At 37.1% G+C, this 117101-nt stretch overlaps 2 protein-coding genes across 5 annotated transcripts; both read right to left on the reverse strand.

The window, feature by feature from the left end:
* Positions 1 to 521: 521 nt before the first annotated feature.
* Positions 522 to 45879, reverse strand: abcd1 (ATP-binding cassette, sub-family D (ALD), member 1). The gene is made up of 10 exons (XM_067414359.1): positions 43871 to 45879; positions 41599 to 41779; positions 41246 to 41388; positions 35772 to 35943; positions 34543 to 34637; positions 30273 to 30418; positions 27164 to 27309; positions 25948 to 26032; positions 9491 to 9616; positions 522 to 6324 (listed from the first exon to the last, which is right to left on the reverse strand). Exons 1-10 carry the CDS (start codon positions 44792 to 44794, stop codon positions 6030 to 6032), a joined length of 2313 nt encoding a protein of 770 aa, XP_067270460.1. The 5' UTR covers positions 44795 to 45879; the 3' UTR covers positions 522 to 6029.
* Positions 45880 to 46460: 581 nt separating this feature from the next.
* On the reverse strand, positions 46461 to 109985 carry ccdc120a (coiled-coil domain containing 120a). Of its 4 annotated transcripts, none has more exons than XM_067414363.1 (11): positions 109769 to 109985; positions 64297 to 64445; positions 64121 to 64202; positions 63029 to 63150; positions 59857 to 59973; positions 59637 to 59760; positions 55637 to 55693; positions 54451 to 54589; positions 53173 to 53274; positions 50611 to 51660; positions 46461 to 49940 (listed from the first exon to the last, which is right to left on the reverse strand). In XM_067414363.1, exons 3-11 carry the CDS (start codon positions 64170 to 64172, stop codon positions 49835 to 49837), a joined length of 1869 nt encoding a protein of 622 aa, XP_067270464.1. In that variant the 5' UTR covers positions 64173 to 64202; positions 64297 to 64445; positions 109769 to 109985; the 3' UTR covers positions 46461 to 49834. The 4 variants fall into 4 exon arrangements, with proteins under 4 accessions (XP_067270464.1, XP_067270461.1, XP_067270463.1 ...); XM_067414360.1 differs by having other exon boundaries at positions 54451 to 54592; XM_067414362.1 differs by lacking the exon at positions 109769 to 109985 and adding an exon at positions 109361 to 109538 and having other exon boundaries at positions 54451 to 54592.
* Between the last annotated feature and the right edge of the window lie 7116 nt (positions 109986 to 117101).

Below are 117101 nucleotides of genomic sequence, written 5' to 3' on the forward strand. Positions count from 1 at the left end.
TCTCATTCACATCCGTCTGTCTGTCTGTCTATCTATCTATCTATCTATCTATCTATCTATCTATCTATCTATCTATCTATCTATCTATCTATCTATCTATCTATCTATCTATCTATCTATCTATCTATCTAATTACTTCACATCCATCCATCCATCCACTTCACATCTATCTATCTATCTATCTATCTATCTATCTATCTATCTATCTATCTATCTATCTATCTATCTATCTATCTATCTATCTATCTATCCCACATCTCTCCATCCACGTCTATTTATCTAAAGAAAAACAAATTAGTCACTGATCTTTCCAACATCTCTTCATTTATCTGCTTGTCTGCCTGTCAGTCTATCTATCCATCCGTCTGTATAATAGAAAAAGAAGCTTCATAAGCCCAAATATAACTTACTCAATGAGGATTTGAGGTTCACTCTAAAATGTGTAGGCAAAAGCTATCACTGAACCAACTATAATGAATAATGAATGCATATGCTATAAAGAAGGCACAAGAACGGAGAGGTTTTCATAGGAAATGTTTTATTAGATTGCAGAGATACATTTTTTAATTCAGGCAAATGTGCAAAGGGTCCAAAACGAATCGATTACATTGCAATCGGTTGTATCATAATCATACCTAAAGAAAACACAATACAAGACAGTTTGCGTTAGGAAAGGTAAGATGTTAGCTTGAAATGTCTTACAAATAATCCTCGCAATGAAAAGATAATCAAATCGTGGTTTAAGATACAAAATCATCTGTGCATTACGTGCAAAATCACACATTATAAAACCTTTTAGGAAGAAATACAGACATTATGAAATTCAATGTCATACAAATATTGTGGACAGATTTTTCTTTTGAATGGAAAAGTTCTTTTAAAGCACTAATTAAATGTTACAAGTGTCAAACGTCTAAAGTGACTGACCTTCTGAAGTCAGCACACGACAAGAGACAAAAGCACTTTGAAATGTTACACAAAGGATTGAAATTCTAAGGACACTTTAAAGAAATCTCTCAGCTGGAAGAAGTCTGGTTAATGAACTCCATCGGTCATCATCCTTCAACTAACACAAATACACATTTCAGACGGCATCACCGTGGGCTAAATCAGAGCTGATTTAATCATCCCGTGTCCATGGGCGCTCCTTCAGGCCCTGCGCTCAGACCAACACAATCAAGCCCTTGCTTTTCATTTCTAAAAAGTCGTATCAGATCTACCCTCTGGCTTTTTGTACAAAATTAGAGAATAAAAGTTTAATTACTAGAAAAATATGATCTCCTCCAATTGACATAATTAGCGATAGAGGTCTTATGAAGATAGAGAAATTTAATTAGACTGGAAACATTTCCTTGTAAGGTGCTTCTCGCTGATTGTTTAAAGAAAAGGTCACATATTAAAATGAGAATTCACACATTCACATGCACGTTATCAAGATGTTTATATGCTATTCAGATGTTCCTATATACAGAAGTGGCCAAAAGTGATGTCCGGGGGCAATATTTAATTAAGACCCTATAAGCTCGATTAAACTATCAAAATCTAAGAAAATGTATATATTTTTTTAAATATTTAAAATATGAAGGAAAACAAAGCACTTAACTTGGTTAAAGGTGCACTATGCAACTTTTTGTCCACTGGAGGGCGCTTATTCTAAACGGCTCGCGAGTACCGGGACTTTTATTATGACGGGACGGGACACATTCAAGTACGCCAGGTAGTACGCCAAAAAACGGCTGGTAGAGACTACACAAGCTTCCTCACGGGTTAGTGACATCACTAACCCTGTAATTTACATAAACCCCGCCCCCGGGAACACAACAAAGGGGGTTAGTTTTTCATGACAGAACATGCTAATCAATAACTTAACTCCACATCAGCTATATCAATTCATCAACCAACCATTCAGAAACATCCTGTTGAGTCTATCCATCATTGTCCGACTTGGGTTTGAACATAAAAGGCTTTCATTGCCTGTCTGCACGAGGTAATCAGAGCCGCTAACACAAGCTCTTGAAGCTCCGCCCCATATGCATTTAAAGGGACACACAAAAACGGCACAATTTTATTCGGCCTAAAAATGTGACAATTTTAACATGCTATAAAAATGATCTGTTGGGTATTTTGAGCTCAAACGTCACATACACACCCTGGGGACATCAGAGACTTATTTTATATCTTGTAAAAAGGGGGCAATCAACTACATCTTCATGGTATTTGTCTGACAAAACGATTTAGCAAAAAAGCAACCAAAATGTAGAGAAAAACAAAAAAGCAAACATCGACCACAATATAATAAATTATATTTTGTTGGTTCTCTCGTTTTTGCACGTGTTCACAATTTCTTTGTATGACAGCCTGGCCAACAATGTGTGTATCCATGCACAATATGGTATGTTTCATTGCGTCATCATAAATAAATCAATTGACTCCAAGCACAACTATGCAATATGCTTGCAAAATCTATAACACATTTCTAATAATATTCAAATAAAGGGTAAAGATCTTAACTCCTAGGACGGACGTCATTTTTGGCCACTACTGTACATGTACGGTAAACAGTTAACGTGACACATACTGTACCAATCCTGATAATGATGCATGTAGATGTGGTCATTCTCTAAATATTAATTAGAATTGCATGAAAGCAAAGACGTTTACCATCTATACTGAGGACAAATTCGCCCTTTTTGATTTTCCATTAAAACATAGCACGGATTTGAGCTACAGCATTCATGGCAACTTCTTAGAAGTTTGACAATACCACCACTGAACTGATACGAAACAGCAGAGCCCAAACTCGACTGTCACCCTTTCCCTAAAGACACGCGCAGACACACACGCCGCCTGGGTCCCGCAGATTTCCAGAGAATTCTTCAGAGAACAGCGATAACGAGCATGAGGAACAGCTTTCATAGGTGCTTTCATCATCGACCGCACCTGGTGGAGCTGGCAGCTGTCTCCCAACCCCCAAAACACACCCAAACTTGAGTGCTACACACACACACACACACACAAAAACAAAACAAACTGTACTCTCTAACTGCACTGTCTTTGTACAGCTAACAACAGCTCTGAAGTGTTCACTGTACGTTTTGTCTACATATCAGAGATCCAATTCTGATTCCTAACTGTGATTCTTTTAGTAATTTTGAGACAGAAAGATGGATGATTGTAAAAATATATATCTATATCTATATAGAATTTCATGTGCAAATTCATCAATCAACACCATTGCTGAGTATTTTCTCCTTAAAATTGCAATGTAACCAATCCCATTAACGTGCAGGGCTAGGCTTTTCTCCAGTGACTTTTTAAATGTTCAATACGTACAAAACTGTCTGAACCGGAGATGGCGAACAGGATCATGGTTTGTGTAATATTAGCAACGCATTATTAGCTGTATGATAAAATAGCCAAGCAAAAGGCTAATCATATCAATTAAGCCCCTTTCACAGAGAGATTCCAGAAAATACACTGATAATCTGTCTGGGCGGGATAGTTTGATTTTGGTTCATTCACACTGCCAGTGATTTTCCGGAATCTGTGCGTGCTTTTACACCATGAACTGTATAAAACAATGGACGTAGTGTCCGTGACATCACCCGTGGGTTTCTGAAGAGCATGTTTAAAGCCTAAAGTGGGCGGAGCCAGCCATCTCCATCTTGGCAGTGTCGACGCGCGTCACTCCCGAATAACCAAAAATGGGCAAAGAAGTGGGATGTACTTGGACTAACAGACAGCAGACAAACGGCTAGTAGTGACAGCAGCAGGAATCCACCTGTCACTCAAGTGGCCACGCCCTTAATTATGCAGATTTTTAAGGCTTAATATAATTCATTCACCTTACTGTTTTAATGAAGGGCAAAGGTAGCTCTATAGACCAAAAACACTTTTTGTACCAGGCTGTATAGTTGGGCATTTTAACATAGGGGGTCTATGGGATTGACTCCCTTTTGGGGTCTGTCTATAAACTGCAGTTATGATGAAGAAACCACACTAGTGCTTTTTTTCTGATTGAATCATAAACTAGCACATCGCATACCATTCAACAATTCACACTGGGTAATTTCCAGGGCTGATCCCAGCGATGGTACTAGGTCTCTATCCCGGAATCAATCCAGGACAGGACGTGTTTGCGTTCACACAGAAGGCAATTAGCAATGAGGGTCAATGCGGTGTGTGAAAGGGGCTTTACCGCTACATGACCGACATTGTAAATACCGACAAATAAAACGCATTACCATTCTGATACATCGACTTGTATTTAAGCCTTAATAATTTAACCTCACTCTTCTTCTGAATCAGTTTCTTGTTCAAACATATATGGCTGAACTAAACCAATATTTCCACTTGTCATCGTGTAGCGTTTACTAGAGTTCACTGAGTGGATCAGAAAGTCCGAGCTGCTGCGACAGAGTGGAGGCGAGGACTAATTTGCATATTCATTAATCCAATTAAGCAAAGATATTTAAAGGGGTACTTCAGCGCTGGGAAGATGAATCTGTATTTAAACTGGGTCATCAATGCAGTAGAAATGTGAAATTATTTTTGAATTTGGTGTCTTCTAGACTGAGAAAAGACAGAAAATGTATTTTTGTCCCATGGGGATGAAAGACTACAATTCCCAGAATGCTTCGCTGCCCCGTGAGGCCATTCCCAACGCTACCAACTTGATTACAGTGACTGAGTTAGAGAAGAGAGAAGACACTACAATTAAAACCTGAACGTGTCTGTTCAATATAATGAGTGAGTCACCGCGCGAGTATCACAGCACTGAGCACTAACTGCAGGAGTGATGAGAGCTGAGGTAATCGCAACTACATTCGCGGCATACATTCACAACGCGAGTTCAGTCTGGCGCGTTTCAGTTCATGCCTTTGCAAGCTTAACTTTCATAGAAATGAATTTGAGAAGTTAAAAGACTTACATTGCTCACCATAGCTCCGTTTAAATGATCCTGTCTGCAAGCTGAGCTCTCCCTGCGAGCTGAGTGTAATCTCCATCCCCCAATTCCGGATTCAAAACATGCGGAAATGGCTCCCTCTGCTGGCTGTAGTCTTTAGCCTCTGGGCAAACATTCCTCCTATGATGCAAAAATCGTCATTTTGCATCATAGGAGGAATTTTTCCAGAAATAAAATGCATAAATCTCTCGTCTCAGGGAGATATGAGGGGGGAAAGCACAATAATTTGAATATTCTCCAGGGTTTCTACTGATACAAAGCCATATGCTAATTGCTGAAGTAACCCTTTAAGTTATTTTCAAACCATTTTTCTTTTTTTTCTTTAAGATGAGTTTTAAGGGATAACATTATTGACTGCAGGGGGACTTTAATCATTTCTTGTTTGCATGGCTTTTAAACTTCCGAAATTTTATGATTTTAAAGTTGTTTTTTTCAATTTTTTTGACAACTTTTAAATAAAAATGGCAGTTACATATATTTCTTGAAATTCTAAATTTCAATTCATTTTAATTAAACTTCCTTATTTTCAAATTTAAATCAGAATTCCCCATCCTGTTTGCTAGTTTCAAATCTGAATGGCTGACCCTAAATGTAATAAAAATTATAATAATAAAGCCATCTTTCCATTACAGATGCAGCACAGGACACTTTACCACAAAAAGCTGTTTTCACAGACCTTTTAAATTAATTCGATTTAAATTGTCATGCACAGCTAACAGAAAATAAGATGCACACTGATCATCATGACAGCAAAGGTGGTTTAAGGTCGCTCTGATGCGTGTTTTGCATATTTAATAACTGTGTCTTCTGAATCTGTGTGGAATGCAAACATTCTAGTATCATTAACGAAAACCAAACCTCCTTATAATGATTCCCGTTAAGGCATTTCTTAAAAAAATAAAAATGGAACTGGTTCTGATTAAGTTCTTGTTTCCTAACCCTATTAGAAACACATTGTTAACTCAATACATGCATCTAAACAATGTGTAGGTCGATATATGAACACAAAACACACACGCACGCTCACACCTGGCCTCGAAAACATCCGTCATCTATCTTCAAATCACTCCATAAGGTCTTTCCCTTTTCCAGCAGATAGCAGATCTCTCTCCTCCTCCCCCTCCTTCTGTCCCTCCATCCCGTCGTCCTCCTCCACTTCCCCTGGGTTAGGCAGGCTGCTGTCCTCCCCCAGAATGTGGCACAGCTCTACCAGCCGCTGCTGCATCTTGGGAATTCCCGAGAGCTGGGTCTCGAGTCTGAGCTTCTCGTCCTGCAGGGAAATACGCGTGGAGGCATCCAACTTTTCAAAGCGCCAGCCGCCCTCGCCGTCAAACTGCAGCAGGTGGGAGTGGTACTTCCTGTAAGCAGAGGAAGTTCAGGTCAGTGGGTGTAATTTGGATTTAAAGTAATGTAAAGATGCTGGTAGAGAAACCTGTGCAGTGTCCTCACATGTTTTTTGTGGGTTTTTTTTACCATGAATTACTGAAAAGTTTTACAGTAAGCATAAAACTGCTGTATTATACACTTCTAAAGTTTAATTATTATTTATTTTATCAACTCCTCTTGTAATACAGGTTTCTTGCTCGTAATTTAGTTTTTGATGACCATTTTTCACCCACTATCCTTGAAATTAAACATGCATTTTAACTACACTACTGTTAAGATGTCTATATGCAAATCATCTCTATTATGATGATTAGCTAATATCTGGGTATTGGCATAATTCGTGGACCAACATGTTCAATTTTTATTCCTGTGATTCAAAGCTGAACCTTAAGCTTATCATTACTTCAGTCTTCACATTTTCAGAAATAATTTCTGATCAAGAAAAAATCCTTATTATTATCAATGATGAAAACATTTTAACTGCTTAATATTTTTTATGGAAACTCTGTTATTTTTTTAAAGGATTATTTGATTAGTATGAAGTTCAAAAGAACATAATTTGAAAGGGAAATCATTATTACACTATTAATGTCTTTACTGTCACTTTTAATCAATTTAATGCATTCTTACTAACTAAAAGCATTCATTTATTTCAATAAAATCTAAATCAAAGCAAACCATGTTAAAGGCTTAATTCACTTCAAAATGAAAATTTCCAGATAATTTACTTACCCCCATGCCACCCAAGATGTTCATGTCTTTCTTTCTTCATTCGAAAAGAAATTACGTTTTTTTTAAATGAAAATATCCAGGATTTTTCTCCATATAATGGACTTGTTGAATTATACTTGTTGAAGGTCCAAGTCAGTGCAGTTTCAAAAGAGGGGCTTCAGAGGCTCTGCACAATCCCAGCTGGGAATAGGAATAGGGTTTTATCTAGCAAAACCATCGGTCACAGGTCCAAAATATATATATATATATATATATATATATATATATATATATATATATATATATATATATATATATATATATATATATATATATATATATATATATATATATATACTTTAACCTAAATTGCTCATCTTGCACTGCTTTGTGACGGTGCCACAGTTTGCGCAATCACGTCGGAAAGGTCACGTTAGGTCGACGTAGGCAGAAGTACCGCCCCATGTTTACAAAGCGCTCGTGCAAAGACTATTACAAACATCCTTTAGCAAAACAAGGTAAAACAACGATGTCGGACGATTTTGAAGTTTGAGGTTAACAAGGTTAACGAGTATATAAAAGTTTATTTTTTTCTTGAAAATGGCAGATGGTTTTGCTAGATAAGATCCTGTTCCTCGACTGGGATTGTGTAGAGCCTCTGAAGCCTTTCGAAGCCCTTTGAAACGGCATTGATTTGGACCTTCAACCGACCGTTCGTAAAGACCGCCCCCTTGAGTTACTGTTGCTATGTCCGACAAGCACCACACACGTTCTCATGCAGTGAAAAACACATCGCAGAGCAAGGAGGATACTAACAACGCACTGAAAGACAAGACAGAGCAGGTTGCTTTTAATATAAAATTAAATCTCAACTCTAAAATTCTGTCATTTTTTTTTAAAGATAAATAAACAATAAATACCGTTTTGTGGCTCTTTAATGTGTGGTAACAGGTTGCTGTAGCGTCTCAGTTAAAGCCGCTCGTGAACCGATTATCTCTTCCTTCTAGTTCATTTATAGTGTCAAATAAACATGAATGAACTTCAGGAGGATTGTTGTTTCAGCCGCGGAAAGATGTCAGTACACACCGCTTTTCAAGTTCATGTCCACCGACGTTAATCTACGAACTCTCTTGACTGCTTCGTCGGACAAAAATTGTGAATTTGGTGGATTATGATTGGTCAGCTTGCCTGTCAATCAAACTCCAGTCGAAGGGTGAACTGATAACCATTATGTGAAGAAAAATCCTGAATTTTTTTTCTTCAAAAACTTAATTTCTTTTCGACTGATGAACGAAAGACTCGAACATCTTGGATGAGATGGGGGTGAGTAAATTATCAGGACCATTTTTATTTTAAAGTGAACTAATCCTTTAATGTGCTCATGTGATTGTGAAGATCTCCTAAAAGACTCAATCACTCACCCTTCCTCCAAACCCTAAAATAAGACTAAAGCCGGGTGCACACTGTGCGCTTTTGGCCACGATTTGGCCATCTGAGACAAATTTAGCAAATCCTAAAAGATTCCTCTGATCCTAGGCTAAAATCTGAAGTCTTTGGTCGTTAGTTTGACATGTTCACCGGCAGCCGATTAATGAGCGCTGCGATCAAATTTTACCTCAGACGAAATTCTGGCAGTGTCAGAAGATTTGGCACTCAATCCTGCAGTGTGACTTCTCCTACGACGACAGTCAAATATCTCGTTTTTCAAGACAAACTATGACCAAAACGAGAGCTAGAGATTTCTTTGTAGCCAGCATTTCAGTCCCGCGTGTAATGCAGCTCACCGTCACCAAACGAGTCATTCATTGATGATATAAAGCTCCGGGTGAGTTTTTTGCACGCGTCCGTTTTTAGCGCGCCTTCACTGACGTGCAGTCTGACATTAATGTCAACTGAGATCTTACAGTGTGACATGGCGATCATGTTCGTACAGTCTGACAAGGGACATTCGCAAAGGATTTTGAAAAATCGCACAGTGTGCAGGACCCATAAGAGAATATTGATAGGCATAGAGCATTATTAGGTTGCTAGTTTTCTGCCATTTCCCTGAATTTTTTTTTCTTTTTCTAGTGCAATCACAGAGACAGGTGTTTTCTCTCAGGACTCCTACTTCTGATTTTTTGCTAGGCATCCGGCACCTTTAACAGCCCATTATTGCAGCTTTGTTGGATAACTAGTCTGGCGAGGGAGTTTTGTGTCGGGAATGCAGAGTATGTCTACACGGTACATCAAAAATTCTACTTCAAAAGAGGAAGAAAAATCCTGTTTTCCATTATATGACCCCTTTAATCTAATGCGTTTATGATTCAATGCTTAGTTCCTGAATTAACATAAACACCCCCCCCCCCCCCCCCCCCCACACACACACACACACACACACAAGCAATAGAGAAACCGCTCTTCATTTTCACACAATTGAAAACCCACCAGAGAGAAGGACGGTGTGTAATAGAGAGAAGTGCAATCCCAGCATCCTTTGCAGCTTCAAAGATTTTGCCCTCCACATCAATACTCACAGCACTCGTGCACTCGTCTAGGAGGGCATATTGAGGCCTGTTAGAGATAAACCACAGATTTATCAGCTTTAAACACACAAGTTGTTGGAGACTTTTTAAACAGACTTAAAAGCAGTAGCTGGCAGTTGAATTGTTTTAAGTTTTTATATTCTGACTTTTCATATTAATAAATATCTGAGTGGTTCTACAATAATCTTCCCTAAAGCAGCTGCTTGCTTCAAATGCAAAATGGGCTGTGTAGATTCCAAAAAACACTGAATCCAGTTAAACACTATAACATTCAGTAATTAAATATTTATCAATTCGGTGGCTTAAATGAAACCAAGCGCAGCTTTCCTACATGTATCATAATTTAGCATCTTCAAAGTGTTATTTTTTCTCTCAGAGAGAGGATATCATTACAACAAATATCTCAAGCAACTGAAAGATCATTACTGGGAAAATACCTAATAATACCCCTGATTCTTAACTTGGATTTAAATAGATGATAGTCCAGGAATAAGTATAGTGTGAAAAATGTGTCTGCCTCAAATCATTTGAAAACCATTGGGGGCTGAAGATAAATGTGTGTTATACTTTAGAGATGCACCGATTGCCATTTTCTTGGCCGATTATGATTTTTTTGTATAGTGTGACCTGCCGATTTTCTGTCTAAGAACTATAATTGACAGCATATACTACAGTAGTAATAGGGTTCAGCTTATGACAAAAAGATTTATGGCTTTGACCTTTTGACCTTTTGCCCGATTGAACTTCCGGGGTCACGGTCATGGAGGGGTTTCCGGTATGATTTATGACGTGACCTTTTGACCTTCCGGGGGGGTTATGGGGATTACGGGTATAATTTATGACGTCCCCTTTGACCTTCCGGGGTTGATGGGGATTACCGGTGTAATATATAATGTTTTTGACAGATGTTTTTATCCTTTGAAGTGGGTATGATATATTTGTGACGGAAAGTTTTTATCCTTTGAAGAGGGTATAATATATGATGTTTTGAAGTCGTTAATAATATATGAAGTCGTTAATAATGATAATATATGTTGTTTTTTATCCTTTGAAGAGGTTATGATATATATTTGTGACGGAAAGTTTTATCCTTTGAAGTTCGGGCTATCAGGACCCTCCTCCACCTCATTCCATATTATCATGTTGTACTGTGAAAAAACTGTCAAGTGTATCTCTCACAAGCATTCTCTTCTTTTCAAATAATATAAACGAAAATCTACCCCACAAAAGTTGAATGTTTATAAAATAGTTTAATAAAAAACAATATTTAAAAAACCCTGAACCAACCATTTCAGTTTTAAATAAAATGGAGTCACAAAAAATTGCAAATTGCATCAAAAAGTGTTTATAGATTCGAAGTAAAAAAAAAAAAAACACACTGCTTATAAAGCAATACAATGTATGAAACGGTTCACACAAAATCATTTAGAGATATTATTTAGCAATATTTAGAGAGTCTGCATCTAACTTTCCACATCTTTTAAAAAATAATTAAATAATTAATTAATTAATATAATTTATAAGCTGTTTTGCTCATGGGTCAAATTTTGATCAGGGGAATACCTGAAACGCACACGCACACACACACACACACACACACACACACACACACACACACACACACACGGTAATTGGTTCTATAAAATTAACTTTTCTCTATTTTAAATGAATAAAAACAAATGTTACTCAAATTATTTGAACACTTTTAGTTATAGTTTTAGCAAAATATAATAATAAATATAAAAATAAATAAATATAAAAATACCTTTAATTTTTAGAGAGTTGAAGAAGATAAAAAGCAAATAGTTTAAGCCAAAACACCCTCCGATCCTCCCAGAGTACTCCACTATGAAATTAATGCTTCAGACCCTCTCTGGACGGGAGGGGTTAGAGCTGAGACTCTGTGCATCATGTCACAGCACATGTTAAATTTGTCTGCCAATGCCTTTCCAGAGCCAATATTTTGTTTGTACTAATTTTCTTTCAAAGTATAATCTTTAAAGTTTAAATGAGATCTAAAGCCAATCTTTAAAGTTTAAATAAAGTCATATGTTCTTTATCTTGCTATAAGACATCCGTATAAGATCTGATGCCACATTGTAGGAATGATTTTCCTTAAATTCAACCTAAAGTATATTCTTACTAAAATCGTGTGTTCAAAAACTTTAGCTTTTTTAAAATATAAAATCTTAGATCTTATTTCTACAAATATTCAAATCAGGTCTTAAACTATTAACCTTGTATGAACCCCATGCTATGAAACACATCGACAAAGTTTGTCATCTGTGGTCAAAGACACAGCATTAGTAACGTTTAATTTTACTCGTCTTATGTCTGAGCACGATCTTTAAATAATAACCGGTCATATCTTATACTACTACTACAATAGTCCAACATTTTATGGTAGCCGTGATCTAGGATTGTAAGTCGCATATGATTTTTATTTTCTTGCATCTTCCAAACTGGTCTTCATCAGTTTGAAAACATACCCCTTACATAAAATATACTATCAGTTATCTACTCAAAATGCATAGAATTTTGAAAATGTAATGCTCATGTATGTTGTTGAGACAGTTTGTCTGTTGGCCAGCATGAACAGACTTTGGGAGAGCGGATGACGCTAGCAGGGAGATTGCCCTTTGACCCCAACGATTTTGCAGGCCCTGCAAGGTAGTCATTCATTTCAGTTGTTATTCACAAAACAGCGCACAGTGAATCTGTAACATTTAAAATTGTGCATAAAAACCTTACTATTAAACTTACATTTTAAGATGGTACATGTCCCATGGATCTATATTTTACTTTTCTTAGTTCTACAAAGTTTCAATATCAATTAAACTCCTAGTTGACAATAATGTTTGCTGCAATGCACACAACTGTAAGATACACTACATATGTAAGATGGCAAAATAAAACACTGTATGACACTAGTTTAAAATTTGAAGAAAAAGTTTACCAAATGCATCTACATATCCGTTGTGTTCTGACACAAAGCCGTTAATTGGTACGTTTTGTTTTATAAAATGTACTTTTCCTATTTCTGCAAAGATTCATGCTACTTTTACTAGCCTGATAAAAATGTAGTTAATACATTGTGAAACAAGACAATCACGCTACCAAATACATTTGATTTTAAGAAAAAGCAATGTTTTAAAATACAACTAAACAAGATTATTTTCTCTTTTGACAAACTATTAGAAAAAATACTTTCTCTGTGATGTTGGAATAGACCTAGGTCTTTTTTAAGTATCACATCAGGCATGTAACAATCATGCAGTGCAATGATCCAGATGAAGCTTCTTATCAAACAAAGACAATTATATTTATCTTTCACTTGTGAATATTTGTACGCTACTATCACACTTACCATTTTTAATTGTCTTTACTATTGCCTTACGCATCCCAATCCAGCTAAGTTATGCGTTATTTCAACTGTTTATGTGTTTTTCCTTTATTATTTTTGGCACAATTGAATCGATATCGATTAAAGCTTATCGGCATTGCTTCTTCCCTATACGGATACAATCCAAACATGTTCTTTGTAGGAATTATGTGGGACACAAAACTCTGCGTAAATTCAAGAGGCCTAGAGTAAGAAAGCAGTGACATTGTATAAGAAAAAGTGTCCGCTTTATTGCCATACGCATCTCCCCCCCCCCCCCCCCCCCCATTGCCTATTCTTAGTCATATGATCAAGATTACTGTTCACATTTTATTTGCCCGGCGGTATTTGTTTTGAGGTAAAGATTCCTATCTGGTCGTTGTCAGTGCAAGTTTGTGCAAATCATTTTAAGCATTTTTACTAAACGTCTGACTAAACTTATTTGTTTTCTTTTGACAAACCTACATTTCAAACGATTCACCTCCAATGTTCCACAACCACAGGGAAAACATTTTGTTTTGCAACACTCCTGAAACCTAATCTTAGTGAATTTTTCTCACCTAGAACACAAAACTTTGTTCATACCAAACAAATATGTTTTACACATGTTGACTATTTAACTATTTTTGTAGGTATCATGACATTTTAGAGGAATTACTAAAAGATTAAAACACCAAGAATCACAATGTTTGTTGATGATGTGATTGTCATATTTAGTTACATTTCAGATGACCGTTTTGTTTGTTGAAATTTTGTTGGCAAAGGCTCTTCTTTGAGCACCATCAACATTATAGGAATAAATGAAAATTAAGAAATGACACGACAGTCTTTCTATTTGACAGTGTTTGACTAAAGTGATATTTCTTTTACTGTCACTACAGTCTCAGTCTCATCTACGATGAGGAATCACATGAACCGTCACCGTGAAAAGTAAGTCTGCTGTTCTACAGCTGAAACATATACGCCTGTTGCATTCATTAAAGTTTGCGCTTGTTAAACAAAGTTAGACTCCTCTTATAAAGGTTATAGACACATTTTGAACATTAGCCTTATACGCGTTTTATCCATGCACAAATCTCTATGTAATTCGAGAAGTACATTTACGAAATTATCATTTTATAATCAATTTAGGAAAAAAAACATTCACAAGCAATTGTGAAAGTTTGTTATTTTGGATTTGTAAATAATGACTTTTACTACTCCACCAGATAGGCATGAGGTTTAGATGATTTTAAATGTGTGACCAAACTCTTCTTTTGACAAACCAACATTTCAAATTATGTAACGAATCGTTTCTTTCAACATCCCACTTGACATTAAAGATTGTGACGTGTCGTCAACTATCTTCGACATCTGACCCTGACGTCCGACACATCGGTTGTAATAAACAAGATGTGCTAAAAATTCCATCTGATTTGTTAGCGGGATAATACCTCATCAACATAACCTGTTCCTGTTTTAGGTTCTAGGTCAATTCAAGCATAATCTTTATGCAACAATTAGTACGCGTGCACAATTTACCACAAATGTTTACCACGGATAAGATAAGAGACATTCAGCTATAATGAAATCATAATACAGAAATCCTTTCTTCTGATCTATTGTAAAAGTTTGTAAAGTAGATTTTTCCCTGCCAGTAGAGGACAGTTTTACATTTTGTTTCGAAGACTACACTTTGAGCAGAGTCAAACAGGCATAATACAGCATTAAAAAAATTAAACTATGTTATTTTAGGGGGTCTGTCTGCATAATGCATCAACATGAATAGCGAGTCTTGATCTTTTTGAAATATTACGTTTACCATCCACAGAACAGGGGTTAGAAGCCGTGACATGATTAATCTCACTGAGTCTGTTAAAGCGGCTGGTGTTTTATGGCTATCGAAAGCACCACATTCTTGTTAGTCACATCAAAGCTACAGCCCCTACCTACATAATTTAGTAGGCCTGTTTAAAGAAGTTAGGAAACGGTCTGCAACTCTAGCGTTACAATGACTACTGAAACATCTTTGGTGGGTGTAACACCGACAAGAAGTTCTGTTGAAACGGTAGAAAACCTTCCTTACGCACTACAGAAAAAACAGAGGATCCATTTGACCAAGTTTCTTCATGAAGATGAAGATTTTGTCAAACAGGAATTTCTGCTAGGTGACGTTTATATCGGTGGGTTTGTTTTTGACAAGACATCACACACGGTCAAACTCTACGCCATGGAATTTTTTGAAGAAGAACTCACATCGGAGACACCTTGCGTGCTTTTCTCCGCTAAAGACTGGTCGTTTTTCTACAACCGTGTTTGGAGCGATCTTAATGGGGTTGCTAGTAAAACCTATTACATAAACGAATGGGATGGAGCGACGCCCAATGTGAGGTACAAGGTGACAAAGGACAGTAAGGAACCAAAGCCTGATGATTACGTACTCGTATCAACCTGCAGGAACAAGACGCTACATGAACAAAACCGCCTTAAGTTGCGTAAATGTTATGAGGAGGCTGAAATTCGAAATTCAAAGTATTGGCTTCAAAGCAGCAGTGATTCCGACTCTGATAATGACTTCCCAATTCCAGAGGACTACCCTTTCGAATGCTGTACAAAGAGTCTTGTCCTCTTGTGGAGTGACATGCCTATGCTGCACAGCACCTTTTCACTGATAGACATGTTCTTTAAGCTGAGTTATATGTTGAGTGATACTGAATGATCAATCAATCAATCAATCAATCAATCAATCAATCAATCAATCAATCAATCAATCAGTATTCGTATTACATGGTTAAGTCCTTTGTATTGAAAATATTAATACGTTTCAGTAAAACCATGCAGTATTTTAGCAATTACATTGTAATTGTAATGTTCCTTGTTTTGTGTTACTTGACATTATCTTAGTTTTTTTTGTTTATTGGAACCAATTTCAATACCCTCTATGTTACAAACTTAATAATAATTCACTCAAATTGTAGAATATTGTTTAAAATTGTTTGTATTTTTTGAAAAACATTAAAATTATTATTGATGTGTTACATAAAATATGCGCATTGTGTTTTAATTTTTCTTGAGACAAATTAATATGACTGTGTCAGTAAAAGTCTTTAACTGAAAATATCATCTTAGCATTATCTTAAAAGTCTGCACAAAAAGAAATTTCAACACTATCTAATTTCTGTTTTTTGTTTTGTTTTGTAAATCATAACTGGAGTGCGTTACAATTATACACTTCTCTCTGGTGACATGTAGGACTTTTAACATGCGGGTACTTGTAGGACACAATCTGTAGGCGCATTTTCCAAAACTCGAATCACAATTCGCGCAACGACCTTCTGTTTTTACCACACATTAACACAATCCATGTTGGTTTCACACAATATCCAGTCATTTAAAATAATTCTAAAATGCATGCATTTTCTGTGCACACATGCTTAGCCAATACCAAAAATCATGGTTTCTTCCGGTCTTATTTACAAATGCTTAAACAGTACGTCACAAATGAAGAGCTAATGGTCCAATCTTTAAATATACGGTAGTATAAAGCCTCTACTTCTGCAACAACAGCAGCATCTTGAACGTATTGGAATACCATATAAAAGAAAGACCGAAACAACTGATAAGCATCGTAGATCTCTGAAATATTTTCTTATTTGTATTAAATATTTTAACAGCTTCTATGTTTGAAATCATTTAAGATGATTATTATTTACCTCCTAAAGAATCAGCGTTGCGAGCTGTCTAATACTGTTTGTAACAAGCTCAGACATTGTTCATAAAATAATCACAAATGATTGAACCTTTTATTTTTTAATAAACCGTTTCTGGACCTTGATACACTTAAGCTCTCTCCTAAAGTTGAAGAACAAGCTGCTCAAGCAAGCTCTTTGAAAAACAAGCTGCTTGGTTGACTTGTTTCTTTTTTTTTGTACTGTGAATGTTCATGGGCATTTATATGCATTATTGACTTGCTTTTTTTATTATTATTTACCCTGTGACATCTAAAATGTTCATTGTGTGCAACCTTTACACTAACATTTCTATTAGTTGCATGTACTGCACATTATTTAATAATGAGGGTTGCCATCATTTGATAACTGTTTTGAAAAAATATTTTTACATTTTAAACATTTCAGAATTTTATTTCAGGTTTTTGTTAGTTTAAAAGGCTTTCCAAGTGTTCTGATACTGAGATTACACTATCTATGCATATAACTGCTACTTCCAATATCTGTTTAATATGTCATTGAACGCTGATGTTTATCATCACTCAAGCTGTTTAAACCTTTCAACTGATTTCAAGAATTATTATAACAGTAACATTTAATTAAATTTAAAACAATTACCAGCATATCATAAAACAAGTCAAATGTATTTTAAAAGAGCAAATTATTTTAAGTAATTACATTAATTACATCAGACTTATAAGTAAAAAATACTTTATATAACTTAACAGGACAAGTTACATTTAATTATTACTTTGTCAATTTTACTCTGCATAGTTTCCATAGATTCCATATCTGTAAAATTTACATAAAAAAATATTAGAGCAAAAACTTGCCAAAATCTACATTTCAAAATGTAACCAATGGAATCAAAACACAGCAAAACAAATTCAAAATGTAATCATTCCGTCAAAACTCTATCAAAACACTAACTATTGATGTCATTATGAAAAATCTACAGGTAGAACACAGTACAATAGGAATGCCATTGTTTTTGTAGTGTTCAGTTTAATTTTACTGTAAGCCATTCTACACATTCTCTCCTCCAACATAGGTTAGCAATAATTTTTCTTTACAAGTTATACAAGGATCAACAATTTTTTTATTTTATTTAAAGAAACTATTCTTATTTAAAGAAGCAATAGAGTCCTATTTTTCCAAGTAATGGAAAGAAATTCTAGCCTGACAAGCCAGACCCACATCAAGATGTTTGGTCTGGAAACTCACCAGACAGGGCTCAATCTGAGGGGCGGGATAAACGGTTGTCTTTCAAACTCCCTCTGCACGCGATAGGATAGTGCTACAACCAACCAGAGCAACGACAGAGCTCGCTGACAAGTTTTTGCTCTAATATTTTTTTATGTAAATTTTACAGATATGGAAATCTACTGAACTATGCGGAGTAAAATTTACAAAGTAATAATTAAATGTAACTTGTCCTGTTAAGTTATATAAAGTATTTTTTACTTACAAGTCTGATGTAATTAATGTAATTACTTAAAATAATTTGCTCTTTTAAATACATTTTACTTGTTTTATGATATGCTGGTAATTGTTTTAAATATAATTAAATGTTACTGTTATAATAATGCTTGAAATCAGTTGAAAGGTTTAAACAGCTTGAGTGATGATAAACATCAGCGTTCAATGACATATTAAACAGATATTGGAACTAGTCGTTATATGCATAGATAGTGTCATCTCAGTATCAGAACACTTGGAAAGCCTTTTAAACTAACAAAAACCTGAAATAAAATTCTGAAATGTTTAAAATGTAAAAATATTTTTTCAAAACAGTTATCAAATGATGGCAACCCTCGTTATTAAATAATGTGCAGTACATGCAACTAATAGAAATGTAAGTGTAAAGGTTGCACACAATGAACATTTTAGATGTCACAGGGTAAATAATTAAAAAAAGCAAGTCAATAAGGCATATAAATGCCTATGAACATTCACAGTACAAAAAAAGAAACAAGTCAACCAAGCAGCTTGTTTTTCAAAGAGCTTGCTTGAGCAGCTTGTTCTTCAACTTTAGGAGAGAGCTTAAGTGTATCAAGGTCCAGAAACGGTTTATTAAAAAATAAAAGGTTCAATCATTTGTGATTATTTTATGAACAATGTCTGAGCTTGTTACAAACAGTATTATTACAGAAGTAGAGGCTTTATACTATATTTAAAGATTGGACCATTAGCTCTTCATTTGTGACGTACTGTTTAAGCATTTGTAAATAAGACCGGAAGAAACCATGATTTTTGGTATTGGCTAAGCATGTGTGCACAGAAAATGCATGCATTTTAGAATTATTTTAAATGACTGGATATTGTGTGAAACCAACATGGATTGTGTTAATGTGTGGTAAAAACAGAAGGTCGTTGCGCGAATTGTGATTCGAGTTTTGGAAAATGCGCCTACAGATTGTGTCCTACAAGTACCCGCATGTTAAAAGTCCTACATGTCACCAGAGAGAAGTGTATAATTGTAACGCACTCCAGTTATGATTTACAAAACAAAACAAAAAACAGAAATTAGATAGTGTTGAAATTTCTTTTTGTGCAGACTTTTAAGATAATGCTAAGATGATATTTTCAGTTAAAGACTTTTACTGACACAGTCATATTAATTTGTCTCAAGAAAAATTAAAACACAATGCGCATATTTTATGTAACACATCAATAATAATTTTAATGTTTTTCAAAAAATACAAACAATTTTAAACAATATTCTACAATTTGAGTGAATTATTATTAAGTTTGTAACATAGAGGGTATTGAAATTGGTTCCAATAAACAAAAAAAACTAAGATAATGTCAAGTAACACAAAACAAGGAACATTACAATTACAATGTAATTGCTAAAATACTGCATGGTTTTACTGAAACGTATTAATATTTTCAATACAAAGGACTTAACCATGTAATACGAATACTGATTGATTGATTGATTGATTGATTGATTGATTGATTGATCATTCAGTATCACTCAACATATAACTCAGCTTAAAGAACATGTCTATCAGTGAAAAGGTGCTGTGCAGCATAGGCATGTCACTCCACAAGAGGACAAGACTCTTTGTACAGCATTCGAAAGGGTAGTCCTCTGGAATTGGGAAGTCATTATCAGAGTCGGAATCACTGCTGCTTTGAAGCCAATACTTTGAATTTCGAATTTCAGCCTCCTCATAACATTTACGCAACTTAAGGCGGTTTTGTTCATGTAGCGTCTTGTTCCTGCAGGTTGATACGAGTACGTAATCATCAGGCTTTGGTTCCTTACTGTCCTTTGTCACCTTGTACCTCACATTGGGCGTCGCTCCATCCCATTCGTTTATGTAATAGGTTTTACTAGCAACCCCATTAAGATCGCTCCAAACACGGTTGTAGAAAAACGACCAGTCTTTAGCGGAGAAAAGCACGCAAGGTGTCTCCGATGTGAGTTCTTCTTCAAAAAATTCCATGGCGTAGAGTTTGACCGTGTGTGATGTCTTGTCAAAAACAAACCCACCGATATAAACGTCACCTAGCAGAAATTCCTGTTTGACAAAATCTTCATCTTCATGAAGAAACTTGGTCAAATGGATCCTCTGTTTTTTCTGTAGTGCGTAAGGAAGGTTTTCTACCGTTTCAACAGAACTTCTTGTCGGTGTTACACCCACCAAAGATGTTTCAGTAGTCATTGTAACGCTAGAGTTGCAGACCGTTTCCTAACTTCTTTAAACAGGCCTACTAAATTATGTAGGTAGGGGCTGTAGCTTTGATGTGACTAACAAGAATGTGGTGCTTTCGATAGCCATAAAACACCAGCCGCTTTAACAGACTCAGTGAGATTAATCATGTCACGGCTTCTAACCCCTGTTCTGTGGATGGTAAACGTAATATTTCAAAAAGATCAAGACTCGCTATTCATGTTGATGCATTATGCAGACAGACCCCCTAAAATAACATAGTTTAATTTTTTTAATGCTGTATTATGCCTGTTTGACTCTGCTCAAAGTGTAGTCTTCGAAACAAAATGTAAAACTGTCCTCTACTGGCAGGGAAAAATCTACTTTACAAACTTTTACAATAGATCAGAAGAAAGGATTTCTGTATTATGATTTCATTATAGCTGAATGTCTCTTATCTTATCCGCGGTAAACATTTGTGGTAAATTGTGCACGCGTACTAATTGTTGCATAAAGATTATGCTTGAATTGACCTAGAACCTAAAACAGGAACAGGTTATGTTGATGAGGTATTATCCCGCTAACAAATCAGATGGAATTTTTAGCACATCTTGTTTATTACAACCGATGTGTCGGACGTCAGGGTCAGATGTCGAAGATAGTTGACGACACGTCACAATCTTTAATGTCAAGTGGGATGTTGAAAGAAACGATTCGTTACATAATTTGAAATGTTGGTTTGTCAAAAGAAGAGTTTGGTCACACATTTAAAATCATCTAAACCTCATGCCTATCTGGTGGAGTAGTAAAAGTCATTATTTACAAATCCAAAATAACAAACTTTCACAATTGCTTGTGAATGTTTTTTTTCCTAAATTGATTATAAAATGATAATTTCGTAAATGTACTTCTCGAATTACATAGAGATTTGTGCATGGATAAAACGCGTATAAGGCTAATGTTCAAAATGTGTCTATAACCTTTATAAGAGGAGTCTAACTTTGTTTAACAAGCGCAAACTTTAATGAATGCAACAGGCGTATATGTTTCAGCTGTAGAACAGCAGACTTACTTTTCACGGTGACGGTTCATGTGATTCCTCATCGTAGATGAGACTGAGACTGTAGTGACAGTAAAAGAAATATCACTTTAGTCAAACACTGTCAAATAGAAAGACTGTCGTGTCATTTCTTAATTTTCATTTATTCCTATAATGTTGATGGTGCTCAAAGAAGAGCCTTTGCCAACAAAATTTCAACAAACAAAACGGTCATCTGAAATGTAACTAAATATGACAATCACATCATCAACAAACATTGTGATTCTTGGTGTTTTAATCTTTTAGTAATTCCTCTAAAATGTCATGATACCTACAAAAATAGTTAAATAGTCAACATGTGTAAAACATATTTGTTTGGTATGAACAAAGTTTTGTGTTCTAGGTGAGAAAAATTCACTAAGATTAGGTTTCAGGAGTGTTGCAAAACAAAATGTTTTCCCTGTGGTTGTGGAACATTGGAGGTGAATCGTTTGAAATGTAGGTTTGTCAAAAGAAAACAAATAAGTTTAGTCAGACGTTTAGTAAAAATGCTTAAAATGATTTGCACAAACTTGCACTGACAACGACCAGATAGGAATCTTTACCTCAAAACAAATACCGCCGGGCAAATAAAATGTGAACAGTAATCTTGATCATATGACTAAGAATAGGCAATGGGGGGGGGGGGGGGGGGAGATGCGTATGGCAATAAAGCGGACACTTTTTCTTATACAATGTCACTGCTTTCTTACTCTAGGCCTCTTGAATTTACGCAGAGTTTTGTGTCCCACATAATTCCTACAAAGAACATGTTTGGATTGTATCCGTATAGGGAAGAAGCAATGCCGATAAGCTTTAATCGATATCGATTCAATTGTGCCAAAAATAATAAAGGAAAAACACATAAACAGTTGAAATAACGCATAACTTAGCTGGATTGGGATGCGTAAGGCAATAGTAAAGACAATTAAAAATGGTAAGTGTGATAGTAGCGTACAAATATTCACAAGTGAAAGATAAATATAATTGTCTTTGTTTGATAAGAAGCTTCATCTGGATCATTGCACTGCATGATTGTTACATGCCTGATGTGATACTTAAAAAAGACCTAGGTCTATTCCAACATCACAGAGAAAGTATTTTTTCTAATAGTTTGTCAAAAGAGAAAATAATCTTGTTTAGTTGTATTTTAAAACATTGCTTTTTCTTAAAATCAAATGTATTTGGTAGCGTGATTGTCTTGTTTCACAATGTATTAACTACATTTTTATCAGGCTAGTAAAAGTAGCATGAATCTTTGCAGAAATAGGAAAAGTACATTTTATAAAACAAAACGTACCAATTAACGGCTTTGTGTCAGAACACAACGGATATGTAGATGCATTTGGTAAACTTTTTCTTCAAATTTTAAACTAGTGTCATACAGTGTTTTATTTTGCCATCTTACATATGTAGTGTATCTTACAGTTGTGTGCATTGCAGCAAACATTATTGTCAACTAGGAGTTTAATTGATATTGAAACTTTGTAGAACTAAGAAAAGTAAAATATAGATCCATGGGACATGTACCATCTTAAAATGTAAGTTTAATAGTAAGGTTTTTATGCACAATTTTAAATGTTACAGATTCACTGTGCGCTGTTTTGTGAATAACAACTGAAATGAATGACTACCTTGCAGGGCCTGCAAAATCGTTGGGGTCAAAGGGCAATCTCCCTGCTAGCGTCATCCGCTCTCCCAAAGTCTGTTCATGCTGGCCAACAGACAAACTGTCTCAACAACATACATGAGCATTACATTTTCAAAATTCTATGCATTTTGAGTAGATAACTGATAGTATATTTTATGTAAGGGGTATGTTTTCAAACTGATGAAGACCAGTTTGGAAGATGCAAGAAAATAAAAATCATATGCGACTTACAATCCTAGATCACGGCTACCATAAAATGTTGGACTATTGTAGTAGTAGTATAAGATATGACCGGTTATTATTTAAAGATCGTGCTCAGACATAAGACGAGTAAAATTAAACGTTACTAATGCTGTGTCTTTGACCACAGATGACAAACTTTGTCGATGTGTTTCATAGCATGGGGTTCATACAAGGTTAATAGTTTAAGACCTGATTTGAATATTTGTAGAAATAAGATCTAAGATTTTATATTTTAAAAAAGCTAAAGTTTTTGAACACACGATTTTAGTAAGAATATACTTTAGGTTGAATTTAAGGAAAATCATTCCTACAATGTGGCATCAGATCTTATACGGATGTCTTATAGCAAGATAAAGAACATATGACTTTATTTAAACTTTAAAGATTGGCTTTAGATCTCATTTAAACTTTAAAGATTATACTTTGAAAGAAAATTAGTACAAACAAAATATTGGCTCTGGAAAGGCATTGGCAGACAAATTTAACATGTGCTGTGACATGATGCACAGAGTCTCAGCTCTAACCCCTCCCGTCCAGAGAGGGTCTGAAGCATTAATTTCATAGTGGAGTACTCTGGGAGGATCGGAGGGTGTTTTGGCTTAAACTATTTGCTTTTTATCTTCTTCAACTCTCTAAAAATTAAAGGTATTTTTATATTTATTTATTTTTATATTTATTATTATATTTTGCTAAAACTATAACTAAAAGTGTTCAAATAATTTGAGTAACATTTGTTTTTATTCATTTAAAATAGAGAAAAGTTAATTTTATAGAACCAATTACCGTGTGTGTGTGTGTGTGTGTGTGTGTGTGTGTGTGTGTGTGTGTGTGTGTGTGTGTGTGTGTGTGTGCGTGTGCGTTTCAGGTATTCCCCTGATCAAAATTTGACCCATGAGCAAAACAGCTTATAAATTATATTAATTAATTAATTATTTAATTATTTTTTAAAAGATGTGGAAAGTTAGATGCAGACTCTCTAAATATTGCTAAATAATATCTCTAAATGATTTTGTGTGAACCGTTTCATACATTGTATTGCTTTATAAGCAGTGTGTTTTTTTTTTTTTTTACTTCGAATCTATAAACACTTTTTGATGCAATTTGCAATTTTTTGTGACTCCATTTTATTTAAAACTGAAATGGTTGGTTCAGGGTTTTTTAAATATTGTTTTTTATTAAACTATTTTATAAACATTCAACTTTTGTGGGGTAGATTTTCGTTTATATTATTTGAAAAGAAGAGAATGCTTGTGAGAGATACACTTGACAGTTTTTTCACAGTACAACATGATAATATGGAATGAGGTGGAGGAGGGTCCTGATAGCCCGAACTTCAAAGGATAAAACTTTCCGTCACAAATATATATCATAACCTCTTCAAAGGATAAAAAACAACATATATTATCATTATTAACGACTTCATATATTATTAACGACTTCAAAACATCATATATTATACCCTCTTCAAAGGATAAAAACTTTCCGTCACAAATATATCATACCCACTTCAAAGGATAAAAACATCTGTCAAAAACATTATATATTACACCGGTAATCCCCATCAACCCCGGAAGGTCAAAGGGGACGTCATAAATTATACCCGTAATCCCCATAACCCCCCCGGAAGGTCAAAAGGTCACGTCATAAATCATACCGGAAACCCCTCCATGACCGTGACCCCGGAAGTTCAATCGGGCAAAAGGTCAAAAGGTCAAAGCCATAAATCTTTTTGTCATAAGCTGAACCCTATTACTACTTACTACAAACAAAAATCTACTTTTCTTCAATGCAAAATTTAGTTTTCATTAAAAAAAACACAAGTTAAAAGTAATACATTAGTAATAAAATAAGAACAAATAACAGCACAAAAAGAGAGATATGAAACAAACACGGCTTTAAGGTGGCTTATTATTCAGATAATGTAAAATAACACTGGATTCATTGTAAACAATTAAATATAGATTAATGCTTACGTTGAAGTTATAAAACATATTCAGTCAAGAGCAGAGAGTGATTTTCTTTGCCTTTTTTTCTTTTATTAACATGACACACAGCAGCAGGAATATTACACTATTGTCCCTTTAAGAGTTTATGAAGGGATCCAATATACTATTGGACAACATGGGCTATCTTTCTCAACTATAATCCCAAAACTGACTAAATACTCGCTAAAACTGGCATAGTGACATCATTTTGTTTGTGTGTAAGCACAGTAAGCCACTCATTTTGGTACTTTTGACTCCCAAGCCGTTTGAGTGGCAGCGTGGGCGCTCGGGTTATATAGATCAGTGATGCACACACTTTTGGTGTGAGTTTTTATTTTTACTTTTATACAAATGCATGTCCACGTGCATGGAGCGAGCGTTTTCAATTAATTCCTACAGAAGTTGAGCGTGAAGCTATGAATGAGTGAGAGGAGGCATGTCTGTGTCACTTCGGAGTCAGAGAGAAGAAAGAGCGAGTAGCTGACGTTATTCGATTGGTGCATCTCTATTACAGATTTGATCAAATATTTACCAACTACATTTCACAAGTCAGTCAAACAGATTTCTGCAAAGGTGTAAAGAAAGGATCAGTCTCTATAAATGAATCTGGATATAAAGAGTGTCAAAATGTTAATACTTTTTGTGACGTACTTATGGTAAAACATCCTGGCCATGCCCATCCGCTGCTTCTCTCCTCCAGACAGCACATCCTTCCAGTCGCTCAGCGCGTCCCAACCTGACAGTATTTAATAATGTTTAAATACTACTAATAACATATGTTTACAACCAGTACAGTTTTGCTTCTTCGGTATTACTGAATCATTTACACATGCATTATTCATTAGATTTTATTAATATTTAATTTAAAACATCTGTTAGTTTAACACTTTACATCCTTTACATCCACTAGTACAGTAAATGTGTTGAGCTTGCTTTTATTATTATAAAATATCATTACACTCTAAAATAACAGTTTTCTCATTTTCCTGTGATCAAAGCTAAATTTTCAGCATCATTACTCCAGTCTTCAGAAATTATTCTAATATGATGATTTGGTGCTTGGTAAAATGTCTTATTATTACCAATATTGAATAAATGCTCATTTAAAAGAACAGCATTTATTTGAAATATGATTTTTATAACAAATACAGTAATGGCCAAAAGTGATGTCTGAAGGGGATATTTGTTTTTAACGGCACTACAAGTTCAATTAAACCATCAAAATATGAGGAAAATATTTGATACTTTTTTAAAATATGAAATATTTTAAATATAAGGGGAAGAACAAAACACTAAACTTGGTTAAGGTATTTATCTGACTTTATTAAGGCCAACTACAGATACAGGTTTTAGTGTTACTACGCAAAGAAATTGCACAGAAAAACATAAAGCTCTCAGAAAAGGCATGCACATAGACTTAGACATAATAAGCTATTATTATTTTGGTGGTTCTCTCTTGTTTTTGCATGCGTTTATCATTTCTTTGTATGGCATCCTGTCTGCACAATTTGGCATTACGTTATCACAAATAAAACCTCCAACACATTTGAATAAAGGGTAAGGATGACCATTTTTTTCTAATCCCTAAATCACTTTAAGCCACCACTGTATGCACACACACGTTTGTTTTTGCGAAATGTGGGGACATTCCACAGGCGTAATGGTTTTATACTGTACAAACCATATTTTCTATCCCCCTACACTGCCCCTGCCCCTAAACCTACCCATCACAGGAAACATTCTGCAACTTTACTTTCTAAAAAAACTCATCCTGTATGATTTATAAGCATTTTGAGAAGTGAGGACATGGCCAATGTCCTCATATTTCACAAAAACATGCCCACACACACACACACACTTCTCTCACCTCCCTCTCTCTCAAGGATGTAGCAGAGATTCACAGTTTTGAGGATGTCCTCCAGCTGCAGGTCAGAAACACCCTTCTCCTGCATCTCCTGAACTGAATGAGGATAAATGACCTGATCTCTCAGCGTTCCCACCGACATATAAGGCCTGAAGAGAAAGGGGAAAAAAACTCTAAAAATACAAAAAACGAGAATTTAACCATTTAGTCCTTTTTGGTATACATGAGTTAAAATGAAACTTGAGTCAGAGTCTGTTGAAATAACCAAATTCATTTGATGATAAGGAATTACTGCCGAATAACATTTATACTCTCAGTGTGTATGTAATGATATTTTCACAGTATGTCTTCTTTGATCTATCCATCCATTTATCCTCACATCTTGCATGTGTTTTAAAATGTAGTCTACTGAAAAATCATTAAACATTAGGCACATCCTACAAAAAAGGGAACCATTTCTTATGAAATCTTTTCCTCTTTAATAGTCCTGATATATTCCGATGTTCCGTGAACTGAAAGCAGGCCAAATGACAAACAGCTGCTGGTTTTAAATGATGTCGGACACATCCCGTTGTGTGATCATGAACACGACGCGATGCCGTGCTCCTGTTGGGTTCGTAATGAAGCCGACATGTAACGCAGTCACAGGAGCACCATATGTGCTGACTGCTTTTGGATTGTGCGCCTCTTTTTAATCAGCACACTCATCAGCACTAATTAACCTGGCACGGGGCGGGAAATGGAAATAAACACATGCACGCACACCCACGTCTCTGCCATCTAATTGATCTTAATTCTTAAACAAAAATCCAGCAGGCTGAGTCTCAGTACTAGGCCCTGAACCTGCACAAAGAGAAATCATCAGCCTTCTACAATCACAATTTCTAAAGCACTGGCATTTAAATAATATTGTGTATGCAAGATTAGATTCAGTCCCAAATCAGAGTACAATGACAAAAACCATGTTAAAGGTCTTTGGATTGGAATATTGGTTTTGAATTGTGCATTTTTTTGTACAAACGCTTAATTTAATTAAAAAAAATCCAAGGCTGAAGCTGCTACATCGGTTGTGTGTGTGCTGGGAACACAAATTCATTTATTTTAAAGGTAATGAATGTTAACTCTCGCATGACACAGAGGTCTATTTTATGAGAATTGTAGTGTATTCCATTAACAACACTCTTTTGCAACTGCGGGAATAGAACAAGAAACGCTAATTACAATTAACCATTATTGTTTATCTCTTCAAACCAAGTTCTCTCCTCACTGATGGGAGTCAGCTGTCCATCTGACAATGACTTAATCTGTAAATCAGAGGGTGCTCAAACCCTTTGATCATGTGGTTTGGATTATTTGAGATAGCTCTGCTGGAGTTTTATGATCAGGGTTAACCCCCCTCCTCTGTTCTGTATCGTCTTTAGATGCTTTTGTTTTAAGGCGGGCATACACTGTGAGATTTCAAGCAAGGTTACCTACTCACACTGTACGAGTAGATCGTATGCGATGTTAAGCCAGAGCTCAGGATTTATGTGCTCACACTGTGCGGTCCGATCGTCAAGCGCGACTTGACTGCTCACACTGTACGTGTGAAATATGCACGATAAACCCCTGTGCCAGGTTGCGCTGACAGAGCATATGGTGAACTACTATAGAGAGATGGTCAAATGATTCAGCTATCATATCAAGAGGATTTAGCATATCCAATTTATGTAATAAAATACTTTATTGTTATTTATATTATTATTATTAAGGTAGGCCTACATTTATTATTAAACTGATATTACATTTTGTTTGCCCGGAACAATTTCATAATGCATAATGCATAACCGATACGCTGCATAAAAGATTAGATTAGCTTACTCCTCATTATATTGAATTATTTAAAAACATTTAGGCCAATTATATAATGAATTACAGGCCTATAAATAAAATGATTAACAGTCTTTAATATGTCAGAACACTGCAATTATATAAATCTCATTGAAAATTAAGAGCAGCTTTTTCAAAAACAACTTGTTTAACACGAAATAGACTACTTCTCTTTTTTCACTATATAGGTTTTATGGACCACAAGGGTTTATATGTGCTCCAAAATGGACATTTTTTTCAAATTATTATAATAAAAAAATAATTGTTAAATCTTGACATTTCATCCCCCAATTCCGATGTTTAGAATTGAATTATTGGACGTATTATCATTTGATTAATTTGGTTACTTCCTTAAAAAAATAGTAACAAAAAAAAATTATGAATGTACATCTTATGAAGGTACATTGAAGGTACAAATTCTCCATTCATGTCTCCGCATTGAAAAGAAGTCTGAAAGAAGAAAGTCATACACATTACAACTAGGTAAATCATGGGGTAATTTTCATTTTTGAGTGAACTATCCCTTTAAGATGCATTTTGGTCTATCGGATCACAAGTAGATGAGGCAGACACATACACCTAATGTTTTAATATCGTCTCTTTTGTCCACCTTCAACCACTTCTGTGATTTCTTAGAGGGGAGGGTCTATGGGCAAGTAAATGTATGGACTTTTTCAAATCTTTCGATCTAATGGACAAAATAAGCTTGTCCAATTTACATATCAAGCAATTGGAAGCAATGAAAAAAGATACAGAGAGCAACCAGCTTTAATTTCTGCTCTGACAGCCTCAACACCAGTTTGTACACTGTGAGAAATCAGGAATGGTGAGAGAACCATTTTGTTTGGTACATTTTCATCTTCAAACCAATCTTGGGTCTTCAGCCGACAAAGTTTAAATCCCATCAGGCTAGCGCACTTCCCATAATGTTTATGCATTAGGTCAGTAGGCGGAGAGCAGGAAGATTTTTGTGGCTGTTCTATTGCATTCGACCAAATGAGCATCAACACTACGTAAGCAATCCAGTCGAATGAGTTTTCAACTCCCTCTGGAAGTGGTTGAAAGTGGACAAGCTCAAAACATTTTAGACCCCATTTATACCTGTAGCATTGTCCACTTGTGATACCAGGTGAAAACAGGGCCATAGTCAAAATCAAATGCTGTTACTTTCCATCGCCAGTGAAGTACATATTTTAATGCATACTTTTTAGGTCACCGCGTGCAGTCTGTGTAGCTGTAGTACCTTTGAGGTATGTAAAACATGTGCTCGGGTGAAGGCTTGTAAAGCACTCCGCTGTAGACAGGCCAAAGGCCGCTCAGGATTCTAAAAAGGGAGCTTTTGCCGCAACCGTTGGGGCCCGTGATCAGCAGATGCATGCCTTCATCAACCTGGAGAGAAAGACCCAACATCCCCCAACATGTTAAAAAAAGACACACAAACGTACATGCAGCAGATCCCAGAACACCCCCACAGAGAGAGAGAGAGAGAAAGATGCACAGAGGGACAAACCACGGGAAACAGCTAAATGTGTTTACAAATTCAGCAAAGCCACAGGGTTAAAAGGAGCCACTGTGATGGGAAACGCTTGATGGTTTTCAAAAGCTCTCTCTGCAACACAACATACCGAGAAATACGGATCGCTCCCTCTCTGCACCCTGTCATTATGTTAAAGCCATCCATTCACCAGACGCACATAAACACACCAGCACGGCATCCTGCTAGAGCGTCAATTACTATTAAAAGACCTTCAACACAACACACAACCAATGTGAATCATCTAGGTTCAAAACATCTGGAAGCGGTGTTAATGATATTTCTCTAAGTATAGAAAAAGGCTGGTCGAGTTACTTTTTTTTGATGGCTGTCTGGCAGCGAAGTGCAAATTTAACTGGATTTAGTCTTTAAGGAACAGTTGAGTTCATCTAAAAATGTAACAACCTCAAAGCAACGTCACATTATATCTGGCCTCAGTGAGAGGTTTCATCTATCACATCATTGTCTACTGCACTTTCTTCCTCTCGGCTTGCAGTAGGTGGTCTGCTTTTGGCTGAGAAAGCATTGTGGGTAACGTGGATTGTGTCATGAGTGCACCGCATGACTGCGACATCATGGCCATGAGAGGGTATTAGCACCATGCCGCCCCTGCAAATCGAGGCGCTGTCGTGGAAACCCTAAGAGCACACCAACGCGCGACCGGAATATAATCAGCACATTGTCCGGGGCAGACCAGAGGGGGGTCACACTGTGGTACCCATGACCCATTTCTCAGAATTTAGTAGGAAACATGAATTAATCATAAGGGAGCAGATATGCAATCTATAGTCCAGAAATGGATTTGAATGAATTCTGGTGCTTAAAGCATGAACTGCATTCATAACTAGCGCATCTATGACTCGTTTAACAAAATAATTCCCACTTAAATAGTGAATATATATACAGTCCCTGACCAAAGTCTTGTCGCTTATCTATTTTCTAGAAATACCTGATATTAATGACTTTTAATTAATTAATTGGTGTTAGAAATAGCTCATATGAAAAGCTAAAACCCTCCCAAATGATGTTTAATGCACTGAAATAAATAATTTTCACAGAAAAAATATTTATCATTTAATCAAGACAGAAAGGTCAAATTTTGGCAAGACAAAAGTTTTGTCGCCTATACAGAAATTGAACAAATTTACTGCAAATACAAAAATATGTCAGCAAATTAAGTTGTGGTGCTGTGAGATCCAAATTTAATATCTTGTATGACTTCCATGAGCTTGAAGGACTGCATCCATGCAGTTTGGCAAGGATTCAGATTCAGATCAGATCAGATGCATGCCTCCCAGAGTTCATCAATATTCTTTGGTTTCGTCTTCCATGCGTCCTCTTTCATCCTACCCCACATATGCTCAATGATGTTCATGTCTGGTGACTGGGCTGGCCAATCCTGGAGCATCTTGATCTTCTTCGCCTTGAGGAACTTTGATGTGGAGATGGAAGTATGCGATGGAGCACCGTCCTGCTGCAGAATTTGGCCTCTTTTATGGTTGGGAATAAGAGGTAGCTAAGATTTCTTGGTATTTTAGACTATTGATGTTGCCTTCCACCCTGCAGATCTCTCGCACACCCCCATACTGGATGTAACCCCAGACCATGAATTTTCCGCCACCAAACTTCACTGTTTTCTGGGTGAATCTCGGATCCATTCTGGCTCCAGTAGGTCTCCTGCAATATTTGCGGCGACTGTGGTGTTATTCAACAGAAGATTCATCTGAAAAATCCACCTTCTGCCACTTTTCCTGCGTCCATCCTTTTAGCAGGCTGTGGGCCTTGGCAAATGCCACACGGTTTTTCAATTGTCTTTTGTTTAGTGCTGGCTTTTGGGCACTGATTCGACCATGAAGGCCATTCGAGACAGAATCCGACAAACTGTTCTGGTTGACACAGGGACTTCAGGTGACCAGGTCTCGTGGAGCTCTGCTGCAGTGGAAAATGGGCTGGCCTTGGATTTGAGCCAACAAACGGTCCTCTCGAACAGTTGTCTTGCTGGGTCTGCCTGACCTGGGCTTGTCAAAAATGCCTCCAGTCTCTTCAAATCTTTTTTTTATCCTCTGTACTTGGCGCTGAGACACATTGAAGGTGTCTGCCACATCAGCAGTGGATCTGGTCTTCAGCCTCTTGATAATCAAAACTTTAGTCTCAGGGTGAATCTTAGGCATGTTTGCAGAGGTCTAGTTGCAGTTTTTAGTTGCAGTTTTTTTTTTAGAGGTTTTTTCATTTAGACTAACTTAAATGTAACTAAAACTGGGCTGGGATTTCTATTTCCCAGCATGCTTTGCCATGACACTAAAATTAAGTGTTATAGAATGTTTTTTTGTGCAAGATTAATGTTAAGTAGGAGATTTAGTAGTATTTAATGTTTTGCTAGTTTAGAAGAGTTTCTGTTATGTTGGGTTGTTTGGGGAGTTACCATCATGGAGGAGCATGAGATTAGTTTGAGAACAGATACATGTTAAATGTATTATATTGCTGTAGTCATTGAGCAAGTGATATGCTATGCTAATGCTCTCAAAGCATTGTGTTACCAATTAGCAAGGTAGCATTTATTGAATTAGCTAGTTAAAACTATTCAAGTTTCCACTACTATATATATTTAAGTAATATTTGTATTTAAATGTATTAATTAATAGCTTATTAAAATATTTGAAGTTAAGAGGAATTCAAATCAAAATAAAAATCTGCAAGTTCTGCTTACTTAAACGTTATATTTCTTAACTTAAAATATTTGATGTTGTCTCATTTTTATACATTTTGTGCCAACCTATTCGGGTTTACAATGTATTCTAAATTTGGAATACATTTAAGTTAATCATTATTTTATTAATCATTATTTTCTGAACGAAAACACTGAAATTCAGGTTTTACACACAAAAAAGAATCAGATTTAAATAAGAGAAACGTATTATTAATATTTGCTAAACAATTCCTTAATTTTGGAATGATGTACTAAAAGACAGTTTTGTATGTGGGTTGCTGAAGTGCCACGCAATGCGACATGCTACACTGCATCTAAAACTACTTTAAATTATATGCATTTTTATAATTCTTGTATAATTATACATGGATTCTATGCATATTTTTTCATATTAATGAACCATGGTGTATTTGTACTTTTTTTCCACAGGAATTTGTAAATCTAGAGGCCTACAAAACTGCAAAAAAACTAAAAGGTGCTTAAAAATCGTGTTGAAAATATGACCTGTTGAAGCACCTCATATATATTTTCCTTAAATATTAACCAAAAAGCTGTTAAATGTTAAATAAACACTTACACATGTCCATGTTGTCAGTCAACTATCAACATATCAGCTTTTGCAGGTATTATCTAAAACTTGCATGATATACATATGTCGTGCTGAGAACATATCAAAGGAAAATCTGCAAGACTGCAACACATTTTGCTGAACTTATCTTGCTAGCTTTAAAGTTTGCAACTCCTGCCAATACGTTTTGAGTTGTACAGATAACTGAATATATCTGTCACCAGAGCACAGCCGGGGAAAACTATTTTAAATTTTCCATAAAGATAAGCTAATGCAAGATAACAGGTAATGCAAGCAAAATTGACAGTAAGAGTGAATGAGCAAAATACTAAACCCACTTTAAACTGTCAAAGGTCAGACACTGATTAGCAATGCTGTATTATCAGTGAAGTACTCACAGAACTGGGCCAGATAAATAAGAATAGATAACAGCCTCGTTGACATATTCACACTTCACATGCGCATAAATCATGCATGTTGCATCAGACCCCGGACTCATTTACTCTGCATGAGCACAAGATATTGCAGCACAGAGTGAGAAATAATTGAATATACAGTCTCCTTAGCAGGAAAATGGAGAGCGGTTTTAGTTGGTTGTAACAAGTATGCAATCCCTACTACATCCGCATGCCAATTTTGCACTGGTAAAATTTGATTATGCATTAAAATGATTAAAGGAGGGTGTAAGAGGGGAATTTATTTACCTGTATGTTCAGGCTGGAAACCACCACATCCCCTGTAGGAGTTATTATTGGCAGGTTTTCACATCTGATACCCTGCTCCACATCAATCACCTGACCTGAACAAACACCCACAAACAAGACTCAGTACATCTTTAATATATAGACTGCTTTTTCATATGTTTGGGGTCGAATTTTTCAATCAATCCGCTGATTCATGACTGTTTAAATCTTTATTTGAGGTTGAAAACAAACGCGGAAGAGAAGACAATGCTGAATAAAGTCGTAGTTTTTGTTATTTTTGGACCAAAATGGATTTTCGATGCTTCAAGAGATTCTAATCAACCAACTAATGTCCCATATGGACTACTTTGATGATGTTTTTATTCCCTTTCTGGACATGGACAGTATAGTGTGCATACACTTAGATACGCTGTCGGACTAAAGATGAACGGAGGTCTTACGGGTGTGGAACGACATTAGGGTGAGTCATTAATGACATCAATTTAATTTTTGGGTGAACTTACCCTTTAATATTAACTTCTTGCTTATTTGAACTGTCTGTAATCATGCAGATAGTTTGGAGCAAAAATGGAACTCTTTATGTGATATTGATAAACTATATGTTAATATACATACGGAGGTCTTTTTACCCCTTATCTTGAATATTGGGAGCATTCTAAATGCATTTTAATAGACTAAATCACACAATAAAAACGAGCACTCTAAATGCGCAAGTGCACTAGTCTAACCTACTAGACTACATCAGATAGTGTGTGTGCACTCTCTAGGTGCGTCTTTGTAAAGTGGGGGACATACTCCATTATGTCAGATCACACACAGTTAAAACAACAATCACGATATTATCGTAGACGATATACATATAGCGCACATCCCTAGTGGTGTCGAGATTTTTCCTTTTGAAAAGGTTTATTTTGCATTTGAAAATGTGTTCACTTTTGGAGGCCCAATCAAATAATGAGATCAAATCAAAATCATAGCTTTGCATAGCACAGCTCTGCCTCAAAGCATTGCTTCCAGTTAATTTGCCACACCAGAAATGGAAAGTCAAGTCGAGCACATTGCATTGTATTGGTGGATATAGTATTCTATGCATAAGATACATTTTGAAGTAAGACATCTACATATTCCATGCATACAGAAAACTACTGTGCAAATTATACATCCTGCATTTTTCCAAAAATGGCTAAAATGGTACCTTATAACATAATACAACTAAAAGTTGACCAAACCTCTTATCTGCAGCGGTCCCTCCACTCTCATGCCATGTGCCACCGTCTGAGCTGCTCCTGTCTCTTCTGGCTTCACCTCTGTGGCCGAACGGCGGTACACCCCGACACGCACTTCCTCAAACACCTCGAACATCTCATACACACGAGCTGTATATCCAGCCAGTTCTGTGACCTGCGATGAGATGAATGGTGGAGTATTTTTTTAGACACTTCCACACATGAAAGTCACATTTATTTATATACAGCTTGTTTCAAAGTAGCAATTATGCATTTCGGCTGTTGTTAAGATGAAGTCACTTAAGTGTTGATTCAACCCAAACTTTACCCGGTGACAAAATGGAGGAAAAAATCTAGAGCAAATTTAGGCTGTTCTCCTCTGGCCAACGAACCAACACAGTGTGATTATGATTCAGGCTGCATCACCAGTCAGAATTCAGATCGGGATCGGTAGCTATTCATCCAGTTCCTTTTGTTTGAAGATTGATTCATGAAACCCTGAATAGGCAATGACTTTGACTGAAATAACTAGTCTAAAAATGGCAGAGAATTATTTATTTGGAACTGGGTGCACAATGTTTAAGTTTGCTACATTTACATGACAAAAGATCAGCTGAAGCAGCCAGGTTTTATATTGTAGATTCATAGATATTAGATTGATGTGCCACTAAACATAACATAAAAAAGAAAATGTGGTGGTGGTTGGTTAAAATGGTTCTTAAAATGTACCTTTTATGGTTTTTCAGATATTAAAATACATGCAGTGTTTAATATAGCTGTTTGCGAATGTCTGCAAAGTGCATAATAAATTGAGTTATTATCTACCAAAAGAATAAATCAATTGTGAAATGAGTTGTCAGTATTTCCAACCCTACTTCCAGCACTAACTTATGTAGGTTTGTAACCCACTTGCATAATGCCAGTCTATGGTCTTCACTGGCTGCCCGCAAACAACACCTACTTTGACCCTACTTTGACACTGTAGTTGTAGCTGAGACCTGGAAGAGTTTGGTTCGTTTTGTAGAAATATCGAGAAGACACTGTTTTCTGCGCTGAGGAAGTAAATCCACTTTGCATGCACGTTCAAAGGATGAGGGCTGGTAAAACAAACACCATTCTTAATGTATCAAGTGCTGAGGAAGCCTCCAAAGCTGAAATTAAGAAATGGTAATGGGCGTTCGGTTTCCAACAAACAATGTACACACACTACACAATGTACAGCAGTAGACCCATCACAACAGACTGGGCCATTTGACGAATTAGAGGAGAGTAGGCTCTCAGAAAGGAGTTTAGAGAGACCAAATCTGTGATCTAACCGGTTTCAGACATTTTGAGAAAATGAGAGATGCTGCTGTTTATATTATGAGAAAATTAAAGGGTTTTTGACCTTGGATGTATGTAAACATATTGTAGCAGATCTCCAAAACAAAATTAGGAACTGGTAAAAAATTGTATTTGCATAATTTAATTCCAATTTTGGCCACTTTAAATGGGCACTTTTGGGGCACATTAAAATAAGACAACTTAAGTCATTTTCTTTGCAATTCTGTTTAGTTTTTGTTTATATTGAAGTGCATGTTTATAATTTCTGCTTAATTATTTTGTAAACAAACTTTTATTTCCTCCACAGTTTATAGCCCTATTCTAACATGATTAGTATTATCTGGGGACCTCTGGTGATTTGTAATAATTGAACAGAGAATGTCTGTGATCTTAATCCCGTGCGAATCGGCCATGTCTGTAATTTGTAAACAAAACATTCCCCCGCAAATTACCTACCATGTTTCGCCAAACACCGAGGTCCTGTGATAATAGTAGTCCTGTGTGAATCGGCATCTCTGTGATTTGGCCAGGATTAGGTTCAAGTTCAAGTTCTAGAGTTTTATTTGTCACATACACAGTTATATACAGAATACAACCGGCAGTGAAATGTAAACAGGTCCGCTCCATGGACAGCAAATAACAATTAACAAAAAAGCACAATAAATTATAAAATAGGAATAGGATATATGTGCTATATATATACATATGTAGAATTATGAATAAATCAAGTAAAAGAAATAAGAGATGTGGAATAAAATAAGTGAGATAAAGTAAACTGGAGACTATAAAAATAAATACGTGGATAACAGAAGTGCAGGAGTGTAATGTGCAAACAGCATTATACACTGTGCTTAAAAACCGAGGTATGTATTGAACCGTGGACTAACTGTATTGTTGCATCCCTAGTAGACACATAGGGTGGCAGATTAGGCAGATCGTATATAATTTTTGCAAGGTTTTTGTTTTCTGTGCGCAATTCTATCTTTATCTTTAACGAAGAATGGAGGTTGCATTCATAATGCGCACTGTTATGAATTCCCGCACGGATACTTTCACTTTAGAATGAGTACCAATTTGGAAACAAATTGCTTGAATGGTGTGTTTAATATTAATATCAATACTATTCTTAATGAAAAACAGAACAGAACAGTACAATGACCAGCTCGCTTAAATGGGCGCTTTTATATTTAGCTTTGAAACTGAATCTCCCGCCGTATAGTCAGCTTCTCACTCGCGATAAATGATATCTGACTCCTGCCGATGGTCTGTGCTCAGTTCAGGTTTAATTTGTAGCTTCTGTTCTCTAACTGAACTAAATTATTTTTATTACTATAAAACAATCCAAACGATATTGATACATATAACTGTTTATTAGGGCTGGGATAAACGATTATTTTTTAAACGATTAATCTAGCGATTATTTTTTCGATGCATCAATTAATCTAACGATTAATTTTTCCTGTCCGATTCGGTTACGATTCGATTCGATTACCGATTATCTCCCCATTAATTGCCTAATAGCAATTTATACATGTTGATTTAATTATCTGAATGAAAAAACGAATTCCTTAACATTGCAATATATGTTTATTGCTCTTAAAATTCCAAAGTAAGACTATACAAGAGCAATGCATTCAATAAAACCTTGAAAACATAAAGTAGGCTACACACACAGACACACACACACACACACACACACACACACACACACACACACACACACACACACACACACACAAATAAATAAGTATAAACCTACAACAAAGAAACATATTATACGATTTTTCTATGTATGCAACTTAGCCTATAGGCTATGCCCATCGATTAAATATCAACAAGTTGGTTAATCAAATCCGGGGACACACTGCAAGCGTGAGCGTCTCGGCTGCGTGGCGTGTCCGTTTTTGTTTCGGCTCCCATGTTAACAGGTTGGAGTTTGCACACTGCCTGTGACGCGCGGAAAACGCGTGCATGCTGGAAATAGAAGAGCGCCTATTTTTCACGCGTGTTGGGAGCGTCTCCAGGCAAAATAGAATAGGAAAAGATGTTTATATATCATTTTGACACGAATACATATTATTAAATTACATTTTCATGTTTGAAAGTCTGTAGGTTTACATAAATGCAGATATAGGCCTAATTGTAATAATAAAAAACGTCAATTATCGATTTTGAAATGTTGCAACTGTCAATACAGAACGACATATTCTGTAGCCTATTTTGCCGTCAATACCATAGATATGTGGCTACTCCCGACGTTTTCTTTGCTGTATCAGTAGGCTATTTATGTTTAACATTAGGAATAGGGCTTCCCTCCGCATCAATAGCAGCAGCAGCGCCGCGTCAGACACGCTTCTAGTGTGCAAAGGCAGAGAAAACGCCACACAGCCCCGTGGCTGACCCGCAACAGAAACGCCACGCGCATCCGCGGCATGACAGTGAAAACAGTTACATGTAGAGTGCATTACGGGCGCCAATACTCCGTTTAAAACCGGAATAGTCCTGGGATGAAACTGCTCACTTAGAGGATGGATACCCTCGGTCACATCAGCGCGATTAGACATTGAACATTTTACATTTAAAACAGCTTATTATGTAGGTAACGTAGCCAATGTGTCCGATGCTTTCACTTGATGCAAACGTTTGTTTTTGTGATTAAAATACATCAAATATTACCAAAACATCTGTCTTCCTGTGTGCAGAAATTTGTTTATGTAGCCGTGACAACAAAACGCGTGCGCGCATCCCTGTGATGCTCCGTGCGCACCGCGCGCCAACCCCATAGACTGTGGCCAACCCGCAAGCCTTGCACTTCTGAAAGTCTGAGGAGCCACTCGTGTTGCTACCATAGATATACATAATAAATAATATACTTAATTACATAATATACTTTATTATGTACATCTATGGTTGCTACTACTCTCCGGCGCCGCCATCTTTATTTTGAGTCTGACGAATCGACGCGCATATTTTGCGTCGACGTATTTTTTGCGTCGACGTCGTCCCAGCCCTACTGTTTATGATTTCATACAGCTATATCTATAATAAAAAAAACATTTATAAGTCTTGACATCATATTCGGGAGATAAGTCAGGAAATTCGAGTAAAATCACAGGCTTTGCTTACACCGTGCGAATGTGCCACGCAAAATTCAGATGTGGGGGAGTAATTTCTAAATCACAGAGGTCCCTAGATAATACCAATCCCGTGAGAATAGGGCTTATGTTGATTTTTTTAATGTGTCTACTAGGGATGCAACAATACAGTTAGTCCACGGTTAAATACATACCTCGGTTTTTAACCACAGTTTTCGGTTCGGTTTGGTTTTTTGCTATTCTATTCTTAGGCGACAGGAACAGAAAAAGGTTAAGGAGAACTTTTTTTTTTATTGTAATACTCTTTTCTTTACTTTACTTTAAAAAACCCTTGTACACATTCCCAGTGTATTGTATAGTATAAAATAAATAAATATAAAGATTTACAGTGGCAGCTCAGAGAGTAGCATTTAAGTATGAAATTGAATGAATAAATGTAGGCTAAAATTAAAAGAACAGTCTTCAATATACATTGATTGAACGCTACTTTATTCAAGAGCAGTGAGTGATTTTTTTTCTTTGTCTATTTTAATACCTCTAATACCTCTATAATTTTAGAGGTGAACTGTCCCTTTAAGGACAAACGTTCACAATCACTAGTCTGCGCTGCTAAGACCTGCTTACATCTCATAGACACGCAATTTTACTTTCACTTTAGACATAACCGACTGTGTTTATATATTGTGTTTGACAGTATTAGTGCAGTAAGTCAAGTAATAACGTGTCCGACAGGCGCGCGCATGTAAAACGCGAATGAAATGTTTAACCGGCAAAGTGTGACTAAACACCATCGGCCATAACTTTAGTGCATATGATTAGATATTTGCTCATATCAGCGCGTAGACTCAAAGGCACACTCAAACAGACCCGAAATAAACTGTAATAAATATTTAAAACGAAGAGAAATAGAAAATATTAATTAAATGCAAAACCGACAAAAAACGCAATTCAAAAGAGCGTATTGAACCGTGAATGCCGTACCAAACGGTTCAATATTATATTGAGTATTGTGGCATCCCTAGTGTCTAATAAAATGTTAGTATGTGAAATGCATCCCACCTCTTTGTATGAGATCATGATCCTCTCCACCGCATCAGCTGCAGCGTTCAGAAGGTTCCGGGCCGTTGTGAAAGCCTGTGTGCGATCACTCACCAAGTCCTCCTCCTTCATCACCATGGCTGCCTGTTTCACATCCTCTGAATCTGAATGGAAAATATTAATAAACAAACCATGCAGACTAAAGGGACTAAAAAAATGGTACTAAAGTGTCCCCTTTAAGAAAGCCATAAGAACACGTGCTCAAGGATGTTCAAGGGAGTTTTGGATTGAAACAATCACACAGCCAAAAAGTCTGGAGCCACAGACACAGAAAGAAGAACTGGAAATACAGATACTCATAATTCAATCCATACCATATTTAGAGTATCCGGTGGCAGTGATGATGGGCACGGCGACCATGACCAGGCCCGATGCGCTCCAGAGATATTTCATCAGGAACTGTTCCAGCATGACATACCACAGCCTCTTGAACAGGATCAGGTTAATCTGCTCGGACAGCGCCGTGTAGCTCCGCTGCAGCTGAAACATCTCGATCTGCGCAGGGCAGACAGGCAGGCACGCAAACACACACGCAGACATGCATACACGCAGATACACAGGCAACAAGATAACATCAAGCTGGTTTCCAATTATATAGAGTCCGATCAGGCTTTCTGATTCATGATAATGCCATTTCATAATTTGTTACTGTTTGTATGCATAAGAACCATGTATTTTTTAAGCATAAAATCAAAGCATCATGAAGGTGAAGTGGAGTGTGTGCAATGTGTGTGTAAGTGTGGATCTGGGGTCACAGAGGAGCATACAGACTTTTGCCCCCATTCCAGGGCTTTCTATGTATTCAGACACACCACATGACCTCTCTCTATGAACACTTTCTCTGGCCATATGACTGTGAAGTTCAGGAACATTTCCAGTTGCAAGCATGGGGCACTGTTTGTTTAGCTGGGAAATTTGCTTTGTCATTGAGACACAGACACAAAATGACCTCAAATACTTGTTTTACAGTCTTAAACGGATAGTTCACCCATAAATGAAAATTCGGTCATCATTTAATACTCACTCTCATTACATCTTAAACCTGAAAGACCTTTTCTTCCATTGAAAAACAACATTGAAAGAATTAAAATAAGAATTTTACCTTTCCTAAAACATAAACATAGACACCACTGTTTGGGTCGGTAAGATTTTATTAATGTCTTTAAAATAAGTACATTACACTCACCAAGGCTGAAACCAATTTTTTCCTTAATTATGTATTATGTTAAATGAAATAAAATTTGTAAAATGTTAAGTTAACCTAAACCATTTGTGTTTGAACTACATGAATCGTTTCTGTAGCACTGACTGATGGCTATTCTCAGTGTACTAAAGTGTAAAAAGAAGTGATTTGTTTATAAAACAAAAGTGCTCTACAACACCCTGATATACAAGCAAATTATACTAATATACTATACACGTTTGTTAAATGTGTTGAAAATATATTAATTAATTTAAACATTATTTAAAGCTGCTGTACGTAACTTTTTTTGTGTTCAATATAATGATATAATGAGAATGTACAACATGAATCCATTTTCCAAACCGTGTTTTTGTCTTACCCTGAATCATTATGGTGCACTTATAATAAGTGTTTATATTGGGACTGTTTCAGAGCGGTCTGGTAGAAACCGCTGAGGAGGAGGAGCAGTCCCTGCGTAACTCGCCATAGATATTAAACAGAGAGAAGTAGATCCGGTGTCATGACAAATCCTGTCCCCCTGTGAAATCGTGTCCGCAAGGACCCCCAGAGCGATTCTATTGGCTGAAATTTTTTTTATAGGTAATCTGTTCAGAGCCTGATTACAATTCTTACACAATCGCGTTTTGATTTTTGCTGTTTAAATTGTGTTAAAATAGTCTTTAATGTCTTACAAAGCATATGTTTCATATATAAGTAGTATATAACTGAAGCTATAAGTGCTTATATAAGTATATAATTCAGAAAATGTTTTTACTCCCATTATAGCAATCAATTACATATTTCAAATAAATGTTTTGCGTGTGTACTTAGTATGGCAATGAATTCATAGTTTATTAGTTTATTATTTAGTTATTTTAAAACAATTGATTGTCCAGAACCATGTATAACAACTTTTGATCAGGCATTTAAAACCGCTACCAGCGGACACGATTTCACAGGGGGACAGGATTTGTCATGACACCGGCTGCAATGTTCTTCCGCAAGATGCATGCAGTTCTGTTTATTAACCGCTAAAGCGCAAAAAGTTACGGACTGCAGCTTTAGCATTTTATGCTAACATTAGTTTTGACAGAGCAAAAAAACAACAATATTGATAATAAGTTTTAAAATCTCTGTCATAAAGGATGAGAAAGAACCATAAAAAAGGTCCATATGTCTCGTGCTATATTTCAAATCTTTTGAAGCTATGAGATAAGCTTTGCGTGAGGAGAAGAATGTCAAAATGTATTCACAACTCTTTTTTTGTGCTGTTGGTCAGTGCTATGCAAAAGACCAGCAAACAAAATCCTTTTGCATTCCTCTGGAGAAAGTCATACAGATTTGGAAAGACATGAGGTTAGCAAATGATGACAGAAACCAAACTCAAAAGAATATTCTCCTACCTTATGTCCTCCATAGAAGGCAATCTCCTCTGAATTGGCGATGATGCGAGAATGCATGTATCTAAGGTCGCCTTTCCTCCTGGCTTCCTCAGCCACAAGTTTACCAAAGCGGGGGGAGAACGCTCTCAGAACCTTGGCAGTAAGTGCCACCACGATGCCAGCTATGGCGGAGGGCCAGGTGGTGTTGGCACCTTTCGACTCAGCTGTTTTAATGAGTGTGTAACAGGTCACCACCACGTCGAGGATCGGCTTGGTCAGGTTAGAGTACAGATGAGCCACGGAGGCAGCAAACATCACCACATCTTCAGTCAAGGACTGATCAGGGTTTGCCAACCTGCCATCCATGTTGCTGACACGGTAGTACGTCTGATCATTGAAATACAGCATGTAGGCATGGGTGACCAGCCGGGTGCGGAAAGCAAGGGTCAGCTGACCCTCCAGGTAACGGATGGCACTGTTCACAAACGTGGCCGGAATGGCAATGAGCAGCCATTTGGTTAACTCCACCACAAATGCTTTGGGGTCTTTCTTTACAATGGTTTTCACTATTTGCCCATCTAAATTGGCAACATAGATGGAGAGAAAGGTGCGTGAAATGAGGGCTAGAGAGTGGAAACCGAGCAGGCCAAGTTCTTTGCAGAAAAGCCGAGGAAAGAGGATTTTCAAAAGACGAATCAACCTCCCGAAGAATTCACGGTTCACAGCCGGGGAGCTTTTCTTTTTCCTTGCGGCTGCCACTTCTTGAGGTTCTCCATTGGAGGTCACCAGGTCAGTGCCCTTAACTTGTTTACTAGTCCTTCCTTTCAGCCTGCCATATACGTAAGGGGAAAGCTTCTTCGCCCCATATAGCACAACAAGAAGGAGAATGGTCTTTTTCACAAGGGGGTTTTTCAGCTGGGAGGGAAGTTTTGAATATGCAGACATTTTGTTTGTAGCTTATCAATACTGAGATCATTAAAAATGAAGCTTATTGAAGAGCAGGTTGCTGATGTGCACAGCTATATGGATATCTATTCATGTAAACTAATATAAATGTGATATCAGCAAACTGACAGCATGTCAAACTAACACGTTCTATTGGAAATCACAATAGTTTCGGAGACAGCAATGAAATTAAGAACAAAAAAGTGTAAACTTGTGCGTAATTCTATTCTTTTTTCTTTTTTGATTGACAATTTTTATTGAGTCCCATACAAAATAAAGTATAGGTTAATTATGTTCTTACTCTAGAGTTTGAGAAGATGAGTAAACTCACATATTTCTCATTCTAACAAACGAGTTATGCCACACATTAATGTCAACATACTCTAAACTGTATGTCAACAATTGTCTCACTTGAGTCTATATTTGTTTCTGCTAAGGAGTTTTAGAAGAGACCAAGCTGACACCTAAAAGTCATGACTGACATCCCCACTGAACGACTGCTGTGGGAAATACTGTTTACACGACAAAAAAAAAATCATGTTAAATGTTAATATTTTGCGACTCGTAAGAATGAGTCAAACATCATGTCCTGACTTTAGAGGTAACGTTAGTTCAAATGACAGCTAGCAATTTAAGCTAATAAACTCAGTGTACAAAAAACAAACAGCGGTGCGACACAAAAACAACACAGTAAGTTGACTATAAACACTATTTACACGTTTACAGATTTGCTATACTGAATCTAACAGCATGTAAATGTCAAATAAGTGTAACTTAGTTTAAGTTGCGGTGCTAGCGCTGCTGGCTAATATTCACTTTACTTCAACTTCCTCCGTCCAACTTTCCGTCTGTTCTGATCCACGTAAAGGTCATTTTCACAGCAGATCTGAAATATGAAAACCCATCATCGTGGTGAGCACATGCGGGCTGTCATTTAACTCATCAAACGGTCCGAATGTAGAATAAAAGCCACCGGTGTGTGTTTGAGGGCAGGCGTAAATCAACCTCACCGGGTCTCAGGCGGTACAATCACACGGTAAAATGCGCCGATAGGTGGAGTAAACGAAGGCAAATGCTTTACTCACGCCACACAATACCAAAGTCACACACGCCTGTTGTTTTCATAATCACTGGAGTCCTTTCCGATTATTGGCGCTGTTAAGTTTTACTGCGGCAAGATAAACAACGTATCTTCTTCAAGACTTTTACAATTTCTATTTCCACCCATCCATCCAAATTCATCTATCTATCTATCTATCTATCTATCTATCTATCTATCTATCTATCTATCTATCTATCTATCTATCTATCTATCTATCTATCTATCTATCTATCCATCCATCCATCCATCCATCCATCCATCCATCCATCCAGCCAGCTAGCCAGCCAGCCAGCCAGCCATCCATCCATCCATCTATCTATCTATCCATATAGAATCTATCAATTTCCATCCATCCATCCAATCTTAAAATTTGCATCCATCTATCTAAAATGTGATATTACACAATATTATTGACTAATATGGTAATACTTAGGCCTATAATACTAATATGGCAATGCTCAACCATGTGTACGTTGTTGATCAATTAATTAATTAAATTAATAAACTAGCCGTATCATCAGTTATAACGTGTAGGCTGTTTAAAAACACACAGGTGACTGCATCTGACCAAAAAACACTTTATTAAAAACAAATTTTGTACATTCTTGGTTTTTTAATTAGATTTTTTTTTTTCAATAGAGATAGAGAATGTTGAAAACCAAGGAGAAAACAGCAAATTATATACAGTCTGGAGAGGTTTCTTCCAAAAGTGATAAAACACACGGCCAGGAAAATAGCAATTAAAGAGGTTTTGGATATGGAATTTTAAAATTGGAACAGGGAAAATACAATCTCCAGTAGTATCCAAAACATGGAGGGAACATCTTTAAAAAGTGTTAGCATTTGGTACCATGATGAAGCAAAACAGATTTCACAAACTTCATTGGTTGTATTTGCCTTAAGTGTTCTCAGTTTAAATCAACAAATAAGTCTTTAATAAAAAATAAAAGGCTGTTATCCTTCATATTCTTCATCTTTTAGATCATTATCTGATAGGTTCTATGTTATCAACAGAAATTATCATATTCTTCCAAAACGGTAAAAATGTTTGACCATAAATGTCCTCAGCAAGGTTTTACAAGCATCATGAACATTTGGCAATCTTCTCCTTGGTCACTTTTGTTAAAGTCTGTTTTTGTAGAAAAGTTTCTATTCGTGACACTTCCATGCATCAGTGGCGTTGATTTCAAATGGACAGACCACAATCAAAGCAGCTTTCAGTGTAGTCCTGAGACAAGCACGGCAGCATTTGGTGTCAGAGTATCTGAGAACGTTTCGATTGCTTCAGTAAGTTCATCTCTCAGCTTTGTATTCTACAGATATATTCAAGGTGAAGGCATCTGACATGTAGAACCTTTTAAGACCTACATCAATTTGCCTAGATAATGCTGTCAATGAAAATACAATGAACCGAGAGAAAAAAATAATATCAGGAAACATAGACGAGGAGGGAATAAAGAACAGATACCTGCATGCATTGGTACATCAAGGTACATTTTTAGTTTTTGTTCTTTTTTCCCCAGAAGGGAGCATAGCACACTACATCTACTGGAATGGATTAGCCAGCAATCCAAATGCCTGTTTTAGGTTTGTTTTTCCTAAAGAGGGAGTCAAATCTGCTGCTAGTTTATAAGCAGGAGCCCAATTCTTTATTCAAATACACATTTGTTACATGGGGCTTAGTAAAGTCTTCTCCGCTGCATTTGCTAGGCACAATGGTCCAAGGTTGGCACCCTGGCATTGGTAGGCAACGCCACATTCTGAGTATCACAATTCATCAAACAAATTCTAAAGAAGGGTGCTGGAAAATTACGATTCTTGGCAAAGTCCCGGTTTGGTTAATTAAACCTTTTCATTTCATGCAATCTAATTACTGAGAGATACAGTAAATATTGACATCTGCAGTCAATCCGATAGGAAAAACAATGAACAATTGCAATTAAGGCGCTATACACAAGAAGCTGGTGATTCTTGCGTCAAGCACTGCACCTGGCAGGGCGCTTTGCATGCATCTGCAGTGGGTGCTGTTGATTTGAATGGGTCCACAACCCCTGAAAACAGATCATATGGCTCCTCCTAGTGGTTGTTGTTATAAAAACCTGATCATATTGGAGACAGATGGTCATATTTCACCCCAATATTTTAAAAAAATGGACATTTTCATGAGCATTAAGCACATTTCTCTCCCACATTCTCATTACTAATCCGTTCTACTAATGTTTTGCTTTTGAGCATTTTTAGATTTCTCATTATTCTCAGATGATCATTCACATTAAATTGTCATTAGAGTAATTAAAATTCATCCTGTCCAGAAAGGATCCTTTTTTAAATCAGCACAAATCCAGCACAATATATATTATTATGATCCTAAAATCCACTGTTATTCTCTTCTATTACAATAATGAGAATTAGGTTGGGGCTTTATCATCAAGAAAATAATGTCATAATGCAAATCCTAAAATTGTTGCTTTAAAACGTATCATTTTTCGGTTACACTTTATTTTTAAGGTGTTTGTGTTACAGTGTAGTTATGCATTTAAGTATGCATTAATAATTAACTACATGTACTTACTGTAAGGTTAGGGTTGGGGTTTGGTTTAGGGTTAGTTGCATGTAATTATACTCATAGTTATTACTACAGTAACTACATGTAACGTGTAACAAGGACACTGCAAAATAAAGGAAAAAATTCTCTTTTGATTTTGGAGTGTTTGAATGTGCTCTTGACAGGCTTCATAAGATTCTCCCTTTCATTCTTGCTTAATTTATGAAGAAATTTATTTTTGAATAGATTAAATGTTTAATTACTCCTGAATTTCCATGTTTTCTTTGTGATTGTATGGTATATAATTACAGCCTGAGGAAATAGAAACCATCATAAATACATGTGATACAGATAAAGATGTTTTTTGAGCCGCACAGCGACCTTTGTGCCATTCTTAAAGGTAAAGTTCACCCAAAATTGATGCTGTATAAGTTTCTCTGTAGCGTTGAACACAAAAGAAGATTTTTTTTTTCCTTCATACAATGGAAGTCAGTGGGGACTGGCAATTGTTTGGTTACCAACATTCTTCTTATTTGTTCAGCAGAACAAAGAAACTCATACAGGTTTGGAACAACTTGAGTAAATGATGACAAAATTTTCATTTTCAGCTGAACTATCCCTTTAAATGTCATCATCCTGAATGAGCACATTTATGCTCTTCCACATTAGTAATAAAGATACTAGCTGAATTATAAATTTCATGAAATACTGAGTCACTGACTCTTTAACAGTCCATCAAAGATTAAGATTTGGCTTGTTGTTTTTTTCTCCTGCGCATTTTAAAAATGCTTCTCAGAATGACAAAAAAAAAAAGTATTAATTTTGTCTAAACACAGTCTTCTTGATTGTAATTTGCATAGAAATATTTCCATAAAAACATTGAGAAGATCCTGATTTTTTTTCCAAAGGGCCTCAAATGTCCAGTACTACTTTTGGAAGGTCTCACCAGCGACCAATAATTCTCATGAACAACAAAAACTTGTTGAATATGTTTTGAGACAAAACTATATTGAGCTTGGAAATAGTGTAATAGAATGTATAGAAATATGGTGACATAATGTCTCTTTTCTCTGAATAACCATTTTTTCCTGGAGGGAAAATTGAAGTCTACAGGAACCAAGAAATGATGAAACTAGAAGACAGCTTGATCTCATGCTGATAAGGGTCTTGACTGAGTACAAGTGTTTGTCCCATGTCAATGGCTTAGCATATATTAATATTACAAGGATGCTAGGCTGATTTCTGTCATAATTATTCAGTTCTAAACGCTGAAAGGAAGCAAAAAGTCTCTTATGAAGTCCACTATGGCATTCTCTCAGTCTGCCATTCCATACACAGGTAAGCTGGTGTTAGCTGGAGTCTCTTTGAGTTTGCATGAGTGTGTGGGTGTGTGTCAGACCAGCGTGCCCGGTGTGGGTCTGTCATTACTGGTCTCTTTAAGTGCCATCTCCTGCATTTTAGATGAAAATGTATCTTGGTACAATGAAAGCTCCATCGACCTATAGGGAAAAAGAAAGAAGAGATGACAAAATCAATGAGGTATGATACACATCTAAGAAAAGCAATATATAATATATAATATACAAAATATAATATTAAAATATATACACTGCATACATATACTAGCACTTTGAGATTTTGTTTAATATAAAGTGTATAACATATAAAATGTATTATTATTATTATATACTATATACATTTGTACAGCTTGAAATGTGAAAATGCATTTGTAAATAATTGTAAATAATCTGGAGTAATGATGCTGTAAATTCAGCTTTGCATCACAGGAAAAAAATATACTTTAGGATATATTTAAATAGATAATTTGTAATAATATTTCATTATTATTTCAATATTTAATTTTTAACCAAATAAATGCAGCCTTGGTGAGCAGAAAATACTTCTTTCAAAAACATAAAACAATTTAAATATTTAAAAAGTTAATTTTAAAAATATATACTTATACACGGTAAGCTACTATAATGGAAATTAATTTAAAAATGTGTGAAAATGCATTAGTATATGCAGAAAAGAGCATTGACCATGACTAATAAATGCTGTAAAAGTCATGAAACCTAATATATATTTACCTTTTTGAAAAAAAAAGGGTTTCTTAACTGATGGTTCCTGTGAATTATGAATGTAGATTTTAATTAATTCTGCAATTACCTGCCGTGTAGAGGGTGACCATGAAACGTGGCCGACTGGGGCATCTGTGGATAGGATGTATCCGTTTGAAAGGACTGTGGCTGGTGTTTTAGGGGTGGATGGGGGTGCGAGTTGTGCAGAGAGGACGTGGTACGCCTGCGCTGAGTCTGTGTCCCCTCTTTGCCCTTCCCAGCATTGGCCGTCTGTCCCAGTGCGTTCCGCAGATACCAGTCTCTCAAGCCCTCCAGCGCCAAGGCCTTGTGTAGGTTGCGTGTGGGGTCATCAGGGGTTGTAGGTGCGGATGACTCGTTTGGGTAGTGGGGAGGTCTGTGGGGGTGGTCTATCTGCTGGTTATGCAGTGCATTAACGCCGGTGCCATTGGCGGTGTTGGTTTCAGTGTAGGCAGAGAGCAGGATAGACTCTTGCTGGTGCTGCTGTAAAGGAACGAACGGGCCGCAGGATTTGGTGCGGGTCACTTTGACCCGCCGAGGCTCGCCAGGCTTCCCTCTCAGCATTAGCGGGCTGTATGCCGGAGGGCCGTTGCCCAGGATGAGCTGCTGCGATTGGGGGAAGCCGTTTCTGTAGGGAGGTGGTGGAGCATTGGGACCTTCAGGCCACGGCCGGGTTTTTGCACTATTTTGGACCTGCAGTCTTTGCTGAGTTTGCATCTTCTGTTGTTTCCCCCACACATAATCCATGAGTATCTCGCTGTAACCGCCACCTCCGTTGGTTCCTCGACCTCCCGCAGCCGAGCGAACGCGGGACAGTTCGGTGTGTCCGTTTACCTGCCGTTCGGGGCTGCTCCGCTGTGCCTGTTTTAAAGTTGTGTCCATGAGCGCTTCTGAGCTCTTGTACGGGCCGTTTCGTACAGACATGCCTAACCGTTGACCTCCCTCCTCCATTGCGGTGCCGTGCCGGTCGAGTAACGTCTCGGAGCTATTGCTTCGTCTGTGCCCTTGTTCGTAGGACCCTGCGGAGGACCCCTCCTGAGACTGCAGAGGCACCTGATGGGGCGCCTCGAGATTGTCTGACCACTGCTTCACAGCAGCAGTGCCGCTAGATGATTCTGACCTGCACAAATAAACAACACATTAAAATACATTCACTACCATCAAACGTTCTGGCTTAGTATGCAAATTACTACTTTTATTTAGCAAGGATGCATTAAATTGCTTGAAAGTGACAGTAAACACATTCATAATGTTATAATAAAAAATACAATAAAAAAAAGTTGGTCAAAAAAAATGTTACCTTAAAGGTTTTGTTCACCCAAAAATGAAAATTATTCCATAATTTACCTTCAAGCCATCCTAGATGTATATGACATTCTTCTTTCAGCCAAACACAATCAAAGTTATATTAAAAAAATATCCTAGCACATCTAAGCTTTATAATGGGAGTGAATTCCACTGGAACTAGACACGCATACGATCATTACCAGAAGACCTTGATTATAGTTTATAAAGTTATAAATATGGATATTTTTCTTACAAAAACACATCTCTTCCCTTCATGAGGCCTTTATTAACCCCTTGGATTAATTTTATGATGAATGGATGTGGTTTTTTGTGCTTCAAAATCTCAGTTACTATTCACTGCCATTATAAAGCTTGAAAGTAGCTTTATTTATAGATATTTTTTTAAAATATAACTCTGATTATATTTGGCTGAAAGAAAAAAGTCAAATACACCTAGGGTGACTTGAGAGCGAGTAAACTTTGGGATAATTTTCATTTTTGGGTGAACAAACCCTTTAAGATATTCAATAAATGTCAATGCAATGCAACGTCTTTCTTTTTTTTTACGAGCACTTTTTGTTGTATAGAACAATATTTAGTGCTATACAAACACAATATATATTTTTAATTTTAATCACTTATTTTGACTTTGACTACACTGAAAAAAAACGTATTATTATTATTTTATATATATATATATATATATATATATATATATATATATATACTACAGTTCAAAAGTAAACTGTACTTTTACTGCATTTTTTAATCAAATAACAGTATAATAATAATTCAGCCTTGGTGAGCATTAGAGACCTTCACAGACATTAAAACATACTACTGACACCAAAGTTTTGAAAACATTTGAAAAGCAAAAAAAGTGAAATCCCATTATATGGAAAAAAAAAAAAATGGAATTAATAGGAAACAAAACTGTTTACCAATATTCTTCAAAATAGTTTTTTTTTTTAAGGAAAGAAATGCATAAAGGTTTTGGAACGACATGAAGCTTGAGTATAATAACAGAAATAATAACAGAATTGTCATGTTTGGGTGGACTATCCCTTTAAGATGCTGATATCGGTATCTCCCACCACTGCGCCACAACAAGCTGCTCTGTATGTGTAATTGGATTGAGTGGGAAATAATGGTGCTTTACTCTCAACCTCCTCAGACATCCATTACTTCATTACATCTTATTGCAAATAAGTAATTTAATCTAAATGTTTGTGCCATTATCAATTCAGGGCTTTTTAACTATAATTACCTATATAGTCAGCATGCAAGCTGATCTGCACAGTGTTTTAACCTACGTTTGGGCATGTGTGTTTTGCGCATTTGTAACCTGATGTGCACTCCTGTTATTCCATTGCGGGACAAGAGCGGGGTTGCTGGTACACTTCTACCTTCCAGATTTGACACACTTCTTGGAAGAGTGTGACTCGGGCTGAAAAAAAAAAGACAAAAACAGGTCTAGTAACATCTGGTTAGAAATCTAGCAGTACACAGTTAACAAACCTGATCGATGTTTTATGGTGACAAAGACCATTTTATAAATCTGATGATGAAGTTATGTTTTGATTCTAAATTGTAGCTTTATTATTTTGGTAGCACTTTATTTTACAGTCCTGTTCCTCTTGTACATACTGTCTACTTATTACAGGTAATGACTCATCTACACCTAACCTTAAAGTATGAGCCACAATATGTCATTTTTTCGCCGCTACAGGTTGCTTATTCAAACCAAAGACGTAGCTTGATGACGCCTTGATACCACAGAGCTTTTCTTACGCCAGTTGCCGCTTCCACTTTTCCCGGTCATGCATATGTGCAGTAACACAGCTCTGTTTTATTATGTTTATCGTGTAGCATTATAACACACATTTGAGTGTGTTATAATGCTACTCTGTGTGTTCGCTCGGCAGCTACTATAAAACACTTGTTGCAGACTGAAGAGCTAGATCGATATTAGGCATGGTAAAACATGGCACTCGCATTAAATCAAGTGTGTTCAACAAAACTGTGTTAAATTATATAAAAATGACAAGTTTTCTGTCAATGAATGTATCCAAACAGTTGCTGACCTGTCTAATAAAACATATTAAAGCGTCTTTGGTATTTCCATGGTTTCTACTAAATAAAACTGGAAATTGAGGGTAACATGAGTATGATGCCATTGACGCAAGGACAACGTTTTTAAACCCTTTAAAAATCTGACATATTGTGTCTTTAATCCATGTAGTTACCATATTACCCAGTATTTTCTTAGGTAAGTAAACTTTAAGTGCATGTAAGTACAGGTACTGTAAAATGAAGTGCAACCATTATTTTTATTATACAGTAATATTTAATATAGTCAGATGATGAATATAGTACATCTGTGGCTACAGTTGCTAACAATATATTTTAGATTATTACCTAAATGTCAATGAGTAGCTAAGAGCATTTGTTCTAAAATCAGCTAATTAATTACAAACCTCGTTATTAGTTTTCCCCATCTAAATGAGTTGATTCCAGGTGAGCTAATCAATTTAGATTCACCTTTGGATCTTTATAAAGTGGAAAAACAGCTGTTCCTATTTTCTCATGCTGAGCACGAAAGCAAATTGTGCTGAGCACGTACCTGGCTGAGCTGGCCACAGAGTTGCGGCGAGTTTTCATCTCGTAATAGATCTCCACAGGGGAGAGTTTTCGAGAAAACCTGTTGTCTGGGCTCCCCGAGACCAGCCGGGGACGTGAGGGTGACAGGCCTTCAGAGGCTTCTTCTGAGAGAGAGAGAGAGAGAGAGAGAGAGAGAGAGAGAGAGAGAGAGAGAGAGACTTGTGAGATAGAGACAGAACGCTTTCTACTTCACAGTTTACACTTAAGAGACATACTACTGTTCAAAGGTTTGAGGTTGGTAAGATTTCAGAAGGGAAAAAAACATTTATTTAAAATAGAAATCTTATAAAATGTCAATGCATCTTAGATATATAAAAGTATAAATGTATTTTTATTTTTATTACAGACCCCAATCTTGGAAAGCTAGTGTATAATAAAGAAGTTAATTGCAATAAAAAACAAAACAAAAGCAAGTGTGATCTGCACTCAGATGCTTCACAAGCCATATTTGTGTTATTATTATTTTTAATTGAATGTCACTTGGTTTGATATTTGTATGAAACATCTTATTAAATTGCATTTCAGTACACATAAGTGTGTCTTAAGTGTCTAAATAGTTTTTGGGGCCATTGAACATACATAAGTGCTACTAAAGGAGGCTAGTTATGTATCAATTACAGGAAAAATCATACATGGATGTCACACCCTCAGAAGCACAATCGATGACTTAGTCACTATATTAACTAATTTCTTTAGTATTTATAACTATCATTAGCAACTTTTTCCTGTTATCTGTTATTTGTACTGATGCTTTAGCAATGTTGTATAAAAATGATTTAATCACTTTCTTTAATCGAAATTGGAGAGGGAGGGAGAGAGCGAGCGAGAGAGAGAGCACGAGAGAGAGCAGAGAGAGAGAGAGAGAGAGAGAGAGAGAGAGAGAGAGAGAGAGAGAGAGAGAGAGAGAGAGAGAGAGAGAGAGAGAGAGAGAGAGAGAGAGAGAGAGAATCAAAAATGCCACAGGGAGAGGATTAGTTCAGTGAGTGTTAATAACAGGCTTTTTGACTCATTGATGTGAAGACTCTAATGACCCCCGCGGGATTCTCCCTCCACTAAACTCATCTTGCTATTGTAATGGTGCTTCTTATCTCAGTCTCTCGCATTCATTATCCTGCTAATGTAAAGCACTGATCCGTCCCATAACTCACCGGTGTCCTGATTGGTGGAATCTGACGTGGAGCTGCTCTCTGACTTCACCGTGTTATCTGAGGATATAAACATTCACACATTACATAACTGAACTGATACAGTTACATGAAGTCACATGAACACACTGTATTGACTCTAAGCTGCTGATAAGATAGATGAGGTTGCAATATTGTTCAATGGTCATTTTATGTGGAAAAAGTCCACTAAATCAGCCAAAAAACTTCCTTCAGGATATCCTTAAAGCTAAAAATGTGCATAAAAGTAATGTTTCTAAATATTTTTTATATTTATGTTTTAAATTTTGGATTTATTGTTTTAACTTGCATTTTTAACAATTTATTATTTAAAGAAGTTTGACTAATGTGATAATTATATGAAAAAGACAATAAACAAAAAAAACTGAATAAAAATTATACATTTTATCTTAAAAATGCAAACATTTTTGAGGAGGTATGGTTAAGCTTAGTCAATAGGTAAAGGTGCACTATGTAGCGTCTGCTAGAGGGCGCCTATTCAAAATAAAGGCTTAGTTTGATGACGCCAAGTTTGAGAGCAGAATCTTGGATGTGTGGTCTTCACCTCACAGTCGGTGGAAAAGAATCGGGATAGGACTCATGTTCATAGATGCGATTATCAGGGTTGCCAAATTAATCTCACGCCAAATTGCCAAACCTGCTTTATATATTATACAAAGCTAGGCCTATACACTCTAAAAAATGCTGGGTTAAAAACAACCCAAGTTGGGTTGAAAATGCACCAACCCAGCAATTGGGTTGTTTTTACCCAATGGTTGAGTTGTTCTTACCCAGCAATTGGGTTGTCTTAAGCAACATTTAACCCAACCACTGGGTTAAAACAACTCAACCACTGGGTTAAAACAACTCAACCATTGGGTTAAAACAACTCAATTGTTGGGTTGGTGCATTTTCAACCCAACTTGGGTTGTTTTTAACCCAGCATTTTTTAGAGTGTAGCTTTATATAATTATTATTAAGTTTATTGTTACTATTATCAAGTTTTAATGTGAAATTCAAACAACAAATAGTGTTTTGGCGCTAATGTTAAAGCCAGAGGCGTTGAAAAGCGGAGTGGCAACATGCTCTCATCTCCCGGCGTCGCGCGCAAGGCAAGGCAAGTTTATTTGTATAGCACATTTCATACCCAATGGCAATTCAAAGTGCTTTACATAGAAATTAATTAAAACAGTGGTAACAAATGCATGAGAAAAAAAGAGTACCATATGGACGAATAAAAAATTAAAAACAAGCATAGTTAAAACAGTCGTAAAGATAATAATAGTAATTAAAAAAAAAAATAATAATTTAAAAAATAAGATAAAATAAAATAAAATGGTCAGATCCACAATAATGGTCTGATATAAAAACAAACATTCTTCAGTTTACAGCCTTCATACATGTACCATCTTAATTAGAACACCTCTCATTCATTTCTTTCTCAAACACGTTCATAACATCCAATTTTGATCACTCTTCCCTGATTTTTACTCAGAAACCTTCTTGTTAAAACCCTTACTCACTCATCATACCCTCCACAGATTTACACATACTCAAACCTTTTTGTCAAACTTACTATTTCCATCAAACCCAGTTTTCACTCGTCATATTTAACTCAAAAGAACATATAAAATAAACAATAACCAAAGATAAGAACAAAGGTAAACTAAAACAATTATAAAAAGAATAAAGAGATAAGATAGGGTGCAATCAGTCGGACATACAGCGCTCAGAGCTCATTCAGTAAACGCACAGCTGAACAGATGTGTTTTGAGTCTGGATTTGAATGTGGCTACTGTTGGAGCACATCTGATCTGTTCAGGAAACTGGTTCCAACTACGGCTGGCATAATAGATAAAGGCAGACTCTCCTTGCTTTGAGTGAACTCTTGGTATTTCTAACTGACTTGATCCTGCTGATCTGAGTGATCTGTTGGGTTTGTATTTAATCAACATATCTGCGATGTATTGAGGTCCTAGCTCATTGAGTGATTTATAAACATTTTTTATTAAAAAAAATAATAATATTTATTTTATAGTACATGGAGTACATGGAGCACTCAATACTTCCAGCGCGGTGTCAATGCATTTAAATGGCTTAAGCGGATACACAACAGTTTCACTATACAGATGTTTGCAGCAAGTTTTGTTAAACAGTACAGCTTGTGCATTGATTATTAAGTCAGCCATATTTACAGGATCGTTTTATTATGGAGAGTTATAGAGATGCAACATTGTTGACATTAATTTTATTCTTGTATATAGGCCTCAGGTATTCTTTACCAATTGGTCACACTCATACTCATTGATGGTCAAATGTGACTATACGCCATAACTATTTTTCAATTAAATAAGTGTTCTATATTTTATATCAATAATGTTTATTGAATATTTTAAAGAGATCTTTTGGTAGGCTACTAAATACTAGCCTATTTGTGCAATAATTGTTGTCAATTAATGACCACTTAAAATATATTTCTTCTAATATTTGTATTATTTATATTTCAATTTGTGTAGTAATTAAGGTTAAAATAGAGAATTCCAATTCAAAGAGTTAAATTAGAGGCATTTTGTAGCTTAAAAAATATTAATGTAAATATTAAAGAAATAAAATAAATAAAATTCTCCCTCCAACCTGAACATAAAAGTTGGCAACCCTGGATTATTAAGGTTACAGTAGTATGAAGCAGAGCAGGGGCGAGTGTTGTGGAGCTGAGCAAGGCCGCTGGAGCGATTGCTAATGAGAGACGAGCGCAACACGGCTTGTGAGCAGCGGGACTTTTATTATGACAGGACACAGTCGCCGGTGCCGTTTCCGCTTCTCTGGTCATGAGTATGAGGTAACGCAGCTCTGTTTATCATATTAGATACATCTGAGTGTGTTTAAAATTATGACGTTACTCTGTGTGTTCACTCAGCAGCTGCTGTGACACTTCATTTGTTCACACTGCTTAGAGTAAAGCGTTTCTGCAACAAGAAAAAAAAAAGGGAAACAAGGTTGACGCAGATATGACGCAATTGACAGACGACTCCCTCAGACGTCCCGGTTCATTGGTTAAAATCACAATTTTCTCACAATTAACAAACAGTTGAAAACATTTGTGATATTGTAAGTATTCAACTGAACAAAATATATAACACTAGCCTAGTGTTTTTTAGATATTTTACTGATTTTTTTTTTACATTGTGCATAGAGCATAATAGTTAAAAGTTTCATTTGAAAACAATATGTCTATATATAGTTTGACTTCATTCAGTAAGCTACATAAAATAGTGTTTGTTAATTTTTTTACTGAACTTACATCATTTTAGTAATAATGCTCGGAAACAGGCCGGTTACTCAACACTTCCTGTTGCACAACAAACACGTCTTGTGTACCTCATTTAAGGTGGACTGTTTTTCATGTGCACAAGACAACTTTCCCTTCTAAATTTATACCACACACACAAACATGCAAACATAATCAACTGTTCCCACGGTCCAGACCTGGACCGCCAGTTTAATCTGTTGTAAACCACTCTTCATCCTCTGTCTCTCACGTTTAAAGATTTGGGATCAAAACTGACAGTAAATACATGTATGATGTTACAAAAGTTTTCTATTTCAAATAAAGTCTGTTCTTGGGAAATGTCTACTCATCAAAAAATCCTGAAAAATTAAACAGCAGAACTGCTTTCAACATTGATAATAATCAGAATTGTTTTCTGTGCAGCAAATCAGTATATTAGAATGATTTCTGAAGGATCATGTGACACTAAATACTGTATTAATGATGCTGAAAATACAGCTTTGATCACAGGAATAAATTACATTTAAAATATACTAGGATATTTAATTGAAATATTATTTCATTATATCACTGTTTTATCACATAAATAGAGCCTTGGTGAGCATAAGAGAGTGACATTTCAATCATCAAAAATCTTTCTACTGTATATATGAGTAAAATTTCAAGCATGAAATGGTGTTTAGTTGATCTGTTCACCTGTGTGGCATCCTCTATGAACTGTTCGTTTGCTGTGTGGAGGATGCTGTTCTGAATCGACGTGCCTGCGGAGGGCGCCGCTGAACAGGGTTTTCTTTGTCTTGCGCTGAGAGGCGTCCTCTTCCTAAGCCAGCACAAACAATGAGCAACTTATGATGTTTATCTATCATGTATCCAATATCATATAAGTTGCCAGCCATATCATCTCAAGCCCACACACCTCATTTTTTGTGTTATGTTTGGAACTGCTGCGGGACAGACCAGCCCTGCGCCGCACATGAGGGACTTTCTCTCCGGTTTCCAGTGGATATTCATGAGGAACTTCACCTGTCAATTCCTGAAAAATTATGAAGAGCAAACATGAACAAGTACATTTTTTCTATATACATTCATATACAAGCCATTTTTCTAGGCAGCGACCGGAAATTTGCACTATGTGCAAATAGCAATAGATGCTATTTACATCATTTACATCAATAGCAACTAGATTATATTTACACTAAAAATGAAAATAACATATTTTCCTAGCAATAGATCATATACTAAGTGAAAACAGCTGTAGATGATATGTACTAAGTGAAATTGCATATAAAATATAGTTATATATTCTATTTACACCACGCAAAAGTAGCAGTTCTTAGTCTAAATGCTATATAAACTTCATTTTGACAGATTTATACTATTTGCGCCTCAGTTTTGTTGTACATTAACAGGATGCAATAAGTGTAAATTATTATATTTATTAAAAACATTTAATGGATGCTGCCTTAAAGGTGCACTATGTAGTATTTCTGCAGTAAAATATCCGAAAACCACTAGGCCGGTGTTATATATTTTGTTCAGTTGAGTACCTACAATATCCCAGATGTTTCCAACTATTTGTAAATTGTGAGAAAATTGCTGTTTCAACTAAGGACCGGGACGTTACAGCATAGCGTCTGACGAAGTCGCCTGTCAATTGCGTCATATCTGCACTACCCTCGGTTTCAGGTTTTATTTGGCAGGAGCGCTTTATTCTTAGCAGTGTGAACAAGTGAACGCACGGAGTAATGTCATAACATCATTTTCAACACACTTAAATGTATCTAATATGATAAACAGAGCTGCATTACCTTATAATTATAACCGGAAGAGCGGATCAGTGCAGGCGCCCGGCGACTGTGTCCCGTCCCGTCATAATAAAAGTCCCGGTGTTCGCGAGCAGTGTGTTTGTATAACAATCGCTCCAGCGGCCGTGCTCAGCTCCACAACACTCTGTCCTGCTCTACTTTACACTACAGTAACATTAATAACCGCATGCATGAATGTGATTTCGGCCCGAGTCCTGTTTTCCACCGGCTGTGAGGTGAAGACCACATGTCCCAAGATACTGCGCTCAAACTTTGCGTCATCAAACTACACATTTGTTTTGAATATTGCCCTCCTGTGGACGGAAAGTTGCATAGTGCACCTTTAATGGGACAATAAAAGCCCTCCATACACCTACCCAATAAATACTTTAGTTTTTTTTCACATTTCAATTGGCACTTTATAGAACATGTTTTTGATTTTTATTGAAATGTCATTGTCATATATGACGGGAAAAGGAAGAAGAGCGAGCTCGCCAAAAGGCGGATTTAAACCCAGAGCGATCGCATCAGAATTTCTGAGCCTTACTCTTTATTGACTAAACCACTGTAGATGTTGAAACGTGTTCTTTTATCATCTTGTTTGGGGCAACAAGGCATTGTTAGGCGGAGTTAGTGCGAACAGCACTTGCCAACAAGCTACGCTATTTGCACGGTGTAAATAGACACACCGATTTTTAATTATATATTAAAGCAGCCATGTTTAAATTTGAAGATTATTATATTTATTTATATTTATATGAATTATTTTCATTTAGTCAAGTTTTTGAACAAAACAACAGTCAATTAATGTTATCTAATGTCCATTTTTTATCTGTAGAATTAAACAGTCTGTTTTGCAGCTATGTTTTTTATGTACATTCGCTCTATTACGATTGGCTAACATTTTTGCATGTGAAATGAATAAAAATATATCTTGTAAGATGCTGAATACTGAAAGACGCTGGTGTGTGCATACTGTTAAATGTGTTATCAGTCTTGTTTTTATAAATGGTCTCTGGAGGGATCTTTGCATTATGAATGTAAAGAGTACGGCACACTATGCAAGTCTATATTTCAAAAGAGAAAGAAAAATTCTCTTTTGAATGAATGGGTGAATGAGGCATTTATAAAGCGCTTTCATAATGTACTACTGTACACCCAAAGCGCTTCACACTCATATCAGGGGTCTCTCCTCAACCACCACCAGTGTGCAGCATCCACTTGGATGATGCGACGGCAGCCCCAGTACAACGGCCCCAGTGCGCTCACCACACACCAGTGAAAGGTGGAGAGGAGAGAGGGTGATAGAGCCAATTCAGTGGATGGGGATTATTAGGAGGCAATGATTGGTAAGGGCCAATCACGGGAATTTGGCCAGGACACCGGGGTTACACCCCTACTCTTTTACGAGAAGTGCCATGGGATTTTAAATGACCACAGAGAGTCAGGACTTCGGTTTAACGTCTCATCCGAAGGTCGGTGCTCTTTGCAGTATAGTGTCCCCATCACTATACTGGGGCGTTAGGACCCACACAGACCACAGGGTGAGCACCCCCTGCTGGCCTCACTAACACCTCTACCAGCAGCTACCTAGTTTTCCCAGTTGGTCTCCCATCCAGGTACTGACCAGGCTCAGTCCTGCTTAGCTTCAGTGGGAAACCAGTCTTGGGCTACAGGGTGATATGGCTGCTGGCTTTTCAATGATATGACTCCTTTAAAGGGATAGTTCAACCAAAAATGAAAATGCTGTCATCATTTACTCACCCACAACTGAAGAATGTGGGTAATCAAACTGTTGACGGTAGCAGTAGTATTTTTTTTTTCATACTACGGAAGTCAATGGTAACTGTCAACTGTTTGGTTAATATTTTCTTTGGTGTTCAGCAGTAGAAAGAAAAACATAAAGGTTTGGAACAACTTGTCAGTAAATGGTGAGTAAAATTTTGGATGCACAATTTTAAGACACTCCTGAAGAAGTTACATTTACTGTTTAATACAAGCATTTAAAATGCCAAGCTTGTTGAGATACAAGTATGAGCAAAGATTAGCTGGGCATGTGGCGGCATCTCTGCGGCGTCACATGATCTGGCAGCTCACAGCTGTGTGGCTCGGCAGTGACACCAGGGAGAAACACAAAGTTTATCATCGTTGAGCTCTCTTCTTCTAATTTCTTAGGACTAGAACAAGTTCTAAGGATCTACTTCATTAAATACACATTTGAGCATCTGCATCCTGCTGTTTTTTTTCGATGAGGAATGGAATTTGAAAAGATGAGCCACTGACCGCCTCCTGCAGACACACGCGTTTGAGCTCTGCTAATCGAGTGTTGAGCAGCGACTGCAGACTTCTCCGACGCTCCTGCAGCTCCACCATCCGCTCCGCATGCTGCTTACTGTCCTGCAGCTCTGCAAACAAACACACACACACACACACACGTTTCCTCTCTAAATTTACACATTTTAATGGTTTTACAGTATTGTTCAAAAGTTTGGGGTGGGTATGTTTTTTGAACCATTTGATCAAAAATACTGTAAAACATTAATGTGATTAAAAATACAGTAAAAACAGTAATATTGTGAAATACTATTACAATTTTAAATACTTTTTTTATATTCTAATATATTTAAAATGTAATGTTAAATGAATGCAAAGCTGTATTTTCAGCATCATTACTCCAGTCTTCAGTGTCACATGATCGTTCATGTTCAAATCATTTTAATATGATGATTCTCAAGAAACATTTCTTGTTATTATCAATGTTGTTGTGCTGCTTAATATTTTTGTGGAAGCTGTGATACATTTCTTTCAGGATTATTTGATTAACATAACACTATAAATGTCTTTACTGTCACTTTTGATCAATTTAATGTGTCCTTGTTGAATATTAAATTATTTTTCTTTTCTTTTTTAATAGTGTAAAGGTTCTAATTTTAAGAACATTATTTTCCCCCTAGTCTGAACTTAAAGTACTTAAATCCTAAATAGTTTGAAACTTTATTCAGTAATCATAGCTGGGAAAGATATGGAAAAGCACTGGTCAAAAAGTGTGATTTTGGGATACATACAACTATCCTGTGTCATGTTAACTACACCCTTAAACTTCCCATTTTGGACATATTTTGGCCTTTTTACATGTAAAATAAGATTTAAAAGTGAAGCATGTAATTTCTTGCATCACCAAACGGAAAAGCAAATAGCTGTTTTCAAAGCAGTTTCACATTTAATAAGATTTAGACCCTTTATGGAGGATGTTCTCCTCAGAAAGCATTTGTTAGGACATTTGGTCGCCACAAAAACAGACAAAACACACAAAGTAAAATTATTTGAAAGACAGCAAACACACAAACACACACACAGGCACATGGGGGCGCTCACCAGGGCCTGTTATCAGGTGACTTTTGACCTCCATGTCATACGTCTTTTGCATCACCTCACTGCCTCCTGATTGTAAGTTTATCTACAGAGACAAGAAAACAAACAAACATGACAGTGATGAATGTGTCCTGTAGAAGACTCCAGACACGCGTGTAAACCGTTCACAGGTTTCTTACCTTCTCAGCGTTTGGTAACAGTCATATGTACTGCAGTTTCGGACCTGTGGCCATGAAGCAGATGCGCTGATGGGTGTTGCTGCAGTACTGCGACTGGCCTGAGGGGGGAGCCACTGTGCTGCTGCGCAACGCTTCGCTAACTCTATGCCCTGAAAAACAAAACAAACCCTATGAGACACTGGAGAAAGACGCCCCACACATAAGTGCCCTGACCGAGAGACGAGTAATAGATCAATCACTTATATAACTGATAGAAGAGATGAGGTTTAGGAGATGTAACTGATTTCTTAATGTTCCATTTAAGTATCATGTTTCTCTTCAAATTCCTTAGGAGGATACAAATTAGACAATGTCTGATAATATCGTAAGTACAGGTCTATAAAATGAAATGGCTAGCAACTGATTAGTTGGTCCTGGAACTCAAATGTTTGAATTCATGATGAGATTTTGAGTTTTGACTTTGAGTTTTTGTATCTTTTTGTATGTTTTGTAACAGACCAGAGTTCGAGACACTGAGAGATCATGACGCACATTTGACATGACCTCAGGTCTTTTTCACACGAGAACAATCAGAGCAAGAGACAAGAGGCAATCTATCAGAAACAACGGAGATATTAAAGAGATTTCAGTGTGGTGTTTCAAGGTTTATTAGCCTGGCATTTAATATTATACGAATATTGTTGGCTCTTTGGTGAATTGCTTTTGTTCTTTTGTAAGTCGCTTTGAATAAAAACATCTGAAAAATGCATAAATGTACAGTACATCATTGGACGTAAACCTAAGATTTTATAGCTTTCTCTGGTGCACAAATTAAAAGATATGAGATGTTTTAAGAGCTTTCAGTACATTGTTAACTAAAATGAATTCTATTAAAAATTAATTTCATTCATTTAAATAAACAGCATTGTTATTTTAGTATTTTTTATATTTTGAATGAGCTTTAATTTATAAAATTATATTTTATAATATTTAATATTTTTTATTTATAATAAATAACTATTTATTTATATGTTATTTATATAATAAATTATACATTTTAGACAAAAAAATTTTTAAAACCTAAACGAAAATTAGAAATACTGCCTTGGCAACTTAATAAAATTGTAAAGTTTAAGTAGGTACTGAAATTTCTAAAATTAAAATGTATATGAAATTAAATCAAATCTAAATAGAATCAAAAACATAACAAAAAGACTAAATTAGAACTGAAAATATAAATTAATATTTATCATAAATAAAAGCTAATTCAACATAATAAATACTATAGTATAAATAATACCAAAATAACACTGTTTCAATAGCTTCAAATTGAGATTTTATTTTCAGTTTATTTTGCACTTTTAAGATCTTTAGTTACATTCACATCGGATTTCCCCTCCCCTTCAAATTCACATGGAATTGCCTGTGGGAACTCCGGACAGGAAGTGAACTGCAGCGTGCAGGAAGTGGCTCATAAAGCAGGAAACCAGTGCGGGAAACAGCAATGGGAGGCTCAGACTGACCTATAACAACAATACGGGCAGAAATCCTCATGCACAAACACTCTCAACAGGGCCCGAGTCATTTCCTAGGATCAGCCGTAAACAAGAGCACAATGAGGAGAAAGGTCGAAAAACCTCAAAAACGGCATCTCGCGTCGTTTCCTGTCTGCAACCTAAATAAACGCCAAAAAACCCCCACAAATGTTTCAGCTTTGACGCCCAGTTGCGATCTATTCTTCTCAATGTAGTTTTTCATGCACAACCATCAGAAAGTAGTTATTATCTCGGCTGCATGAGATGGGCGGCTCTCTCTGGATGGCCCGGAGCGACTCTGTCATTGAGAGCATGTGAATGATGAGTGTCTCTGAAAAATGTGGAAGGTTTACTTATAAAGATCAATAGACTCAAATGCTGAACTGACCTGGAGAAAATAGTAGCAGATGAGTGAAGCACAGCGTAATTAAAGAAAACAATAGAACAATACAGGTATTGTATGTTGCCATGACCTAATCCTGCCCATCACACACACCCGAGGGTCAAGGGAGGACAAATAAAAGCGAGTGGGCCGATAAACGTAACATAAATATGTGCATGTTGCTAGAGCAAACACAGCGTCTTTGCCTGTCTCGGTTTGTCTAGTGTTGGGTTTCAGCTAATGGAGTCACGCTGTTGTCAGTTTGAGCTTGATAAGATCCTCAATCCTGCTGGTGCCCTGCAATGAGGAGATGCTGAAAAACTGTTTTGAGTCATCCAGCAACTTTTGCCAATTCTGAAGCTATCACTGTAGCATTCACCTGATTCGCCAAATGTTTTGATTAAACCTTTTCACAACATTGGTCCATTCCAAGTTATTTCTCATAACAGCAACATATGTTGATCTCATATTCATATTGAAAGAGGCCATATTATGCCCTTTTTTAAAGTCTTGATTTTGTTTTTGGGATCTAGAATGGGATGCTTGAATGTTCCAAAGCACATCATTTTTCACATATTTGAAATTGTTGCAGCACCTCTCCCCCAGTCTGTCAGTAAAGCTCTGTTTAGTTCCTGTCTCTATGAAGCTCCTCCTTCTGAAAAGTGCAACGCACTCTGATTGGATGACTTGAACTTGTTGTGATTGGTCAAGCGCTTTGAGCGTGTTACCATCATTTTCAACACACTACTAACTCATCAAAACCAAGCCTCGGCCCCTTTATTTTTCATATGTCTAAGGTGGGAATTATTTAAATAAGGAATATTGTGACGTGTCAATTCACACAAAAAAACTCAAGACTACAATCGAGGCCTTTCAGGAAGTTCAGAAACAGTGTGCACTGGTATAGAATAAATCCCTTTCGAGTGACTTTACATCAAGTCTTACATCAAATCACATTAGTTATGTTATTATATAAATCCGATAGGGATATCCAAAGAGTTGTGGTCTTTACCCGTCTTGAGATAAAATCCAGAGTCCTCTTGGTCTGAGACCATGACAAGATAAACAGAAGAACGAGACGAGACCAAGACATTCAAAAAATGGTCTTAAGATTGGTCTCGAGTGCTACAACACTACTTCACAACACATCACAGATTTATGCTGAATAAGAAATTTGATCGACATTTAGAGAAAAAAACAGAGATTCTTTTGACTAGCAACTACCAAAAACACCCCAGAAACTGCAAAACAACATTTGCAACCTGCCAGAACACCCCTAAATCCTTATTGCAACCACATAGCAACGCCCTGACAACCACCCACAACTCATCATGGTGGGATATCCTGCACAGCCAAACACTGCTCACATTTTCTTTGGAAATATAAAAATCTAGGATAAATTCAGATTTTGCAAACCAGCATTAATTTAGGAACTATAAATATGCACTAGACAAGCTGTGCACGTGTGTGTGTGTGTGTGTGTGTGTGTGTGTGTGTGTGTGTGTGAGAGAGAGAGAGAGAGAGAGAGAGAGAGAGAGAGAGAGAGAGAGAGAGAGAGAGAGAGAGAGAGAGAGAGAGAGAGAGAGAGAGAGAGAGAGAGAGAGAGAGAGAGTGAGAGATTCACCAAATGTCATGACAAATGTTCTGCGGTCCTCACAAGGTTTGCCAGCATTCCACTCTCATGTCGGAGCCTGTATTATCACTTCAGTTCAGATGTTCATGGAAGCACAATCTGTCCATTTTTTAGCCATCCGACATTTATTCTTCTAACCATCTCTCTGTAAAAGAGTTTTGCCTAATCCTTAACATGTAAAATACATATTGTACACTTTTGTAGCATTTTGTTTTCCTCTGAAGCTTTCCCCCTAATTTGTATATTTGATATCTGTATACACACATACTCTATCAAAAGTCAAAAAAAGTGCAGAATACATTTTTTAAATGTTTTGAAAGGAGTATCTTATGCTCACCAAGGCTGTTTTTATTTGATCAAAAATACAGTAATGTATTTTTTTTTACATTTTATTTATTTTGGAAAAAATTAGGTAACACTTTATTTAAAGTTTCAGTTATTAACTATTTGCTTATTAGCATGCATATTACTAGGATATTGTCTGTTTATTAGTACTTATAAAGCACATATTAATGCCTTATTCTACACCCCTTAATCCTACCCAATACCTAAACTTAAATGCCACAAAAACTACCTTACTAACTATTAATAAGCAGTAAATTGGGAGTTTATCGAGGCAAAAGTCGTAGTTAATAGTGAATGTGTTCAACATACTAAAGTGTTACCGAAATGTGTTTTTGTGATATGTGTGTATATAGTCATGTGAAAAAGAAAGTACACATTTTTGTTTTTACATATCAGGACATAAAGAAATCATCTTAGGTAAATATAACCTCAAATGATCAACAACACATGACATATTACACTGTGTCATTATTTATTTAACTAAAATAAAGACAAAATGGAGAAGCCATGCGTGACAAACTAAGTACACCCAATGCTTTAATTCTTGTAGAGCCACCTTTAGATTTTCTGCATGGCTGCAATGGTCCCTCACATTGTTCTGGAGGAATTTTGGCCCACTCTTCTTTACAACGTTGCTTCAGTTCATTGAGGTTTGAGGACATTTGTTAATGCAAAGCTCTCTTGAGGTCCCGCCACAGCATTTCAGTCAGATTGAGGTCTGGACTTTGACGGGGCCATTGCAAAACCTTTTTATTTTTCAGCGATTCTGCTGAAGATTTGCTGGTGTGTTTGAGATCATTGTCTTGTTGCATGACCCAATTTCGGCCAAGCTTTAGCTGTCGGTCAGATGGTCATTTGACTCTAGAATACTTTGGTATATAGAAGAGTTCATGGCCGACTCAATGACTGCAAGGTGCCCAGTTCCTGTGGCTGCTTTGCTCTTAATATTGCACGGTCTGACCCTGGGGTGAATTTGCTGGGACGTCCAGTCCTGGGAAGATTGGCTTGAATGTCATTCACTTAGGAATAATCTTTGTTGCTTTCAAATTGTTTGGAAATGGCCGTAAAATCCTTCTCAGATTGATGGCAGCAAAAATTGCTTTTCTAACATCATTGATGATGTCTTTCCTTGATGTCTAGCTAGCCTCTGTTTTATTTGACTTCACTTCGAACGTCAACAAGAAATAACTTCTGTACTTAGGTTTAACACATGGCTTCTCCATTTTCTTCTAGTTTTATTAATAAAATAAATAATGACAGTGTAGTATGTCATGTGTTGTTTTTCATCTGAGGTTATATTTACCTCATTTTAAGACCTGCCACGGACCAGATGATGACTTATTTTTTCACATGACTGTGTGTGTGTGTGTGTGTGTGTGTGTGTGTGTGTGTGTGTGTGTGTGTGTGTGTGTGTGTGTGTGTGTGTGTGTGTGTGTGTGTGTGTGTGTGTGTGTGTGTGTGTATGTGCGTGTGTTAATGAATTAAAGCTACAATATAACTTTTCCGTCTGCTAGAGGGCGCCTATTCAAAACAAAGGCGTAGTTTGATGACGCCAGGTTTGAGTGCAGAATCTTGGGGACATGGGGCCGAATCTCACAGGAAACAGCCGAATCGGGATAGGACTCGGGCAGAAATCATGTTCATGGATGCGATTATTAACGTCACTGTAGTATGAAGCAGAGCAGGACTGAGTGTTGTGGAGCTGAGCAAGGCCGCTGGCGTGATTGTTACGCAACCAAGCGGCAACCTCCCACGATCTCTCTTGAAGCCAATACGGAAGTAATGTAAACTGCAATTCCTCGACTGGCCACTAGAGGCAGGCTCCAGAAGGGAGCAGACTCTCAATGAGCCCCATGTTAAAATTCCCAACTTTACAGCAGAAAAAAGGGCTATATGGCTAATTTTGACCTTCATGACAACTGTGTGTGTGTGTGTGGGGGGGGGGGGGGGGTTAATAACTCATTCGTTTCCGTTACATAAAGCCTTAAAGTTCTGCATAATTAAGAGTGTGGTTGCAGGTGTATAGCCATTTATCTGCCGTCGATAGTCGTTGCGTCACCTTAGCTCCGCCCACATCCCACCTTTTTGCCCATTTTCTGTTATCCAGGAGTAACACGCGATGACTCGCTCACAAAATGGCAACGCCCAGCTCGCCCCTACTTTAAGCTTCAGAGCGGCTTATTGGAATCCTATGGGTGACATCACGGACACTACGTCCGTATTTTTTTACAGTCTATGTTTATCATATTAGATACATTTAAGTGTGTTGAAAATTATGTTATGACGTTACTCTGTGCGTTCACTCAGCGGCTGCTGTGACATTTGTTCACACTGCTAAGAGTAAAGCGCTTCTGCAAAATAAAACCGCAAACAGTGGGTAACGAAGATTGACAGACGACTCCCTCAGACGTCCTGGGTCTTTGGTTAAAATAGCATTTTTCTCACAATTTATAAATAGTTGGAAACATTTGGGATATTGTAAGAACTCAACACTGGCATGGTGGTTTGTGGATATTTTACTGCAAAAAATACTACATAGTGCACCTTTATTGATTGTGCAATGATAAGCTGTAACAGACAGCATACCATTTTTTCTATTTTCTTTCCTCTTTTTTTTCCTCAGCAAGCTTCTCCTGACTGATCCTTTGCAATCATGACCTTGATATTTCACATAACATCAACAATATAAAATTGAAACAGAATGGCCTTTTTTTTTCTCAGGACTGCAGAATTGTCTCCTCTGGGAGCACGGTTTGCACTGAATCTTTCCTTCTAGCAGAAAGCGCTGAAGTTGGGGGTCAGCAGATTTTTTTTCCTCCCTGGACTCTCTGCGACCTCTCTGATCCCGATGGTATCTGACAGACGTGTTATCTACTGTTCCGTGCCTCCGTTAATTAATCCCACACTAACGAGGAAGTGTGGACACCGCTGCGTTTCCACATCACTGGACTGCACCGAAACCATCTCGCTTTCTTCGCTGCAAAACTAAATGCGGAGTCACCCTATATGGTTCACTCAAAAGACAAGTACACACGTTTTTATAAACTAGATAATCATAGAGACTTGGGGTTTGACTCTTTTGGGCCAGTAAGCAACTACCTAGCAACCACTCAGAATACCTGAACAATTGCATAGCAACATGCTAAAAACAACTTCAACCCTATATCAACCTTCTGGCTACAAACCACAACACCCTAACATGGTGCCAGTGAGATCTGCATCAACCATCACTCACATTTTCTGCACAAAAAATAATAATAATTCAGTTATGTTCATCTGCATGACGATAATAATGATACACAAACTGTCCTTTTCTTCATGTATAATCAAAGAAAGTGAGTCAAAATCTGCATTCCTAACTTTCGCCTAAAGTCATCCTGATTTAGATAATGGTGCTAAACAGATGCATGAGTGCATGCATTGCTCTTCCACAAGAAGCTCATTGGGAACCAGATTGCATCAGCTGAAGTATCTGCATATCCTGGCACAAATAAGTTATAAGTTAAATGTAAAGGTCTTACAGGTGTCTAATGCTCATCAAGACATAAATATCTTTGTCCAAGATAAAAGCAACATTTATAGAAGTTTTGAGGGTTTTTACCACAGACAGCAAGTTATTACCAAGATATTATCAATTATTACAAATGATCAAAAATACAGGATAAATTTGGTAAACCAAGTATGTTGTTGTCAAGCAACATACAACTTAAAGGTCATATTTGCATCTCTAGTGGCACCAAATTGATATATTAGTACAGCACAGTATGTATGTTTATATATATATATATATATATATATATATATATATATATATATATATATATATATATATATATATATATATATATATATATATATATATATATATATATATATATATATATATACACATAAAATATAAATCTCTTCTAACAATATAAATCTTTACCATCCCTTTCTATCAGTTTAACACATCCTTGCTGAAAAAAGTATTTTTTTTTTTAAAGAAGAAAAATAAATTACTGACCCCAGACTTTTGAATGGTACTGTATATTACAAAATATTTCTAATTTAAATAAATGCTCTTGTTTTATTAACTTTTTACTCATTAAATCATCCTGAAAAAAGTATTAGAGGTTATAGAAAAAATATTAATCAGCACAATTGTTTACTACATTTATAATTGATCATCATATTAGAATGATTTCTAAAGGATCATGCGACACCGAAGACTGGAGTAATGGCAGCTTTGCAAGTTTGCATCATATAAATAAATTATATTTTAAAATATATGCAAACAGAAAATCATTATTTAAATGTTTTATAATATTTCACATTATTAATGTTTTTATATTTTTGATCGAACAGTCTAAGAGTGTCAGTCTTTTAAACATTACCATTAATTTTTTTCCCAAACTTGTATATATATATATATATATATATATATATATATATATATATATATATATATATATATATATATATATATATATATATATATATATATATATATATATATATATCTGTAGATCTGTACGATTCTGGATAAATTGAGAATATATATTTTAACATCCAAAAATGTACACACTTCCGCTATTAACAATACAAAACCAATCAAGCTAGTTTGCTCTCTATTGATTTGATCTGGTGTGCAAATCATTAGAATCTGAATCAGAATTAGCTTTATTCGCCACTGGTGTGAACAATCACACAAGGGAAACTCGGAATCATGTTTTCTCTTTAGTTTTATTTTATTGCGGTTTGTATGCAGTAAACTGTTGGCCTGACTGTGTGTTTTTATGTTTAATTGCTTTCCAAAACCAAATTCACAGTACAAGTGACTACATTTTCACTCTCAGTCAAGAGACTGAGAGTTTCCTTCATTATGAACATGAAAGCTCAGTGAAAAGAAAGCAAACCACCTTCCGAATCTCATGAGGCTTGTGGTCATTTGTCTTTGTTTTACTCATGCATGAATCAGGTCTTGTCCTTTATGTGCAGGTCAGGTGATGCCAGTGAACCTTTTCGGTCATGCTAAACTTTTGGCCCAGTTTGTAAAGGAAACACGGGCCGTTGAATGTTTACTACTGCAACGGTTACATCACACACCATGCGGCTACATCTGCTGAGCTTCCTGGCCATGTACAACTCAACCAGTCAAAAGGGTCTCCCAAAGGTCTCGAAAGGAAACAGTTAGCTCACACTTTGATGCTCTTTGCTTCGCACCAGCACCTTGATGAGATCCCATATCCTTCTCTTCCTCACTACTCTCAAAAATCTGTTGTGCCTCCACCCCCGTACGTCTCCTCTCAGCAGGCTGAGCAAAGGCCACATTTCCTCTGACTGGCAGCAACAACAGCTCCGGCTGAGCGGAGTCAGGACGGCTGCAGACAGCAGATGGACTCAACATATGAACCAGCACCCCACATTTCACAATCCCCATCAGAACCTAAAGCAAAGATCACACATTACAAAACAGGAATGGGATGTTGGAGTTACAGAAGGTGAATATTTTGAAATGTTTCACGGGTCAGCTTTTCTGATCCAGCCAGGCACTGCAATAATGAAAATTCACATCCCACATTCAAAAGTTAGAACACTTTTTTTGTAAAGACATTTTTAATGTTGTAAATGATTTCTATTTCAAGTAAATCGGTTCTTTTGAACTTTAAATTAATCAAAGAATCCTGAAAAAAAATTACCGTTTACATAAAAATATGAATCAGCACAACTGTTTTGCAAATTATTCCTGTGATCAAAGCCGAATTTCAGAAATCATTCTAATATGTTGAATATTTGACTATGAATGACGATAGATGGCAACCTTTTTTCTACTTATATTCTGGGTCTTTTTGGGGGGTAGTTTCTGCATTACCCAGATCCTGGGTCAGATGTAACAACCCAGTGTTTGTGTAGTTTCTGTGTTACCCATATCCTGGGTCCGACACAACAACCCAAAGTTCGGGTAGTTTTTGCGTTACACAGATCCTGGGTCAGAGGTAACAACCCAAAGTTTGGGTAGTTTCTGCATTACCCAGATCCTGGGTCAGATGTAACAACCCAGCGTTTGGGTAGTATTTGTGTTACCCATATCCTGGGTCAGACAGAACAACCCAGTGTTTGGGTAGTTCTTGCGTTACCCAGATCCTGGGTCAGATGTAACAACCCAGCGTTTGGGTAGTTTTTGTGTTACCCATATCCTGGGTCAGACAGAACAACCCAGTGTTTGGGTAGTTCTTGCGTTACCCAGATCCTGGGTCAGACGTAACAACCCAAGGGTTATTTATCGCGGGATTTTTGCAACCTCTTCAGAAGAGAGCAGTTCTGAGCTCCATAATTAGTGCATGTCTTCAGTAAAATACAGGTCTGTGTACATCTACAAATTCATAATTGTTTTATGCATAATTTTTATGCAAAGCAACAAGCAATGCAAATCATCAAAAGGAGTCTTTTTGCTTGATGGAAACACCTGATTTCCTGCATAAATTTTTGTAATTTTATTCAAAAAGATACAGAATTTTAAATACTTATGATGTTAAAATGAAATGTTTAATATTTACTTATAATATTTGTTAAAGAGCTTAAATGTTGGTTTTATTTGATTACCATGCAAATCAGTGGTTGTGCAGAGTATTTTTAAAAGGTTTAGAGGATTTAAGTTAATATGTAAACATTAATTAATGTATACAGAAGTTTAAAAAGCTATTATTATAGTAAGCTTTTTTAAACAGCCCTAGTTCTGTTTAACATTAACCCAGTAACATATCAGTATCATATCACGATACTGAATCCCAATTCGTTATTATTGCGATACTCAAAGAAATATGGTAAAAGGTTAACAAAACATGTACTGTTGATTAAAAAGCTAGATTTGGTATTACACTGGGGTGGAAATAAATAGGCTTGGAATTGGTGCTGGTAACCCAATGCACAGGACAATGGCAACACCAGAATACAAATATTCATGATTCTGAAGCTGAAAATACAGAATTATTTTAGAATATGCCTGCACTCTGTCACTGACTAGATACATTTAAAATGTACAAATTTTACTGGTAACACAAGACATTTGGCATTATCAGAACCCACAAATATGCCTTATTATACATTATATTTAACATTTTATAGCCAAGTTTTATTGAAAGCCCTTTATGAGAGCAAACAGAACACAATGCTTGCCAGATGATGCATCTGCAAGTTTATCAGCATTAATAGAAATTAAAAGTGAAGCATGTTGGACACACAGAACAGGTGTGAGGGTAAACATAATGCCCAAATTTAGTGTGAAGAGTGCCAAAGCCCTCGGTGTGCTGGCAGGACCAGCTGCATTCATGCTCAAAGGCAGTGTTCGAACTATACTGTGGCCTTTGGGGGAGCCCACTTTTCGGGGTGGGGGGGGGGGGGGGGGGCGTGCATCCCTATACACAAAAGAGGACGTGTATATTCCTTCACACACAGACGAACGCGTCAATCTATTGCTTAATGCATTGCGGAGACTCTTAATATACAATTTACAATCATTGAAGAACATCTTTGATTTTAATGAAGGAAGAAAAAAACAAGAATTGATAGGTCAAAAAGTCCACAAATCTATAAACAAAGCCGAGCCGAGCTCCCCCTAGCTCCCCCGTAGTTCGCACCCTGCTCAAAGGTCATGTTTATTCATGATGCTGGTTTCATCATACTGCCGATCAGCTAAATCTAAACATGCAACAATGCATTTCTATCCATTACAGTTAGCAAATGTCTTCAGTCGAGCCAGACCATCAATGGAAACTAAGCAACAAAAACAAGTCATTCACAAATCTTCAACATAAACTATCAGCTCATTAACGTAAGACCTTCCACATGCAATACCGTTAAAGAATTTGGTGTCAGTATTTTATTTTTAAGAAATTAATTTTATTCAGCAAGGATGCATTTATATTGATCAAAAGTGACAGTACATAATTTTCAATGAGCAGCAAATATTTCTTGAGCAGCAAATCATATTAGAATGATTTCTGAAGGATCATGTGACACTGGACTAATGATGCTGAAAATTCAGCTTTGATCACAGGAATAAATTACTAATTACTTTAAAATGTATTCAAATAGAAAACGGTTATTTTAAAACTGCAATAATATTTCACCATCTTTCTATCCTTCCTGTAGTTTTGTTCTATTTGGTAAGCATAAGAGGCTTCTCATTAAAAATTAAAAAAACGTATTGTCCACAAACTTGCAGAAGTCTTAAAGGTACAGTAGCAAGCTCAGAAAGTTTTAATGATAATAAAGATGGTGATAAAGGGTCATGAATAAATGCATTATGATTGTTTTAAGAAAGACATCTTTATTAACATTGTAAAATGCTAAAAATAAAAAACTGTCAAATATGACATCATTCATAATCAAGGAAAGAATAGTGTTTGTGCCATTAGCTAATTCAATAATTTTACATTTAGCAAACATCTATTAACTGTGATTCATGCTGTTTGCCTCAAGAAAAAACAAAAAGAAAAATATGGCATACAGGCATCCTGGCTTCACTTTCCTGATTATAATCTGCCAGAGCGCTGAACACGTTTTTCCAGCATGCTCGTAAAAACAACAAACAACAAGTGCACAATCACAATACGCAATACATCCTCCGCATAAAAAACCTAATCATAGTCCTATTGTTAGGAAATGGACGCTAAGTGATGCTTTAATCTCACATCTAAACCCCTCTATTCACATAAACTCTTTCAACTCAGATGATGGGTATGCAGTCCCATATGGGACAGACCGCAACAACTACCTGTACATCTGGAAGACACATGTTGTACAAACATTCGTCTGAGGGCGTCTACAACATCCATCAACCGCGGGGCGGCACGTTACAGCGAACCACACTGGAGGCATCGACAACAAAAGCCCTGCCTCTGAAATCTGTTCCACACTGAGCCAGAGCCAAAGCATCATATTAAATCAGCATTCAAGATAACAGCACATGGAAGACGCCTTCAGAGACTGGCTTCTGGCAGCGGTGGTAAGCGCTGCGCTGCTGAAGCACACAAAGACCACACAGGGATTGAGAAATCTATCCGAACCATCAATAGTCCAATTCGGGCTTTTATAACAGAGATTTAGAATGCAAGAGCTGCTCCGAATCTGAACACTGTGTGTGCGGCAACATTTTTTTATGGGCTCCTGATGCCTAAAGGAAATTTACAGCTTTCTTTGATGTCTTTGAACTCGGTAGTGAGCAATGAATCAATAGAGCAGAGCACATTAAAAATCATGACAACTACTTCAGCAACAAGTAGGACACAGGAAAAGCAGCAAAAATGTTAGAATAGGAATAAAGTCAAAATTGACTGTGTTGTCGTCGCCAAAGTCCCTTTCAAGGAAAGTCTGCTGTTCACTCGGCGGCCATATTTGCAGGAACTCCGGGCAGCTATTTCGGGGATCCAAGACCAAGTCATATCTATTTGAATAGATAAGGGAAATCCTTAAATCTCAAAAAATGCTTGGCGAACATATTTCAAATCAGCAACAGAATCTGACATGAACTGTCCCATGAAAGTTGTTTCTAATGCTCAAATAGCATTTATTCACTCATTTAGCGATTGGCTATTTTATTTAGATGGCGGGATGTATTCAGCCATATTGCATGTTGCAGTTTTTGCCCAAGCGGCAATCTCCCGCAATCTCTCTTGAAGCCAATAAGGAAGTAATGTAAACTGCAATTCCTCGACTGGCCACTAGAGGCAGGCAGAATCTCATTGAGCCCCATGTTAAAATGCCCAACTTTATAGCAGAAAAAAACATGTTTACAGCCTGGTAAAAATTGTGGTTTTGGCCTATAAGGCTAATTTTGACCTTCAGGACAACTGTGAGGGGGTGAATTTTTTATAACTCATTCGTTAACATTATATAAAGCCTTAAAGTTCTGCATAATTAAGGACATGGTTACTTTGAGTGACAGGTTGATAGCCATTTATCCGCCATCTATAGTCATTGCATCACCTAAGCTCCGCCCACATGCCGCCTTTTTGCCCATTTTCTGTTATCCGGGAGTGACACGCGATGCAACAGATGGCAAGATGTAAGTTCGCAAGATGGCAATGCCTAGCCTGACAAGCCAGACCCACATCAATATGTTTGGTCTGGAAACTCACCATTGACAGCTCAATCCGAGGGGCGGGATAAACGGTTGTCTTTCAAACTCCCTCTGCACTCCCTCTGCTACCACCAACCAGAGCAACGAAGGTGAAGCAGAGCTAGCTGATAGATTAAACTTTCGCCATATTCGGTCGGCAAAACTCTGAACACATCTTCCCTTTTTAAGAATGACTTCAGTGCCGTTCTTTGTTCTTTTCTCAGAGAAAAGCTCAACTACAAGTCTTCCAGAGTCGCGTCAAAGCAGATTCGAAATCCAAAAAAATCGGCAGTTTCTGTGTTTACTAGAAGCACGCAAACGAAACTTGGCCGTCGTCATTACGGCCCCGCCCACCGACTCTTTACACGATGTGATTGGCCCGACAAGAGTTTGGCGTTTACAGCTCAGATGGGTATTGAGAGTTGCTAGACGACACTCGCGGGCAGATTAGATTTGCTGCCGCTAGGGTGCGTCTAGATTTCTAGGCTAGGATATTGATTTACTTATGGCCTTTTTGTGCACTTGAGCTTAACTTACTTGAGAGATGTAGACTGTTGTGTCAACCTTGATTTATTGCAATATTGAGGTGTTCATTTCTATTTCTATTTTTGAAAATAAACATGATTTCTCATCTTAAAAAATTATTAGTTAATAAGTCTTATTTTCACTGGTTATCTTGTGCTTGAAGATCGTTCCACCAACCAGGAACAATGAAAGAAAAAGTTCTGGAGAGGGATTTCATGCCTCTCTGTGATGGTACCACAAGCCTACGCTCGTTAGCTGAGCGAAGGCTTCTGGTGGGGGTGTAGACTCGTAGGAGTGAGTCGAAGTATGCGGGTGCTGAGCTTGTGGAAGATCCATAAGCAAGAGTCAGGGCTTTGAATTTGATCTGGGCAGCGAGTGGTAGCCAATGCAAAGAAATTAGATATCCCCCTGAGACAAGAGATTTATGCATTTTATTTCTGGAAAAATTCCTCCCATGACGCAAATATCGTCAATTTGCGCCATAGGAGGAATTCTTGGCAGAGGCTAAAGACTACAGCCAGCAGAGGGAGCCATTTCCACATGTTTTCAACTCGCGCGTGGGGGATGGAGATCACACTCACAGCACTTAGCTCGCAGCTGCAGCCTCAGGCATTGATGTTTAAACGGTGCGGCCAGCAGAGGAAAGTAAGTCTTTCAACTTCTCAAACTAATTCCTATGAAAGTTAAGCTTTCAAAGGCATGAACTGAAAACGCGGCAGACTGAACATGCGCTGTGAATCTGCGGACGCGTTTACCTCAGCTCTCATCACGAGCTAATCCATGACTGTCAATATATCTGACTCCTGCAGCGTTTTGGGCTGTGAGACTCCCTCAGTGGCTAAATTACATATTAAACAGACACGTTCAGTTTTTAATTGTAGTGTCTGTTCTCTAACTGAACTCATTTTATGAAAATGAACGCGGTCGCGGTGGGAAAGTGATCAGTGATTCAATAATCTAGTAGCGGTGGCTTTGGGAGTGGCCTCACAGGGCAGCGAAGCCTTCTGGGAATTGTTGTCTTTCATCCCAATGACACAAAAATAAGTTTTCTGTCTTTTCTCAGTCTAGAAAGCACTAAATTAAACAATTATTTTACATTTCTATTTCATTAATGACCCAGTTTAAATACAGATTCATCTTCCCAGCACTGAAGTACTCCTTTAAAGGGTTTAAGTGAGTTGCTAATGCTATGTTGTTTTTAGGTTGTTTTTGGTGGTTTCTAGGTGGTTACTTAAACTGGTGAAAAGAGCCCATAATCAAGTCTCTACAAAAGTGCCAGTCCCACATTCAATACAAGTATATGGGAATTATAACAAAAATAATTAGTCAGACTGCTAAGAAACAAGTAATAGCTCCAAAAATGTGAGCCATCTTTTGTGTTTCTAAAAACAAATGGATGAGTTATACTTGGGTTAAGCAATTTTAACCCTAGGAATGTGGACTACTAATAGTTGCAAGAATCATTTTCCAATATTTATTGAAATATTGAAATAAAATGTTTATTTAAAAGAAAATGAAAGAGACAACGTGAGAAGTGCAGATGTATCCAGAAGGAGAGAAATGAAAGAGCATTGAAAACAGGAGATAATTATGAGCGGATTAGACCTCAAAGAGAAACACATGGGCTTTAAAGAGACTGGGCTCATTCAAGCAGCTGGAATCATACGGATGCAAATTGGGAACTCATTTGAATATACAAAGCCAATGGGAAGGATTTTGTATATTTGTGTGTGTGTGTGTGTGTGTGTGTGTGTGTGTGTGTGTGTGTGTGTGTGTGTGTGTGTGTGTGTGTGTGTGTGTGTGTGTGTGTGTGTGTGTGTGTGTGTGTGTGTGTGTGTGTGTGTGTGTGTGTGTGTGTGTGTGTGCATGAGTGTGATTGTTTTCTGTGAAGGTGATCTCATTCCTTTTCAGATCAATGTTCCACTTCTGAAAACGTATGACTGGTTCACACTTATTTCCTCCACTGTAAGCTTCTGAGGTTGTGAAAAGATTCAGATTGTGATGGTGAGTCAAAGAGCCAGTTGGTTAATTGTGCACTCTGAGATCATTCTGGGTTGGGCTGGACTGCAGGCGTCAGCTCTTTTGTGTGCAGTACATACGCCCCACTGCTCAAAGCCACTCCACCCGCCAAAACTACAGAGAAGAAATCACACTTTAATTGAAAACCGCCCTGTCCAGAAGTGCTGCTGACAGATAAACAGCTGAATATGACTTAACAGTTATTTTTTTCCTATGTTAAAATATGCAGAGACAACTATTTGTACCCCTATTGTAAGATGATTTAGTTAAGGGGAGGATTTTTAGTTTGTCCAGCTAATGGCAGATGTTGGCAGGATGGTGTTCAGGAAACATGTTTTGAGACAGTCATTAAGAAATTGCACACTTCACTTCTCAAAAGAGGAAGTAACCCGCACAACCGATTGATGATCAAGACAAGCAAATATGTAGGTCAAAAAAGTAGAAAAGTAGCCTTCTATTATAAATGTTAAAAATGTAATCAAAAGTACAGCATGTTTCTGTCACGCACTGGCATTCCATGTTGCAAAGTAATACTGTATGTGTAAATGATGAGTATATAATATGCAAATTATAAGATGATTATATAATATGCAAAAGTATGTGTCTTTGGGAATGCCCTACATGACATCACAATGAGATCACATAGTCTATTTGAATAATTTCAATTTAATTTGCATTCCTTTGAATTCTGTGACAAACCACATTCAGCAATACAACCAAATAAATTAATAAACATTTATTTATTATATTATTATTGATAACATTATATCAATAATAATAATAATAATAATAATAATAATAATAATATATATATATATATATATATATATATATATATATATATATATATATATATATATATATATATATATATATATATATATAATTCATATTATATTAATATTTTTCAGCAAGGATGCATAAAGTGCTACCGCCAGATAGAGATCGGCTGAATGGATTCAAAAACGGTAAAACTCAACTGTTTAACTCTAAGGGACTTGGAAAATTAGCCAATTTAAAAAAAAAAACTGGAGTGTTCCTTTAAGTAGCACAACTGTTTTCAACATTGATAATACAAAAAAAAGTTTCCTGATCATTAAATCAGCATTATTAGATTGATTTCTGAAGGATCATGTGACACGAAGACTAGAGTAATGATGCTGAAAATTCAGCTTTGCATCACAGGAATAAATTACAGTTTAAAACACATTCACATAGAAATCAGTTATTTTGCATAATAATAATATTTCTCAATATTCGCTGTATTTTTTATCATTTAAATGTTGCCTTGATGGACATAAGAAATTTCTTTGTGTATGTTTGTTAAAGTCCTAATGAAATCAAAATCGATCTTATTTACTTGTTACATATTAAAGATCTTAGGGTGAACAATTTATCCGTGCAAGTTAATACACAGAATTATTTTGTTGTTGATTGTTTTCTTTAATCAAAATCTAAAAAGTTGCTTCAGGTCTGTAAATGGTGTTCCTTCTCAGCTGAGATCAGTTTGACGGCTTGCGTTTTAAAATGTGTAACCTCTCCCCTCCAACCGTTAGTCTGCTGTGAGAGAGAGATGGAGAGGAGGAGCGCTGAGGTAAAATCTGGACCTATATTCAATATCCTATTTCACTTGGAAATACGTCACAGCACTGAAGAAAATTCACTTGCTACTTCCGGTTCACTGGGAAGATGAGACTTGCACAAAATGAACAAACAATTCTTGTTCAAAATAAACTATTTAGGAACTGGAACTGAAAATGTTAAGGAACCATTACTGTAAATAACACATGGGGTGCAAACTCTCAAACAAACTATGGCATCACTAACAGCAGCACAAGAACTCAACAACTGGACCAAACAGCCTCTGATTCACATAATTGCTTTCATTATCCAATGCAGGCTGAACCAGAACATGAACATGAGAGCATGTCATTAAATCAGTCAGTTGTCTCACACGTGGTCACTAGACTCACGTCCATCAGCAATGTCATTCATGTTTGTCGCATTTGTTAGCAATCCAGTGAGCAGCTGATTATGGGAAGTATGGAGCCAGAGTCCAACACTGTTGTCTTGGCATCCTGATCCTGACCCCATAAACCCGGCAGAGGTGGGGCTCTCACAGCTGCTTCTGTGCTGATGGTGGCGATACTGAGCATCAACAACAACTACATTACATCAGTACTTTGGCTTGCTTGGGTTTAAAAGACAGTTTATACTCAGTAATATTATCAGATTTGATTGCCCAGTCTGACATTATCGAATGAGAACAAAACTTGATCTGAATTGAGTTGCATGATGACACTACTGACTTCTGCAGAGCTGCTTTAAGACCCTGACATGCCTCAAGAGAAATTGACGAGTGAACTGATGTGACGGCATTTTGAACAGAATCAGGCAAAAACAAAGTTCATTTGCAGATTATTTTAGGGGTTTCAAAACAGCTTCCCAAAGCGATCTTTCCAGAAATGTTCACCCCAACTGGTAAACACCTACTATTGGTCTGTATCAATTACGTAAAAGGTGGGTGTGGCTCTGCCCACTTTGACGTGGAAATCTTCTCCAGTTCATTTCCTCTGTAGAGTCCATCATGGTCGGACGTCCACGAGTGAAAACATAAACACTGGACAGCTGCTCTATAGTAGAAGTCAAGTCAACTTTATTTATATAGAGCTTTTACAATGACAATTGTTTCAAAGCAGCTTCACGGTTTTAAACAGGAAAATATTGCAACAAAATTTGATTTGGCTGTACAGTCGCTCTGGAGAAAATGGTGATGTTATCAGCTCATTTCAATTTATCATTTAGCGACAATGTGGGCAGATCAGTGATATAGTTGATACAGTTAATTCAGTAATTAATTTTACTTTGGATATTTAGTTGAAAATTTAGATATACATTTTTGTGAAATTGAAGTGTGATATTAATAAAAATATTTTTTTCATTTTTAATACAGAAAAGCTCTTTGGTTTAAATCAATCTATTGTATAAAGTGATATATAAATAGTACATAACTATACTGGAGTGGCAAATTGCAAAGCAAGTGCAAACATATTCACTTCGCTATATGATCAGATGCTTTCTTAACTGCTGTTTTTACACCGCTGTCATTTTTTGTTGTGTGATTATTTGTTATTGTGAGGAACGTGTGCAGCACATATTTACATATTCCAGTATATCCAGTATGCCACTGCAAATGTCTATCCAACTTCTTTTAACCCATAAACAAAGAATGAAAAAGAACTTCACTGTGAGTGTATTCGGGGCCTTTATTGACTTTGTTTTATAATCGATGAATTTTGCAAATTTCACACTGTTATTGAACTGAATTTAATCAACACTGAACTGACTTGAGCTGAAAAATGACACTATCGTCTTTTTAGAGCTGCTGGCTTTACAGCAGAATTTGAATTATAAATAAATGTGACATGACTTGTTATGCCAGGGTGGTGCTATGCAGTTTGTTAACAATGATCAACATTTAAAAAATGTTTCCTGATTATTAAATCATCATATTAGAATGATTTCTGAACGATCATGTAACACTGAAGACTGGAGTAATGATGCTGAAAATTCAGCTTTGATCAAATTTTAAAATATATTGGAATAGAAAACAGTTAAATTTTCAATGTATTTTTGATAATTTAATGCCGCCTTGTTGGATATAAGAGATTTCCTTTATGTATGTCTGTTAACTGTAAATGACTTGAACAAAATGAACACAACAATTCTTCTTCAAAATTAACTTCTCATTCAAGAGTCAGTCACATCAGTGGCACAAATGGTTCGAGACAAGTTATGTAATAAACAAAATGTAATATATTATATATATATATATATATATATATATTTTTTTTTTTTTTTTTTTTTTAAGTTATATTTAAAATACAGTTCACATAAACGTAATATTTAAATATAATACATACATAATGCATTTATAAAACAATTTATTATTTATTAAATTATTTATGTATTTATTTATTTATTTATTAACACTAAAAAACAGTTATATACATATAAGACGCCTATAAATTATCTTTCCTTAAAAATAGGCACAGATATTTTATTGAAATCACAGGATTTATTCAAATCTGCAAGTATAGAAATAGTAACCATGATCCTTGCCTTAGCAAACACTAATAAAAAGTAAAAAATACAACAACAAAAAACAAGTCATCCAGCAATAATTTGGTGATGGTCAATATGGGTTGTAGGTTAAAGGTCCTTGTCTGATAAGTAGTAAAGTCTTTATTTTTTTAAACAAATTCTTCTTTTTGGACACAAAGATTATAAATACATCACAGATTCAGCCAAACAAACATTTGCTTAAAATGAGGAAGTGAGCAGGAAGCTAAATAAAGTAATGACACAGTGGAGCAAGGTTATGTTGTACATATATTCATTAAATTGACTGATTATAAAGACATAATGCATTAAAGTAAGTTTTACGTTAGGTCTTGTTTTTAATGAACTGACTATTGCTGGACTAAAGAGCTTACCAGTTAGTTTGAGAGCGAGTGCAAGTGTGAGAGTGTGTATACGTGCGCGTGAGTGAGTGTGAGTGTGAGTGTGTGTGTGTGTGTGTGTTAGAGCCACAGATAGGGGGTGGTTTCTAGGTAGCTCTTCAAGCACTTCAATAATCTCCTTCAGCACAAAGTAACAAAATTCTTTAAGTGACACTCCAGGCGAGTTGACTGTTTTTTTAGCCTGGAGTGATGGCTTACAGACAGTTTCAATGAGCTGGAATACTTGTCAGCAAAAACATAAATGATTAAACATCATATGATTGCAATGACAGCTGCTCAGCAGAAATCAATAATACTGCAAAAAAAGAAAGACAGAAAGAAGCCCAGTGATAAGATTACGTCAGGTGATCAATATTCGCAAAAGATTGACAGTAAAGTCTAACAGCTTGAAGATAAATCTTCAAGGAAGTTCACTGCAAAACAAACCATGCAAAGGCTGTCTGTCTGTGTGAAAATCACCGCCTAGAAATAGGTGAGCAAATTATTGCATGCTACCCCTCAAAATGGCTAGTGTGAAGTCCAAGTCCCATAAGGTCTTGTTAGTGCTGCAGGCCAACCGTCCAACTAGTCCAACAGACACAATACATTGGGGCAGCACCTGATAAATTAAATAATAATCCTGTCATCACATCCTCTTCCCTGAAGGGCTGGATTTTCAGCTTTCTAGTGGCCTTGTACAGATGTATCCGGAGCTCATGCCCATGCAGAGGACTGTCATTAATGGATCATCTCTCTATATTATGCCTTTTGACTAATTATTATTTAAGACAGAAGCAGCTGCAGCAATCTCTTCAAGTGAAAAATACCACAATGCAATTATTAGGGATTGCAATTACAATTATTAAGCATTACCAAATAAAATGATAAGGCTCTTCTAACTCCTCTTACGGGCTGAATTATACATCAATGAAAACATTTACAAGCTCTTATTATGACGCAAGTCATAATGTCATTATATTTATATTGCAATATAGCCCCCTTACAAAAAACGTAGGCTACTGCAAGGTACTTGGATATATACCATAGTAGGCTATATATACCCGATGGTAATTGGATTGATGTCATGCATTTGACAATATTCACACACGTCCAGGCTTATTAGAGAGATGCTGCTAGAGATGTTATATTAAAAATCTTACCTGTAACATTAAATGTTTAGTCCTGATCTGCCCTTCAGCATGAGTTTAAAGGGAAGCCAGTCTGGTATGTATCTGTCCGTAAGTTATCCTTATCAGAGCAGGTAAAGCAACCGGCAACTGTTTTGCTCAATTTCGTGGTGTAACACGCCACAAAAAAGTAGCTGTCAGTAATGAAATCATTTCGCTGAAGAAGTTGAAATGGAAAAGTTGTGTGTGAATGATAGTCCAATGCTGTCTCAACCACTTTTCCGTGGAGATTTTTGCTCTGAACTCAGCGCACTCCAGCGGACCGAACCAAACACAGGCGTAGGGATAAGTCTTAAAGGCTCGGTTTATGAATATTAATTACGTAACGTGATGTACGCCGGATAGGCCGAACTGATTGGCTGAAAGGCAGATGTTGCTCTAGTCTACGGGGCGAAATAGCGAATCCTACCTGTGCATTGACTGGTATTATGAATATTTAATGAGATTGCCTAACAGGACGCTTAAGGAAAGTTGCCAAGCGACAACTGAATAATACAATTAATATGAGGTTAGTCTTCACCATAGTAAACTCACATGAGGAGATTTAAACTTAAGGTTTCATGTTTATTAAAATCATCTCTAATTCTGGTCTCTTAAAGAGGTAGCTCACCCAAAAATGAATTTAGTCGGCTGAAGTTGTTCCAAAACTGTATATTTTCCCCCTTGCTGAACACAAAGGAAGATATTTGGAAGAATGTTTGTCACCAAGCAGATCTCGGTAGCCACTGATTACCATAGTTGTAAGAGAGAAAAAAATGGCTGCCGTGTTCATACAGAAATTCATACAGGTTTGGAAAAACTTAAGGATGTTTAGGTGTATTAAATTGCATTGCATTAAAATAATTAACTTTGGGGGAGGTGTGGGGGGTTATATTGCTTTTAAAATATGATTAAGTATATTTTATTAATATTAGGCTATGTATTTTTATATATTATATTGTGTTATACTGGTAGCAATAAAATAATTCATTTATTTATGAAAAATAAATCACTGTTATTTTGTATTTGTGGCCAGGTTTTAGCAAACATTACATTTATGAAAAACTGTTTCTTTATATGCAACTCTCCATATTGCATTTTATTTATATTGCAACTCATATTTAATACTAGTAGCATTCCTGTAATTATGCATATCTGTAACTGCCTTTTCACACCCAGATTCAAATTAAATTTCTCCAACACAGCTGTTGTGCTTTTTATTGAATGTGTGTTTAAATTACTCATGACTCTTGAGGTTTCAAAGACGTCTAAAAGAAAGTAGAACAGCAGCCTCATGGTAATCTAGGTGGTGAAAACTGAGACTATGTTTCGGCTACCTTCAGTTTTCCTGAGGGACAGAGCTGTGACTTCATTTGCAAACCAATTGGCTTCAAGACAGGATTTCTATTCACATGTAAAGGATGTCATCTACATGAAACAACAGTTTGATCCTTTCAGCTGCATGGCTCATATTACACTGAAAATGCAACAAAATGCAAACAATACGGAATCATGTTATATGCTGAAGAAAAGAAACATTTTTAGAGCAACAGTCGATTTAAGGGAATTCCCAGAAATAGTGATATATTTGACAATAATGTGACAGCTTATCCATAGCACTTATTTTATAGGCTATAATGTTTATCTATTTATTAGAAAACAGACACGGTTTGCTGTTAATGTTCCTGAACTGTGATTTTCAAATAACGCCACATAAGTACAAATTTTAACGCAATATAATTCATATCAAATAAATGCATTTTAGTCATTTGAGAAGACCCTGATGCATCAGTGATCCATAATTAACATTTGAAGGATTTTGTGAGCATCTTTAATTCTTCACTTAGACGTTTTGATCTTATCCAGTTACTTTATTATACTTGACTTAGTCCGACCTTATAATTAGACATGAAGTGAGGCAGGATTAGAGATGACTAATGGTCAGTTTGGTTAGCGAGGAGAGGCCTTCTGCTGTACAGGAGAGCCTCGTCATCTGGGATTTACATCAGTGCTGCAGTTTAATTTGAGTGCAAGGATTTCAATACAGGGAAGTTCAGCTGGGGATCAGAACAAAGTGCTTCTCCTGCCCTTCCTGGAATTCTCCACAAGAACATTCTCACAACGCGTCCCGGTGAAGGAGAGCGAGGGAGAGTTAGAAACCCTGCTGGGACCAGACCCCTCTGCCTCTTCATCAATCACTCCACAGGACAGAACAACCGTCTCCTCCTAAAGAGACTGACAATACCGCACCGGTGTCTGCAGTGTCATGGCTCCTGGCTTGCACTTATCCAATTAACCATTGCAGAAACCTCAAATCAACATGCCAATTTACAGTCTGAAATTCTGAAACTAATGTGAAACTAATGCAACATACAGTACACACTCAAAAAGACCAAAATAAATCTCATTTTTGTAGTTCATTTATGTAATAATAAAAAATAAAATAAAAAGTATATATGCCAGTGTACTCCTTAAAGGTAAAAAAAAAATTAACAATTAGCATATGCATTTCACAGTTTAAAAACTCAGGGCTATTGGGTGAATAAAAAGGACAAGAATTTTGATATTTCCGGCCCAAATTTAAAAAAAAAACAGCATTTTGCATGCACTTTCACAATAATGAAAGTCAATAAGGCAAGACATTGCACTATTGGATCACTGGATCATCTCACAATGAATTATTAACTCCATCTTGCCAATACTATATCCAGCTTTATCCTCACAGTACACTCACATAAATAGAAATAGCCTGATTTACACGGTTATAGCTCGGTTATAGTCTATAGTGTACTCCTAAAAAGTACAATTTCAAAAGCACAGCTCTTAGAAAATGGCGTTTTGCATGCATTTTCACCATAATGAAGAAAAAAAATGAGCAGCAGATTTCGGGTTCTGATTTAAGTCTTTCCTTATAGCCTTCGATTGAAAGTGCATTACTGCAAATAATCATGAAATAATATTTTTTGTTAGTCAATATAATAATATAATGAAAAAAAGTAGAAATAGTTATTTTTCTTAACATTTATTTAATATAATTATATCCGCATAATTAATATAATATAATATAATATAATATAATATAATATAATATAATATAATATAATATAATATAATATAATATAATATCACATAATTGTTTTATCAAATCAATATGATATTAAGTGTATTTAACCTTACCCGGAGTGTACATAAAATACACTCACTCAGCAGCTTGATAGTTTATATCATCACAAAATGTAAACTATATGACTGCACAGCTCTATATACAAAGTTGGATATACAGTATACAGCAATATATCCTACATAACAAATCTAAACTACTTGATTGTTTACAGCGTCACAAAATGTAAACTATATTATTGCCCAGCAGCTCTATATGTAAAGTTGGAAATGTCACATACTTGTATAGGGTGATATCAAATCTTAGCTTTATTCCTTGTATTGTCACAAAATGAAAACTTAATTTTCACCCAACTCTAATCAGCTACATGCAACTATAAGGAATAAAGAGATTATTATAAACAATAACATCATGATAAATTTGTGGGAGAGAAAATCTAGCACAGTCTAAATGAGCTGGGGTGATCAGGACAGCCAAAAGGAGATGTTTGCCATCTGTTTAACAAATCGTGACATAAATGCTCTCCACCCCCCTCCCGTTTTTCACAGGTGTTTGCCATTAGCCAAGGCCACAAATGCTGCCCAAAGGGAGTGACCTTAAACCCAGCAGCTGCCCATTGAGAACCCCAATATAAAACAGACCAGTGGTCAAACTCAAAGAATGATATCAACCCTCCACATCCGAGAACCACAGGGCCCATCCATTCACTGAAAGACACGGGCACTGAGGGATTTTCAGTGGTACTCCTTAAGCGTTGGCATTGGATAAAACAAACTGTTTCCAGGCCTATGAGCCTTGCAGACACTAACTGCTTATTATACCATCTACATCTCAAACCATAATGATGTGTAAAAGACTTTAATTAATAATATAGTGGTACACCAAGTCCTACGAACAGACTATATATAAAGTGTTGTTTTCATGCTGCATTTTTTAGCGGATTTAAACACACACACACACACACACACACACACACACTTTTGATGTCTGGGTGAGTTTTCATAAGAAGGCAGGAGATTTAAGGAGTCTAAGACAATAGCTTCACAGCGGCCAGGCATCGTAGGAGGGAGATCTTGGAGTAACAGCTGATTCTGACATATTTAACGCTGCTCTTTTATTTTCACGCCAGTTGGCTCCCTCCTCTCTCCGTCTTTCTTTCTCTAAAACCTCTCCAGAAGTACGATCTGAGCACACTCTAAATGCTCCTCTACACTAATCCACAGCTTCAAGCTCGCAGTGGGAAGAGTGGTGGGTTTATCTTTGGTCAAAGCTCTGTGATTACTGTTAAGAGTTCGGAGATCTACGTAACAGATACTGCATCGATTCTTAAACTTTGACTGTTAAAATGCCTTCTCCTTTCCCATTTTACTGTGCTGACACAGTGTAAACATGGGCTCTTTTGACAATAAAAATTTCAATGTTTGTCTATGCCAGGGGTTTTCAAATCATTCCTGGAGCCTCCCCAGCACTGCACATTTTGGATGTCTCCCTTATTAGTGTCTTATTTAACACAGCTGTATTAACTCATCAGCTGATTAGTTTAGTACTCCATGAGCTGAGCTGGGTGTCTCCAATAAGGGAGATATCCAAAATGTGCAGTGCTGGGGAGGCTCCAGGAATGGTTTTGAAAACCCCTGATCTATGCTATTTTACTTACAAAGATTGCCCCCTGGTGGAAGAAAATGCATAGCAACACCCTGGCAACCATTCACAACACCTCAGCTTCATTTCAACAACCGAAGAAACTGTGAAAACTAGTTGTTTTTACAATTCTGTTCGGTGCTGAGAGTAGCACAGAAATTACATATACTGAATACACGTTAAATACATTTTACCTTTTTGGATCTTCAAAATACTTCAATAATGTGCATATTACAAATGTGTTAAACTAGAAAACGTATTCTATATGTGTAAAAGAGTGCAGATCTCATGGAGTCTCTGGGATTGTACATGCCCTCAACAGGACGCCACTCCACACAGGATGACAGACAAGCATACGGTCATGTGAACATCCCTGGGCAAAGCTTCCTCTATTTCCTCTTAAAGTCATGAACACTTAATGAACTTTCTGTCCTGCAATGAAACACAAACAGACATTCTTCCAAGTCCATAAATGACAAAGTATGAAGACAAGTGATTCTCAAATGGCAATGATCTAAAAATTAGTCATAGGTTTGATCTGACAGGAAAATAATGCAAAAAATAAAATGCAACTTAATATGATTAAGATAAATGTAAATATGCCATTATTTAAAGGGATCCCATGGTGTTGAGACTTGTATGGCTTAATATAACATAAATGATGTCTCTTACTGAATTATGTGGTAGAAAACCCATGAAAGATCTACGTTATTTTAAAAATCGATTTTATATTTGGACCATGGGCGGCGCCATTTTGTTTGCGTTCTAGGTTGATGACGTAGTATGGTTGAACTCCTCAATCAGCTGGCGTTACCCGTAGCTATTTTTACCACAACGCAACTCGAAAATTGTTTCAGAGTTAAACAAAACCAATGAATTGCTTTGTAATTGTACTTAAAACACACTCAAACATACATGTGCACACAAACTCACCTACACAAGTCACAAACAGATCGGCGGGCGCGCACACGACACCTGACAGACTGCTCTGTCTCAATCCCATGCATCATCACCAAAACATCCTGCCTCTCTTCCTCACGTTACTTTATCCCATCGTCCTACCTAGATATTTCCCTCTGCTGGTCACATTAGGCATTACAGTTAATCTACTATCAACAGTCTATTTAGAATATCAACACAGGGAATAGATTGAGGGTTATGTATTCGCGCACGCACTGCGTGCGTGTGTGTGTGTGTGTTCGCGCCGATCTGTTGGGGTGTGTGTGTGTTCGCGCCGATCTGTTGGGGTGTGTGTGTGTTCGCGCCGATCTGTTGGGGTGTGTGTGAGTCTGTGTGAGAGAGAGAGAGTTTGTGTGCACATGTATGTTTGGGTGCGTGAAGTCGGACAGCTGTTGTGTGTAAATCGGCTGTACACTCGTTATTGCGGTGGAACGTGAGACTGAATGACTGCACTCGAACATGTCCACTATGGTGTCGGAAAACACTACAAATGGCCGTCCCTTCAAATAATGCCCTATTTAAGGGTATAGGGGTCGATTTCAGATTCAGCCCCTGTCGTGGAGACTGAGCAGCCCAACATCTCGATTGAAACAGAGCCTGTCGTGTGCGCGCGCGCCGATCTGTTTGTGACTTGTGTAGGTGAGTTTGTGTGCACATGTATGTTTGAGTGTGTTTTAAGTACAATTACAAAGCAATTCATTGGTTTTGTTTAACTCTGAAACAATTTTCGAGTTGCGTTGCGGTAAAAATAGCTACGGGTAACGCCAGCTGATTGAGGAGTTCAACCATACTACGTCATCAACCTAGAACGCAAACAAAATGGCGCCGCCCATGGTCCAAATATAAAATCGATTTTTAAAATAACGTAGATCTTTCATGGGTTTTCTACCACATAATTCAGTAAGAGACATCATTTATGTTATATTAAGCCATACAAGTCTCAACACCATGGGATCCCTTTAACAAGCCATTCATTGTTTGCCTGTTATGGACAGATATCTGAGTTATTCGCTCTTATATAATCAACAGTGCTGTTGATATGAAGCTATATTTGCTGCATGCGTTCCCCTTGCTGATGCCCACAGAGCTCTTCTGAAGACAGAGGGAGCAGGTCTTGACAAGTTAAAAGAGTGGTGAAATGTTTGGGTTGTTTTTCAGAGGTTATCTCAGCTTCCCTCATGAGGCACAGCTGTTCAGCCCCTCTGAAGCACACAAACACAAGGGATTGGGATTAAAGTACGTGGGTTTGGCCATTTCATCTCATCAAAGTGCATAAGAACCATATAACACGGCAGGCATCTCATCTTCTAGTCTAGCGGTGACTCAAAAAAGCCAGATGCTGTTGAAACTCCTCCCAGTAACTATTAACCTGTGAAGCCTGGTTGTTTCCAAACATTCAACCAAAAACTTGTTTACAGCAAGAACGATACCTATAACGATAACTTGCTATATTATTATATGTATACTTAGGTCAGAGGTCAGAACTAGACTCACGTGCGGCCATTGCCAGAAGCTAGTGATTATTGTTTATTAAGTTGCATACATGCATGGCTTTGCTTAAGAAGGCCTTTATTAACCCCCTTTAGCCGTATAGATTACTTTTATGATGGATGGATGTGCTCTTTTGGACTTGTGTTTGGCTGAAAGAAGAAAGTCATATACACCTAGGATGGCTTGAGAGTGATTTTTGGGTAAACTAACCCTTTAACGGGCACATATACACGGTAAGTCCACTAGACCACAAGTGCACATGAAGTGTGCCATTTGGGACAGGGCCATAGTTGTGCACTAAACCTAAATCTTTATTGTTATCATTAACATCCCTGAACGTGGCTTAATACTGTGCGATTATGATGGGGATGTGTGATGTAGTCTAGAGATGTGAGCTTGATAAGTTGGCACTGCAGCAGCGGGTGGTGGAGGGGGTGAGGAGAGGACACGCTGTTTGGATTTTTCTGCTTGGCAACTCGAGCCCCTCCCGCTCTGAATCAAAGCGGAGCGAAGAGGGGAATGCATGCTGTTTGAAGCTCTGCTCGCAAGTCTACGCCGACTCCTGAAGGGATCGCTCGCATAACCGCCGAGAGCCAGAGCGAGAAATTCTTCCAGGGCAGTGGGGCACTGCATGAAATAATAATCAAAACACTTAGATGAAAAATAGTCTGTGGCTGAAAAACTGCTGGGGTGCTGGCAGACTTTAATCAGAGGAAATTAATATATTCAAATAGTCTCACTGTGGACACAGTCTAAAGTTTCTATTGTGCCAGAGCAGACATGGTCTATAGCAGTGGTTCTGAACTTATTTTGCTCATCACGATTCATGACCCAGATTTTGTGAAGTTGACTTGCAATAAATGACAAAAAAATAAAACTTGCCTTAAAATAAGGCTAAAAAAATAATAAATCTTGAACTGTGTTGGTCCAAAAATGATTTTGTGTCATAGGCTGAATAGGAAAGTTAACTAGTTTCAAATCATCCCTTTCTAATTTCTTTCATACTGTCAGCCAATAATGCAGTGCACAAATCAAACTGTGGTCAGCACAATCCATGTTTGTATATATATATATATATATATATATATATATATATATATATATATATATATATATATATATATATATATATATATATATATATATATATATATTTACAGTCTGAGTTAAATCTCTTTTTTGGCTCATTTTATCTGTAAAAGAAAACATGGCAAATAATTCTGGATATAAGGTGTTTTTCATTTCCAGCATACATAAACAATTATATATAGCTTAATAAAGATTAAGTAAAAAATGAGATTAATGTGGTTTAGAATTGGTAAAATATTGTATTAATTATGATTCATTTGGTTAAAAAAATATGACAATAACAAAATATATAACAAAAACATAAGCTAAAATATAATTGCACTAAGCATTGTAGTCTAGAGCAGATACACTTGAAACAATGGAGTAAATTAAAGGGTTACTTCAGCGATTAGCATATGGCTTTCTATCAGTAGAAACCCTGGAGTATATTCGAATGATCCTGTTTTTTCAACAACATTTTTTTTTTTTTTCAATTTTATTCAAATATTTTATTCAAATATCGTCAATATGCGGCACCGGAGGAATTTTTGCCCAGAGGCTAAAGACTACAGCCAGCAGAGGGAGATATTTCCGCATGTTTTCAACCCACGGATGGGGATTGGGATCACTCCCAGCTCAGCTCGCAGCTGCAGGCATTCATTTAAACGGAGCGGCCGGAGGAGCAAAGTAAGTGTTTTAACTTCTCAAATTAATTCCTATGAAAGTTAACCTTCCAAAGGCATGAACTGAAAACGCGCCAGACTGAACACGCACTGAGAACTACTACAGCGACCGTGGACGCGTTTACCTCAGCTCTCATTCATGAGAGCTCTTACCTCAGCTCATTCATCACGATGCGTGTAATCTTACTCCTGCTGCGTTTGCGACACTCTATATATTGAACTGTATATGTTCACTGTATATATGTGATCACAATATATTGAAGATACGTTCGGTTTTTAATTGTAGTGTCTGTTCTCTAATTTAACTGAACTGATTTTATGAAGATGATGTTGGGAAAGTTAAAGTGATCCAGTAGTGGTGGCTTTGAGTGCCTCAAAGGGCAGCGAAGCATTCTGGGAATTGTTGTCTTTCATCCCCATAAGACAAAAATAAAGTCTTTTCTCAGTCTAGAAGGCACCAAATTCAAAACTAATTTCACATTTCTACTACATTAATGACCCAGTTTAAATACAGATTCATCTTCCCAGCACTGAAGTACCTCTTTAAGCTACTGCCAATATGATACGATATTGTGACCCCACATATCAATAAAATATTGTATCATCAGGCTAATGCTGATTAGCACATTTAAGACCTGGAATTATGCTAGTAAATCATATTTATCCTATTTATCTATCTATCTTATTCAAATCAAGTAAAATGTGTTTGTGTGGGGTTGGGGTTTGAAACTGGGGTTTGATTTGCAAGTGCGCCGTCTGTGGCAAGGAGAAGCATTACAACAAACTGACTGCAGCACTTCAGAAAGGTGTGAGCAATCCTAAAATCAGAACATGCTCAGAAGGGCTTTTTAAAAATAGATCACCACCTGTCTTCCCTCTAAGATTAATTCACGCATCAACAACGACTCTCCACAGTCTGCACTACATTTGCCAAGAGAAATGAATTGCTTATAATTAATATTTTAGAGCAACATGCTACAGCTAGAGAAAATAATTCAGTTAATTTGTTATAATAATTAAAGGCAAGTATGATTGCTGTGCAGGAAAATGAGAGCAATTCACAACAGAAATTCTCAACAACAGACAGACAGATATAACACGCATAATAACATAAAAAATAGGCCTAATAAAAATATTAATAAAAATGAGTATGCACACGTAAACACACACACGCACACGCACACACACACACACACACACACACACACACACACACACAAATAGTTTTTTCATGTTTTCATAGACTGTAGAAATGATGATTATTATACTGTACAAACGGTATATTCTCTTCTCTATCCCTAAACCTACCCATAACACAGGGAGCAAAAAAAGGATTTGGTATGTTGTCCCAAATACATTTTGTCCCCATAACATAGGGTTTACCTGGGTCACTCACAAATTAAAACAGAAATTGTTTGTTAAAATGTGTTATAAATGCATGATGTTTCTTTGGTACTGAGAAGGAAGTAACACTTGTACCACCGCAAACACACTGATCATCTAAAATGGAGCCCTCCATGCCACTATCACTCCATCACTCCTTTTTTTGTGAAATTAAGCAGTATTTTCTGCAAAAAATGCTATTGAAAATGACAAAAATACCCTCGGATTTAAATTGTGTATCCAGTAAATGTCCTAGTGCATTGATGTTTATTTTTAATAACATTCTAGTTATTCTGTAGTGTTCCCATGTTTTATTGGGACTTCCCATAGGCGTAATGTATTTCATACTGTACAAACCATATTTTCTATCCCCCTACATTGCCCCTGTTCCTAAACCCATCACAGGAAACATTCTGCATTTTTACTTTCTCAAAAAACCTCATCCTGTATGATTTATAAGATGTTTTCCTCATGGGGACCTAAAAATGTCCCCACAAGGACAAGGATTTCGGATATTACCATCTTTGTGGGGACATTTTGTCCCCATAATGTAGGGATTACCAGCCCCCACACACACACACACACACACACACACACACACACACACACACACACACACACACACACACACACAAATTGTTATAATTCAAAAGTTTGTGTGTGTGTGTGAGCCTGTTTATGTGGTTTATGAGGACACAAATTTGTATAACTACATGGGTATTACACTGGTATTACAAATGTCCTCATAATTCAAATGGCCTTAAAAACATACTAAATGATGTTTTTTTGAGAAAGTAAAAATGCAGAATGTTTCCTGTGATGGGTAGGTTTAGGGACAGTGTAAGGGGATAGAAAATACGGTTTGTACAGTATAAAAACCATTACGCCAATGGAGAGTCCCTGTAAACCACATAGACCAACATGTGTGTGTGTGTGTGTGTGTGTGTGTGTGTGTGTGTGTGTGTGTGTGTGTGTGTGTGTGTGTGTGTGTGTGTGTGTGTGTGTGTGTGTGTGTGTGTGTGTGTTGCTGCACAGTCATTATAAAAATGTGTACACTCTAAAAAATGCTGGGTTGTTTTAACCCAATGATTGGGTTGTTTTAATCCTGTGGTTGGGTTAAATATTTGCTTAAGACAACCCAACTGCTGGGTTAGTCCATATTTGACCCAACAACTTTTTTTTTACTCAGAATTTTTTAGAGTGTATACTCAGGTAATTCACACACTGTATTATATTCAGGACTGAAAAGCTCATGTTTATAAAAACATTTGAGTTCAAGCTCAGGTCACAGTTTCACACTGCAGAATATAACACATAAGCCTTTTAACACATTCTGCAAATGGAGGATGCAAGGACAGGGCTGTCCAAGCCAGAACACGTGATGAAGACATAACCGCTTCTCTTTGTATCTGGAGGCCTATGGATGCTTTGTTTTACACTTTCCATTTTCTGAGCGCTTTATAACTATGCTCATTCCTTCTCTAACAGGCAGCCTGTCCTTGACTCCACTGCAACGCTTTTGTGAGGTTTTCTTGCCCCGTTACAGTCACACCCACCGTCCTGCTCCTGATCGTTCACTGGCTGGCTGCAAAGGCTCCTCTCCAAGGCAGCCAACGGCAAGTTAGGAAACATCTTTAAAATGTGCATGCTGGAGTAGGTTTTAATGCCTTATAGCCAGTCTCTCGCTCTCTCTCTGTCTGCCTCTCTAGGTGTTTGCTTTATAACATGACCTACATTTTTCTGCTCGAGTGAAGCTTAGAGATCCGTCACAGTTCGACATCACAGCGCCACGACGCTCAGCGAGCTAAACTGCACAATGAGCAGGAGCAACACATTGAGCTGAGAGTGATCGGGAGTCCAACCGCTGCATGGCAACAACGTGAAAAATCCCCTACTAAAAATAGTGGCATATCGCAGGCTGGCAGATCTCACTGCGCAGCCAATAACCTTTCACCCCTGGGGTGCTGGCACAGGGAGGGCGGATCTGGGCCGTCACCGTCACGTTTGGGTGACTGACTCGCATCCAGATGTCAGCGCTGAACCGACGGGGTCGAGCTGGCGAAACCACACAAAAACGCCAACCTTGCAAAGTGAATTTACTTAGGGAATGTGCTCGAATAATGAAGCAACATTTGAGGATGTCCTTTCACAAAAAAGTTCACCCCTTTTGGGGTTCGGACAGGTCACCTTAAATTCGCCTGAGCCGTCATAGCCATTGGCTACACTGCCTTCCAAACTGTCTCCTCAATTTGCCTCACTCGGCTGATTTCTTTGAACACTTCCCTTTTTTCTATCCCATGAGGCTTTCAGGAGAGCTGCAGGAGTCAGTTTGTGTCCAACACGCCCATCAGTCAAAGGATTACTCAGGAGGGACTCTTGTTGTCCTTTAAGTGAAAAATAGATTAATTTAAAAGGAACCATTAACCATTTTGACCTGTACATAACATGCACGCTACTGTGCATTAAACATGACCTGTGTGATTTTTGTGTTTAAATGCTTTCTCCTATCCCTGTGTAGTGTGCAGTCTGTACATATACAGTGTGTGTGTGTGTGTGTGTGTGTGTGTGTGTGTGTGTGTGTGTGTGTGTGTGTGTGTGTGTGTGTGTGTGTGTGTGTGTGTGTGTGTGTGTGTGTGTGTGTGTGTGTGTCTGTGGGCATGTTTTTGTGACATATGAGGACACAAATGTGTATAATGACATGGGTATGACATAGGTATTACAAGGAGAGGGTGAAATATGAGGACATTGGCCATGTCCCCACTTTTCAAAATGCTTATAAATAGGAAGAGTTTTTTTTAGAAAGTAAAAATGCAGAATGTTTCCTGTGATGGGTAGGTTTAGGGGCAGGGGCAGTGTAGGAGGATAGAAAATATGGTTTGTACAATATAAAAACCATTACGCCTATGGAATATCCCCATATGTCACAAAAACAAACGTGTGTGAGTGTGTGTATGTGTGTGGCCAAAAGTTTTGGGACCTGCACGTGAACTTTAATGACATCCCATTCTTAATCTATAGGGTTTAATATGGAGTTGGACCACCCTTTGCAGCTATAACAGCTTCAACTCTTCTGGGAAGGCTTTCTATAAAGTTTAGGAGTGTGTCTTCTAGAAGAGCATTTGTGAGGTCAGACTGATGTTGGACAAGAAGGCCTGGCTCTCAGTCTCCGATCTTAATCCCAAAGATGCTTTATCGGGTTGAGGTCAGGACTCTGTGCAGGCCATTCAAGCTCCTCCACACCAGACTCGCTCACCCACGTCCCAAGATTCTGCGCTCAAACTTGGTGTCATCAAACTACACCTTTGTTTTGAATAGGCGACCTCTAGCGGACGGTAAATCTCTGACTGTTTCTCATCATATTCTCCTCCATATCCCTTGAAATACAGCATTCTGTGTAGAATACAAATGGGTCCGGTATGTTTTGTTGTCTGGGCTGACTCGCGCAGGTGATCCGCTCTGAGCTCTCTTGACTTTGGACCGAAGCTGACTGTGTGTGTCCGTTGTGTGTGTGCGAACGTAAAAACAGACTTAATTTGCCTCAACTGAAAGCAGATTTACAGTCTGAATCGTTCCCCATCCCCTGTATAGTGCACTATGTGACATTCACCATTTAGAAAAAAGTATGTGTGAGCAAGTGACTGATTTCAGCTGCAGCTTCAATGTCTATTTAGGGGGCGGGGCTTCATATTTTACAGAGCATTTGATTGGACAGAAGATGTGATGAGAAGCTAAAGACCGCGGTGATGTCATAAAAATCTGTGATCCATTTTGGCGAAGTCAGACATTGCAAGTGAATGCTTAAATCTCCTAAATGCGAATTTTGTCATTGTTTGGGAACACACTAGCTTATTCATAATCATACGACTAACACATTCATGCTAAGTGCTAAAAAACTTAAAGTGTTACTTCAGCGATTTAACATATGGCTTTGTATCAGTAGAAACCCGGGAGTATATTCGAATGATCGTGCTTCCTTCCCTCATATCCCACTGAGACAAGAGATTTATATATTTTATTTCTGGAAAAAATCCTCAGATGACGAAAATATCACAATTTTGCATCATCGGAGGATTTTTTGGCCAGAGGCTAAAGACTACAGCCAGTAGAGGGAGCTATTTCTGCATGTTTTCAACCGGTCCATGGGCAGGGGGATCGCACTCACAGCACTCGACGGTGCGGAGCAAAGTGAGTGTTTCAACTTTTCAAATTAATTCCTATGAAAGTTAAGCTTTCAAAGGCATGAACTGAATAACACTGAGGTACAATTCCGTGTCTGTGACAAGCTTTTACCCAGATGAAAATAAGAGAACAACCGAAATGCTCATGCTCATATACAATTATACATACATTTAATTCCATATTGCTATAATGGCTGTGCATTCAGATTCAGGTGTTCCACACGCATCAAGTTCAGCGAGCTTTAGCTAATGGAGGGGTGTAGAATCACAGCTTCAAACCTCCAGTAACCCAAACAGACGGAGATAAGTGGCAGATTTGAGGCACAGCACTGTCCTTCAGGAGTTAATGCTCTAGAGGACGTGGGAAAAGCCTTCGTAAGCCACTAATCTTTTTAAACTCTATACCACACACATCCATCAGCTGATCCCCTAAAACAGCATTTAACAGAGCCTGCATCGGGTTTTGTTTCTAGCATTTCACAACAGATTATTGGCCGTGGAAAAAAATGCTTCTCACCTTATTAAAAGTAGCCAAATGTTCATTGAAACATTCTTTACTTTATTAACATTTAGAACAAAGATTTATGATGCATTGAACATAATTCCCCAGAGGAAAAATGCAGTGCTCTTTCATAGCTGATGAGACTTAATGTAGTTCTCAGTAATGGTTTAAGTATCAACACAGTATTTAAATGTTTCTCATAAACTTCCGTAGACACAATTGTTGACCTATGTAATAGTACAACAAATCTGGATAGCAGTAGCTCAGAGATTTGGACTTGTGAAATGTTTGGGGCATTACTGAGATCTCCTTGAGTCTACAGAAGATAAGAGGGTCTTTTTTTCAGGAGAAAAATCTGTGAAGTCTTTTAATCTGATCTACAGGGAAATAATGTTAGCACTTATCAGCTAATAAGACTGAATATACATGCAAGTAAGTCAAGGCAAGTGATTTTACGCAAGTACATGCCAACCACATTAAAAATTAATCTCACAGCATTGATATTCATGTACTTTATCACAGTCTCCAAGAGGACTTCATATGAATCCGATCTTATTTAGGTGGTGTGAAGGTCATTGTGCCAGTTTAAAGGATTATGATGATCACTCAATATCCGCAAATATGTTTTAAGTCAGTTGATTGAGATTTAGCTAGCCTACTGTAAATATTAACTTTATCTCTTGATCTCTACAGTGTTGACATCACATTTAATTTGATGTGAATGAAAACAAGGCTGTTTTTTTCAAAGATATTTTCAACGTTTTGCTGGCTGAACAATCATCAAACACAAGAGTAAAACCCTTTGAAGAAAAACCAGGCAGTACTACATCTACCTCTCGCAGGCTGGTTTGCATTTATTTTAAAGGGATAGTTCGTCTAAAAAGGAAAAATGACTTTCTTTCTTGAACAAACCATTACATAAAATATTTTTAAAAGAACACTGGGGTTCACATTTTTTTAAAATAAAAAATAAATAAATAAAAGTGAATTAATAATTATAATAATAATTCATTATATTTATATAGCGCTTTTCAAGGCAATCAAAGCGCTTTACATATGGAAGGGGGAATCTCCTCAACCACCACTAATGTGCAGCATCCGCCTGGATGATGCGACGGCAGCCATATTGCGCCCAGAACGCTCAACACACACCAGCTGATTAGTGGAGAGGAGACCCAGTGATGAAGCCAATCAGGAGAGGAGGATGATTAGGAAGCCATGATGGACAGAGGCCAATGGGCACATTTGGCCAGGATGACGGGGTTACACCCCTACTCTTTATCGAAGGACATCCTGGGATTTTTAACGACCACAGAGAGACGGGACCTCGGTTTAACGTCTCATCCGAAGGACGGTGCTCTTTGACAGAACAGTGTCCCCATCACTATACTGGGGCATTACGACACACACAGACCACAGGGTGAGCGCCCCCTGCTGGCCTCACTAACACCTCTACCAGCAGCTGCCTGGTTTTCACAGTTGGGAAGGTACTGACCAGGCTCAGTCCTGCTTAGCTTCAGTGGGAAACCAGAATAAATAAATAAATAAATAAATAAATAAATAAATAAATAAATAAATAAATAAATAAATAAATAAATAGGTAGAAGACCTTCCATATAAATATACACACCGATCAGGCATGACATTATGACCAACTATAATGTGTTGGTCCCCCTTTTGCTGACAAACCAGCCCTGACCGGTTGAGGCATGGACTCCACTAGACCCCTGAAGGTGTGCTGTTGTATCTGGCACCAAGATGTTAGCAGCAAATCCTTTAAGTCCTGTACGTTTTGAGGTGGGGCCTCCATGGATCGGACTTGTTTGTTCAGCTCATCCCACAGATGTTCAGTTGGATCGAGATCTGGGGAATTTGGAGGCAAAGTCAACCCCTCAACCTCATTGTTGTGCTCCTCTCAAACCATTCCTGAACCATTTTACAGCATTATTCTGCTGAAAGAGCCACAGCCACCAGCGAATACCGTCTCCATGAAAGGGTATACATGGTCTGCAACAATTCTTAGGTACACTCTCAGAAAAAAAGGTACAGTTCTGTCACTGGGGCGGTACCCTAAGGTACAAAAGTGAAAAGGTACATCTTTGTACCTTACTCACCCCTAAATGTTACATATTAGTACCTTAAAATGTACATATCAGTACTTTAAGAGTGCAAATTAGTACCTTAAAGGTACATAGTAGAACCTTAAAGGTACATATTACAAAACTTTTCAGTGTTGTACCTTAGGGTACCGCCCCAGTGACAGAAATGTACCTTTTTTTCTGACAGTGTAGGTGGTACGTGTCAAATTAACATCCACATGGATGGCAGGACCCAAGGTTTCCCAGCAGAACATTGCCCAAAGCATCACACTTGCCTACACTGGCTTGCTTTCGTCCCATAGTGCATCCTGGTGCCATTTGTTCCACAGGTAAGCGATGCCCACACACCCGACCAGCCATGTTATATAAAAGAAACGTGATTTATCAGACAAGGCCACCTTCTTCTATTGCTTCGTGCACCAGTTCTGATGCCCACGTGCCCATTGTTGGTGCTTTTGGCAGTGGACAGGGGTCAGTATGGGCACTCTGACTGGTCTGTGGCTATACAGCCCCATACGCAACAAACTGTGAGGCACTGTGTATTCTGACACATTTCTATCAGATACACCAAGCTTCTTGAGCAATTTGAGCTCCAGTAGCTCGTCTGTTTGATCGGACCACACGGGCCAGCCTTCACTCCCCACGTGCATCAATGAGCCTTGGCCGCCCATGACCCTGTCGCTGGTTCACCACTGTTTCTTCCCACGACCACTTTTGATAGATACTGACCACTGCAGACCGGGAACACCCCACAAGAGCTGCAGTTTTGGATATGCTCTGACCCAGTCGTCTAGCGTCACAATTTGGACCTTGTCGAACTCGCTCAAATCCTTCAGCTTTCCAATTTTTCCAGCTTGTAACACATCAACTTTGAGGACAAAATGTTCACTTGCTGCCTAATATATCCCACCCACTAACAGGAGCTGTGATGAAGAGATAATCAGTGTTATTCACTTTACCTCTCAGTGGTCATAATGTGGTCATAACAAACAAATAAATACATAAGAGGTAGAGGAAATTAATAAAGGTAGAATGAATGAATGAATGAACCAACGAACGAACAAATGAATGAATGAATGAATGAATGAATGGCAGAGGGAACAAACATACATCCATAAAAGGTATAGAGGAAATAAATAAATAAAGGTAAAGTGAATGAATGAATCAGTTAATGAATCCAACCTGACCATGTTGTGAACTTTATCACAAGATTTGCCAGTTTTCATTATTTTTTCCACCACCATCATGTAAACAACTGAAATTATGGGTAGATAAGCAGATCTTATTAATCTCTAACGAACAATTGACTTTCTGTATGAGGTTTCCTGGATCAGCGTGACCTGTTTAGATACTGTCCAATTCCTATAGCGCTGGTTCAGATTACCATACCTCTCTCTCTCACACACACACACACACACACACACACACACACACACACACACACACACACACACACACACACACACACACACACACAGGAGACTAAAGATGTATTTATTGTTCTTCGGAAAGTATGGCAAATATTTGTGTAATTTGCTTTATAACCTTTGTGGGGTTTAGGTGTTCTTTTCTTTTCAGATCGCTCATAAGCCTTCATATTTCACTAGCAGCGCAGCAGCACAGCGTGAGTCTCAGCAGAATAAATTCCAGCGCTCCTTCTGTGCCGACACCGTCCAACCCTCCAGGGCACAAGCATCCTTCTGACATGAGAGTGATTACAAACTCATTAAACTGAGCCGAGAGCGAGAGACACAGACCGAGTGTTGACCCAGCTCTGTCACTGACACCCTGGCACTGACGCTGCCAGAGTCGCTGCACGCCCTTATCTCCAACAAACCTCTTGAGAGGGCAAACGCGCATCTCTCATGGCTCCACTCTTGCTGTTAGGTAAAGTCCTTGTGTGCGCCCTTGAAGTTAGTGCTAAGCTACGCACCTTCACTTTAAGAAACTATTTATTATGCACAAAGCAACCCACATTCTTTCCTATAGCACATCCTGGCCCATGTGTTGGCTGAGAAAGGGATGAGACAGGGATAGAGGCGACTTTGATTTTGACTGAGTAGAAAATATTCCCTGAGCCTCCAGTTGTACGGGACGCTCTGCTCTGAATGTCTAATTAGACAATGCGAGTAAAAGACTGCTCCAATTATACTCCACAAACAAACTCTTTCTCTCCTCAACTCTGATCTCTATCTCTACTCTACTGATCTACTGATCTCTTTTTTTAATCTGTCTATATCCCCTATGTTCTGTTTCTTTTATATATACTTTAAGGCAAGCATCAACATTCTTGTTGCTCTATAGGGTTAGTTCACCAAAAAAAAATAATTCTGTGGTTAATTCCTCATCCTAATGTCATTCCAAACCCGTACGACATTTGTTTATCTTTGGAACACATCTGAAGATATTTTTAATGAAATTTGAGAGATTTCTGTCCCTCCATTGAAAGCTAAACAACTACTTTGATGCTTCAAAAGTTCATAAAGAGATCATAAAACTAATCCCTATAAATTGAGCGGTTTAGTCCAAATTTTCTGATGAGAATTGATCACTTTATTAGCCTGACAAGCCAGAGCCACATCAAGATGTTTGGTCTGGAAACTCACCATTGACGGCTCAATCCGAGGGGCGGGATAAACGGTTGTCTTTCAAACTCCCTCTGCACGCGATAGGATAGCGCTACACCAACCAGAGCAACGAAGGTGAAGCAGAGCTTGTTGATAGATTAAACATTCGCCGTATCAGGTCAGCAAAACTCCGAACACATCTTCCCTTTTTAAGAATGACTTCAGCGCCGTTCTTTTCTCAGAGAAAAGCTAAACTCCAAGTCTTCCAGAGTTGCGGTCAAAGCTGATTCGAAAGACCGCCATTCGCCAGCTTCTGTGTTTACTAGAAGCACGCAAACGCAACTCGGCCGTCATTTTGTTAAGCCCCGCCCACCGACTCTATACACAATGTGATTGGCCCGACCAGAGTTTGGCTTTTACAGCTCAGAAGTGTACTGAGAGTTGCTAGAGGACACTTGCAGCAGATTAGATTTTTTTAAAGATTTTTTACAGCTCAACTGAACCTGCTTGACGCAGGAGAACAAAGCTCATTGGTTCTTGCAGAAGCTCAAATGTGCCGCATAACACGAGAATGAACCTTATTGGTTCTTGCAGAAGCTCAAAGTGCTGCAAAACACAAGAATGAATCTCATTGGTTCTTGCAGATGCTCAAAAGTGCTCTGTAACCTGAGAGTGAGCATTTTTCATATAAAGTGATTGTGTCTATTCAGAACATTTGGACTAAACCGCTCAATTTAAATGGATTAGTTTTACAATATCTTTATGAACTTGTGAGATGAGATAACATGAGATGAACGAAAGTCTTACGGCTTCGGAACGACTTTAGAGTGTGTAAATAATGAAAGAATTTTCTTTTTTGGGTGAACTAACCCTTTAAGACTGTTCATAACTTTTTAAAATCAGTTACATTAAAACGTAGATTGGTCTGATTTGACATTGAAAAGCAAGTTTGTTTATTCCGAACTAACTGCCAGTTGGTCATACCAGTTCTTAAGACAGTCTTTACATAATGGCTATGTTTATACAACTGGTCCTAGCGCATCCTAACCACCACTTAGCAACCACCCAGATCACTTTAGCTACAGCATTGCAACATCCTGGCAACTATCAACCACACTTTATTGAAGTTGTGAATAAAATAAAGATTATTAAATTAGAGTGATTCTACTTCAAAATTTCATGTTTAATTCTATGTTTTACTTTGTAATTATTTGTGAAATGTACTAGCAATTTCTGAGTAAAATCTGTTTCAAGGTGAATCACCTAATTATTTTTTCCCAGTGTGCTGGGAATCGTACCAGAACACTCTAGCAAGGGATTTACACATGTAAGGATACATTTTTTTCTTCAGAGAATATAACAATCTAGTCTATTCTTGTCCTCCTACTATCCTCATCTGGCCTCTTACATCCCACATAGCCTGATATATATGTCCCATTTTTGCAAATTTACCTGTCCTTTAAAGTTTCCAGCATCCCCTGCTCTGGATTTCCTAATAGAGAGTAGCCAAACATGCACCAATCCTAACATAAAACTGAGCAGCAGCTAAAATCGCAGAGGCACAGGTTGCTCCAGACCACTGCCAGACCTCGCCCACGCATTTGGCCCACATATTGGGTTTGCCAACTGCACAAATCCACACACACCCTTTCATAAGGCCGGAAAGAGATAGATTAGTGGTGAGTGCTCCTTTTAATATAGGTTAGCCGAATCATATTCAGGGAGACCTTTTCACCCCTACAGCGGCATAACCCAGTTTGCACATTCAGAGCTGCTCTTTCTCTCCCATTCAGCGTAATCCTGTGATTACACTTATGATCTGTAAAGAGGATAATAGGCTAAGATTTTGGCTCCTTGGCTCCTCATGCTGAGGAGTGAGTCATAACGTATTAGACGCTTAGTGATATTATTGCTTTCACATGACAGTGTTTAACAGACCTGAGAGAGAAACTTCAAATATTTATGTTATAGCAGCGTATCATAAAAGTGTAGAAAAATATCTAGGAGAACCATAAGATCTAGTTGCATGTTTCATAAATCAATTTCAACTCTGTTATCACTGATACAGAACATTTGAGATGCACCCAGCCTATTTTCACAAATATGTGCAAATGCTTGCAAAAAAAGTATTTCCACTTTGAATTATCTTAAACTCACAGATAGGAATGCTGTTCGAGATTTTTTTTCCAGGAAATTATAGTCTTGATATATTATCATTAATATTTTATAACTATTGATATTGGAAATATTATCATTAATATTGTATAATACAAATATTGTATTGAATTTGTATACATTGTCATTAATTGTCCCAAAATTCTATCTATCTATCTATCTATCTATCTATCTATCTATCTATCTATCTATCTATCTATCTATCTATCTATCTATACATTTATAAACATCTTTACATTTATAGGTGCATGTGTGTGTATTTATATACATAACAATTATACACAATACAAACATTATGTAAACAAAATTTTATTCCGGATGTGATTAATCGTTTCACAGCCCTAATAGTGACAATTTAGATTAGGTTCCATTTTCATTCAATAACTTTTTTCTATTACTTTTGCCTCAATAAACTTCTAATTACTGCTTATTAATATTTAGTAAGGTTGTTAAGTTCATGAATTGGGTAAGATTAAGGGATGTAGAATATGGTCATGCAGAATAAGGCATTGATATTGATATGAGCTTTAAACAGCCAATATCCTAGTAATATGGATGCTAATGTGCAACTAGTTAATAGTGAGAATTGGACCCTGGCCTAAAATATTGTAATTTTATATTTGGCTATATTTCAGTGTCTCCTTTTGATAGCTGGAGCCTCTCCAATGTACATATAGCCTACGTATTTATATTTCTATACTTATGTTTTTGCACAGAATATATATATGATAAAGTTATTAGCAGAAGTTTAATAACCTGGGTCTGAGGAAACTCGGAACAGTGTGTCATAAACATGAACGCTGAAAAGTAAGTGCGGATAAAATACTGAACACGCCCAAGTCTCCGCACTGGAGCAACGGAACATTCCCACGCGTTTCCATGTCCAAACACTGCATGCATCAAGTTACACTTTCACTCTAGTACACTAACATAACAAGCAAACACAGCTACGATGAATTATCACAACAATTAACGCGACGAGGTGCATGTGTGACCCCATTGATGTACCTGATCCTGCGCGTGAATCTGGGGCGAGGACACTTCCATCTCCAAACACCGCCGACCGCACTGAGAGCTTTGTAAGATCTTATAGCATTATATAACAATGCTTAAACATATATGTTTATATAGCCTATACTAGTATACACAAATAGAGTTACAAAAAGAAGAAATTGCAGTAAGCAATAAAAACGTTTAGTCGTTCACAAAATCAGTCGCACGCAAAAAATAAAGCTTTACACTGGTGCGCACAGCACGTGCGTAAATAACAGCACATTGTCGCGGAATTCATTCTCAGATGTGTTTGTTTTGCACTGCAGACCATGTGCGGCATGCAAACAGAGCATCTTCTCAATGTAACGCCGGATCAATGCTGCCGAAGCACTTCACAATCACAACATCTGCACCGTTCAATACCTGAGAGGATGCTGGAGTCTCTCCCATCCACGTGCGTCCCTCTGCGTCATCTCACGAGCATCTCCTGAGCATCTTTAGTCCCTCATTGAGCTGCTTGACTGTCTTCTGCTCATTGATTCCAAATCATCATCATTATCGCCCGTTCTTCCACACACACCCCTGTGTTTACACAGCAGCCTCCTCTACATCCCCCATCTGCAAGGGCTGTAGGTGTTTTATCCTGCCTTGATCTACACACAGCGAACAAACCAATCACATTCCAGCCACATTTATTAGTGTCTTGTGTCTGGTTTAACCCGTTCATCGCCACAGTACTGCGCTGTAAATATATATATATATATATATATATATATATATATATATATATATATATATATATATATATATATATATATATATATATATATATATATATATTTTTTTTTTTTATTTTTTTTTTTAAATAAGTTACCATGGTTGCCTTAAAATTTTGAGTTCATTGAAATTAAAAATTGAGTTGATACAATTAACCCTTTTTTGGGAACCGACAACCTTTTTATTAAAATATTTTTAAATGATTTTGGGTAATTGTGTGTGTTTTATTTTTGATGATGCAGTAAAACATGCCAAATTGTGTTATTTTTCATGATTTATCAATATTTTTATGTGGTTCTGATACAGTAATATTTTGAGTTTCTATTTATTAAACCAATTTCCTTCATTGTATCAACTCAAATTTTTAATTTTAATAAACTCAAAAATTTTAAGGCAACCAGGTTACTACTTTTCAAAGTTAAATATATATATATATATTATATTATAAAGTTATAAAGTACACAGTTATATATATATATCAGGCTATTCTCACAAAAATGCGTATAAATAGTACAAGTGTGCAATGTCGTGGAATGTATACGCCAAAACTCATTTTGGCGTGTCTATTTTCGCATGCATATGACACGCATTTTATGGCGTATTATACATACGAACCCCCCACCCCACCACTCTAAACCTACCCAAGAGCGTGTCATATATACGCCATAAAGTGCGTATCATATGCACGCGAAAAACAGCGTATCATATGCATCATATGCATCATAAACAACAATGCTATAATCATATTTTTACACACACACACACACACACACACACACACACACACACACACACACACACACACACACACACACACACACACACACACACACACACACACACACACACAGTTCTGTGCCATCTGCAGTGCTATTAGTTCTGTGATTGATGCCTGAACAACACTAACCCATCGCTGGCATTTCAAGGGTTAAACCGCAGCTGTAATCCATAAAGCCTGGTTGGAGATTATGAATCGGTGGGTAAATCACAGCTTCCCATTCAATTCCATTGTTTGAGTTTGATTTGTTAATGCTTTCCATCCTTGATATAGGCCTGAAATAATGCACAAAAAAAAGAAAAGCAGTTGCTGAGTTTTAAAGCAAACTGATCATGTAAGTAGCCTAGGCTATAACATATTATAATGGTTTATGAAATGACAAAATGAAGGGGCCTCTTTTAATATAAAAACGTGTTTGTTTGTTTGGCTAGATAGGCTAGTTTCTTCCTTTTTATTATTTGCAATTCCTATATATCCACTGAAAGCACAATGCACGCTAAACTTTGTGATGCGAAGATGGATATAAATATCAAACTGAACGCAAAAGCCAGATATCAGACGGAAGGCCACTGGGGTCACTTTCCTGGCACTTCCCTATGGAAACAAAGCAGCTCATTCAGGATCAATCCACAACTCCATGAATGAGTCTCTCTCTCTCGCTCTCTGCTCAACCCAACTGACCGCAGGTGTCTCCGAGTCACAGCACATATAGAATTATACATTTTTGTCTTGCATAGCAGAGACGGTTAGTAAAGTCTTTTCAAATCAGCGGTAACGGCTCTCTTCAAAAATATCCATTCATAAGCATCTGCTGCGTGCGTTTACATCATTGACAGTAAAAAAGTTTACATGCGAGTGCTGAATGAAAGAGAACGAGTCCCCCTTGTGGAATTTCTGCAGAAATGCAAGAACTGAGATGCACCATTTCCTAAAGTAGGCTGTAAAGGCAACTGCATTTTCCATGCGTAATGATTCTTTTTTTTACAGTCTATGGTAAAGACCAACTGATTCTGTGAGAGAGAAAAGGTAAGCATGATTTTATAGGCTTAGGCATGTTGTTTCCAAATGAATAAACGACCTTTTTTTGGTCAATATACTAAAGCCAAAACAAATTATTAAATGCAGTCTGACAGGTCTACATTAACTTTAAGTTGACAACCTTTACAGTCCAGGTATTTACTCCCTTTTACTCCAGCCGAAGACATTTTCTACTCAGTTAACCCTCTGGTGCTGTTCGGTCATGTCTGAATATTTTATTTTATTGTATTTACCGGAATGTCGCCAAACGTGGTAAAGGTTTTGACTCTAGCGCGCGCGCGCACACACACAAACGTAGGAATCTGGAATCCTGAAATCTAGTGGAATTATTTGGTACTGCACCCCAAAAAATATTACATAAAGCTTTTTTCTTTTTTAATACCTCAAATATAATAATAAAAAGCCCCGCTCCGTTTTACAATAGTATATTTATGCATTTTTCATAATAATAAAAAACAAACGTTTAACTTTGAAACTTCAGCAATAATCTGCCAGGAGTCTTCTTTAAAAAGAGACCAAACTGAAGTCCTGCTCCAAAGCAGTTTAAGGTAGAAATGTAATTTTCAGGTCTTTACTCAAAAATTGATTAACAGGTAGCCTAAATTTGTGGATCATATCTATTCCATAAATATAATTTAGTACCCTGAAATACAAAATATTAAATAAAAGCATGATCGAACTAAAGTATAATAGATTTATTTATTTAAAGCAGCACCAGAGGGTTAAATGTATTTGTATATCGCTTTACACAGTAGCCTAAATATCATTTCAAAATTAGATAGAAGATATACTATCTGAGTAGTTACTGAATTTGAACTTACTTCGTGGCCGTTACTATGTAGTATATGGGTAGCATGAATACATTTTTTTAACTTTACAGTAAAAAAAAAAAAAAAAAAAAAAAACTACTACATCAGCCATGTTGTTTCTGTCATGTGACCTCCCAGTGTCTGTCATGATCTTTTTTTTTCTATTTTTCTACAGTCTCATGCTCTGGCCATGCTGCGTTCACGCCACATTGAGTCGTATTCATTTAAGTAAAATGTAATACAACTAAGAAGTAAAAACACAATATAAGTAACATTGAAGTGTTTTGTAAATGCGTTATTAAACTTAGGTTGTCATTACAAGAATAACCTATACCACCAAACTTCGCGCTGCCTGAGTTATGTTCACATTACTTTTGCATGAAAAAAAGGATATACTGAAAAAAGTGCACATTGGCAAAGGTTAATTACACGAGTTTTAAAAATATTACGAAACTGCTCATTTACGTTGGTTTCACTCCGCTGCAGCGCTGCCGTTTTTCACATTTTCTCTGCTTCCGCGAGTTTCAGCGGTCACGTGGTACAAGACGTAACTCAGAAAACGAACTCTATCTCTGAACCAGTGGCGTAACTTCCTAATGATGGGCCCCAGTGCAGGCTATGCAGTTAGGCCCCCCCTAACCAAGCATATGTAACACTTTAGGGTCAGGTTTCATTTCTATATCAGGATATCGGTTGTTTATTATTATTTACAAATCAAATATTAATGGCTTATTCTGTGTCACCGTAGGGCCTACATCCCTTAATCGTAAAAAAGACACTCTTTTATAATCAGTAAGATTCCAAATGTGAGTTATTTAGGGGGTTCGGGGGCATGCTCCCCCGAGAAAATTTAGATTTCTAGGATCTATATGTGTATTTTAAGATGTTCTGAAGGCCAAAAAAAGTAGATAATATTACTAGAGACTCATCAAGGTGGACATGTTGACATAGGCTACTTTTTTTGTGGGTTTGTCCGTTCAAACGCAAGACTTGAAAGAGAACTCAATATTTGCACGCTGTGAGACTGCGCGCTTTCGGATGAGTGCACAGAGACAGATGTTCTCATTCGCGTCTTCTGGCACTACACGCGGGTGATGATGGTGAAAATCAGGGCCGTTTCTATGATTTTCATTTTAGGGGGGCTCAGCCCCCAGTGAGGGTAGGCCTGTAGAAAAAATGTTAACACTATTTAGTTTAGGGTCCAAATTGCGCTATTAACTAATAGCTTACAAACATGCATACCCCTAAGATATTGGCTGTTTATCATTACTTATAAAGCAAATATTAACACCTTACTGCATGGCCATACTGTACATGCATTAATCATACCCAATAATATAGGCAGGTTTATAATCACCAAGATCCCAAATGTTAGGGGGTTCTAACATGCTCCCCAGAGAAAATTTTGATTTCTATGATCTACATATGAGCATTTTAAGATTTTCTTTTAAGATAATCTACTTACTTAATTTACTATTTATCAAAGTTTTAAGTTTATTAAAATCACAATATGAACACATTCAATACTAATCTTATGCCCAATACAGGCTGAAAAAGCTGAGTTAAAAAATATATATATTTACTGAATGTTAAAAATAGATTTATATTAATTTACAATACATACACATTTATTATTAATCTTATGCCTAATCTGATGAAAATGGCTTTGTTAATATTTCTTGTTCGTTAATTAGGCCTACATTATGAATCACATAGGCATATTTCCAGTTAAAAATGTCTAAAAATTAGACACAAGTTTATTCATTCGCCTAAATATTTTTTTCTTTTGATTAACATTTCTGACTTAAAGCAGCAGCTGTCAAACATGAATGTTTAGTTTAGCTGCATTTATCTTACTTGACGTCGAGTTGCGCTCCTAAAAAAAAATTTGCGCTCAGCCTCAGCAGTTTCTGTGTTACCATAAAGCCCGCCTTCTCTGATTTGATTGGTTTTATCAAATATTTTGACATTGACGAGCGGTGACAGACCAATGACGCTCAGATTCTCTCTCTCACACACACACACACACACACACACCTCTGCTTCTGACGTGCGCTGCGCTCTGCTCAGAGCCGCTACGGATTGGAGAGACAGGCTAAAAAACGGGACGAAGCCCACATTTCGGACGTATTGTTTCGGTGATGAAAGTCTTTCGGCCAAGAATGCACCGAGAGAATGCACATGGTCCATTTTCGCCCGAATATTTGATGCATCCCTAATTAAAATAATTAATAATAATAATAATAAATTATATTATGGGCTATTATTTAAACATAAATATGAAACTGTTTGGCTGAAGAACGCACGTACCGGCTGTTTTTTCCCCCTCACGAGTCATGACGGGGGATAGCCTATAACTCGCAATGCTCCGTAATTTTTGGCCATACAGATAAATGTGAGACATAATTATAAATATTAATTGTCCACTTTTATTTGTGTACACTCACATAACAACAAAACTTTGTGCTTTAGTAAAATAAATAAAAAAGGTGCGCTTTCTATCTGCGAGAATCTGAAACTCGGTGAATACATGACAAACATGAAACATACGTCTAAAGAAAGCTTGAAATCGTTAGATTTAAATCAAATAATTCACATTTTATAGTGAATTGTGGAGCTCACTGGCATAGAGCGGAATATCTAGCGGATCGAGCGTCACGCAACTGAGCTCCGCTCACATGCTCTGATGAAAAAGGTGGTCAGTAGCCTATCCTAAGCGTGACGGTAGAGCGCGAGAGCCGTGTGAAATCTGAAACCAGTGCTTTTCATTTGAAATGTGAGTGTCACAATATTCTGCGGAGTCACTTTGTCGCCAGAGGCCCGTTTGCAATGTGGGCATGGGCCCGTGTTAGCTGCGGGCCCCCCTGCCGCACGGGCCCCAGTGCGGCTGCACTGCCTGCACTGTCTGTAGTTACGCCCCTGCTCTGAACCATTTTTTTTTGCGGTCTATGCTCTGAACACTTTTCACAGGCTAGAATTACGAGATGGCGTGAAAGCACTCAGTCTACAGTCAGTTGTGTTACTGCCATTCATAAATCCATTCCAAAATAGTAGTGTCCATAGAATGGTCGCTTCAAAATATACGGAAGAAGTAGGTCCGCCCGGTAACGTTACTCTGCATACTGTTTTGTTCCCATAAAATAAAAGGGAAATATTCGATTGTCATACAACCCCCAAATATATAAGTGTGTGTGTGTGTGTGTGTGTGTGTGTGTGTGTTAAAAAAATTAAATGCAAATTTTAATTTTATGTCTTGTCATATTTACAAATGAAATGTCAACAAAATTCAGTAAATTTGATAATACATTGCGTCAAAATATTTCATTTATATCGCAAGTTAACACTTGGAAAAAAAAAAATTAGTAGCAAAACAATATTTTCTCCAGAAATTTCCAAGTTTGAAACCCCCTGCTTCACACAAAGAACCAAGAATGATTGATTGTCACAGATAGAAAAAAAAGACCAGAGACTAGAATTAGAAAAAAAAACTTTATTTTTACCCACCCTTCATAAAAATCTTACTTTACAGTGTTTCAAAAACTGAACTCGGTGGTTAAACAGACCAAAAGGGCTAGATTTACAATACAGAGATGCTCTCAGAAACACCTCTAGCTTACATCCTCTATTTATAAATAATTTCAGACAATTACGTATTTTACAGCTTATTTTGTACACTTCTCCAGGGGTAAATTTTAATTATGATTCCGATATTTTAATCAAATCATTGAGGAATGAAAAACACAAAAGGTTACACTAAAATAATAATGTTTCTAGATTTATCTGCATTGATTTAACATCTCTTAGGACGATTTTAAATATGCATGAACCGATCAATGTAATAAAAGATGGCACTCATCAGGCCTTCTCCGGTCGGACGTCTATACTAGCCTGGGAATAATACACACAACAGCAGAAATGCACACTGCAGTTTGCAGCGTGCCATTAGATGCACTTTATCATGCGTAACACAATTCAGTCACATGAAAGCAGGTGTGATTAACAACAGGACAAAAAAAGACCAGAGCGCATCTTTCTTTGCATAAAACGCTCAAAAAAACGTAAAAACACACTATGAAAGATAGTATGCTTGCTTTGGGGTACAATTTAAATACAGTGTAAGGTATCGATAACAAGAAGACTATTTCTAAAGGTTGAGTGATTTTGGTTTAAAATTGTGTTTAAAGAGTTAAAGACAACCCCAAATTTACCACAACAAAGGCAGTTAATGAAACTCTTTTCATTTTACGACAATAAACATGTTCACCTAACAGCTCTGAATTAATAACTCAGCCTGAATAAGGGCACCTGGGAAGTTCAAGGTTGAAATTGGTCCATTACATGATCGAGAGGTAGT

The sequence above is a fragment of the Pseudorasbora parva genome, chromosome 13, assembly GCF_024679245.1.
Source record: "Pseudorasbora parva isolate DD20220531a chromosome 13, ASM2467924v1, whole genome shotgun sequence".
Lineage (NCBI taxonomy): Eukaryota > Metazoa > Chordata > Actinopteri > Cypriniformes > Gobionidae > Pseudorasbora > Pseudorasbora parva.

Coding starts and splice junctions, on each gene's coding strand:
- abcd1 (XM_067414359.1), bottom strand. CDS start 44,794: ATGTCTGCATATTCAAAACTTCCCTCCCAGCTGAAAAACCCCCTTGTG. Junction 41,780..43,870: donor CCTTCTATGGAGGACATAAG/GTAGGAGAATAT, acceptor TGCCCTGCGCAG/ATCGAGATGTTTCAGCTGCA. Junction 27,310..30,272: donor ATGTTTTACATACCTCAAAG/GTACTACAGCTA, acceptor CTTTCTCTTCAG/GCCTTATATGTCGGTGGGAA.
- ccdc120a (XM_067414360.1), bottom strand. CDS start 64,172: ATGCAAAAGACGTATGACATGGAGGTCAAAAGTCACCTGATAACAGGC. Junction 59,974..63,028: donor GCGTGTGTCTGCAGGAGGCG/GTCAGTGGCTCA, acceptor ATAATTTTTCAG/GAATTGACAGGTGAAGTTCC. Junction 54,593..55,636: donor TTCCACCAATCAGGACACCG/GTGAGTTATGGG, acceptor TCTCTCTCTCAG/AAGAAGCCTCTGAAGGCCTG.